This window comes from Aythya fuligula, chromosome 19 (assembly GCF_009819795.1).
Source record: "Aythya fuligula isolate bAytFul2 chromosome 19, bAytFul2.pri, whole genome shotgun sequence".
In the NCBI taxonomy this organism is placed as follows: Eukaryota; Metazoa; Chordata; class Aves; order Anseriformes; family Anatidae; genus Aythya; species Aythya fuligula.
Genome location: NC_045577.1, coordinates 7,368,793 through 7,512,971, shown reverse-complemented (window position 1 = coordinate 7,512,971; position 144,179 = coordinate 7,368,793). Strand labels below are relative to the sequence as shown.

General features: G+C 45.2%; 1 protein-coding gene and 1 long non-coding RNA gene across 2 annotated transcripts; one reads left to right on the top strand and one right to left on the bottom strand.

The window, feature by feature from the left end:
* The first annotated feature begins 14,869 nt into the window (after positions 1 to 14,869).
* Positions 14,870 to 26,718, top strand: LOC116496899. Its single transcript, XR_004254050.1, has 6 exons — positions 14,870 to 14,932; positions 16,640 to 16,770; positions 20,145 to 20,654; positions 23,762 to 24,128; positions 24,578 to 24,897; positions 25,741 to 26,718. It is a non-coding gene; the product is annotated as an uncharacterized LOC116496899 (long non-coding RNA).
* Positions 26,719 to 51,396: 24,678 nt separating this feature from the next.
* On the bottom strand, positions 51,397 to 137,806 carry BRINP1 (BMP/retinoic acid inducible neural specific 1). The gene is made up of 8 exons (XM_032200157.1): positions 137,544 to 137,806; positions 109,428 to 109,695; positions 79,134 to 79,324; positions 73,799 to 73,968; positions 72,389 to 72,494; positions 65,560 to 65,796; positions 59,923 to 60,145; positions 51,397 to 53,836 (listed from the first exon to the last, which is right to left on the bottom strand). The coding sequence occupies exons 2-8, from the start codon at positions 109,643 to 109,645 to the stop codon at positions 52,696 to 52,698; spliced, it is 2,286 nt and encodes a 761-aa protein (XP_032056048.1). The 5' UTR covers positions 109,646 to 109,695; positions 137,544 to 137,806; the 3' UTR covers positions 51,397 to 52,695.
* Between the last annotated feature and the right edge of the window lie 6,373 nt (positions 137,807 to 144,179).

Below are 144,179 nucleotides of genomic sequence, written 5' to 3'. Positions count from 1 at the left end.
GCAGAACCCAGGGGCACATCGCTGTCGGATCCCTGACTCGCTTCAAATGCTGCTTTCCAGAGCTTCCTGGGGAAGAAAGTCCCAGCCTGTCTGCTGCTGTGTCCTTCACCACTCCTGTGGGTAAAAGCACAGCTGAGTTCTCCTCCTCAGAGCCCCGGCCGGGCCATGTTGCTTTGTGTAGGCCGCGTCAGGGCCCTGGCTGTTGGCCAGAGGCTCAGTGGGGCATCTGCAGCTCATGGCCAGCTCCCCAGGGACACGGGTCCCCATGCTGCCACGGGCACATGGTGACAGCCCTACGGGACCTGCTGTGCAGCTCGTGGTGGTGACTTTCCACTCCTGATATATGGTGGGGTGCTGGCAGGCCTGAGCAGCTCCACCGCCTCTTCAGGTCACTGCTCCTGCTGCTTCTCCCTCTGCAGTTCTTAGTACTGAGATGGGTTATTCATGTTCACTCACACATGAAGTCCTTCATGTGGCGTGTTAGTGAAGGCCGTGCTCTCACTCATCTTGATCTACATTTGGGGTTGTTCTCTTGCACATGAGAATGGTACAGTGCACCCCAGTGTAGGATCTTGGTGGCACCCGTAGGAAAAGAAGCCACAAAACATTGCTATGGACCTCAGACTACCCTGTGTGTCCTCACACGGCCGCTGCAACAACTAACACACATTCCTGGTGCTGGGCCAAGGCTGCATCATTAAACGGCGTTCATCATGCAGACAGGGTGTGTGCACAGCGTGGCAGCCTTGTTCTCCTGAGACAGAGGTGGGCTGCAGCCCAGGAACGCGGCCGTGAGAAGGCTCCATGCAGAGACAACCTGGGAGTGAAATCTTGGACCGGTAACTGCGGTGAATATTTTATACCTCTCTCTCTCTCCTTCCTCTCTCTGATCTCGGTGGCAGTCTCTAGCCAACATAATTCTTTGTGAGTTACTTTCGTTAGCAAAACCTTTCACCCTATGAAGATGTTCTACTTAATTAGTAAAAGTTCAATTTTTTTTGTCACTGACAGAGCCCCATACATCACCATGTCTGGAGAGTCATTAGCTGTAAAATTAATCAGGGTGGATAACGGCTGAATAGAGTCAGAGCCCTTTGTGTTCCTTCCCACATCTCTGCCTTCGACGTGAGAACCTTTTCAAGAAGGGGAATCCTAAAAGTATCTCCAGATATCCAGGAGACCGGTTTCTAGTGTAGCACTGAAGTGGGGGAGTATCCCTGAGCCTGAAGCAGACGGGGACGAAGCAGGGGTTAGCAAGCCAGGAGACTGTCACCCATGTCTGACCCCTGAAGCACTGCAGCAGAGGAACTCTGCCAGGATGCTGGGTGGCTGGGATTTTCCTTTCACCCACCGCTGGGCACACATCAACGGCACCCTCTTGTTCACTTCTTCATGGGCAAGTTTGGTGCCAGTTTGGGATGCGAAGGAAGCGGGGCCGGGTTAAATGGGAGGCTTAGCACATTCCACAGCTTCAGGAGTGTGTGCTACAAGAGGGCGATGGAGGAAATCCAGGAGCACAGGAGAAATTTAGACAAGCAGAGGACAAAGAATATAAACCAGGCAGTTTCTGCACTGCACTGAAGGAGCCGTGGCACAGTGCTCTGCCCCCTGGCAGATGATCTGCCTGGGTGTTTTGGCAGCACACCAACCCCTTGGGCATGCCTGCAGAGCCAAAGTGCGTTGAGAGCAGCCTGAGATCTGCCTCCAGCAGAGGTGGTGGAGATGAAACCAAGGTGCCTTTGCTTCCCTACACTGCACTGGTATGCCCATTGCTCAGCAGTGATGCTGTTAGAGTGTTCTGCAGCCCATTGTAGCCCGGTGTTGGACTCCATCCCAGCTGTGTACTTATTGCTGCTCAGGAGGTCTCCGCTTCAAGGCAACTACTGCAATTTCCTACAGGCTCACCTATTTCCAAGTGGGTCAATAGACACAAGAAGACCACATGACATGCTTGGGTTCACAGCATGGCTCAGCATGGATTTGCAGGTCAGCTTCTTCCTGGCTGTTCTTTATCTTTTCACCAATTTGCTCCCTGGGTATGGAGTCTCAGATTTTCTGCTGGCAGATGGAGCCCATCTGTGTCTACAAGCAGGTGGGGAATGTTGCAGGAAGTTGTGCTGAGGGTGTCGGATGCTTTGCAGGAAATTTTGGACAGGTACATTAGCTTAAGAGGCTTTTTATAATGAGAAAAATGTCTTGTGTTGTTCTTACATCCTCAGCGCAGGACAGTGTATATAAGTCAGTGTTGCATTATCTCTTCCTGCTCTGGCACTTCTTAAAATTAGCAGGGAGGTGCTGCTGGCAAGTTGTGATGAAGAGCACTCATATCATTGTTTATTACTTTTATTGTTGTTGTTAAGGGAGGCCTTACTGTTTGATTTGTAGCAAAGGGAAATTGTTAGAGATAACGCAAACAAATGCAAGCAAGTTGATATCGCTTTTTAATTTTGCATAACTGATCACAGGGCCTCCTTAAAAGCAAACTCTTATTTATCATGGTACACTTCACTTTGATACGGAGCAAGACCAGACAGGGGGAGAAAGCAAATATTTCACCTGCATAGAAATCTGCCTTCCCACTTGGCAATCTTCCTCCTCGGAAAGCATTTGAAGAGCAGACCTCCTGGGGGGACTTGCCTGGGCTGCTGCGCTCCCTCCAGGCCTTGCCACTTCTCTGCTGCTGCGGCTGATGCTCATAACACTGAAACATTTTGGAGTCTTCTTTGACTAACAAGTGGCTCAAGGCCTCCAGCTCTGTCCTCACACTCCTGTCGACTGGAGTTAAGTAAGTGTCTTAACAAATGGAAAGTGATTTCTCTGCTACATCCCTTCTGGGTACGAGTCCCACCCAACCAGAATCACGAACACTGAGGCCTTGTCCCTAAGGATGAAGCATGTGTATCTCAGTAAACAATTTTGTCCTTGGCATCTGATTGATTTATAAAGCTTGTTTTCAGTGTGCTTGTGCAGGGATAAAGCAGAAAAAATTGGAGCTTCCTGCCTCAAAACTCAATATCATTCCTTGCAGTAGGAGATCCTTGTCTTTGCAGGGCTACAGATCGTTTTTGATTGCTTCGCTGGGCAGAGCAATGGGGTAAAGCAAATGTCAGAATTACCCCAACCCAGTATGGATTATGCATTTTTCCCCCTTTGCCTTTCTTTGTGAAAATAAAAGAAAAGGAGAATTTTTCTTAGGCTGAACTGAAAAATTCTGTTTTCCAGTAAACATATTTTTTTTTTAATCTTTGGGAATCTTTATGCTTAAGACAAATATAATTTGGTTAACAGAAAACCCTGTTTTCTTTTGAAAAGAGACTTCATTTCGAAAATGCCAAAGTGGGATATTATCTTTCTTATTTGCTCTTGTTTTCTGATTAGTTATTTGAGGGAGCCAAAACAAATTTGTGAAAAGCTTTATGTGCTCTGAAATTACTTTTTCAGTGAACAAAAAAAAAAATTGACCTGTAACTTTATACCCAGCTATAGTTATCAAGCTCTGTTCCAGGCTTTTCTTAAGTATCTTTCCCTCTTAAGCTTTTATTAGCAAGGACTGAAAACCTCAACCTCCAGACTAAGTGGACTTTCAGGCCACAGGATGGCTTCACAGTGTCTGTAACATACTGGATCCTACTGGGCGGGTTGCTGATGTGTGGATAATGTCGCACATACAGGCAGAAAGATGCCCCATACCCATGTCAGGGCCCTGTCTTTAATGTACGTAACAGGAGGACCATTAGCACTTTAAATGGTAGCACAGATCATCACTGCTGATTTAGACATAAGAACGAAACGATATTGATTCAGGATTATGGCCAGGTAAAGACACAATCATGCTATTTGCTTTGTGCTTGATGTTCTGTAAATGAACTAATTTATAGACAGGATTAGTGTGATCTATAGAATAGAGGATGAGGATAGAAAGCAGTGCCCTGCACTTCATTCATGAACCGAAGACTGGATTAGGATTTAGGGGAGAAAAAAAACAAAAAAACAAAAAAAAAACACACACACACAAAAAAAAAAAAACAGGAATATAGGTAACCTAAGTGAAAGGAAAGACATAAATTGGTCTGAATTCTACTGCAGTCAGAAAAAGAAGAGTTCTCTCAAGAGCTGCTCTAGCTGGGCTTACGCTGCTTTGCACTTCATTCTCATGAGCATAAATACACAACCTCATGCTGCCAAGTTGAGACTGGATAGATGAAGAGAAGGCTCAGGTACAGAGCTATAACCTGCTTCCCTGCTGCTTTCATAAATTAGCCCCAAATGGCCTTAGGGTGCCTGTTTTGCTGATCTGGAACACAACCCATAGCAGCTTTCTCCCAGAGGTGCCCTGCGAGGGTGGAGGGAGTGCATCTGGGCTAGTCACGAATTTTCTCCCCTAAGAAACAAAATTTAGCAATTTGTTTGATATTTACTTGGGGAGCTGATGAGAACATTTTGCAAATGTCTGTGTCTCCGTGGAAAAAGGGAGCTTCATATATATGTATACATAAACACTGGAAAATGATTTGCAGATGCTCTTCCTTTCTCCCACCCTTTTGCAGCCAGTACCCCTTTCTGGCAGGGGGAGTCCATGGTGCGTTGATAGGAGCAGACCTCGACAGCCCCAAAAACAGTGCAGAGACTACTGGGGGCTTAAAAAACAACATGTGCCTCAGGACATTTATTTTCAGCCCCCTTGTGATGGCAGCCTTGATGACTTCAGGTAAGCTGTTCCTCTGCTGCTCTTGCCCTGATCTTGAGAGGTGTAAGGGTGCTAATATAATACCAGTAAGGAAAACAAAGGTGCTGCCTCCCTCTCCTCATCTGAAGCTGGGCAAGGAGTGAGCTGGTGTCCCTATAAGAGGCTTGGAAGCCTTAGTGTTCAGTTAAGTGCTGAATTTTACACCATGAAATAGGCAGGCAAACACAGGGGCCTGCTTGCCTAGTTAACATCCAATGTAAGAAGCAAAATGGGTGCTAGCAAAACTTCACTAGGAAACGTAGAATAACCTAGTTATTAATTAAGAAACGTCAGCAAAGGATGATATCTAGAGGAAAAGGCTCCCTTCGCTCCATCTCACTGCCCAGCATCGTGCAGATCTCAGAAAGGGGAAGCAGTTTTTCCCAGTGTTTTCCAGCTTCATTGCAGCACTTGCCCCAGGCGCAGAGTACCCAGACAATTTGGTCCAATTTGTAATCAAGATGCATCAGACTTCCCCGTAGTCTCTTCAGTCTCCCATGTTCCAGGCTGAGAAAACCTCTAAGTGCAATACTAGAATGAAAATGGCTCCAAGGCACCTAGGTTAGGATGAATGTGCTTTAAAAGCATCTGTTAACTCTGTATCTCTTTCCAGCAGTAAAAATTATTTCATGCACTGTCTGCAATCACCAGTTTTAGGGCTTCAGTACCTTGGTGGGTGGACAGAAGGAAGCCTGGAACATGCAGAAGGGAAGACAGCACATAGCACTACACGTAGCCTAAGACATTTTGCAGTAATCAATTAATCTGAAAGTCTTCTCACACTTCTCCCTAGAGTGATCTCAATGCAATCTTGGCCTTCCAGCTCCAAGTATTTTCAATTGATTTCCTCAATTGATTGTTCCCGGTGTTCCCCCCCACCCCAGACCAACCAACCAACTAAGCAAACCCACCCAAAACAGCTCCAGCCACTTTATAATCTGTTTTTCCTATTGCCGCAATTCCCCCTGTTCTCCCTCGTAACGTAAAAACAAAAACAAATAAATAAATCCCATCTTAATTATACATCAGCACACGAGCAGCACAAAGGAGCCGTTAGTGTAAGCAGCAAAAAACCCTAATTCCAACAAGTTTTCCCAGGGCCCTCCATGGCGTGATGCTGCCTCAACGTTCTGCCTCTCCCCTGTCCTCCCTCCGTCCCCTGCATCCCCTGGCTTGTCCCCAGCACCCAAGGGTGGCGTTGGCTCTCCAGGCCACCCATGGTCCTGCGGATATGGGGTGCTCGGGGTGGAGCGGGCACCGCCGGCTGGAGGCGGTGGGGGCTGAACTGTTGCCATTGGAGATGGCGACAGATGCTTCCTGGTGGAGGCTGCGGCAGCTAATTCAGGGCTTTGTGGTTTGAGACAATCCCAATTATTTCCAATTAGGAGATCGCAGTGACAGCCGCTCGGAACAGGGCCCTCTCTCGTGGCGGAGAAACCTACCTCCGCTTTCAGCTGGGCCTGGGTACCTGTGTTTTGAGGACGGGGTTCCCCGCGTTTGTTTTTAATAACCTCTTTTTCCTCCACCCCTTGCTAAGCAATTCTTCCTCTCTCCTACACAACGCCACTTCTCATGAGAATTTTGGCGGTGGAATCAACCTTATCTCTCCCCTACCGAAACCCATTCGTTTCCTCTTTTCTATATGCAGAGTTTCATTTTCCTGCTGTGCTGTCCAGCTCCTCCATCACCTCTCCCTGCCCTGTGATGTATGGGCTTTTGCAGGCAGTTTTGGCCTGACCCAGCCAGCCAAAATCAGAGGAAAATCTGGTTTTATATTGCCTGGGGAGCATTCATCACACAAAGTGTCTCATTTAGGGAAATTAAGTATGAAGGAAAGGGAGAACTAGCAATTTATTCTGGTTTAGCATTAACAATATATCTATCTACTGCTGTGTAAAGAGCTGATATTTTCTCTCCACTTTTCTCTTCCCTCTCTCTTGTCCAACCATATCACATAGTCTGGCTTGAAACTGCTGGCTGTGGTAGAGGAGTACATAGGACAGGAAGGAGATGCTGACGAACGACACACGTCGCTCTCCATTTTATTCCATAGCTACTCAACGGAGACAGATCTAATCCTGAAAATACAAACCAGGCAAATCCTTTGGAAGGAGAAAGGGGAGTTTGCGGGTGCTGGGTTTGTTTATGATTTAGCTAAATCCTTGTTTGTTTGGTTACTGAGTCTGTTGAATTACAGCAGGGCTAAGCAAAGCAGAGGCAAAACCTGAAGTGCTCCATGCAGAGCCCTGGAGAACCTCTTCAAGAGGCAGCGGCTCAGCCTGCTGTTTGCACGCTCCCTGAGCAGAGGGATAGGGATCTGTCACCCTCTCCCTCATCTCCCTTTTCTGTCTCCCTGCCCAAGATGCAATAAAAAGTTCGTGGCTTCCTCAAGGAATATTTCTGTGTGACCTGGCAGCTGAGAAGTCACTTTCTCTTTTCAGGGAAGGTTTTGTTTGACTGGTTTGCACCGTGAGCACCACGCAGCTGCAGGGAGGTGTAAGGCATCTGTAGGGCAGATTGGCAGCTGGGATTTCTTCCCCAGCTGGAGGAAACCCCTAATGGAACAGCCCAGGGCCACTCTCAAGAAGCAGCTGTCCTGTAAGTGTGCGTGCACCCAGAGGGGACAACATAGGGACACTACCTGTGCTGAGAAGGTGACAGCAAGGGGAGGCCAGGCCATATTTATACAGGTGTTGTAAACCGTGGTACTGAGCACAGACCTCTGCTGTACCAGCCCAAGTCGTTACCCAGCTTAAAATCTGCTGGCTTCCTATCCACTGGCATCAATAAGACCATTGCCAGCAGATTTTGGCCCATAGTGTTTTTGCCAATCCCTGCCTGAGCATGGTCCTCATCATGCCTGCTATTCTCCCTGGGATCCAAGAGGCAAGATTTTAGCCCACGAGATTTTTCAGTGGGATGTAAAGTACTGAAACAATGCTGTATTTGGATGACAGTGTTGTCTATTTATCTATGTGGAGCACTTAGATACTACAGTAGATAAGTGCCTTGTAAATACAGATAAATAGATTAGATTAGACCTTGACAGTGGTTCATGCAAAAGGCATTTTTATGTGCAAAAATAGTAACATTGTAGAAAAATAGCTATTATTTGGAACCTTGGGCTACAGCTTCCATAATTGATATTGTTGAAGGAAAGAGGAAGCTAATGGAGAAGAGCTGCTGTGACTGCTCTTTTGTCATTGACTAATTCTTCCAGCAACCGAAGCAGCATTACCCAGCTCCCATTTAGGCCCTGATGTGAGTGGCCGCATTTTTCAAGAGAGCACAGCTCGATGAGCCCCGAGTCCTTTAGAAACTCTCCATGCATATACCGCAAGGCACGGACAAGGGATGGAGAGTGCTTTGGAAAAACACCCTATCTTCTACATTCGTGCTTCTTTGTAATATGGGCTACTGCATAGCTCAGGGAACAGCCCCCAGATCTGTCACCACCGAGGGTCTGGACTTGGACATGTCCCCAGTGGAGACATCCCAGTACCTGGCAGTTCCTCCAGTGGTGTAGATTCACATCTTTCTTTGCTACATAGCCCTGGTGTACCACAAGTGAAGGAAGCCCTGCACCCCAGATTCTCCACACGAAAATTAAAGATTAAAACGCAGAAAATAAACATCGAGTGATCTAGGAAAACCTGAAACAAGCAGCAGTTTTGTTTCTCAAACAAATCACAATTAAGTAACAGCACTACTCCCTCAGCACCACTTGCCCCCGTTGCATTAGGTACCAAACCCAAGTGCTTAAAAGCCAGGAGATTAATAATTAAAAACATCATACATCTTTTATTGCCTATAGAAAACATGTAAAGGGTGAAAACCTGGCCCATCTGAAGACAATGTCAAAATTCTCCTTGACTTATAGATTAATTTGGATTTTACCTAAATTGTTTTGACAAATACAGTGAAATGTGTGTCATAAGACACCTCAATAATCTTTACAGTGACCCAAGAGAGATGTGTATTTCTAGAATTTAACAGAAACCAAAGCTTGTCTTAAAATAAATAAATAAATAAATAAATGAATACACATGCAAAAGTAATGTCGATTAGCAAAGGAATAGTGTTATGGAAATTTATTCTTTTCTGTAAAAATGTGCACGTATTTGCCTATCACAAATGCAGTATTACCCCATACTAATGGTACTTGGAATTACTTAAACTAACTAATCATATTTTCTACTTATGAATATTCCTTAAATGAAAATGTTTGTACATCAATTTTAACACAATAAAAATTTCAAATAAAAGAGGAGGGGAAAAAAAAAAAAAAGGAAATAAATCACAGGTTAAGCATACAGTTGTTTTGCCAAAATAAAAAGTGCACTTCTTTGTACTCAACTTAAAAATAAATTTTTATTATGTGGGCAGTATAGGGTTTCAGGAGTCCTTAATCATTCATTTCCTTGCTTTTAAGTGTGAGGGTTTTGCAAATGATGTGATAAGTAAGTACATTGTTGTCACTTAGCAACCTTAACTCGTTTCTGAAGTGAGTTGTTTGTTTCTATAATAAATGAGACTCTCAGATACCATGGTGATGAGCATAGGAGACCTTGTATAGGAGACTCTTAGATAGAGTGCTGTCTCCGTAAATACTGCATGGCTCGGAGGTAGAAGGCCCTCACAGCAGAGGAGTAGCTCTTCCCTCTGGTCCACAGCATGGAAACACCATCGCTGGGTCTTTTTGCTACCTTCTGAGGAGCACCTGAAGGTTGTCCTGAAGACAACAGTCGTGATTCTTTCAGGCGGAAGATCTGGGATTTGGGCTTTGGATGTAGCTGGAGGTCACTTCTACAGCATGCAAGATCCTAGATGTCCAAGAATGCCTCGATGAGTGTGCAGCCAGCTCTGAGATGTGTTCATCGCTGTCAGCAGACCTCATCGTACAGCCTTGTGCTTTGAATTCAGCTCCACACTCTGCAAACAGTTTTCTCCTGTCCAGGCATCCTGTTAGACCTGCACTGGGCCTTTTCTTGGCCCCTAATTACTCCTTTACGCACCTCTTCCAATGTAACACCGCTATAAAGCCGGCTTAACCAGCTGGGGGAAGATTGCTGGCCTCTGGGAAGCCTGCTGTGATAAAGAACCTCCAGAACGGTTCCTGCAGCTGGGAACCGATGCCAGACCTTGAGGGCTGTGTCACGGGAAAACAGGAAAAAGACAAATAGTATGGCTGGGACGGAGTGAAATCCCCGACATCCTCAGCTTTTGGAATCTCTGTCTGGAGCACCAGGTTTCTGGGAGTGACTTGAAGCAGAAGGGTTAATAACAGAAGTCATAATATATTCTAGACAACTCTTTTGCATCCTAAAACTGCATTTACTATGCAAGGCTACAAAAAGTCCCTGGACATAGTCTATCCTACTTGATTTTGAGAAAAATCCTCCTGATTTTGCCAGTTTTTCTCTTTCCTCACTCTCGGTTCCTTCCTTTTTGTATTTCCCGATCTTACACGCGATATATTTGTGTTGTTGCTAATGCTTCTTGAGTTTAAATTAATCTTTTAAAGAAAGATGAACCGCATGAACTTTCTTTTGTTTTTAGAAATCACATCCATATTCATAATCCACTAATCATGTTTGATAAATCAGAATCTGTTGTGAAACATACTAACCCTTCATGTTGCTGCAGTTTTTAATCTTGTAGGAAAAGGGATCATCTGTGCAGTGCATTTGAAGGGGCTGGGCTGGGCTGTCTGGGGTGTCTCATTGAGTCAGCTTCCCTGTTTGAACAACACAGCTTGTGCTCCCGAATCTAAGCTATCATCTAAAAACATAACAAAGTCTTCAGTAAAAAGAGGAATCCTAACAGTGCGGACCAAACACCATCTCTGTGATGCTGGCCTGAGTCTGCAGCTGGTCTGGAAGAGCAGCTCTGGGCTCTGCCTTCATTTAGGTGGCAGAGCCATGCTGCAGCCTCAAACTCATATTCTTGCAGGTCAAAAATGACACGTATTTCACTTGCAATCAAAGAATCCACAGAGGGATGACTGCAGAGATCCGTGGGGTCCATCATAAGCAGTGACTTATTTAACCTGGGTACAAGTTGTGCATAAGAGTGGGAAGACGACTTTTGCCCCTCCATCATTTGCACAGGAGCATGCACATTTGGTTGTTTTCTATTTACAAACTGGGAATTTTTGGCAACACCTGGATAAGTGTGAGATTACCTCCATCGCCTTTTTTTTTTTTTTTTTTTTTTTTTTTTTTGCATCAATGCATTTATCCTGATCTTTGCTGTAGAGAAAGAAGAGTCCAGACCCTCTCGTCTATTCTGCCTGCTAAAAGAGCTCAGCATTTTCCCCACTGCTGTGGGGCAGCTGGGCTGAGACAAGAAGCTGTGGGGAAGGACAGTGACAAAGTGCAGAACTCAGGATCATGGACCACCTCCCACGGGTGGTGTAAAGGTGGCTGGCACCAGTCCGTGTTGGTGGAGTTGTTCTGCTTTCCACCCAGCCCCGAGGTTTGGGCTCCCGTGCTCTCCCAAAGAAATATAGCTGTTATTTGCTGAAGCAGATTCTAAGCCTGCCACGCTTAATAATTCAGTGGTGAACTTTAGAGCTGAGCGCAGGCTGAAAAATAACTTGCTTTAGTAAGTACAAAATCTCCATTTCTGCTGCCTTCGCTTCTCCCTCCGATTCTCACCCCTGGCCCAGGCAGCCCCTGCAATCTAAACCCTCATCATGAGCACACGACGGAGCCAAAAGGAAAAGCTCCAAAAATCCCCCTCCGAAAAGGAGGGAGATTCATTTCCTCTCTGTGGGATGTTCATTGTTTTTTCCTGCTCTCAGCGGCCCAGGGTCTCTGTCGTTTTACAGGATGTTTTATAAGGGAAACGGTTCTCGTAGGCACCGATGAGTTCATCTGCAGAGACGCGCGGAGCCTGGAGATTTAAATTTATACCTCCCCGACGCCGCGGTAATTGGGGCTCCCAGGAGAGGAAACCCTGACAAGTGACACAAATAAACTCTGCCAGACCCCTCTGCAGACCTGTAGCAGCAGTAACCTCAGGAGGGTTCCCATGATCGAATTACCCTTAAACAAATGCTTCTGCAGTAACTGAGGAGGCAACTGCTGAAGGTCAGCCAGGTGTTTATAGACCGTGCTTACCAGGTTTATTTCCCAGTCCATGAGTTGCAACACTGGCAAAATGGAGCTGGAAGAAGCTAAAAAACTAATTAAAACTTGTTACTCCAATCGTCTACGAATGCATTTATTTAGGCCTTCCCTACCCCTGTAGCTATTCAGGCATAATTACACAAGTGCTGTTTCCCAGAATATAAATGAATAGGATAAAGTACACACATTTTCTACCCTGTGAATTGAAATTTGGCAAACTCTGTGGCACTTGTTTGGGGAGCTGATGAAAACATCCCAAAGATGTCTACATCTCAGTGGAGAAAAGGGAGGTATGCCACTGATAGGCAGGTAGGTATGGATGTATGGATATATGGATATATCAACAGACAGAGAAATAGAAAAATGAGGTATAGATTTTCTTCCTTTCTCCTAACCCTTTGGAGTCAGAACCTTTTTTTTTTTTTTTTTTTTGGAGGGGAAGAAATGTGGTACGTGGCTGCAACCAGATCTCAACAGCCAAAGGAACAGTGATCCTGAAATTTGGGAAGACCAGAAATTCAGAAAGAAATTCAGCAATCCTCAGCAGACCCATTTGCAGCCCCCCTCATGATGCCAGCTTCTGTGATGCTGGGGCAGCCCCTCAGCCACTTGCTCCCAGCTCTTTTTTTCTTTTTTTCACCTTTTGCCTGATGAGATTTCAAGCTTCTTAGGGAAATGACCTATTGTATAAATATGTTATCTCCATGTAGGAGGGAAAATAATTAATACTGATGTGTCATTTAAACAGCTGGGAGGGAATGCGTTTCAGGTGCTGCACTGCTTCAACTGCTGATTAAAAGACAAAAAGTCCCCACAGCTGACTCACAGGCTGCTGGTGTACCAGTTCTGGGTTGACCATGCACAGAAGACAGACAGCTCCTTCTGGTGAAAATGGTGAGGAAGCCAGAAGTTACGGATGTAATACAAAAATCATGGAATGAAATTCTCAGATTGGATGATGTAGGAGGTTCAAACCTGAAGAGCAAGGGGCTTTTGGGTATCTTTCATTCTGGATTTCCTCCCAGAGGCTGCTGGTTTCGAGCTAAACGGCAACAAAACAGAAGTGTTGGCTTGCACAGAGCTCTGCTGTAAGCCCAGTGTCTGATAGGATCTATAAGCTTGATGGGACCCTGGAAATTCAGAGAGGTTTTTATTAGAAAGAATTAGTCATGGTGTCAAGGGACTCTTTCACTCCTTGCTTGTTTAACTGTACGTAAATTGTTTATCACTTAGTCATTACCAGCTCACATTCCTGGATCTAGCCCTGTTGACAACTCGTCCCTTGGGGTTTTGTTGCAGTGCAGACCTCATCCTGGCCCTGGATCTCCCTGCCATGTCCTTTTCACGTTCTTATTTGTGAGCTGAACTCTTCCATGCAGCTGGAGGAAGAGCTTGGTCAGGGGGAGGCTTTCCCAGGAGCAGGAGACGTCCCGCTGACCTCTCAGCCCCAGCGGCTGTTCGCATCCTCCCCTTGAGTGCTGGCTCTGCACACCAGCAGACAGGACAAAGATCTCCTCCAAGCCATCTGTGCCTGGACACAGTCTCCCAAAGACACCCATCGAGTTTTAGGGCAGTCTAAGCTCCCCCCGCAGAGGTACCCATGGTAGCAGCACGCGGGCAGCCCAGCAGCTCGCCAGCTCCAGCGCTTCCCAACGTCCCAAAGTTTTCCTAACGCGCCAATTACTTGGTGCCCCAGGTCATCACCGCGCTGGTGGTAAAATCTGCAGTCACAGAGCTGGACTTTTCTATGTTTCCCTCGGCTCACAATCACCAGAAGATGATTTAATTGCATGAGAAAATGTTCTCTTTAATCTCTTAGAATTAGTCATCTCTTCCTCACTCATCTCTCTGTATTTTTGGTTAGAGAGACTGAAAATCTTAATATATCAGTGACATTTATAACACATGTTAATATTATAAAACGTCAGCGCTCTATTTGCAGAAATGAATACTGATGTGATGGGAGTGTTTTATTATGTCAATGACTTTTATTATAAATATGATAAAACTGTGTCATCTTTTTTTTTTTTCCAAATAAAAAATAAAACCACCTAATCATTTATCTCAAGGTTACTGCTCCGCTACCTGTTTAATTTATTCAGTGGTGCTGTTAAAAAAAAACACACCCTGCAATGGATTTTCACGTTGTGTGGTCATTTGATGGATGTTAGCATTTACCTGAATGTTTATTTAGGATTAGTGTGATTATGAGCACAGAAATGGGGCTAACATAGAGGCTTCCTATGGACACAAAGCCAGGAGACGAAACCTAGTTTTGAGTGACTAATTAATTATTGCCAGAGGGTGAAAGGGGGCTTGATATCATGGTGTCCACCTTGCTTTCTCCAGGGTTGCTGGCTCCTGACACTGCCATGCCTTAATCCTGCCGACCCCGTAAGATGATGCTCGTGAGATACTGACCCCCTCCTGCTAATGCCCTGCCTGAAGATCTCCTGGCCCTCATGTTCACTGCCAGGCCCACGGAGATTGAGAGGCTCTGGGAGGTGTCTTGGACAAGCCCATTTTTTGGGCTGTGACACCATCCTGCCACTTAATCTTAATTAATTACTTAATCAAAGCTAGTATTTACTGTTGTGAGTAAGCTCAACTGTTCACAATAGGTAGTTGCACCGCCAGCCCCAATAATCAGGTGGCAGATTCACCAAAATCAAGAGCTCATTGTAAGGATGATGTTATTTTATGGAAAGTATTAGTAATGAATGGGTGTTTGTGTACATTTCTGCTTTGTCTCCTTGACTGTTTAAATTTCCTTACAATTTTTTTTTTCAAATTGCATACCCCTAAGAATCATATTTACAAGAAATGAAATACTAATATATTTAGAACAGAAAAATCAATTTGATCCGTACAAACTATCATGACTGCAAAGGCTGGGGTTTTTCAGAGTACCAGGAAATGCCATGGAAGTCCCTCCAAAGTTGGAAGCAGCCACAGCGAGCTGCCACATGAGTGGTCCTGAACTCAAATGGCACCGTGAGGGATCCGTTCCCCTGGGGAGGAAGCGAAGGGAGGAGGACAAAGATTGCAGCGTTAAGATCATGCTGTTGCTATGGTTAGTAGCATGAAAGTCTTGAGATTATTTTTTTTTTTATGTATATATGCTTTTTTCTTCCCCCCATTCTGTCTGTGTGCTGGTGTTCCTGCAAAGGGAAGCCCGGGACTGCAGTCCCCGTAAGAAGGCCATCTGTTTTGGTTAGCAACTTGAAGGAGGTCAGGAATGGGCTGTGGAAACCGACTGTCACAAAACATCACGCAGCAGATAATAAACCCACAGCGAAATTTAATGTGTGGGTGTTTTTCATGGAAAGCATCTCAAATCTCTAGAGAGACACCCGGTCTGATGCGCTGCTGCTGCTGCTGAGACCTGGCAGAGTCGTCACGCGTGGTGCAGGATCTGGCCAGGGGGCTGCGGGGAAGCAATGACAAGCCAAGGAGCTTCCCCTGGTGCCACCAAACCTAATGGCAGCATGGGGCAGGGAAGCTCCCTTGCCTGCTGCCTGAATGCAAAATATCTGCAAGGTGGCTCCGCTCGAGGGCTCGCTAATTTGTGCTGGGGGAAGGAAAAATACCTTTCTGCTGGTGTCCAGTTCAGAGATTTCCCAGAGGGGAGGACAAGAAGTGACCTCCCTGGGGCAGTGGCAGCGGGACACGGTGTGCTTCATCCCAGCAGTGCCTGTCCCATCCCCTTACCAGGCAGCACGAGGGCTGCTGAGAGGCTGCCTGGGTTATTAGGCTGTCTCAACAGCGTGTTTGTGATGGTTCCCCAAGGACTCCAGTCTGAAGTAGCGGAGTCGCACAGCCAGAGAAGGCTTCTGCCTCCCAGAAGTGAGCTACAACAGCACTTTAGCTGGAGACAGAACAGCTCTTTAAAAAGAAAATGCCGCGACTCCTCTTTTAAATGTTCCACTGGGCTCTCGAGGAGCTTTGCAGCCATCCACAAGGCTCTGAATGTTAAGGATGCAGAAACGAGCCCTGCTAAATCACAGTGGTGCCTGGCTGGTCTCCTACCAGCAGCAAGAGAGCACAAGGTGTGGTGGCAGGCAGTCCTGTGGTGGCAGGTGGGACACAGGAATCAGCTCATTTCACACATTTATTCACTACATCTTTATTTTCTTTACTGTTTTCTTTACTTTCTTTCCCTGTTCTCAATCCTTAAGGGTGAAAGCTCACACCTCTTTCTGTTCCCCTCCCCGTACCAGGGGCTATGGGGAAACATAAAGTAAGGAAATCATGGCAGGTTATTTACCCCTTGAGGAAATGCCCCGCTGGAGAAATATAAATCAGATTTTAATCAGGAGAATTCCTAATTAAATCTACAGGAAGCCCTGATCCTCTTCCATGTACTCTGGTCTCGAACAAGCTGCTACTGATTTTATATTGGTGTGAGATAATTGCTCTCACTATAGACTTTCATAGAGGTCTTATTAGTGACATTCAATATACTCCTAATGAGCAAGGTCTATCGAAACACCCTTCTGTATAGCAACCTATTGCACTCAGGGGGTTAGAGATCCATAGGAAAGGAGAGTGGAGATGAAGCTCCTGAAGCACAGGTGGGCTTGTGAGCCTTTGGAGAGCTCTGGCACGGGCTGCTGAGATGTTGCCGCAGCTCTGGCTGCAGATGCACAGCCCTTCCCAACCCCCAGACAAAAAAAAAAAAAAAAAATTTATTGACGCAAAATGTGGGAGAAAGGAAGAGAATCTGCAAATCATTTTTATTTATCTGAATCTATTGATGTGTCTGTATATCCATATCTAGCTGCCTACCCGCCCGTCAGCGCATTTCTTCGCCATCCTCCCACGGACGCTCGTCTGACTCCTGCCCCTGCAGCTGGTGTGTGCCAGGCATCTCCTGACCTGGGCTGGCTTTTGCCTGCAGTTCTCCTGCAGGTGAGTTTTTAGAGCTTCCACCTCCTCTACTCTCATCCTTCAGGAGCTGGCTGAAGGAAGAAATTCCCTTCTGCATGTGCCGGGGCCGCAGGCACAGCCTGGGTGGTGCCTGGGAGAGCAAAGCTGGCCACAGGTTGCCCAGGAGGTGCTTTCAGTGAGATCTGGAGGGAGAAGCTGGGTGTGATGGTGCACGTAATGCCAGCAAACCCTGGGGAACCTGAAGCAGGAGAGTGTCTCTGAGCTGGTGTTACTCTGGAGTATAGAAAAGTCCACGGCTGAATGGCTAAAAGGGGAAAGCTCCAGCAAAGGGCGGAGACGGGCTCAAGGGGAAGGGCTGCTGTGTGAGACATCAGTAGGGATGAAACAGTTATAGGGAGAGAAAAGGGAGTTTGGGGATTAAAGGAGCAATTAGAGTGAATGTCTGAGGGGCCTGGCTGCAAAGGCAAAACTGCCTAACTCATGGCTGGTAAACAGAAAAGGGGTGGGTAGGGAATAGGGCACCACAGGGGCTCAGAGAAGTGTTGGCAGTGAGGGCCCGGAAGGAGGAAAAGCTGCACAGAGATGCCAGAGAGAGGCAGAAGCAGTGGCCCGAGGCAGAGAAGAAGGGTGAGAGATGTAGGACCAAAGCTCTGGGGTGCGGGATTGATTTACAGAGCAAGGAACAGCCAGCCAAGGGGAAACACTGGCACGAAGAATTCCCATGAGGGGGGAGCAATGCCATGGGCAGGGACAGCGGCCAGGCCTTGGTGCTCTCTTCCTGTCACTTTGACACTTTGCTCTAATTTCACCTCCAGCCGTTCCTTCTGCAGCCACCTTTCTGAGTTCCTTAAGGATGACTCATTAAAACAACAACAAGGAAAAAAAAAAAAAAAGCCAAAGAAAAGCAACAGCCACCTATTTCTGATCTAAAATGAAAGGGCAAGCTGTGTTTTCTATTTGGTCTAGAAAATGCCTTTCAGAGCTCAGCTGGCATTTAATTTGTTTATTCTTCCTCAGGACTCTTGCTCGCCTCTCCCTGCTCCTGTTTTTCACAGTTGCTCCTAAATGGAAGGCAAAGCCAATAATGGCCAGGCTGGAGGTGAGCTTTCAAACCCACAACATTGGAGCAGGTTCAGAAGGAAACAAATGGAGGCTGCTCGGGCATCATTTAGGAAATGGCTGGAGACAGATGGGCATTTGGAGCTGAAACAAGAGCAGGAGAATTGCAGACCTTGGGGCAGCAGGAGGGTTTTGTGCTGCTGCAGGGCAGCTGGCAGTGCTGGCTGGGGCTGGAAGGGGCGCTAGCAGCAGCCCCAGCTGCCCAGGGGAAAGCTGCCTTCCTCCTCCTCATCATCATCATAACCTGGGCACCGTGATGGCAGGAGGTGGCAGTTCACGGTGACAGCTTTATGTGCAGATCTGTGCGCTGCGGTGATGAGGCTTAGCTCCTGAAGAGCTCCAAATAGGAATTTTAGAGGCTCTTAAACCAGCTGTGCGGTGTTTTCTGTTTCTCAAGACCAGGTCCAGTCCAATTTCCAGTGTGAGGACCTGCATGTGAGTACGCCTGTGTGTGTGCCAGTACTGGAAGGGCTGCAGTGCGCTAATGATGAGGTTGTTAAGTGGAGACTGCTAGGGCTGAGGTGGCAGCGGAAGGTCGGGGCTGTGTCCTAACACTTATCTCACCACGGGAGGTGCTCAGCTTACTGTATCCCAGGGCAAGTCAGCAGAAAGGCAGGCATATGTATTTAGCTACAATTTCCAGGTGCTGAAGAATACAGACAATAAATAAGATGCTGGAGACCTCCATCCTCTTGCATATATACCTGTAGTACGTGACCTTCAGCACTAGAGCAGATCGCTTAGAAGTGGCAAATAAATGCAAAATATCTTCCTGCTTCACCTGGCCAATTTTTATTCAAGAAAGGATTTATCTGGAGAAACCAAAGGAATGCAGTCGGTGTTTGGCTCCTGGGGGCACTTCGCAAGCCAGCCATCTCTGATATCCCATCCGTCTGCACCCCAGTGTTAATTCTGGGAGTCACCCATCACTTAGCCAAGCTAAGCCATGCTGCAGCTCCAGCCTGTCCCCGCTGGCAGGACGCTCAGCTCTCTGTCTTGTCCTTGTCTTGCCTCTGCCTGCCTCGTGGCACGGATCTCTGCAGAGCGGCCAGGCCGCCAGCAGCTCTTTCTCTTCGGGTTTGCACAGCCTTTTCCTTGGGATCCAGGGGACTTGTTTGTATTAACGTAATTGGCAAACACATTGTTCAAATATTAGCAGTGGCAGCAAAACCATTGTGCGGGAGTAGTCGAGGCAAGCAGCCCCTCCGCTCGCAACAGTTAAAACCTGGATGCTGTTGCCAGGCATGTTAGGCGCTGAACACGATCCAGAAAAGCCGTCCAGCTCTGGAGCTGGCTGAGCAGCTCCAGTCTTAGTCATTATTAATGTGACTGGGGATAAAACTACACAGAAAGCCACTTTCTGCAACCGAAAGCATGTGATGAAGCACTTGGCGTTACGTTCAGCCGCCCCTGGTGCGTGGAGCGAGTGAACAGGATGACGGGGGCTGTGCTGAGCCTCTTCAAAACCAGAGGAAAGTCATAAAGGAAAATGTCCTAATGGCTTTGCCACTACCCCACAGTTGTGTAAGATGTGCGGAAGGAGGTTTTCCAGGCACTTGTTGAACAGGACTTCGTGGGAAAGGTTTATAGTGGTGAGCTGAATTCCACGACCCCACTGAATCAATGGCATTTTATGCCAGGTACAAATTGGGTCAGTATTTTTATGATGATGGCCTCCACTGATATACTGCTTGACTAAAAAAAAAATAAAGGATATAAAGTGATCATAAAGCTCAGTTTATGCTTAAACATATGGACATGTGAATAATGCAGTTCCTATATGACAATAAAAAGGATGGGAGGAAGGTCTTTTGAATTCTTTATTGATGAATTTAATGTAGTGGGACAATACCAAATCAATGGCATGATGAAGGGGCTGGGGTTGCCAGGTCCACATCTCTGATTTGGGCCAGTGCTATGGCTGATGAAAGTGAGAATTTTGGTCATTAAATATCCATCTCCCTCCTGAGACTGTGAGAAAGAAAAAGTGCCAATAGGATCACAGAGATCTCCAACTCGCAGTCATTTACAATGGAGAGCCAGTGAGAGGCAGCTGAGGAAAGCTGATGGATGAGGGTGCTGAGGATTAATAGGAATGTTCTTGCATATCAGTGCCCCCTATAAAAAATCCTGACTACCTCCTCCTTCACCCCACTATCCAACAATACTAGCATTCTTTGGTCTTTCAGGTAAATCCCTATTTCTTAGAAATGTGAGTTAAGGGAGAATCATTTCTGTGTAAGAAAACATGCAGTGTTTTTTTTTTTTTTCTGCAGGTGAAGCTGAAAAACATACCCCAGCATAGCCTGAAGATGTAAAAGAGAGAAGACACATAAACAAGAATTCAGAATGTATTTATAAAAACCTCCTGCATTTTTTTCAGCTATTCTCATGCTGTTTGAACATGTAAAGCTGGGCACGCTCTGGCTGCAGTCAGAGTATCTCCTACGATAACTCTGTTGGAGTTGAGATGAGCTACATAAGCAGACAATTTGGCCCATAATTTTTCCTCATGATCGGCAATTTAAAAAATAATCTCTGAAGGCAGTGGGTGTTTGAACGCTGTTGTCTCTGCTCATGCTGTTGCTTTCCCTTACTGCTCCTGAACCCAGCCGGGTGCTGCTCGAAGCCCTGGCACTATTGCAGCCTAGAGCCTTGTCAAAGCACCCTGACCGCACTTCTGCTTGACTTGGCCGAAACTGGAGTACAACATGAATAAATGCCTGTCCTCTCACTTTTCCAAACCCACAAGGAATAAAATCTACCCAAAGTCACCTCTGCTTCAGGTGTGTAACAGCAGTGCCATGTCCTCCCTTCTACTATGGGGAAACTGATGCTCAAAGGGGACATTGTTTTGGCAAACAAACTAAAAACTGATCTATAAGAGGGTTAGAGATGTGAGCCCCAAACCATATATCCTGCCCATTCAATTAATTTTCTTCTAAACACCAATCTCAGGCTTTAACCAAAAGCCTGTCCTTAAATGAGAAGCAAGCAAACTCTGTGGTTTCAGCAAAGTGTTTCTGTTCAAACCAAAAAGCCTGGAGCTTTTGGTACATTATTGCATTCATTTAAAAACTGTTAAAATTAATGGGAAAGTGTAAGAAAACAAAAATCATTTAGGGAAGCTTTTTCTTTTAATATGTATTAACTCAAAGAGATTGATGTACTGATATTTTTTCTACACAACCGTTTTGTTAATGAAGTATTTTGTTGCTTATTTACCTTTACAAATATCCAAGGACAGCTTCACCGCAGGGTTTATGTTATTCCCCAGCAAGCAGGAAGTTTGTGGTTTTAGGGAAATGCTTTTATTTAACGTTTAAAACAGAATGCAGATCTGATTCACTTGCAGCATTTCGCTCCAGTATGATATTTCAATAGATCAATAGGATTGATAGCATGAAAAGTTAAATATAAACTCAATTTTGTTGCAAAATAGTTGAAGGATAGTGTGAAAATGCTCCAAATTTTGTTTTAAGTCAAGATCCCCCAGATTTGCCAATTCATTTCATGATAATGATATTTTGGGGCACATTATTCTCTCCCACGGGCTTCAGAGTAGGGCTTATACCTGTCTACACTGAAGGAAAATTTGAAACAATTTCTGCAACATCGATATTTTTCAGCTGTTTTTTTTTTTTTGTTTTTTTTTTTTTTTTTTGATTTTGATAGAAACTGAATGCTGCTTTGCAAATATTTTGGTGGAGAATCCCTAACAATCTCCCACAATTCAATGAACTCAGTTGGATTCCTTAAGTGATAAATTCAGAGAATCGCAGCACCACAGAATGGCAGGGGTTGGAAGGGACCCTAAAGGCCACCCAGTCCCAGCCCCGTGCCGTGGCAGGGATGCCACCCACTAGGTGAGCTCGCCCAGGGCCTTATCCAGCCTGGCCTTGGACACCTCCAGAAATGGGGCATTCACAGCTTCTCTGGGCATCCTGCTTGCACCTCTGCCCAAAGGAAATCTTTGCATTTCGTAGCGTTCTTATTCAGTTTGGGTCTTCCTTGGTTGTGGCCCTGCGTCGCCTCCCAGTTGTGCAGTTCCCACAGGTGACTGGTCGAACACAAGTGTCATTTTGGCTGCTCCCCGTTTGTATCTTGGCTGCTTAATTATGTCCTGCAGGTGGTGTCCTGGAGCAGTGCAGGGAGAGGAGAGGAGGGAACCTTCCAAGGAGCATCAGTTCAGGTTGGGTGTCCATCCAGCCTAAGAATGGCGATAGTCACCTCCTTCCCCACCCTCAGACAAAAAGTGAGAGCTGTCACATTTGCTGCCAGCAGCTGCCACTTACCCTTTCAGCCTGTAAGTACTAATATAACTGTGACAAACGCATACTCACAGGAACAGGAGATGTAAGGATGCAGCTGCAGATCCTGGACCATTACAGATGTTTCCACCAGGCTCCTTCTGTTATCCCTACAACCTTTTTTCTTCGCTCCCAACCAACCATGACACAGCGGATTCAGCCACGTGGAATTAAACACATCTCACTCCCTCCACCCCCCCTTTTTTTTTCCCCATTAATTGTATTTCATACTGAGTTCTGATGAGCTTTAGGTATCTGTCCTTATATGAGCCAAAGATAATAAAATAACAACAAGATCCCCAAAGTACTAATAGGGTAATATGTGGTGAGAGGAAGGTACCAAGTGGAAAAAGAAGCAAGGGAGAATATAAAGAAAAGGTAGAAAGAAAAAAGAATGATGAGAAGAACAGAGTGATAAGAGCAGGAAAAAAAAAAAAAAAAAAAGCAATGTAAAGTCAGAAATAGGGAAAAGGCTAAAAGGCAAAAGGGCAGATGGAAGAGAGAAAGAGGAGAAGATGAATGGGTGGGCTGGAGGAAGGCAAAGGAAGGGAAAAGCTGAGTAAGGAGGGATGAAAGAACTCCAGAGTGATCGGTTCTGCAGGTGCATCTCAGCAGGTTGCCTCTGATCGGCTCTCTCAGGGACACAGCATGTTACCTGGACTAATTTATAAAGGAAATGAAAAGGAAATGGACTTGTTATAATGAACACCATTAATTCACCTCTTCAGACTTCACTGTTTGAACAGAGAGTATCAAACTACTCAATTGTCATTTGTCTATTCCATTCTTCTCTCTTGCCTGTTGGAAATGACTGGTGAGCACATACGCCCCCGAATGGCTGCACAGCCACTAATTAGCATATATATTGTTTGTCCTGGTACAAATTTATAGCAAACAGCAATATTTTACACTCCAGTAAAGTTAATAAATGAGGCTTTAGGCTATAAAAATTTCATGTTCTTTTGTGCAAAGGTCAATTATAAATAGTTAAGCACATATTCATCCAAAAGCTTTGGGCTCCAGCACTGGAAGAATAAAATATATTTTGATCAGTCCACTTGCCAGCTGGACCCATGCCTCTCGTGCAGCCTCTGAGACACCTTTCTCCAAATGGCCATTCAGTTGTAGAGTGCTTTTGGCCATGAGATGACTGAGGTCATGCTTTAGCTTACAGGAGGAAGATGCTGTGAAATGTTAGAGGTACGCTAGGATCACGCTGAGCCAGGCTAGTGGAGATTTTAATGGTTCGAGTTGTCCTCTCTGAGAAGCTCTCGGGCTCCAAAATCAGATGCGTACACTCAATGGTGCCGCTGGTGCTGTTAAGGACAAAAAGTCCTTAGGGAGAAGCTAAAACTAAGGAATATGAAAGCCCTTCCTCATTTTCCATATGCAATAAATGTGGGTTTAAAGATATCTTTTATTTGTATTACGGGAACACGTAGGAGCTGCATTGTGCTCGACGCTATAAATATATAGAAGAGAGGTGGCCTGTGTTTTAAAGGGCATCATCTGCATATGAGTGATGGAAGGAGAGGTTCTGCAGTCACATGCGTTATTACTAATATAATTCCTTTATATTACAGCTTCAACAACAAGACTATGCTGTTATATGGGGTCATATGTGAACACAGATAAAGACAGACGTGTCTCCTCAGGACTGAGAGCTTATAAGACAGGGATCAAGGAACTGGATATATCTTCTTTCCATTGCAGGTGGAGAGGAAATGCGCTGGCATTTCCTGCAACAGCCTTCTTGAGGCTGGAGCTATTAAATCACAGAAAAATTTTGAGGGATTGTGGTGAAACTGGTCTGTGACAATGTGACAAGGAAATTCAATCAGAGGACATGGAGATTATAGGATAGACTAGACTGAGCAGGGGATGCAAGCAGCTGCTTACTGGAAAGAGACACCGTGAACAAGAGCATCTGAAGACTTGACACCGCAGGAGGTAAGGAATGGAGAAGTCTGGAGCCCAGATCATGAAGGAAGCAGTGTTAAACAAACTGTCACCCAGCATTTGTCATCAGTGTTAACCTGGTAACCAGGCAACTGAGAGATATGTAAGAAGCTCACTGCTTCATCCAGAGTGAAGGGATGTGTTTGGAGGGGATGAGAAAGGGCTTAAGAGCTCTGTGATTCACGGGATCAGCAACCCATCATCAGGGGCTGTTGGGCTGGCAGGCAGGACACACTCACACACATGCTGACTTTATAGGATAGATTAAGGGTGAGGCAGGAAAGCATGGAAATGAAGGGAAGAAATCAGCACAAATGGGAACTGTACCAAAGAGCTGAAGCTTCAATTATTGCTGTCATTAGTTACTTCTCAACAATTCCTGTAGTTGTCCCAACTGCAGTATTTCATGTTGGTTTACTGCCTTCCCTCTACCTCTCCAGGGCTGTGCATCCAGTGTGTCTCTGTGAAGCTTTGTTCTCAGCTACGGGACATATTCAGCCCCACGTATCATCCCTCTACTGCCCAGAGACCACATCAGACACCATCAGCTTCAACAGAGAGAAGGAAAGCCACCAGACACCAAACAGCAGCAGGTGGGGATGGGGGAATAAAGATGTTAAAAAGGACTGTTGACATCCTGAGACCGGCTTGTCTTTGCAGACAGGAGACCTTTTAGTTGGACTGGTTTCATACAGGGAATGGTTTGAAGGTCCTGTACAAGAGAAGAGAAGTTTGGCAGGCAACAGAAAGCTACGTAGAGGTGAGATGAAATCAGGAATGCTTGGCACATGGAGAGACGTGGAAGGATCTGGGGACAGAGGAAGAAGGGGTAGGGTGAAGGGGGAGATGAAAGGGTTGTTAACACTCTGCGTGTATCCTAAAAGGAGAACACAGCACTCAAAATTTGGCTTTCCCACTCACCTGGCCGTGTAAACAGAGGGTGTGCAGAGTTCCTCGCTCTCGGCTCTCTGTGCGGAGCAGGAAGGAGGCACTCTGCACACCATGGCCTCCTGTTATGGACTTAATGCTAAAGTTGGCTGAAGCTAAACTATTTTCATTATAACAGCCTGCGAATTCATTTCCCTGCTTTTCAGCCCAATCCATTTTTTCTGCTTGACATTAAGGAAGCTCTGCTGCAGCAGGCAATCCAGTAGAGAGTGATAACAGGATTGGAAAGGAGAGGCAGTCACCCAAGGTCAGCAGAAGCCTTTGGCTGCCAGTGCCAGGGTGGCTCAGCAAAGGTCACCACAAACGGGCAGAGACGTCTGGTTTGCAAAAGGCTGCTCAGCATACACAGCAGGCCTGGCCCGAGTCATGGGGGGGATTCAGGGATGCATCTGGCACCCAGAGAGGTAAGGGATGCTGATGTCTGCACTTGGTCAGGAGGAGACAAAGCTCAGCAAAGAAGACAGTGCAGCTGTGGCTGTCATGTTGGCTTTGCTTCATTTACGGTGCCTGTTAATTACACGAGGCTTGTGTTGGGAACAGCTGGCAAGTTCCCTCCTTTTGTCCCGCTTCTGCATGTGCTGGGTCGGTTGTGTTCTTCTTGGGATTTCAGTGCCAGGACTGGGAGGGATTTGTTAACTGACTCTTTGCCTCAAAGGTGACCCAAGTCAGACCCAGGAGGTCCACGGAGCTGGATGCCAGTCAACTCGTCCTGACCTCTCTTCTTCGTTCTTCTCGTTGTGTGTCCGGGCACCAGTTCTCATTCTGCTTCTGGTTGTGCCACTCCCCAGTTTTAAACTGAGCTGTGAAACAATTTCATCTCAAACCATACAAGCTGACCAAAGGAAAAGAAGAAAAAAAATAATTTCAGATACAGCTGCTACAAACCTAGATCCTCCACATTGTATATGGTTTAGTGGTTTTGCCTTTTAAAGGTTTGGAATTGCTAGAGCCGGGGGGGGAAACAATTCAGAAGTTTAAGACACAGAACTTTTGTTACTCCCTCTAACTCAGGAGAGGTTATATTTGTTAGGCAGTGGTGCATTAGTTACAGGAGGGCTCACTCTCAGAAAATGTCTACACAGCTGTTTTCAGACATAACTCTTGGGATTTAAAAAAATTTAAATAAAGTTTGCTGAAGACTTTGAATACAGCCTGGATCTTATTGTATAAGAGCAAAGGCTTGCATTCCCCCACCTGAGAACAAAATCTAGTCTGGAAGTGCTGTTCTCGAACAAAAATGACAAGCCTTGTGACAGCACATCTCCTTCACAAGGGAAGTTAGCAGAAGTCCTGCCAGTTTGCTATTCTAGCAAAATGAGCGGAAATCTGCCTGAAGAAATCCAGGAAAAATGAGTATAAAAAGAAGTTTGCATTTAAAAGAGGTTTGGATGAACGTGGCTACTGATTGAAAAGAAAACAGCTATAGGGCCTCCCTTTAGTGAGACAAAGCTATGTTCAATGGTTCTTGGTGTCAGCCAAGGTGTCTTGAAACTTGCCAGTGATGCTATGGGTCAAAGCCCTCTCCTGACATTGCAGAAAGCAGCTGGACACCAAAATGCTGAGGGATGGACACTGCTGTAGCAAGGGTGCAATGAGAGAGGCACCAGCCCTGGCACCCTGGGGCAGGAGGAGGTATCAGGGAAGGACAGTGCTGCCAGAGCACCCCCAGCTCTGCTGCTGCCATTTCACCCTGAAGTGGGGCTGCAGGCCCACAGAGGGGGCTGGAAGGAGCCTAAGGAGTGTGAGAGGGGTGCCCTGTGACCCACAACATCTCCTGTAGCTCCGACTATGGCGGTCGGACTGGCTGATACAGGTTAGCTGTCCACTCTCTCACCTGGCTATATTAACCCCTCAGGAGTTCAAAATCTCATATAGATTCAGAAATTTGGAAGCTCAGACTGTTCTCATCGAAGCTTTCAATGTTATTATCTCTGCTACTCAGCAGTAGATTCCAAACACCCTCAGGAATTCACTTTTAATAAATGGTTGTGGGGCAAAGAGGTGGAGAGCATCCAGCACGGCCCCTGTTATTATACTTTCCCCTTGCTCAGTGCAGCTCTTACTCAAATATTGGAGCCATAGGGGGCTGCTGGTGGTGATGGGGAGCTTATTACAGTTCATTTCTCATCCAAATTAAAATCAGCACATTTGGTTCAACTTGCTGTGCTGACTGAGCGCTTTTGCTGGAGCAGAGCAAGACCAGTGGTCCTTGGCAGGGACAAATATGGGAGGTGGACACTGGAGACTCACTACCTGAGAAGACAGAGGATCACTGATTGCAGAATTAAAGCTAGCACAAATTACCCCCTCCTGTTCCCACCAAAGTCAGTAGTCAGCTTGGAAAGCAACAGGACTGCCTTCAGACTGCAAGCTTTTGAGGAGGTGATGTAGCGAGTGCCATCTACGTCTGGAGAAGGCTAAAGCAGAAAAAAAAGAAGAAAAACAAACAAAAAAAACTACTAGTCCTAAGTCAGTTGGCAATAGGCACGGCCACCTGAGTGCCACAGCTCAGCTGGATGGCTGAAATGCTGGTCGAACCACCTCTCTCCTGGCAGCACACCTCCCCTGAGGCCTGGGCTGCTCCCAGGCTCTGCTGGGCCCCCTCAGGTGTGCTGTATGAGAAGCAGTGACCCAGCTGTCTGCCCCAGGCACAGGTCCCTTTCGGTGGACAACAGCAGCAGCTGAAGACAGTTTCCTCACTGCAGCAGGATCCGGCCTCTCCAGGCAATGCAAGGAGAAGGTGGGAGGCAGCCGGGTGGTAAAGCCCTGATCTGAGTCATTGGAGTGACTTGCAGAATTCATTTGACTAAGCAGCTGAAGGCTCTCGGAGAGTTGTTTTCTTCTTGTTGGTTTTTCTCCCAGCTCTGCTATCTGTAACAAAGATTTCCCATGTTTCACCTGCCCAGCCTCTCAAATCATACACGCAATGTGCACGCACACACACAGGCTGATGTTTTCAACATCTTCACCCTTTCTCCCATGAGCATCCTCAGCTGTCAGTCTCCAGGTAAATTTAACTTACCTGTGTCCTTGACCACACCAAGGAGTGAGATGCAAATGGCCCATGTGGCTTATTCCCAAGTCAGAATACGGCCTCAGCCTCTTCCGTGGGAACGAGTCAGTAGTGGCGCTCCTCTTCACTGCTGTTCAGAAATCTGAATTACAGATGTTTCCCTTTGAAATCTCCTTTCACCTGGGAGTAGAGCCGTGGGCTCCAAGGTTTATTTTATATTTTACTATTTTATTCCAATTCTTTTTTTCTTGTCTTCAAAAGGTACTTCTCACAATGCAGGGGGAGGATCTATTTCTTAGTTTAAGAGGGAAAAAAGTAAATGTGGAACAATACTTGACAAAATAAGCCTATAAGGGAAAATCTTCCTGCAGTTTTACTTTTTATTGCAAGTTATTATGTACACCTCCAGCTCTGACATTATTTTGTAATCCAAAATACTGCCACTCAGTTAAAAAATAAATAAATAAATAAATACAAATATGTTATTACCTCTTTGCCTTGCTTAATAATGGACACCTTAGGTACGGTTCTCCATAAGGTCTAAGCAGCTGGTGTCCCTGCTGAATTCTACAGCTGCTCTTGTCCCCTGCTCCACTCACATCTATATGCTGCAGCACCTATTTACTCGGCCAAGAGCCAGAGATCCCAGCTGAGGGGGAATTTTAAGCCTATGAAACTATTTATTGTCATCTATATACAGCCTCTGCCATCAATTTAATTTCCTGTTTTTATTGACCCATTTCACGCTTCTGAAGTCGATTTGCAAAGCCCGTTAGGGACAGGTGTGCTCCCATGTCCTACCTAAATGTCCATGCTAAATGTCCACAATGCTCCCAAAGAGCACAACCAAGAGGCATCGCCTTGGGCCAGGGCTCCAGCTTATGGCATCGGCTGTGGCACACCTTGTCCCCAGAGCCCAGCAGTGGGCAGCCTTGGGGACAGGCAGTGGCAGGGATGAGGGGGAAGGACCAGGACAGACCCAAGAAAAATGAAGGAAAATAAGGTGTGATCTGCCCTGACGGATCAGGATGGAAAAACAGGATGGAAGAACAGAAGACTAAGATGGGGCTAACATAGAGAGTGATGGAGCCAGAAAGTGCAAAGATCTGGGAGAGGAAAAGAAAATAAAAAAATAAAAATAAAAATAAAAATTAAAAAAAAAAAAAACAAACAAAGAAAAAATGAGTCTGAGGAAGACAAAGGAAGAACGAAATGTGTAACAGAAATAGCTTGTACTGGAGCTGCAGGGTTTGGTTTGCAGATAAGGGTATCTGGAACTGCCTCTGGAGGCTTTGCTCACTCCGTACACTGTCCATACACAGTCCATAGACTTTGGGGCTCTCCCTGCTGTTGATGGTCTGATTGGAAGACACTACGTCAGCCGCAGTGTTCCTCACTGGAGAAGATCAATTACTCTGAGAGAGGGCTCCTCATTTTCAGGGCAAGTCAGGCGGTGGCTCTGAGTTCAGGAAAGCCATCTTGGGCTTTTATACACTGCCAGCAACACTCCTGCCTCAGGGCGAACACCCAGCTTGGCTTGGGGCCTTGCTGGCTGGCTCATCCCGCCCAGGCCCAGCCATCCCTGCTGCGGCCCCACATGGTGCCGCTCAAGGCAAGGCCCCTGGCAGGGTGCTTATGGCTGAGCAGGCCCTGAACACTGCGCTGAGCAGGCTACCACACGCCATCCAGCCCTACCAAGCAATGGCTTATGTTTTCAGGTTCTAGCTTACAGCAGGGGTTTGTCTGTTGTGGATGTCACACATGCAACAAAAATGCAGTCAATGAGGCAGCAGGGGTGGAGGGAGAGTCTGTACAAATTTTTAGTGAAATTCTGCCATTATTACTCTATGACTGAAACACAGCTCTCCAAGGAGGCTTCCAAGGAAAGTAAATCAATCTATTTAACTGTCTTTTAACAGACTTGGTCTGCGAATACACCCATTCTTGGGCCTGGAGAGCTCGAAGCCACATGAATCTGGGCAGAGATAACAACCTTTTGCTGCTTTGCTCGGAGTTGCAGCCACCCATGGTACCTGCTGAAATATGCTCTCCCCCACTCCTCCAAGCTCCCCACTGTCACAAACCTCCTTGGATTTCCAATTTAACTCCTCCAGGGAGAGTGCACTGGGAAGGAAGGACCATAAGCTTACTAAATGAATCTCTTAATCACTGTCATTTTAGTCCTGAAAAAAAAAAAAAAAAAAAGAGAAAGAAAAAAAAGAGCCAAAACAGCGGTATGATTTTTTTTTTCAGACAAATGGAAGTCCAGAAGTGAACTCCTTCTTCCTTCATTGCATCACATTTCTCTTGAGAAATCTTGTTTGCTGAGATGATTATGTACATATATAAGTGTGTGTGTGTGTTTTTTTTTATAAAGCATTTTTCCTTTCTGTGATATTTTTTCATATTCAGCAAGGTGAAAATGTTAGTCAAGAATATTTTAGAGGAGAGGGAGAAAAATATTGTGTGTGCTGGGTGTTTAAACCTTCTTGGCTCAATATACCTGCAGTGTGCTCACAGAGACCCAAGCCCAGGACATGGTTTGATAGCCCAGGATGTCACCCTCTATCAGCTTGGGCAAAGATGAAGAGGGCTTTTGTCTGTCACCAGTGCTGCGTGCAGAATAAGACCAGACTCGGATTTCCATATCTCTATTGACTCAGCCATACTTACATTGGCATCAGCCAGATGCCCCAATTCCCAGCTGGTCAAAATGAAAGGAAAACTGGGTGTCATCAGCAAACCTCGCCCATTATGAAGTATCATAGTTGGATGAATGGATAAATGGATGTGGTCTAAGTTATTCTCCATGTTAAACTGTCATAACACATTCAGGGTCCAGAGGGCAGAATTAACCCATCTTGCTGCTTGCTGTGAAGTTCTCAGCATTTAATGATGTTCAAACTTGGCCTGGTGATCCTGTGCACTCCTTCTGAGTGAACTGCCTGCAGATTTCTCGTGGCTCATCTGAGATTTTAGACACACCATTTATAAAGATGTTTTCTTCTGGCTGTTAACTGTCCTAGGGTATTTCACCAAGGGGAAAAAGCTCTGCCTGGGAGAAAATAATCTTTGAAGAAAATACTAAAGTAAAATGGCAGAAAGCTCAGCAGCTGCAGTGACATTACCTGCACACCGTGCCCAAAGAGAAGGAAAGGTATGGGTGAAAAGCTGATCCCTACCTTTCATCCTTGCAGTGGGCTTCCTACATCTGAGGAAGGTTTTCCCAGATTTCTGAAATGAAAGAAATGCAGAGAAGTCCCTCCATCCTGTACTTCCTCCCCCATCTGGATTGAAATTGTGCATTCAGAAAGCAAGCTGAAATGGATTCTGTTTAATAAATTCTCTTTGAAAGCTGGAAAGAGTTTTGCAGCCAGCAGAGGAGGGAAGCTCTGGAACAGCCTTCCAGCAGGAGGAGTGGGTGGCAAGCAGCAGCCTGACTGGTTTTATGATGAAGCTTGATCAGTTTATGAGTGGGATTGTGTGGTGCAGTTGCCTGAGATAGCAGGGGACTGGATGTAATGACCTTCGAGATCTCTTTCTGTCATGTGTTCTTCGACTGCAATGAAGTCACAGAATATAATAGACACAGCTCTTTTTTGTTGTTGTTGTTCAAGCTGCTTGAGCTTGCACCAGCTGAGAATCTGCCCTAGCGTGGCCAAAGTCAAGGCTGGCAACCTTTAATCCTTGTAATGTGTGATAACACCTCGGCCCTCTTTGCCCGCACCTGGTTTCCTGATAATACCAATGATGTCTTTATTCCACAATGTCTTTTTCTATTATAGAGACGTTAGCAGTGGCCTATCTGGTGGTCACATTCAAATATGTATTTTTTCCCTTGGTCTGGGCAATAAAAGATACCTTGAAAGAGCAAGGATGGTAGTGAGAGTGTCAGGTGGGGTCACGAGGCGCAGGCGTTCCACAAAAGGGAGCAAAATAACAATGAGAAAATACCTCAAAACACTTTCCAGAAATAACAGCCTAATTAATACAGCTGTTGTTTGCTCCGTGGCTGAACCTCCTTTTCCCATGCTTGGAAATAACTACAGGGGAATATGAGAGGGAACTCAGCTTTGTTTCTGAGCTTCAGCCCTAACAACCTGCTTTGATAGAGAAATGTATATGAAATCAGGGGGACAGATACACAGCATGTGAACTCTGGGTTGTGTCAGAACTAACCAGTGCAACATGAACATTGGATTCAGAGTACTAACAATGCACTGCCTGTTATATATATATATATATATCTCACAGAGGGATGGTGTGCCCCCAGTCAAAGTGCTAGATGGACTACAAACAGAACAAAAAAAAAAAAAAAAAAAAGGCAACCTGTAGAAGCTAACAATTCAAGTAAGTTAAGACACAGAAAAATAATTCCAGGAAAAAAAATATATTTGGCAAAGAAATCCAACGAATTAATGATCTCAGTTGTGGGAAGATAATTCACAGGAAAGCAAAATGAGTCTAATAAATTAGAAAGCAGCAAAATTAGCCTAATAAACCTTTGGCTAGAAGTTAATCACTGCAGCGCACAGGTGCAATGTAACTTCCCTGTGGGTGACCCTGAGCATGGAGAGTGACGCAGCGTGGATGTACCAGTCTGAATGCGGCAGAGCTGGGAGGAAAGTGGGAATTAAGGCTTTATTTCACTCCGTTGTGAAACTCTTGCAACCCATTGCTCATCAGCTAACAGATGTCTCAGTGTGTGCCCAGCCCGTTCCTGGTAGGAGACGGACACCGCATTTGTAGATCTAGCTGTTAAGCTTTGTACAACTTCCAGCTTAGTAGGGCTTTTTTCCCAGTTTCTGTGGTCAGCCAAAATGGCATCTGTTCTGCTCTTGTTTCTCTAGAGGTCTTTAGGGATCTGCTGTGCATGCGCTGCTGGTCTACAATGGCAGTGCTGGACCCGTCCCTATGCACTTGAGGATACCAAAAGCAGGATCTCATTTTATCACCCCATAAAATAAACTTGTCCAAGCCGCACAGAAAAGCAAACCCAGTTGCACTTTTTTTTTGGCTCAATTGTTGCTATGTGCAGCAATCCAAGGGTACTAAAGGTCGTGGTTTCTCCTATTGCCCTGCATTGCTGAGGAGCACCTCTATGTTTGGCATGGGAATGGCAGCAAGGTGACCCTCCATCTGCCCCTGTGAAGGGACAGGTTAGGACAGGGAGCTATAACAGGTCAGCTGCAGGACTCTGCAGCTGCAAAGTGTGGCATTGGAGGAGAGAGTGGAGTCCCCAGGCAGGCGTCTTGCTCTTGCCAGCACTCACAGTAGTGTGTTCTCTTTGCATCCCCACTGCTAGTGAAGAAAGACTTGAAGTGCGGTCTAAAACTCCACTTTTCCTAAACCTCAGCAGCTGCCCAAGGACACTGGTTCACTTAATTGCTGTATCAGTGCATTCAGAGATACTGACTATCTCGCTATCGGCCCCAGCGAAACATGTATTATCCATTTGTCCTTGAAACCAGCCATCCCTTCGCAAAGTGATTAAAGTAGTCGTGTGCCGGATGAACCATGCACATCTTTTTTTTCCTTTTTTCTTTTTATTTTCTGCCCTCCCCAGTAGAAATTGTCCTCTTCCCCCCCCCACCCTTCACACCAGTCACGACAGAGCTTCTTCCTTGCAATTTATTATGTTTGCGCTCGTTTGTTTTCCTTCAGACAGTCTTTGAGACATTGCATCCACTGACCTCTGGCAAAGGAACGGGAACAGCACACACTTTTATCCTGGCAGTAGGCAGCAGCAGTGACAAATTGGCTTACTTTTCTGCCTGACACTGGGGGGTGTGAGTAGGGAGAGGGGGTTTTATCAGCCCAGAGTTACTTATGCATCTAAAATGGGCTTTGTAATCTCCCTTCTCTGCTGTTATTTAAAGTACGTATTTGGGTTTCTCTATTACTGTCTGGGAATGAAGAAAGTTTTGCCCAAACGGATGGAACCTTCTGGTGGGAAATAAACTTGCTATCATGATATGCTGAGACTTTTAATTTTTTTAACATCTATATATACATGTTCAGTTGTGTATGGATGTACTCAGCTATGCTAGAAACAGGAACAGCAGACACATCCACAACCACACTTTCCAAGCACAAAAATATCAAGCCATCTACCAGTGAAAAGAGATTAGGCGGTGTGGTGTGCTCAGCCACAAACACTTCCCAAACCTACGGGAACATTTTGGAAAGAAAGTACTTTCCCCGCTTCACTTCTAAACTGAGCACAAACAGCCCAGTCGATGGAGGACTCTTGATGCTTGAAAGTGCAAAGATGTAATAGTGATGATTTTGGTTTTGCTACAGCCTATTTTGTTAGCAGCCCTCCTGTCCCTGCCATGGCACATCCATCTCTGTAGGGGATTCCTGGCAGAATGGCACAGGAACTACACGAAGAGAGTCAACTCGTGTGCAATTCAGTACTGACCTCTGCAAAGCCTTTGAGATCTACTGAGGAAGAGCACTCTGACAGCTACGTGGAGTTGCCTTTCCTGTATTCCTCATTGATTTAAAAACTCTAGGGAACGGTTATAACACTTGAGGTCTTCTCTGTAAGAGTCTGCATAGCCATTTCTGAAGGGACACCTTTGCACTTGACCATCCATCTTCCGTTCTGGCTGGGCTAGCTGCTGTTGTTCTGAGGATGATCCATGCCAAAAACTGTTCATCTCAGTTTAGTGCACCCTCAGAATAACATTTTCACTGTTCCTATCTTGCAGCTATGTCCCGACCTCAAAGGGGTGATCTCAATGCGTCCCCCTCATAAATCTGCTGTTGTGTTCCCTCCTCCGCTTTCTTTTTTGTGGCTGATGTTATCTTCTGTTATCTTAATTACATGCTTTAAGGATGCCTGCTGCACAGATCATTGATGGAGTTTGATGTTTGTTAATATCACGTTGCGTTATGGAAATCTGGTACATTAAGACCTTGGTGTCTTTCCAAATTATTCTGAAGATATAAAAAACTTAATAAGCAACCCACTTAAACTAATACAGACTAATAGGCTGAGAAGGGAGGAGGTGAGCTTGGGAACCTGATTGTTTGGGGGGTTGTAAGTAAAATGATTTGAAGAGCCCTTGATTGAGACTTGCTGTTTAAGGTCATGATTTGGCATCAGAATTAAGGTTAGTACTGGTGGGGATAGTAGATACCAGTTTGTGGTCAAATCAAGTCAACCTTCATACTTGTATTTAATTTTTCCCCAACCAGCAATTTGTCTTTAAATGCAAACACTTAGCTAAATCAGGTGCAGATGGTTGTTTTTATCAAATGAATGCTGTTTTATCACTTTAAAAGCTTTTGTTTTTAGTCAAGTGAAGGAAGTGGGCAGCACTCCCTTGTTTTTGAAAGAAGAAGAGCATATGCTTTTTAATTTGAAATGTAGCACTAATAGCATTATCCACAGGGGGATAGGCTGTGCTATTGTGGATTGTGGATAATGCATTTATGCTCAAATATCCTTTATTCCCTCCTGAGTGAAAGAATTTAACAGCATATTGTATTACCATGCCACAGAGAATATAGTTTACTCTTAGAATGAATTTTTTGACAATCTCAACTCTGTTTTTGTTTTGGTTTTGTTAATTTTTTAAGGAAAATTCTTGATGAATGTTCTTATAACACCGTGCTGAAAAACACCCTCAGCCTACCATGAACAATGAAAAAAATACTGTTGGGGGGAGATGTGGAGATAATGCAGTCAAGAGCCAGAGACAGTTTCAAAAATAGCTTTTCCGACACATCCCTTTTTGCATTTGTCGGTCTCTGCTCTCTTCTCACCAGAAGTTGGTGCTCATGCAACAATGGTGCCAAACTGGGGAGGCTGTGAAGCGGAGAGAAGGAAGCTTGAGACGAGGAAACTCAGTCCATTTGTGACTTTCTGTAGCAAACTCCTTCTCCCCAGGGCGGTAAGACAAATGGTTTAATAACCCAGAATGCTGTGCTCTTTGCTTCGGCAAAGTTGACTCTCTGCATTCAGCCTTACCCACAGGTATCTCCAGCAACCTCCTGGGAAAATGCTGAACAAACGGAGATCGCGGCTTGGAGGCCCGGGGCTGGCCTTGCATTGTTTGCTTTTTATTGTAAGGCTTATCTCGCTGTGTCATATGGTTAAAAACTGGAGCCTTGCCTCCAAGATAGCAGTGGGAAGGCAAGAAAGCTTGTGCGCATTTGTCTTCAGGTCAGTTTTATAAATGAATGTACTGACGCAGCCCTCAACAAAATGTGAGGGAGAAACTATGAGCAAGAGAGAGCGAGAACAAGTCCTAACTTCTTTCCTGTCATGTGGCTTTCTGAAAATGAAAAATGTGAACGCTGCTCTCAGGCTTTCTCACCAGAGAATTGGCCGTGCTCCAGAAATGCTGTGGAGCTCCAGGCTGGGAGCTCCAGCCCAACACAGTGAGGGCAACCCCAGCTAGCCGAGCGGCAGCTGCAGCTGGGGAATGAAACGAGGTCCTGTGCTCAGCTCTCATCAGCCCACAGGGTCTTGGGATGTCCTGGTGGTGTCAGAGACACAGAGCCAAGCCTGCCGGAGACAGTGGACTAAGGATGAGGAGCTCGGTGGGAAGAACACATCGTGATGGCCAAGTGGAGTGACAGAGGAGCAGGAGGCAGCTCTGAGTGCTTGCCCACTACCCAATAGCAGGAAGCACAGACAGAATTGCTGCTGTCTCCCAGGGGAGTTCAGCTGAGACTACAGCCTGAGGCTGGGACAACTGATGGATGTGCAGCAAGTACTGAATTCAGACCTAGTTAGGGCCAGTAGTCCATCCTGCAGCTCCACTTGCAGGATCACACAACAGTGGCTTGATGTCCATCATCAAACTTTGCAGTACTGCAAGGCATGGTAATATTTGTGTCCTCTTCAGCAAAGCAAGGATTACTTTTAACTAGTTTTAGCCGAGTAAAATTTACATGTCTAAGCCAGTGATGCAGGCTTCATCTACAGGCTGCGAAGAGAAAGGGAGGCATCTCCAGAGAATGAGTCACCTCTTCTAATGTGCGGTGTCTGAAGTGGGTGGGATGACTCATCCTCCGAAGGTAACAGCCTCCCTTTCTATGGCTTAAATGACTAGTTCCAACCAGAAGCTTGACTTTTTGGCAGAAATTAGCCAACTTCACTCTTACTTACATTTGTCTCAAGTTACTTTGAAAATTCAGAGCTAGGTGAGAAAGTTTACTCCTCAGTAGAAAACCCCTTCAAAGGACCATTTTGTGCTTCCTCCCGGGATCTGCAGATCTTTGTCCTTCAGAATGGTGCTCAAATGGTTTGCTTAGTTTCATAGAGTCAGAGAAACTGACAGAGAAACTTTGTGCTCCCTCTATTGGGAGCACAAAGAGAAGTCATTTAACCTATCCCCAAACCCCAGGCAGAAAGCTTCAGATAAGTTTTGTTATCCTTAACGTTTCCTCCTTTCAATAATGTCTTCCAGCAGTCAGTAAGAAAATTCCAGTTGTCTTCAATGGGCTTTCATCCAAGCCTGCGGAGAGAGCAATACAGAAAATTCTGTTGCAGAGGCAAATCAACGGAGGAGAAAGGTAATGGCACAAGAGAGCTAAAAGATGTAATCATGAGAGGGGGGAGAGGGAAACATCATGGCTCATCTTTAAAGATTGAGCAGCAGAAGAACACAGAGGCAGTGCAAAGCTCAGTGGAGAGGAGATCTGGGCAGGGGGAGAGGGACAAGCTCATACCCTTGAAATACGCCTCTCTCCACTGCTGCAGCGTCACTTTCATTTGAAAACGCCTAACTGCTCTTCAGTTTAATCATAGCTGCACTTTTGGGTATAAGATGAATAATTAAGCCTGGGAGTAGAATACAGCAAGTGTTAATAGGGCTAAAGGTACTGCAAAGTCCTTATAAAAAGCTGTGCTTGCAGCACAGAGTGGCTGCTGTTCTCTGCGTCCCCAATCATGAAGTGAGGAGCATGAAAGTACTAAATTAAATGAAGTGCATCTGTATCTATTTTGCTGGACTTTTATTTTTTTTCCCTGCATTTGATACCATTGCTTGCTAAATAATACCCTGTTTCCAGCAAAGGTTGAATGGTATAATTCTAAATCTTCCCTCTAAATCAAAAGAGGACAGGCATCCTGTACATCCATCCCTCCATGCCTACCCCTGCGGGCTCCCACAAACGCAGCCTTCTCCCTTACATAAGCTAATGTTTAAAAAATAAGAAATAAAAATCTGTTGGCTTAAAGAAACAATTCAGAATGAAGTGGCAGTGTTATGGAGTTTGTTCTCCTTGCTGAGGTTCATGGTTTCTTCCTGTTGTTGTCAGAAGACCAGCAAGGAAGAAATACATTCCCACTTGAGTCTGCGAGAGGCAACAATTAATGGCCTCGAAGACACTGGCCAAGCCACACTGGCCAGGCACCTGGAGAGCTGGTCCTTGCCTGTAACTGTACGAGAGAAGGCACAGAAAGGAAAAGCTGCAACTGAAAAAAGATGCAGCTGTTAATCTATGCACAGTGCAAGTCATTGCAGTTTACTCTCTGCCTCTATTTTCCCCCTCCTGCCATGACCACGCTTCTTCCTGAGACTGTGGACCTCCAGGGCAACAAGGCAGGAGCTCAGAACAGCTTGCAGTTTGTGTTTGCACCACCCAAAATGTATTTGGGGACAGTGTGAGAGGAGTTTGGTTCGCTCCTGTGAGGAGAAATCAGTCTGAGTGTCATGGCAAATAGCAAATGGAAAGCTCCTCCTTTAGGTCCTCATTTTCCGCTTGCACCCAATTAAACAGAGCTGCATGAACTAATCAAATTAGGTTGGCAAGGAAGAAAAGACAGATTGTTATTTTTAAATCCTTGAGAGATGTTTGGGAATGGGAGGTCATACAGGTAAAGAAGGAGGTCAATAAATAGAAAGAAGGAAATTATTTTTAACCATTGCAGATAAGGTATTTTTAGAGCAATCACCTGAAAGCTCCCTGAACTACACAGGATGATAAGCACCACTCAACACAGCAGCAGTAATGGGAGCTGCAGCCTGGCGCAGACCCATGTTCCCCTGCTTATTTCAAGTGAGTTTTCAGTGTAATGATTTCTGTCCCCTTGTCTCCTACCTCCTGTCCTTATGGCTGTCACTGAGGGAACCTCACAGAGCCTGCCTAACACATGGTCATTGAGGGGGATTTCAGTTGTTGCTAAGTGGGCATTTTTCCCCTTCTCTGGTTTGTTTTTCATCCTTTTCTTTTGACTGCTCTCCTCTCACCTCTGTGCTAAGTAGGAGATGAAAAGCCAAGCCTCCACAGGTAGGTAGGTGGGAAAAGGAGCCAGAAGTTGCCTTCCAAAGGGACCAGGGGACCTAGGGACTGGTGTGTGCTTTTCTGCCAGAGGAGCAGCCCTCCGGCTGAGCCAGAGGTGGGGAAGGGTGCTGTGCATGAGGCAAGGGTGCTGTGCATGAGGCAGAAGTGCTGCCAGAGCAGCACTGGCCCATCAGTGTCCTATCTGACAGGTCCCTGTGCTGGAGGCAGCAGGCACAGGTAGAGCTTGCTAGGGAGCCATGTGATGTGATGGATTTTTATTTTCACTTTTGGCCTTTTTGCATGCTATCCCACATGATTTCACCAATTATCTACTTCATCAGCAAGGAGACAGGACCATCACCTTCGTTTTTCATAGTCAAATTTAGGCGAAGGCAAAAGCCTTTAGATGAATCTAACCTTAGAACTTTCCTCTTGTAGCCATTCCCCACTGATGTAGCAGACAAGACCATGGGATGCACTGACCTTGCTGTGTAGAGAACACTTTTTGATCTCTAGCCTTCTTAAAAAGGGCCAAATCCTCAAGGTGATTCAGCCTGAATCATGCTGTGCCATAATGATAATCTGGGAATTTAGCATAGATGCTTTCATAGGTAAGGGAAGATGCCTGAGTGTGTCCTTCAACCTGAATTTGAGGTTGCCTGGCTTCTGAGCAATTCAGGATGTTGACGTATTGCCAGTTTGGGTAAAACAGCTGTTTTAGAGTCATTTTCCTATCTTGCATTATATCTGCAATCTTCAGCTGAACATTTTGCTGCATCTTCCTCAGCCACTCCACTGAAGGTGGTGCTGCCTCTGCCTCTGTGGTTTTCCAAAGTGAGGGCAATGAGAAGGGATTTTTCTTTCAAGGATCACAGAAAAACATAGAAGATGCCAATTGATAAATATTTGACTTTCAAAGATGAAAAAGAAGAGCAAGAGCAGCATCAAGGGAATAAATCGCTTGGGATGTCCTGCGGTCTGAATGTACTTTTCATGCTAAGACAGGAATTGTGGATGCAGTGTGTAAAGATGCAGCTTTTACAAGAAAATAGAATCAACCAGAAGACCTCTGGGAAATCACAGAATGTGTGTACACTTTACGGTTTGTATAAAATTAAATGTTCAGGTTTTTTTTTAGAGATATTGATCCTTGTTCTTTTATTATTATTATTATTACAATTATTTTTTGCTCCTTTCATTCTCCATACCCCTGACTTTCAGATCCCTTGTTTGAATTGGTCCTATTTATCTGAAACAGGTTGATAACTCTCATCTCTTTTCTCTTTTGCTCTCAATAATTATAGGTCTCTTAGGAAAGCTGGGCTTCAGTAGAAACTTTGTAAAGGTTTTGAAAGATTTTATTAGAAGAGATTTGGATCCTGCACAATTATCAGTTCTGAAAGGTGCTTTGCCCACCTCCTCCAGTGGAAGTGCTATTGATCATCTCACAAAAGGAAGGCATGTACTTACAGAGAGAAAAGTTGAGGTCTGGTTGCCTTTTCAACATCAACGATAAAATTGCATCTAATGTTCACCTCATTCACCTTAACTCCACTGGTCTGCACTAATTAAGGTGGAGCAAGCCGTGCCAGTTAATAAAGAACACTGTAATTCAGCTTGTGCTGGTCCATGATTGCAACAAGAGGAAAAACCCAATAACTGATTTAAAAGACAGGCTTTGATTAATAGAAATATCTGGGGCTTTTGTTCGCTGATTGTACAGCACACACTGCAAAACCCTGCCACTATCAATGGCTTAGATGTGAGACTTAAAATACCATCTCTCCCTTTAAAGTTGGGCTCTAACTTGCAAAGTCCTGCTGTAAAATATTGCAGATGATTTTCATAAATCTGCCTTCTTTTTCGCAACAACATTGGTCTCCTTGGCCGTATGTGCCACGGTTCTGCTCCGAGGTCTTGTACCCAGGGCAATCCCATCCCACGCGATAGCTGACTCCTTTTGGAGCCATCACCTTGCTCCCTGCAAGTTGAATACCAGAGGAACTTACAGGCTATTCTGCTCATGGGTCTATATTAGATGTCCACACATGTATCAGCCTCAGTTCTCTGTCCAGGGCAGCTTTTCACCACCATCAGACCAGGCTTTGCTTCCTCTCATCACCAGCACGCGCCCCCCTACATGTCCCCTGTGCAGAGCATCACTCCTGTAGGCTGTAGCACAGCTCCCTGCCACCTCAGCACTTTTTGCTGAAAATATATCCACAAAAAAAAGAATTTCCTGGGGCAGTGGGAGGCCACGCAAGGCCAAGAGCCAAGCTGGGTGCCGTATGATGCCTCGCAGGCTCAGCCTTGGGAGGTGTGAGGGACACCAGCGTTTGCAGAGGGGGCTGAAGGACAGGATGTGGGTTGCAAGCACAAGGAGCAAACCCCCAAGCTTCACACTCCCCAGCCCTCTTCGGATCAGCACATTATAGCTGTGCAGGCAGGAGACAGAGCAATCAGGGATCGCTGCTTCCTCCTGGCAGCCCCTCAGGCCTCTCAGGGGCAGTAAGAGAGGTCTACGTGCGCTCAGCAAGGCCAACTTTTCACACCCCATTAGGCCAGATGTGATGAACCTCACTTCCCACAGCCAGCTCTGCTGATAGAGCTGACCAATTTTTTTTCCCCAGCTGAACAGTTTTCGCTTAAGGAAATGCAAATTCAGCAAAATATATTTTTTTTGTTGACATTTTTTTATGGGAAATTATTGAAACACTTCACTTCCATTCTAGCATTTGGCCAGTTCTGTCTCATCTGGCATGAAGTAATCAAGATCCAGCAGAGAAGCCCTCTCTGGAATAGCCTCTTTCAATCATTTACCACAGTTTCCCATCAAGAAGGCTGTCCTGAGATTCCTGGGCTGAAATATGATGGGATGCTGCCTTTCACCCTAAACTTTGAGAACAATGCTTTGCATTTAGCTTTCGAACTTTCCCCCAGAAAATAAAAACATTGCTCTAGACAGCTGCATTGCTAGGGAGGAAAGGTGCCTTGTTTCAGCTGAATCATAGGAAGGAGGGTTGGACTTGAGGCTTTTAAAAAATTAACAGTTGCCACAGCAGGGCTCCCTCTCATGCAGCCAAGGCAATGAGGAGAGGAGCCGGCGCAGGGAGCCCCGTGTGATTTTTATAGTGACAGATTTCTTTGCATAATGCATTTTGGGTGAAGTTTCAGGTTTATTTTGTACTTATCTGATGTCAGAAAAGAACATATTAAGTCTTCAAAAAAAAAAAAAAAAAAGGAAGGTTTTTTAATCAGCTTATTGCAGCCTTCCATGTATAATAAAGCAGTTATATGGCGGTAAACCTGGAATCCTACAGGAGTTTGTTGTAAAGTGACAGATTCAGGTCAAAGCTGTTAATGAACAGCCAGATTGATGTGTGATGCATAATGATGGGGGAAATGGTATTCTTGTTTTACAGGAGAGCGTAGAAAGGTAGGATATGCCAGGTCCATCAGAACAGCTGGCTACCCTGGGGTTTAATACTTTGCCTCTGGCCAGTACCTGATATTTCAGAGCAATTTGAGCTATTTTACAGCTGATGACTGAAGTAGCCACATGGTAGACACATGTTTTTGGCTCCTTAGCTTCTTCGACCCTGGCAACAAACCCTGAATATCCCAGCTGAGTCTTCTGTAGGTAAGATTTCAAAGAAGGCTGACATGGGGTGGTGGATATGAGTGGAGCAGTAACACGGGAGACCAGTTTTTTTCTTCTTTGTCTCTGCCACTGACTGTGTGACCACAGACGACTCTTTTCAATGTCTGCTCCTGCCTTCCTTCTTGTCTGAAATGAACACTTTTTGGAGCATGAGTATCTCATGCCCATGTCATCCAGTTGGCTTTTTTTTTTTTTTTTAATTGACTTTTCTCTAAATTTTCTGGTCTTTATTTTCATTAATTGGAGCCTATAATAAATGTATAAGTTATACTGGCCTGAAAGAAACACTGCTCACCCCATTAGGAGTATCAGGGAAGTAAAAAGGCAAGTGGGAAGAATGCAAAAGCAATCACTTCTGTCTGACATTTCCTGGGAAGAGAGGGCAGCAAACAGATACCCTTAAAAACCAATGACAGACTGATCCACCTTTATGGGACTGACCCTTGAAAGATGGTTGGGAACTTCAGATGGTGTCACATGCGTTTTCTTCTTAATTAGTGGCCCTCCTGAGAAGTTTCTCGAAACCAGGTCTCCTCTTTGTTATGTCTCAGTAAAATGCCAGCCACTCTGGTGTCTTGGTGCACAACTGAGGTCCCCCAGTGCCACATCAGAGATATTAATTCTCATTAAGAAGTGATGCAATTTGTGTTCATTTGGACACACGCTGTACACTTCACTGGCTGCTCCAGGGTGCAATGTAAGCGTTCATCTCAGTCTAAAAGGCACTGTGCATGCTCCATGACTGCTGCCTAGGCACACTGAACCCAACCCAAGCACTGAAATTAAAGAAGTAATTCAGGCTAGCAGCTTGCTTTTTGATCTCATAGCTCCTGGGCCTTTACATCTGTGAGATCTGGGATTACCCCAGAGCTCAGCTCATTCTACCAGTTATTGAGAGCTCTGAATTTGAGCCAGAAAAATATATGATCATGATCTTAACCCATACGGTTTTGAACGATCCCTTTGACTTTCATGCATCTGCCAGCACACATGTACGCAGTATTGCAATCCAGAGCGCTCAGCACCTTGCAGGACTGAGCCCCTCGCTAATCCTTCTAAACCCAAGTCTATTGACTTTCAAAGCAAACCACGAGGGTTTCTTATCTGCATTTTCTGAGCAAGCTGCTTGCTTAGGCTGAGCCTTTTGCATTAGTCTTCACCAGAGTTGATTTTGGGCAATGAACATGATTAGATTTTTATATCAGGAGAGAATGAAAGCATGGAGATAGTTCCCAAGTATCCAGGAGTAAGTCAGGAGTGAACTCCCTTCATTGAGTAGCATATAAAACCACAGAAACATCAGAATAAGTGCCTAATTCCAGCCCAGCCTAATTCCAACCCAGGTTTTGCTTTCTCATCCTGGAATGAATCTTCACAGAACCCTGAGTTTAAATGTCTTAGGGAAGTTTGAAAAACATATCTCAGTAGTTAGATGCATGACATTTGTATAACATAATCCTGTCATCACGTTGTAGAACAAGATTCAGTCCTAAATTACACCACAACCCAACTCAGAGAGAGATGCAGCATGCTGTCGAGAAGCTGCCCCAGAAAACAGGCTGAAAGAAGGATTGTTTCACCTCTAGAATATTTCTATTATTGGCTTCTCTTTCCACCAAACTCAGGCAAAGGCAATTCTTTCAGGCTTGACCTGAGCATTTGGGATGTCACAAGACTGAAACAAGATCTGCATCATGGTAGCACATCACCGTGCATCTTTCTCAAGGTCACTGGCAATATATGTGAGAGTGGGATACTCAGACACCAGAACTGTCAGGGAAAATAAACGCATACCTGGAATAACAGTTCCTGCCCTGTTGTCTCTCCTCTTGTTGATACAGTGGTCAAGCTTATGACTGAGACTGCAGACAGACATGGGTCACAGTTCTGTGCAGATTTTGTCATAGCAGGCCAGTCTCTGTCTGTCTCAGGCTTCCCTTTCACACCTATAAAATAAGGGTAGCCCCAGACTGGTCATTTCTATGTAGATGACAGTCTAGTGCTAACTGTGTGCATGCCCGGCACCAAACACACTCAGACATGGACTGTGTCCAAGACCTCAAGATATAAATTAATAGATAAATTAACATATAGCTCATATATATATACACTAAAAACTAACTAAATATATACACGTGTCTAGAAATGACATACATGTGTTGTGTTTCTGTCTTCAAGGTATAGAAGTCTGTTGTTTTCCTCCCTTGAATTGAGCAGCACCAGAATCCAGGGGCTCTTTCTTCTTCTCCTAGCAGCATGTTTGAGAACTCTTGACCTTTGACTCCCCATGGCACACCCTGTTGCAAATCTGCAAGCACTTTGCCAAATCGTCACGAATGAGCTCCATTTTCCTATTCAGGCAAACCTATGTTCTAGACAAGCTGAATGACAGATGGAGGTATTAAAAAACAGGGTAGCTCAGATACTTGAAAACTAGCACGTACCCCACCTGTTTCAATCAGAACATCTTGAATTTAAATTGCTTATGTTTTTAGACCTCCTTTAAAATCCCAGTCAAAATAACTCAGATGGCCATTGTCAGCTGGATGTTGTTGTGCTGTTAAAGCCCAAAGTATCTCAAATAAATGCATCACTGGCAAAGAAATGCCTAATAAGCAGAACAAGTCTTTGTGCTTTTCCCCATTTCATTTTGCTTCTTTGTTCAATTAATATTTTTTTTATGTCATTAAAGTGTTATTTTAAGCTGTACTTACATGATGTATGTTACATATAATAGCTAATGGACTGTTTTTGTTCATTATTGAGCCAAAGCTGATAAGAAGGAAGGGTGAGAGACAGGATGGGTTTGGAGAGTAGAAGGAGTCCTCCCTGAGCAGGGAGGTCAGTAATCCAATTTCTTTTGTGCCTACCTCTATCTCTTCAGGGTCACCTAACCAGATCTTTTTCCTCCGCAGGCTCTACTGCGGTGATTATTTTTTCTAGCAATACCTTTCGTAGTTCTCCTGGGGAGGGACCCATGGCCTGTTTTTTCTAGGTCTCTCCACAAGGTCAGATTTCCTTCACGTCTGCATTAGGAGAAAAGCAAGCACTGGAGGCCAACGGGAACCACCCAGAGATTGCACGGCTCTGCAGCTAAACACGAATAATGAGGTCACAAAACAGCGTGGTTGGGGCCATTCCTACACAGCAGCACTCGAGTCTCAGCTCCACTGTGGTGGTGTCACTAGGACAGCCCTCTGCTGCCCGCCTCAGTCACGTTGCACATTCCCAGGCACTTTCTGCTGTACCAATTAAGAGGTGTAAGGAGGAGGCTGTTGAGTACTGAAGTGAGTGTCAGAAAATGCTGAAGAGCTAAGAGGCCAACTGCTTGTCTATTTCCATTTCCCAGGTACCACAGGAAGGATTTGGCTAAAAGAGGGCATCCCATAGTGTGTGAAATGCCTGAGCCTATCCCAGCTACGTACACTCCAGCTGCTGCACCAGCAGGGCAGCTTTGTTACGGGTCCCACCTCACCCCTGCCAGCCCCAGGGAGACGTCTTTAATGGCACTAGGCACCACTAGGATGTTCAGCTAACTACATCCCACCTTGTGTGTCCTGCTAAGCTTCATCCAGCCCAGACTGGAAAGCTACCCGTATTGTGAGACCCTTTCACACAGTGCCTGGTGCTACAGCTGTTAGTACAGCCACAGAAGCATGAGAGGCTGCAGACTGCGGAAGACCACCGCTCCCCTCTTTCTGGTGGTCAGGATTAATACTGGCAGTCCTGCATGTGAGAAGGTTTGTTTTGCATAGCCAAGGTGCACAGATTACGCTGTTGTTTTTTTTTTCTTTCTTGTTACAGAAAAAGAAAGTCATTTTTGCTCGACCAATGGCCTGGTACCAAGCATCTTCCATCAGAAAAAGTCACAAGTTGAAAATTCAAGAGGAGGGGCTCAAATTTCCAACAAGATGTTTTGTTTGTTTGTTTGTTTTTAGAGAGCTTATAGTCCTCGTTATTTTTCATATTTATTTGATTTACAGAAAAATAATAATCCTGATGACATTAAGATAAGGCAGTTTTAGACTATGGAAAGAAAGATTTCTGGGAGAAGTTGCAGAGAAAGTATGAGGGGCTGTTATTGGATACATGGAATTGAAAAGGTATCTGGGACAAGGACCATACTCTGACTGGGCCCAGCAGGTCTCATGTGCTGTTGCAAACTCTCCAGGTTAGAAGGAAGGTGGAAATGTTTCCCTCATGACCTCTTTACACCCTCATCTGTCTCCCTTGTGCATCTCCCATAACACACAGCACCATCTCCACCTTCCTCTGCCTCTGCTCTCAGACAAGAAACTGCAACACCTAATCCTTGTGCCATTTTTTCTTTCCTTTCAGCACATACTGGATTTTGCTCATCAAGCAAAGGACTTTAGCCGGCAACAGGAGCCCACTGTTTGGGTTGCCGCTCAGCACTTCTCCTCCAGCACTGGGAGCTGAGCAGCCAGGCTGGGGATCCTGCTACCCCCTTGGTGCAGGAGATGCCATCTGCCAAATGTCCCCGAGTGGTGTTTTAGCAAGTGGGCTAAAAAGAACATCCTGTGCACGGCAGCTGAAGTCCATCACAGCTGTCACAGGAACATACGCACGCAGCCTGGGCTGGAGGTGGATGCTGGCTCGGGAGGGAAGCTGGGCAGGTGGCCAACAAACCTCCCTTACTTGCCGATGCTTCCTTTTTGGGAAAGGAGATCCTGGCTTAGTACGGCCTGAGATGGCCCAGGGGAACAGGACAGCCCCAGGGAGCACCAACATTGACAGGACAGCTCACCCAGGCAGACACCAACACCACTGACTGAGCTCCCCAGGGCCTTGTGGCCAACCTTGACTTCATCAAGGTCACAGGCCTGAGCCCTGTAGGCCCCAAAAGCAGCAGATCATGCATTCTTTTACGCAACAGGCTTTGTGCAAAGGGGAAAATCAGAGGGGGAACAACACCCATCCTTTGTTTACTTCCCTGCCTTGTGCCCCCTCACTCGTTCGTGCCCACCCACCTCCTGCATGAAGTCATGGCTCCGGGACATGACGGTGGCTGGAGCTGCAGAGGGGAGGCCGCAGGGTCACTGGGCTGCGCCCTTGGCCTCCTCCTCTGAGGGTGAGGCTGCCGGGGTCCAGATTCCTCCCGATCATTTCATGTGATAGCTAATTAATGGCCTCCCCGCGTTTCCATGGCGACACCATGCTGTGCTCTTAGCCCTGATCCAAATGGGCATTCTGCACACTTGTGAAGCCGGAGCATCAGCATATTAATAAGACTTGCTGACGTCCGTTGCTTTCTGCCACATCGGCTGGTAATTCTAAATAAATGTAGAAAAGCACATTTCTTAACAAGCTCCTAGTGCGTTCTCTCATGTGGCTTGAAGCAACCAATCCCAAAAGTTCTTCATTTGGAGACAGGGAGCAGGGAGTCTGCTCTACCTGCTGGTCTTTGCCTTGCTTAGCCTTTGGGACACCTTGCATCTGGCTTTTCTTTCTTCCTCTGATTTGTTCAGAAGCTTCAGCTTTCATAGAGTCTCCCTAACTTAACTGCAACAAGGGATGAGCATCTGTTACGACTCAGTAGGACCGTTGTGTTAGCTGGGCTGGATGCTCTTAGAGATCGCTCCCCAGCTCCCTTTCGCCCAGGTGAAGGGAGCTGAGTTTCATTCTCGTACAGACAATGACTGCTCAAACTCAAAGTCTGAAGATCCTTTTTAACATTGAACTACATAGCACTACCTACTGACCATACAGCTTAGTGATTCTAGTTTTATGTGTCAAAGTGCTCTCTGGGCCCCAGCTAATTCTCCCCTATTAATTACCCTCCATTCTTGCATTGTCTTGTAAAACCTTTTTCTGGCCAAGTGAAGGACTTGGACATAATTCCCTCAGAAATCCATTAACACCACTGCAGCACTGGTGTGGTCTCTCTAGGGTGATGTGAGCTAATTTGTCTTTGCCAAAAATATTTGGTCTTCTACCTCCTGCAGAACAAATACCCTAAAACAAACCTGTATCATCTTGTTCTAGATCTGGATGTCACTGGTCAGGAACCAGGAGAAGTGCTTATGGGACTGAGCAGAGACTGGCTGCCCTGTTTGTGGTATTGTGAACATTTCACATTTGAAAGGTAGGGCACAAAAATGTTCTCACTGTGTAATTTTCTTGCAGAGTGATTTTCCCACACTGTGTCTGGACCCAGACATCTCTTGTTCCAGCATCAAAAGTAGAGTGTAGCGCGGTCCAAGACACAGTTGATTGGGTTGTTTGGTTTTATTTTTCTTTTTTTCTCTTTGACATAAATTTTGAGCCCAAAAACTGTCTGGACTGCCAGATAGCTACACTTTCCTCTACCCTGAAGGACAAGAGAATTGATCCATGACATTTTGTCTTCATTCCATCCCCAAAATGTCATTCAGCCATACTGCAACAACATTGCTGCATGGATGCAACACATCACTGTTGTAATGTGCCATCGTATCCTAGTGGCATGTCATGACATCAGGACAATGCATGTCTGCACCTCTCTGCTCTCTACCACTGCTTTGGCCTGGACTGGACAGTGGTGGTTTAAAGTTCTGCTGGCTCCCAATGTCTTGTGTAAAGTCCCTGGTGTTGCACTCCTTGCTGAAGCCCAAATTAGCTTGAGGCTGATCATCCCAGGGCACCATTAAGAATACATGAGAGTAATCGTTTTGATCACTAATAGTCCCACAAACACAGGACAAGATTTAGCTAATGTGTTGTTAGTTACCCACAAGATCTGAGATTTACTTGCAACTTCTCTGGTTGCTACTCACTAGAGTTGGATGCTTATCTTGTAGGAAAGTGATTTATCGAATTCATTTCACTTCGTGTTAGCACATTCACTATTTCCAGCCACGAATAGATCCCATCATCGAATGCGGACTGCATCTCAGGCTATAGGTTGCTCATAAGCAGTATTCAGTATTTTTAGAGCAATAACTGTAGTTCTTTTCAGTGTCAGCTCTTCAGGTCATACATGTAAATTAAACAGTATATTTCTATTCCATTCTTGGATGGATGAAACTGTCAGGAACATTATTTTCACTCATAATTACAAATCTGACATTCATTTCCCATGAATACTCTCAACTATTTGCTTAAAACTAGCTTCCATGCATACCATTGCCAGTAAATTTTCTCTTATTGGAAAGCTGACACAGAAATGTCACAACTATAAAGTAACTTGTTTGAATGGTGGGGTCTATAAGCACGAACCTCTACTATGCAGACAAAGACCCAATCAAACAATGACAAAAAGAAAAAACAAATGAACAAACTAAGAAGCAGGCAACCTTGCAACCTTTTCCAGGGACTGACGAGTAAAGATAGAAAGAGATCTCAGCATAAGCCAGGGAAAAGACAAAGTCAAAGTTACTACCAACTGGAATGGATGAATGTCCCTAGAAACATCTTTGTTTAATTTACCCAGATCTTCTTCAGGCTCATGCACATGCCCTCCTCTGGGGGGGACAGACAAGGATTGATGTGTGCTTTGTGACGAGGACTCCTTTTTGTTTTCTCACTAACTAGGCAGATAGTTTCTCTTATGCTCTTAATTATTAGTTCAGCAGGAGAGTTCAGTGAATGTTTATTTTCCTCAAGCTATCTAAGTCATTCTCAGCTTTGATTTGCATCAACCAAAACCTCTCAAATTAAACAAAACCTGAAGCCAGACTTAATTGTCTGAGTCCCTGGAGTCACATGAATAACACCACAATGCATTTAGCTCTTTCCAGAAGAACTAATGTTATTCTAAGAATCTACAAAGAAGGTCAAAACACATACAAGACTATTTTGAACTTGATTGAACCAACAGTTTAAGTCTTGAGCCAGGTCTGAATCTTGGGTTTTGGATCAAAACTGTCCCTCCTGCTGTGCCCTGCTTTTCCACAGGACACTCCTCCAGCTCTACAAGTGGCAAGTGGGTAGGATGAGAGACCTGTTGCTCCCTTCTAAAAGGGCAGAACGTCTGGTCTCGCTCTGGCAGTTTTCACAAAGAAATTTCAACTAACAGTGAAATTAAGAGAAACACCCCACTACTCTCCTCCCCCATGCTTGAGCTTCATCACTAGCTCAGCTCATCTTATATTCACACACTACATCCTGCATTAAACAAAAAATAAAATCTGAACACACAAGCACACACACAGTTAAATTTTACCCAGCTTTTAGGTATTTTTCTTCCTTCCTTCCTTCCTTCCTTCCTTCCTTCCTTCCTTCCTTCCTTCCTTCCTTCCTTCCTTCCTTCCTTCCTTCCTTCCTTCCTTCCTTCCTTCCTTCCTTCCTTCCTTCCTTCCTTCCTTCCTTTTTCTCTCTCTTTCTTTCTCTCTCTCTCTCTTTCTCTCTCTTTCTCTCTTTCTTTCCTTTCTTTTTCTTTCTTATAACTCTTTTAAATTTGGCTTTGTCCTTGCAAATTCAGAATAAATTTGGTTATTGTGTCCCACCCTCTTTTTGTGAGTTTTGGAGATATTGAAATAAAATTTTCTCATCTGCTTTCTGTTTGTTTGGTTGGTCTTGTGAATAAATAATCTGTATCAAAACAATGATATTCTTCATAGCCACAGAAACAGAGGAGAATTAAAAGGATTTTTCTATCCCCAAAGAGCTAAAATAACTGGTGTGTTCTTCTACATCTCCAGGTTTCCTTGGCAATGTGTTTTTTTACATTGTGCTTTGTTTTTTTTGGTGATGAAGGTTACCCAGTGTTATTAGGAATCCCAGGACATGGATTAAAAGCCAAACTCAGGTTTGCCTTTAACTCTAGATTTTCTGAAATAGAATATAAATTTAACTTCTCAGTTTGAGGGACTCTGTAGAGACACCATGAAGAGGAATGACTTGGGAAGGTTTACAGGGGATGTGCACTGGCCGGACTGAAGGCAACAGCAGCCTAGCGCCAGGCGTGGGCTGGAGCCAAAGGCACTGCAGAGCCCTGCCTCTCTTTGGCAAGAGCTGACACTACCTCCAGTGAAAAGTCTTCTGAGGTGGAAATGCCAAAGCGAAGACACCTCAGATCTGCATCCACCCTCCACCTCATGTGTCTTCTCACCAACGAGGCACTTGTTTTACTCTCAAAGGACTGCCATCACCTTCTGTCTTCCAGCAAAGCTCAGCACAGGCTGGGTGAATAACTCAACATAAAGCTGGCATAAATCTCAACAGAAGAAATATTTTTTATCTTTAACCATTTACTCCCACTAGGAATAATGGCAGTTCTTTTACATTTACATATAACTCTATTTTGTTTGTTTACTTTGATTTTTTTTGTCTCTTTGTTGTGGCACCTGCATAGCAGAAATCTTTACAGTTCATTACAGAAATTTGCCCCTCTCTCTGCTCCTCCTTATATTTACCCCGCTGCCTCTGAGGACTAGCAAACAACACCCCCAAGGTCAAGAGAGAGTAAGGTGTTACCCTTTTATGACGGATTATAGAAATAACAAACATGCCTGACAGTTTTATACAGCTGCTAGAACGGGTTTAGTTTTCAACAAATGAAGAATTTCCTCTTTTTTTTCTCTTTTGTATATTAATTACATTTTACAAATTTTGTTCTTCCCCCTTTGCTTCCCCCCCCCTTTTCTTTCTTTCTTTTTTACTTTTTTCTCTCTCTTTTTTTTTTTTTCCTCTTTTATTTTTTTACAGCAAAAGGATCAGTCACCAACATGTCCACTGAAAAGTCCGGGTTAGCAGAGTTTGGCTGTCATCTGGTCCGACTGTTTGAGGATCTCGGTGTTGTACAGGTCTAGAGCGTGGTTCACGCGGATGATCTCGCTGTTGGTGAGCTTCAGGCGGTGCTTGAGCATACAAGAGAACAGATCCAGCTGGGGCTTCCCTGGGGCCACGGGAGGCGCCAGTCTATTGATTCGGTCCCGAATATCCAGCAGCAAGAGCATGACGGAGGAGGACGAGTAGAACTGCCCACCTTGCGTGTACGACTGGTTGACCTGCTGCACGGCACTGCGCAGGAGGTCGGCGTTAAAGCGCAGGCTGTAGCCGTACACCTGCACATCCGAGATCTTGATGTAGAACTGGCGCTTGGTGGGGTCAGAAAGGTCCACGGGCCCTTGGCCAGTCTCGTTACGCAGCAGGGAGGGCAGCCGAGTCCGGCTGCGTAGGTAGATGTGGACGGTCTCGAAAAAGGTTTTCCACCGGTTGCCCAGTAGCAGGGTCCAGTTGTAGCACTGGCTGTTTTGGAGGCGGATTTTCTCCCAGCGTGGGTAGCCGTACTCCCCAAAGGGCATGTTCCAGCCCTCGGAGTGACTCCCGCTGAACGGGTTGACGTAGACAAAGAACATAGGGTCCAGGCTGCTGTTGCGCATCTGGCAGATTCGCATGGAGATCCCAATCACCATGTGGATGAAGTCCATCCGGTTCTTGTTGCTCTTCAAGGTGAGGGACATGCGCTTGCGCCACCTGGGGTCAAAGAAGGTGTCCAGGCGGATCTCGTTGCTGATGAAGGTGGTGTGCACGTACAGGCGAGAGTCCATTTTCTGCAGCAGGTACTTCAGCTCCAGGTCCTGGAAGTCCAAGTCCGTCTCAAAGCTGATGAACTGCTCGCTCCGCTCCGAGTCTACGTTCTGAGGCTCGCAGCGACCCCGGTAAAGCTTATAGCCCTTGTTGCATGAGCCACACAGAGAGATGTTGGCAAGGCTGCACATAGCACAGCTGTTGTTGCCCCCGATGATGCAGGGGATGGGGCGCTGGCACAGGCTGGTGCCACCGTGGCAAACGCAGCTCCGTTGGCTTTCCAGAAAGGTCCCCCAGAACCCATTCTCATTGCAGTACAGCAGGGACTGGACCCGGGTAAGCCATTCCTGTATTGTCCTGCAGGTGGGAAGAAGAAAGGATTAGCACCATAGAGACTCCCAGAGCCTATGGGGTTGACATCTTTCTAAGTCCACAGTGCCTTTTAGGGATATTTCTGAGGTGGAGCTTTCATAACACTGATACCCTGCTGTGGCATTTGGGAGGCTCACTCTTACATCTGCCCCTTACTCCTTTCATGGAGAAGAGAAGCCATTTACAAAATAGCCATAAGTCAGGACTGATCATTTCTCTCTGCACGCTGCTCTAAGAGCTGAGACTGGCTCAGCCTTCTCCCGAGGCTCTCATCAGCATGGTGGTGAGAAAGTTCAGCCATGGGAGGGGAGCTGATCAAGCTGTGCTAGAGGCTGAGTTGTGTTCAGGTATTGCAGGTCAGCATAACTCCTAGACTGGTGGTAGGCAAAAACTCCTTTCCATACCCCAGATAGTTTCCCCCACTTCCCAAAACAGACTGTAATGGGACAAGGCAACCTCTGCTCATGCTGCAGAGTGCAAAAACATCAGCAAAGAGCATGGAAGTCAGGATGCATGGTGACAAAGCTGCTCGAACAGCTTCTCCTTTAAAAAAACTGCTGCTAATTAACCTCCTCTTACAGCTTCTCCCCTTAACAAGCAGCCACACTTGCTCATTCCCAGGCCCCACCACTCCCATAATTGCTCTACCAGCACCCTCACCTCTATGTCCCATGGCCCTGGAACGGCGCCGAAGGAACGACACTGTAACCCATGCTCTTTTTTCATACCACCGCCTTGCAAGGTTGCCTTGCTGCCCCCTCGTCCCCCCCTCCCCGGGGGATCTCAGCACAGCGACTCCTTTCTCCACAGCCTCCAGCAGAACCCAGCCACCCGCTCCCTCCCCTCTGCCTCCCCCCAGCTAATGAATACTTCATTGTCTCCTCTGGGCAAAAAGTTCTTGGTAACGCTGCAGTGAGAGGACTGGCTAATGACAAATTAGGATTCAGTCCCTGTAGAACGGGAGGAGTGATTATGGACAGAGGCTCTCAGAGCTGGATTAGTGAAATTCATGGCACCTGCATCGCCTGACCTCCGAATAATCATTAAGCTGTAGGCTGTATCAAAGAAGGCATTAAATGATACAGCAGCAACGAACAGCAAGATGATTAGGGGGAGGGAGGGAGTGGAGGGATGAAAGTATAAAACAGAGGAAAGCACTGGAAGGAAAAAAATAATCAAGGAGCAGAAGCAAAAAGGGTAGGGGAAGAAAGAGGGGAAAATGTGCAGGTAAAAGGAAAAATGAGTGAAAAATGCCGTAGGCAGGAGGCTTAGGGATGAAAAAGGTGAAAACTGGAACAATAGCAATAAGGGAAAGACAGAGAAATGGCAAGAAAGAAAAAAAAATAGCAGAAAGAAAACTGGTAAAAGCATAATAAGGAAAAGAAAAAAGAAGTGAATTTATCACAAAAACACTGATGTCTTGGATGTAGGAAGGGGCAATTTTCATGTTCCTCCTGCAGTACAGGGCTGTCAGGGTCACTCTCCTATATTCACAACTAGCAGGAGCTCTCCCAGCAGTGCAAAAGAAAAGGGAGGCAGGGGGCTCTGAGCAAGGCATCTCTAGAAGTGTCTGCTGTAGTGGGAGGTGGTGACAGCCCTGCCTGGTCCCCAGCAATGGGCAGGGGACACTCTTGGCTTCTAGGACAGCTCTGCTTTGGAGGGAGGGGCAGGGAACAGCACAGAGTGACTGCAAAATGTGCTGCTGACAGCAACAAGCACTCTCAAAACCATCTCCTGGGGATTGAGTTTGCTTTCTGTTCATAGGTGAATTTTTGGCCACTTTTTCTGCAATAAAAAATAATAAAAAAATCTATCCTATTTAAGCCTTGCAGCTCTTGTTTGGAAAGCCAGCTAAATGTTCTTGAGTTTAGCAAGACGTGCAGATCCCAGGCTTCGTTCTTTCTGAGCTCTCTCCTGCAAGCCCACCTTGGTTCCCCTGTGCACACAAAAGCTTCGCTCTTTGCTTCTAACCACTACTCTAAGCACGAAGCTGAGGGATGATGTGCAAGTGGAGGATGAACTAAAACCAAAGCAGGTCCCCAGTGTATGCACACTGGCTGCCTGGGCTTGCTGTGGTTGTGAGAACTGCTGAAGGCAAGCACAAGGTGCCTGCAGGTTGCTCTTCCCATGGTTGGGCTTGGTGACAACAACTGAACACGTCACAATTCCAGCTCTGTGCAAGTGAATGCAACTCTCCTGATTTCCTTACACCATTGCTCATGCTCAGGATTCCCAACATACTTTCACAGTGCTGATTTGAAGCTTTCTGACACAAGTTTTATATCTTGATAATGCCATGGAGTTCATGGGATAAAGACTGCCAGGCTGTACAGCAGGGGACACTATAAAAATTGGAGTAAGATGACCACATCCTAGTCCAGCTGGTGTGTTCTGCCTCAGGAAAGGAAAGAATCCTTGTCTTATATTAGCTGCTGATAGAGCAAAACAAGAAAGGATTCTCAGCAGCTATCTTGCAATTGAAGCTAGTCATTTTTTCTGTTCCTTAGATTAACTTGGTGGAGAAAGGATGGAAGGAGCTCTGGAGAAGGAAGTGTTTTGTGTGTGTGTGCATGTCATAGCATTCAGCAAAGACACAAGTAGGACAAAAATGAAAAAAGAACTACCCACCATCTGCTGATGGCGGCAATAAAGGATGTAATTAAATGAAAATGCAGAATCCAGGGCAGAGCTGGGCATTGGCTACAAACATGACAATGGAAAGTGTGATAGACTGAGAGGAAAAGTGGTATAAATTACCCCGTTTTATCTTGCAACTGGGACAGGATAAGAATATACGCAGGACCAGTCACAGCCCTTTGGCTGACAGGAGGAAACTTCTTAAAACACATGCCCTTGGTGGCTCAGGTTCATGTGAATATAACCAAGAGAAGTCAGGGCAGAGGGAAGCTGAAAAGAGCCCCTGTTTAAAAGCTGAATGCCAGTAGCAGAATAGCCATTGATCTTTATTTTTATTATTTTCTCTTTCATTAAGGAGTCATTAATTTCTCTTTCTCCTCCTTAACATCATTGCAAGAGATATTTTGCTTAATGTTTGCTTCCTCTGCTAGTTCAAAGTATAAAGTAATAGAGCATGTGCAATTAAAAAAGGAAAACTATGTCTTCAGAGGTCACTGGTAAGCAATTTCACGTTCAACTTTAATATCTGATATTCCAAACTAAAATGATATAAAATGACATCCAGGCAGAGCTGTGAGTGAGTGTTATATTGCAATGGTTTCCTGCTGTTGCTCACTGGAGTTACACAATGCTGGGAACTGGGAGCCACATAATCCTGCAGAGCTCTTTCACCATTTAAAACCATTTAAATCTCTTGTGACCCCCACCAAAAAAAGAAAAAAAAAAGTGTTTTACAGGCCATTTTTGGGCTTTCTGATCAGAAATGGAGGTCAGGTTATACAGAAGGTGATGAATAATTTTATTTCTTTCTGACTTGTCATTCTTCAGGATTAGTCAGGTCTGGGGAGGGAAAGAGGTTGATGGGTGTTCCTGAGACAAAGATGCAGCTTTGCTGTACATGGGTCTGAGCTGATCAGAAAACCAAACCAAACAAATCAACCAACCAACCAAAAAAAAAAAAAAAAACAAAAATAAACAAAGCAAACAAACAACAAAAACAAACAAGCAAACAAACAAAACAACAACAATAATAATAATTAAAAAAAAAAAAAACAGCAAAACCAAACAACAAAAAAAAACACACCATCCAGCAGAAGAGGTTCTTTTTTTTTCCCTTTTCTTTTTTTTTTTTTCTTTTTCCTTTTTCTTTTTCTTTTTTAATTGCAAGAACAAAGGTAGGAATTTAATGGGTTTTCCTTTGCAAACTCACCTTTCCTTTTCCAGCCAGCACTAGCTCCTGTGGAGATACCTTTGGGCTTTCTGTGTGGAGCAGTGAAGTAAACATTGCTATTTTCATTCTCAGCAGCTGGGAGATGTATTGTTAACTAATGACAATATGGCTGGAGCCCAGAACATGTATCAGTCCCCCTCCTTTGGGTGTTATTTATATTTTATATCCCGAATTTTAAAATACAACTATAGGTGCTCATTCAATGTTGAAGCTTTAACAACTGAGGAGTGGTTTCTTTTTTTTTTAAACCAACAAACTTGCTTGCAAAGAGGTGCTTTTAAGCAAAAGCAGTGCAGAGTAAATATATATATATATATTTGTATTTCCTTTTTAGCTGTTACAAAAGGTCATGGAAAATCATCCTAATTGCAAAAATCCCTACTCTCTCTTTCTTTTGGAAACACCACCTCTTCCTTTCCCTGAGGGCAATCAACAGCAGCCCTATTTTTTTAATTTTTTTTTTACGGTGCTTTTGAATATATAATATAGGCTTACTATTATGTGTATTAGAGAGAGAGGCTTGCTCTTAATAGAAGCTTTCCATCCTTTCAAAGCCACTGGCATGCTTGATAAGTGTCTGTCGTTCTGTACGGTAACAATTAGAAAATTAGAGTATTTCCAAGCCCAGTGAAAGGAAGGATGAAATGCGTACCTCTTCCACTACCTATCTGTCTGCTGAGCCCCTCCCCTGACTAGCTACAAATGCAGAATGACAAATAAGAAAAGAAATTATACTATGCCTGGTGGTATTGACTTAAACAAATCAAGCACATCAGTCAGTTAAAAACCCAGCTGCCATCATCCATTTTGTCCTCCCTTCTCCAGATTTTATAGTATTAGTTGGAGGCTCCCTTTCTGCCTGGCTGACTTTTTAAAATAGAAGAGAAATGCTAAAGACACATTTATCCGAATGCTTCACTGGATCTCTGCTTGCTGCTGCTTCACGTTGCTGCTGTTATGGCACAGCTCAGAATTACGCCTGGTTGTGCTTGTGGCTCCTCCACCCGTGTGCTTGTTTGAAGAAACTTCGCCATTTGGCAGGAATGGGCCAATTTTAGGAAGTTCTTCAAAGACTTTTTTTTTATAATCTCTTAAACTTAATAGATATTTCTCCTCATCCCTAGTAACACCATTGAGTCATGTCCAGAGACATGAGAATTCTTGGTAATTAGAGAGACCTTAAGCTTTGGAAGAGTTTCCTGAGCTGCACAGTGATGAAATGAAGACTCAGCATGCTTAGCAGCCAGTGGGCAGGATGATAATAGGACACAACAATCAGCTAATTTTCTCTTAAGAGTGAACATTTATGTAATAAAGGAGCTAAAAAAGATTTCTTCTAAAATACTAAGCTGGCATGACCTTTTCCAGAGAAGCATGGAAGAAAAGGTACTTGGACGCTTTTTTTTTTTTTTTTTTTTTTTTTTCCCCAAGATTTTCAGTGTTACCTCAATCCAGAAAATGTAGAGAAAAAAAAAAAAAAAAAAAAAAAAAAAGTAATGTTTATTAAAATCCACTGATGCAGGTCTGGAAAAATGTTCAGAAGCAAACATAAACTCAGCCATAGTGCAGGGATGAGGGGAGCCAGCAGGAGGTGACTATTGGATATCAATAGCTGCTGTAGCTGTAATGGAAAATCTGCTCCCTCCATGTGCAATAACATCACTAGGCTTCTGGTCAATGCAGGTTTGAAGGTTCACTCTGCATTTTGTAGAAGCTATGTGATATGTTCCAAGTGAAACTAAGGTTTCTCCTTCACTCCAGTTATATTCGCAGAGGAGCGCAACCCAAAAATGATCTGAAGCACCTTGTACTCCATATGTCCACTTAAACAAGAAATAGAGGCTTAAAATTTGTCTGTGGTATGTGGTGCCAGACTGCCTAAAAAGGAGATTGGCCTTTTAAAAAATGTCTGGTTGGCTGTTTGATGTCATTTTATCATAGAATCATAGACTCATATAATCATATTCTAACAGAACACTACAGAACAATTGGGTGCCTGTCAACTGGGTACACAGAAGGGATGTGGATATGCTTAGACATATGATAAAGGTTACTTACCCAATTTCAACCCACTCCCAGAGTTTAGCATTTTCCACCCCTCCACATTAGCACACCCTGTATCAAATCCCTTCAGCTGTAGGGTTTATGTCCATGCAAAGGCTCAGCCCACCACACCGCAGCCATCCCAAAGGAGAAGGGTTACCTTTCTCGAGGCAGCTGGTGGTTAGGGTTGTGCCGACACCGGACACTGAGGCCAAAGAGTTTACGGGCAGTGCGCTGGATCTTCTGGCGCTGGGCTTCCAGGGAGCTCTGCAGCAGCTTGTAGCGGTTCTGCAGGTCCCAGTCGTTTCCCCAGTGCTGGTGGATGCTCCCAATGGTCAGGAAGTGGTTGCTAGGTAGCCTTTTCATGAAGGATTTAAACTCATCTGGAAGACACGAGAACGTGGAGAACTACAGAGGGATCTGAACCCTGATGAAGTTACAAGGATTTACATCAGCAGGATGGAGAAGCAGTGGTGAGGTGTGAGGTTTGAGGTGCTCTGCTGGAGGAATCTGATGTCCATCAGCTCCCTGCTCTGTCGCTCTGCCCCAGGAAACCCACTGCCTCCATGACTGTTACTGCGGGAAGATGAAACCCCGGGAGCATCAGGGTGAAACAAAATGGTTAATGTGTACAGGGTGGAGAATAAAAGAGAGCAAGCTCCCTGGAGCATGGGATTATAGTCTAGGGGTTACGAACAAAAAGCAGGGAGCTGTAATCATTGTCAGCTAAAGAGTTCTCGTTTAAATTGTTTTTCAGCTGCTTCTAAAATGCCATTTGTTGTTGAAGTCAAATCACTTTGGCTGTGTCATTAATAAAAAAAGAGGGGAAGAAAGCTTAAGAAAATCCCCACAGGAAGGGTTTGGATTGTGTGAAAATGTCCCGCTTTGTCATTTTTTAAAAAGAGCCTTCTGATTTTACATTTGAAGTTAAATGAGTTGCTTTATGTAACAATGAAAACAAAATAAAATAGTTTGCGGGGCTAGTCAGAAAAAAAAATGTGACAATTTTAGCCAAGGGAAAAAATCTAATGGATCCAAAAAATGTTGTTAAATGTTGTTTTGTGATCACTTTATTTCTGTTTGATTTTGCTTTACAATAATAATAATAACAATAAAGCCTTTATGTAGGGTTTGGGTTTTTCTTCCCATAACAGAACAGAAAATCTGATACTATTTCTGTTTATGATCATCCCTTTCTTTCTAACTGAGAAGAATAGTTTGCTTAGGATCTGATTACCGGGCTGGGACATCCTCATGTAGAACAGACAGATGGTTCCAACTTTCTCAATAGAAACTAACCCAATTTTTGATACCAGAAAACTGTGTTTGACACACTGGGACCTTGAGAAACTCGAGGAGTGGGCCAACACAAACCTCATAAAGTGCAATAAAGAAAAGCAGAGAGCTCTGCACCAGGGCAGAACAACCCCACGCAGCAGCACAAGCTTGGAAGCAGCCAGCAGAGCTGGAAGTGCCTCAGGGTTGTGGGGGACACCATGCTGAAGGTGGGTCAACGTTGTGTTCTCCCTGCCAATACAGAAAACTGCATCCTGGGCTACCTCCAGATCAAAGGACGTTAATATTCTTTGTTTCTTGGCTCTACTGAGGCTGCACCTGCGTTTCTCTGCACAGCTTTGGACACCCAATTAAAGAGGTCTGTTGAGAAACTGGGAAGGGTAGAGCTGAGGGCTACAGAGATGGTCAGGGGTCTGGAGAACGAGTCCCCTGAGGTCAGGTGGAGGGATCTGCACTTGTTTAATCTGGTGAAGGAGAAGCCAAGGGGCAATCTAATTACAGCCTACAACTGCTCAGAAGGTAGTTACAAACGTGAAAGAGAGAGTCTTATTAGAGACAGATGATATAACAAGGAGTAATAGACACGGGCTACAGCTTGAGAAGTTCAGGTTATTTGCTGGAAAACTTCTTCACTTGGAGGTAATGCAGTACTGGGACAGGCTGCCGAGAGATGTTGAAGAATCCATAATTTTAGACTGCTAGACAAAACCACAGCTGACCTGACCTAGTGCTGGTGATGATCCTGCTTCTAGCGGGAAGCTGGACCAGAGCCCCCCCCAAGCCCACAATGTACTCAAAGAGAAATGTAGCCTTCTTTTCCTGTAAGTTATAAATATCATTTTTCTTCCTTTCCTCATTTAAATTTGTTTTTCCTTCATCTCAGTTTTCAGAAGAAAAAGAGGAAAAGTAAAAAAGGCAAAAAAGAAAGCTTGAAAAGGCAGTCATCCTCTAAAAAGGAGAAATATTCCACAGAAATATTGGAGAAAATCAAAGCAGATAATTTAGAACCTATCGTACAAACCTCATATACCTGAATTTATGACTGTATAGATTTGCATAACAGATTTCTTATTATTCAACAATCTGCAGTTCATGCTTAACTGCTTAACAAAGAATATCTATGCATTAGTTGGTACGATTGTTATATAGATGGTAAATGGATGTTCATGTTTTACTCATCACACAGTGAAACTGAGCACCTAATAAAAATAATTATCATCATTGCACTATCAAGATCCACAGGACATCTGCTTGTCTCCTTTCTTCCCCAAAGATAACTGGGAGATGTTTTTTTAATCATCTCAGGTTTTCACTCTATCAGTAATGCTGCTTTCAGTGCCCTTCTCCTCCCCAAAAATGATTCTCTCCTGTGCAGTGGTCCTCTGAAACTATCATCATGTATAATTGCTTCTGTTGACCATGCTGATTACTCCTGGTACCTTTCAGCAGTAAAAGCCTTGCATTTGCTTCCCGCCCCTTATAAATCAATTTCCTCAAAAGCCTGTTTGTGCAAAAGACCAAGCTTTTTTTTCCCTCTGATGATGAATGTGCTACATTTTTCATAGAGACGGGCGAGGGAGAAATTTCAGTGCAGTGTGCACATTTTGATACTGCAGTGCAACGTTGGGGGAAAAACAAATGAGCAAAGAAATCTGGCAAAATAACAGCTGAATGGAGTTGTTTTTAAAAAAGGGAAGGGGAAAAAAAAAAAAAAAGGGAAAGAAAAGAAAATAAAAGACTTTCCAAAAAAGTATTTCTTCATATTTTATTTATATTATAACTATCCCTGAAGGCCCTAACCAAGACTGCATTATGCTAAGCCTTGTACTTTTCTGGGAATAGTCCATTCTTAACCCATAGCATTTCCAGTTAACTAATAAGGCTGTTTGCATTCGTTGTTATTTTATTTTCTCTGCACAGAAAATGTGGCTGATGGCTAGGACTACGTCTCCCAGAATGCACCATGGCCCTTCTTTTTGCTGAGTCACTCCAGGTGGTCCCAGGGCAATGACTCATCATCGCAGGTGGTGCGGGGCAGAGGTCCTGCCTCTGGAGAAGACTGGTGGCATCACAGCAAAACATCTGTTTTGGAGATTAAATTTGCTTTTTTTCGGTGCTTTTCAGTTAAAAAATGACATTTTCATCAGACAAAAATAGTACTTCAAATACAAACAAACAACAAAAAGCCCCTAACAAATGACTTTTATTCAAAAAGCTGTTTAAAAATCCAGAATAATGGTTCTGATGTAGATTTTTTTTTTCTTTGGCCAGCCATACTAAAGTGCCAAGACAGAAAAAGGTGGTGTTATTGTTCTCAATTTATACATGAGCAATGAAGCACAGGGCTGGGAGAAGCTCCAGAGCTGATTTAAAGCAGCATCAGTTCACTGCAGCCTCCTTGACTTTGAAGATGCTATCCCAAATAACGCCAACCTTTTATTGGTCCCTGCAAGATTTTTTCAAATTGACGTAGGAACCCCACACAGATCAGAAACAGAATATAGATCTTTTAGGCTATCAGCCGCTTCCTGCACAAATGATATTTGCTTTCAGAGCACTCATGTGCCTTTCATCCCTCTTTACTGGAAAAGCCTTCAGATGTCACTAGAGATTTTTCTTCTGTTGTTCATTATGAAGAAAATCCTCCAGTTATTGGGAAATTTTATTAAAACAAAGAAGCAAAACACTAATACTACAGTCTTTTGTGATAGCAACTTTCATCTCAAAGGATAAGTTTGCACATGATGCAACAAAATGATGAATGAGATGCAGCAGCTTTAAACATAAAGATAATCACTCCATCTAGCCCTGAAAAGCCTCCAGCCCTGGGTGGAATATGGCCATGGCACAGCAAAGAACTGCACTGCAATGTGTCACTTCAACACAGCAAATGAAAAACACCCTCCCCTGTTAAAATCTCAAGGCAAGGGGGACTAAATATAATTATCTACTGTGGACTTTGCTTAGATCAAGTGCAACAAGTGCCCAGTGTAACAATAAAACAATCACTTTGGGACCGTAATTTTTCTCCCTCCATAGGGCTCTCACCTTCAAAGTGTCTGGGTTACATCCCCTGGAAATGTAAAGGGGTTTGATGAGTGGTGGCCAACATGTGGCTCTTGAGCAGCTCGTGTGAAATTCCCACACCAGAGCCAGCAACAAGTAACCATGCTGGCAGGCGCTGCCAATAATTCTGATTTGTTCAGCGCTGCACTAGCAGATGCTCAGTTTCTGGTTTGGCCTGGTGTTCCCACCCTGCCCATAAATTTATAGAACCCCTCAGAAAACCACTGACTTCTTCAGCTAGTGGGCTGCTTCTGGAACTGCCTCAGCCCCGTGACTCCCCACTGTTTGTGTCTTGCAGCTCTCATCATAATGCTCATCAGCCCTGGGCCATGGGGTACTGCTCTGACAGTGCTCGTCCAAGCACCAGGCTGACAGTGTGGGTTGGACGTGAGAGCCCGTGCAATGACAGACATGCCAACAGGGCCCACACCTTGAAATACAGAGCAGCCCTCAGCAGCCCACTGAGGATATAGCATAGGCCACCTGAGTTTTACCAACTACAGAGCTTCAGGTGACCTTCAACATGAAGAAAGAAATTGCTGCTGGGAAGACTTCTGAAGAAGCATTGCTCAGTACCTTGGAGTGAGATGGTCCCTTCTTTGCAGATAACTTTCCTAACATGAAGACCTGGAGAGTTATGACAATAAACATTAAAGAAAAGGTGTTGGGGATTAACTGGCTTACACCAGAGGAGGGAGTCAGTGTGGGGATCAGTCCTTGACCAAGTTTTGCTCAGTGCCACTGTGTCTTCTAGGTTGGCAGACCAATGACTACTATAAAGGAAATCATATGGCATCACTGATGCTGATGCTTTCTTGTCTCGGACCCTTCCGAGTTTTCTGCGTGGGCAAAGTAGCACATCGACAATGAGTGTTACCAGCATCAAAGTGGAACAACCTCCACTGACACCCCCAGCGTTACACTGGGAGAAAGCGGAGGAAGAAGAGAAATGTTCACACCAACAGCCAGCGGCACTGTAGGAGAGAGAAGTCATTTTCCCTTCTCACTATCTCAGATGAGGTGTCATCTGGCCTGTGCTCTCTCTGTGAATTGCCTTTCACCAAAGCAGAATAAATCATTCATGCAAATCTGAAAAGCAATTTCTGCATCATTCATATTGTGGAAGTTTCTCTGTAGGACTATTAAAGAGAGATTCTGAGCTGGTTTGGTCTGAAAAATCAGATTTTTAATCAAAAAAAAAAAAAAATCCATGGAAAATATCCCCTTATGCATATACATAGTGTGTGTAATTTTATTTGTACGTGTGTGTGTATAACAATCCCTCAAGATCAAGATCATACTTTTGGGCTCAATATCATCCATTTTTTATCCAAACTGTAACATTATACTAGGGAAGGAAAGGATTCTCAACTGGTATAGACTGACAAGTTGTGTTTGAAAGAAATCAATTGGAGAGTGAGTTTTGCTTGGTTACCTGAATTCTCCAGATCTTTATAGGCTTCTGTCCAGGACTTGGCCATGTTTGCCAGTGTGTACTCCATGATCTGGATGTCGGTGATGGGGCAGTTGCACTGCGGGAATTCCTCCGCACACTGGCAGCCGCACTGGCTGTTCCGGCAGATGTACTCCCCCTCGCCATTGCACATGATGTAACTCAAGGCAGACTGGACAAACTTCTCCTGTAGGTACTGGGGGAAGATGATCTGGAGACCTGGCAGAGAAGCGAGAGGCAGGGATATAGAAAGAAAAAGGTCATTTCGCGTATCTGTTCTTCTGTTCTGAACCTGTTTCATTAACAGCTTGGGAAAGTGATGCTAAGGAATTAAAAGCTGTTGGGAGACTTCTCTCACAGCTGTCATGGGTAAGGAAAACGGGGTAGAAAATACATGCCTCAGGTGCAAGCAATGATTAGCTGAAATCAGATACCCAGTTTTACCCCCCTCTTTCCAGTCCTGATCCCAGTACAGTACAAAGCATCTGAGTGGAAAGCCTCCCTTACTGCCAGGTGTTGTGTTTTTTTTTTTTTCATACAACCAAGTGCTAGCTCAGAAATGATGAGCAGTACACTGTTCTGAGCTGTTTTAGGAAAGACTAAATAGGTTTGGTACCACAGAAACAAGAAAACTATGCACTGAAAAAGAAAAGAACGGAAAACAGAAGAAAGGAGAATAATATAGGGAGGGATTTCTAAAAGACCCTTGCAGAGTTAAGTGCTCAGCTCCCACAGCATAAATACAGGAGCTGGGTACCTGAGTCTTTCCAGCTCACTCCCTGCTAGGAGGGCTACTTGCCAAATCCTATAAAAGTGCAAATGGATTTAGTGCCAACGATTTCAGTGGTGCTCTGAAGGTTTACATTAGCTGAGAGATCAATCCCCAGGTCTCTTTCTCCATAGCGAGTGTTTGTGTATCCATCCATCTGCGCAGGCACAAGTGTAGGTGGATGCCTGCTCAGGTACCCGAGGACGTAACTGTTTCCCGGTTCGCCCTGTGCATAATGTACATATTTTCCCATCCTCTCCTCCTCCAGCCTCCGTCTCCGGTCCCCCTACAGACGGCCGTGGGCCCTTGGGGACGCACAGCTGTTTCCTTGCAGCAGGGACGCTCCGCTTGTCAGCCTCAGTCAGCGTCTGCAGTGCACGAGGCAGAGACAACGACCACAACGAGCCAACCCGCCACGGCAAGCCTGGCCCGTTCACCTCCCTCGTAAACGGCCCGGGGATTTTGGAGAGGCAGAGAGAGGAGTTTACAGCTTGAACAGCAGCACTGAACTCCAGTGCAATGAAGGCGCGCGGGTCAATTACCCATCTGTTTGCGTTTCTGCAGCACTGAATTACAGGATCCGTTGCTGACAGCTCATTGGAGTGGAATGAAAATAAGGCAATAATTCAGAGGATGAGAGCATGCAGAAAGGGCAGGAGGGGCCGTGGTGCTTTCAGGAGTTCAGGCCCATTTCTCTGATGGGGCACGTTCACCTCAGGCAGGAGTGGTGCCCCAGGGGAGCCCGCTTCCCCTTTGCCTTTGTTTTCGGAGAAATACCTTTGCCTTGATGAGGTCCCTCCAGAAGGCCAGGCCTGAGGGGATCAGAGTGTGGTGAAGGCTCAGGGGCTTCCCTCTCCTCTCCCCTCCTGCTCCGGGAGCACCGTGCCTGGTGGCAGCGAGCAGCCCCCTTCTCTGACCTAATTTGCAGCCAAGCACAGAGCAGTGGCTGCCACCAAGCAGGATGAGTGCAGGGTTCACTTGGAGAAGGCACCTGGGACACTTGCGCAAGGAGGGATTTCAGGCCTGGTGGCTGGAGGCACTGAGGCTGTGTAGTTCCTGATTTCTGTTGTGGGGAAGGGAGGGCTGAGCATCCCTGCACGTACCGCAGAAATAGTCTGAGAAGGGTCAGGGCAACAGCAGCATTCTGAGGTCCCTTTGGCCTTCTCCTGAGATGTTTATCTGTAAGCACCATACCTTTCTTCCTCTTGCTTTCAGGATGGAGTAAAACTCAGGGTCTTCTAGGGCTTTATCTGAAGCTAAAACCACAGAGGGATGTGGTTTCTTTTCAAACCTTCACTCTGACATTGGGGATAGGCCTACCTCCAGAGTACAGGCCTGGAGGATGGAAAGAATGTGCTGAGCTGCTGGAGAACCAACACCTACAGAGCCTGGACTGCCTGAAGGCTGTGGTGCTCCCTGAGCTCAACACGCTCACTGGAGACGGGGCTGGCCTCCTTGCTGTGCACTGACCCTGTTTATTCATGGTCCGAGTCCCATGAATAAATCTTTCTGCTCTCTGCTTCATGGAGGAGCAACCTGCTCTGGCCCCAGCCTTTGAATATGAAACCCAAATGCCCAGAGGCTCTTCAGCTCACCGTGTTTTCTTCTTTGAATTTTAACTTGGATGACAGCACCTACATGCTGCCTGGTCCCAGCCAGAAATGGCACTGGCTTTGGATTTATTTTGTGTCATTTTATTTGAGTGGAAAGGGGTAAAAAAGCAACTAAAGACACAGGAAAAGCACTTCCATTGGAAAGGATGCATGCTGTGTGCTCCAACACATGCAGAAATATGAATACCCTGTAATCTCCAAAACAAAACACAGTCCCATTGTACACTGCAGAGTGTCTCAAGTGGATGCTTGTTTTGTGTTTTTGCTTTTGTCCATGAAACTCATGGTTTCTAAAATACTTTTCCAAGATAACCTTCTGTAGTAAGAAATAATTTCACGTTCACAACAGCATAAATGACCCTTCATTTAAGAGACAATCAGACCCCCTGTACACTTAGTACCAATTCAACAAAACACTTATATAAATACTTAACTTTAATCAGGTAAGCAGTTCTACTGAAATCTGTGCAGTTAATTTTAGCATTTAACAAGCAGCACATATTCAAATATGTGCTGAGACCAGGAACACAAGTGACACACAAATCCAGCTACTCGTCAAAATGTGCATGTGCCTACACCCAACACAGAACCCTAATTTTAAATCTGAAAATGTGCTGTCGGTATTACATGTTATTCAGAGATCCTCCAGCCAAAAATTTCCTTGCAGAAGAAATCAGTGTTAGGTTACTGAAATACTGCCGTGCGTTTTCACATTTGTACATCGACACATACATAAATACCCACACATCTATCACCGTCTCCAGACACAGGCAGACTTATATCAATGCTTCTGTATTGAGCACCCTTGTGACCAAATCCTAGCAAGATACTTTACAAGTACCTGGACAGTAGCATTTCACCCAGTCCTTGTGCTCTCCTCCATCATTTTCATATCAGTCTGCACCATGCACAGAAATATTGCTGACATTGAGTTGATTTCAGCTGTCAGCAAAGTACCTGTGTGTCAGGTACAGTCATTTTTAACATAAGCTTTAGAATCATGAAGTTGTAAGAAGGCTCTACTGTTGGAAACCTCAGTTCTGGCTGCTTCAGTTGCCACCTGTGAAGCAGGAAAGCTGCTGTCTAAAGGACTATCACAGCCTGCAGAGCAGCTTGTAGCCAGCCATGCTAGTCAGGAAGCCTTGCTGCCCTAAGAAAACACCCCGTGGAGCTGTTTCATTCTCTAAGAATTTTCTTTCACTATTGCAACCATAAAAAAAGAAGTTCCTATTTAATCCTTCAGCATTATCTGCTGATAAACCTCATCCTGGCAACAAAGCAGGGAGGTGACTTGGTCTTAAAGTTTGTGATAGTGGATCAATATCATAGGGTGAACACCACAAGCCAAGACAGGGTGCAAAAGAAATTAGCTCCTTTCTCCACAGTAGCCACCAGAGCTGACAGTACACAAGAAAGATGTGTGCTGGTGACCAGTGTTAGGGAGAATATCTTAGTTTTGAAGGTAACTTACTGATGAGAAGGGAGAATTTGTCCGCTCTGAAGTGTAAAGGTCCTCTTTAGAAATTAAGAAGTGCCAGGTTTGGTAGAGGTTTGGCTTAGAAACCTGCAAGCAGAATAGCTAACAAGGGTACATGTCCTTAACTCAACTAGAAAAACTATTAGAGAGAGATGTTTGGCTTTGGACTGTACATAAAAGGCTTCCTGCATTAAAAGTGGTAAATTTCCCCAGCTCTAAATTAGAGCTATTTAAAACATTTTCCATAGAAGAGTTCTCTGTTGAAAATGCAGTTTCATTGAAGCATTTTGTGAGAACATGTTGACTTCTAAAGCACTTTTGACAGGGAAAGGTCTAAATGTATTTTTCATACTTCCTCATTCTGTTTCGCTGAAAAGCTGAAATGTTTTGTGTTGTCATTACTGCTCTGCCCATCTTGGTGAAGACTTTAATATTAATTGTGATGTGAATTTTAATATTCTATTACCATACTTGATGTAACAAACTACCGATACGCAACATTTCTTGATTAATGTTGCGATGTTTAGAATAGCACAGAAGGACGTTACCTTATTGAAATAGTGCCATGTTGCAATATAGATGTAAATGGTCAGACTGCCCAAGAGGATACGTCTCTGGAATTTTAATTCCCCAGAAGTCCAGAACTTTTCAGAAGCTTGTGGGTTGTTCTTTTTTTTTTTTTTTTTTTTTTTTCTCACATTTTCTAATTTCAGCCCAGGAATGTTTACCAGGAACCAGAAATCCCCATTTCCCACTGGTTGCTGTAGAGTTGTTAGCACCCCCCCCCCCCCAGGCTCCGATTTACTCCTTGCCCAGGCAGCCCCAGCTGAGGAGGATGCAGATGAAGGGACAACTTTCTGCTGGTGTTGGGGATAGGAGGATATGGAGTCTCACCACTGAGACCCTGTCCCACAGTAGGATGCATCACCGCACAGCCCCCCCCATGCTTGAGGCAGGAAAACTTCCTCCAGGCAGTGCTAGGAAGAAGGGGAACCTGAGCTCTGTGACAAATAGACATGTATCTATACCATAATGCAGGGGTCTGATAGAGGCCCATAAGGATGCTGGTTTATGAATTAGTAATGCTGCTTTGTCCATGTAACCACAGGCATTGAACCTTGCACTTCCAGGTCAACCCCTTCATCTCCAGGCTGGCTGACCTTTCTGAACCCTGCTTGCAAGCCTGGCTTGGCTTTGGGTCCAGCCACCACATCTCCTAAAGGGCAGGTCTTTGAAAACATGACTCTCAGGACTGGGCTGCAACAAGCAAGTTCAGAAATAGAAATTCTCCCTGTCATGAAGATGCTGCTCTTTTATTGAGCCGGCCTTGGAGCCAGTGTGACACGGAGGTAGTAACATGGATTTCTGTCAGCAGCTCATGCTTGGCTGCTAATCAGATCAGAGGAGACTCGGTCACGATCCATTACCCACAGCCCTGTGACTAATTCCTAATGAGGCCTCTCAGAGCAGAAGAAGGATCCCGGGTAATTATCCCAAGAACCACACTCCAGATTAGAAAGAAAACACCCAGGTGTAGCTTTAAAGGTCACTTTGTTCTATTAGGAAGAGTTCTTACCTTCCTTCCTTACATCACCGTCTGCCTTGGATTGGATCTAGCCCCTTTCTGCTCTGGGTTATCCCATGGAAGGCCATGAAATCCCAGTTTGGTTGACCTATGAGGTCCTGCAGCAGCAGCCCTCTGTCTGCTGCCATCAGAAATCACAGCCTCATCCGTCTTACCTGTCTTCTCTTTTCTAAAAAAAAATCTCTTTTTTTCCCCCACTCCCTCCCTCTCCTTTCCCCTCCCAGCTATCTTGCTTTTTCTCTTCCCTTTTAGGACCAGATACTGAATAGAGATCTATTGATTTACTTACTTACCAGTTTGTCTGCTTATAAGTCAAGCAGTCTGTCTATTTAGCTCTTTACCTACTTATCTGATGTGTCATCCTTAGGATTTCATTACCAGCAGCCATCATCACAGTATATAAAAAGTCTCAAAATGCTTATTGTTAATTAGGTAAGTACCAGAATTCAGTGATTTAGACAATCACCGGAATAGTGAAAGTAACCTGCCTATTATTTTTAAAGGCAAATAACAAAAACAATAATAATATATCTGCAACATGACTCAGTAAATGAAACCCAGTTTCTGTGAAACCAAGATTAAAACGGCACTTGCCAAATTATACTCAAAGCGGAAGATGTAATGTAGCCTATTCATCTGAAAAATTAAAATTTGTGCAACTACAAGGATTCCAGAAATAAAACCATCTGGGCAAATGAGCAATTAAATCCCACATTTCCTTATTTTGTCAAAAACTTGGGAATAACCTTAGTAAATTACACGCCCAGTGAATTTTCTCCTTCTACTCAAGTTGACTTCTTGCTAACCAGCATGTATTTACTTATTAATTCAGTCATGACCTCTATCTGTTGACTTCTGGACTAGCTCCCCAGCTGGGACCGAAGCCATGGCTTCTAGCCTCCAAATAAAACCTCTGTGACTTTTCCTGAAGATTATGTTCATTAGAGAGTCCCAAAAGCTGATCTGCAAACTTCTTACGCAAATCAGCAATTTGGGAGGGACAAAGAGAGATGTGGGCAGTATGTCCCTTCAATATTAATGGAAAAGGTCACATTTATTTATATCGGTGAATGTATAATACACAGAAATCCACCATAATTCGGTGCAGGGGTGGGAGGGAGCCCAGATTCTTCACTTGAGTCCAGTCTTCAGCTCCTCATGCCTCCAACTCAGCCCTGCCGAGCCCTAACGCTGCTGTGCTGAGCATCATGTGAAGCCACCAGAAGCCACTGGTCCTCCTTCAGGGAACTTACAATGCAGATGACAATCCGAGCAAATGAGAGGGGAAAGGGTTAGAAAAAGGGCCACCCATCTCATTTCCCCACTCCACGCCCTCTGTTACCATCTGCCTCCACCCCATGCCCTACCTTGCAGGTGGAGTTTGCTCTCAGTGCTTTGCAGAAGGACAGAACTCACAGAGTCCAGATTGTCGTAGCTGTTACAGCCCAGGGGGCCAGTCCGAGTTTCTGTTACCTATGGAGGATGTAGAAAAGAGAGAGAGGAATGTTCTCTTTGCATAAAGCATCATATCTTCCCTAGCCAAGTTCAGACCCATTGTCACCAGCTGATGCAATCCAAAATACATCTTCTGCAATTGGGCAGAAATGCCCCACACTGGGCAGACATGGCTAATGCTTGGTGCACTCACAAGCAGGGAAAAATAGAGTGAATTGTGACTGCTTTCTTTATGGTGCAACACATTATTCTGGGCTTGGAAATGGGGTCCTATAGATTGATGTTTTTCATAGAGGATCTCCAATGGAGAGCACCAGAAGCCAGTGGAAGAATTATTCCCTGGCTTCTCTTACCAGGCAGCAAGCTGCAGAGATGGATTGCCAGCCTGCAATGGCACCTAGTGCTCCCACAGCATATGTGCACACCATCCTCGTGCTAAGGATAGATGGAGGCACAGATGACCTGCAGCACTGCTGCTGTGGTTGTTGCTGTTGGTTTCCAACCATGGAGGAGAGCTGCCCTTCCTGAATTCACAAAGGGCGATTATCTGCTGTCACTGTTTCAATATCTCAATCCGATTTCCCATCCAGGAGGGAACAGACTCAGCCATGAGACACCACAGAACAATAACAAGAGCTGAAACCTTTCAGAAATGGCTAACAATGACGACTCCATCCACATCGCCTTCCCTGGAGTGAACTCTGCAACAATAAAATCCCTTCCCAGTATAGGATGATTGCTTTCAGAGAAGGCAGCCTTTGTCTGCAGAGCCATTTTCCCTATTTTGTATGCTCTGAGCAGCTCCCCCTCCTTCCTGCTCCAACCCCCAAGCTGTCTCTCAGTCCATTTCATTCCAGATGCCTCAGTAATGCCACACTCATTTTTTCACCTTTTCTTGTAGTGAATTCACCTGAGAGATGTTTAGCTGACTTAGAGCTGCAAGAAGAAAATACTTCTGGGGTACATGAGGTTGCCCAGTTCACAGACCTGCCTTTCCCCTCCAGTTTCCATTGCTGATCTGGGTCATTTGTTCCTTCTCTCCTTTCCAGAGGTCACTACCACACACAATGGTATTCTGTCACCTACCCTACAAAATCATCACAATGAATTCCCACATCTTTCCAGACATTACTAGGCCTGGGGAGATCAGTTCTTCTGTAAGGTCCCTACCAGAACAACTCACCCTAGGGAAATCAGTGTGGGAACAGAACAACTTGTCATCAAGAAAGATATTACACTGGACTGGCGAAGACCTGTCCCAAGTCCCGACATTATTGGCATGGGAATATGAACCTCTCCCTTCCTGGGGCAAGACACGGTACCTTGATTGCTCCGGTAGAGATCTGGATCTCGTGGAGTCTCCTCATGGTGCCATCACGGTCTACGAAGTAGGAGGAAGCAAGCTGGTGCAAGGCTTCAACGCTCTGGGTGGCGTTTCCTGACTTCCTGTCGAGGCGACTTTTGTCCATGTACATGGTCAAGGCCTCCTCTCCTGTGGTGGGAAGAAAAGGAGTTGTCAGTGGGGCTCAGGAGGTTGCCGTGTAGGGTCACCTCAGTGGGAATGTATGATATTTTATTTTGCACTGAAAGAAAGAAAAATCCGACACTCAGATGAATCTACCCTTCCTCATCAGGACCAAGGAGCTAGAATATATGAGCCTCCTCTATTCAACCAGTAAGGGTAGATCCAACACACCTGTAGAGCAGCTCCACTCAAGTCATCAGATGATGTTTTGGACATTTATTAGTCAGCACAGCTTCACCCCAGCTGCTGGAAAGGATTCAGACCATTCAGCCCACTTGAAGAACGCTCTTCTCTGTGAGCAGTACATCTAGAACAGTGCACACCTGGCAGGAGTAGATGCCAGTCTTATGCAAGTCTCCACCCTGATTTCTAGAAGGAATAAATGATGGTTTAAGTTGCAATCAGGACATAGGTACAGAGGTGGGTACAGAAGATAAATGCTAGTTGTACCTCTTCAGCTTCCTGCAGCTATGCAAAAAGGCGAAGGGTGAGTGAAGGGGAATAAATAAGAAAGTGAAGTTAAACCAAGTCCTCTCTCTGCCCTTTTTTTTTTTTTTTTTTTTTTTTTTAGCATCTCATTTAGTGAATCTAAGTGGGGACTGAAAAACACTGTGCAAAATAAGGAACAATAGGTGAATTTGAGCCAGTAAACAGAGTCTGAGAGTGAAGCAGTTGGGATCTGTTAGCAGCAGACATCCTGAATATTAGCAGAAACCTGAGTCTAACAAGAGATATATGAAAAGGACACAAAGCTTAGAAGTAATATTTACTTAAAAGTTCAATTTGTGCTATGTGATCTAGATTAAAATCTGGTTCATTCTTAATGTGAGGCTGGCATTAAAAGAGTAAAAATGGAGAACACCCTCCTGCATCCTTAATCCTTAACATGTGAAGCTCTGATTTTAATAAATGAAGAGAATAGACACCAAAGGTAGAAATATGCCTTTTCTACATAGCCTTCTTAATGAGAAAATGATTTGTTCTGATTTGATAGATGAACCACTGATGAGTACGTTGTCTCTGACAGTAATAGCATGGTCAAAAAAATGCATCACCAGTTTTTAGGCCAAGAATATTTTGCTCCTCAGCATTTTTGTATATTTTTTTTTTTTACTGAACAAGCACTTACTTTTCTTAGAAATTCCAATTAGCTGAAGTAATTTGATTTGTCCAATTTTTTTTATTGCCTACATGAAAACAAAACAAGAAAAACAAAACAAAACAATAAAGCAAAACAACACAACAAAATCCCCACACAAGCCTGTAATCCCCCCCCCTCCCCCTTCCTTTCCCTGGAAATATTCCAGCTTTTATCTAGAAGCCAAATGTCTGAAAACAAACTAAAAATATTCTGATTAAAAATCAAAATATTTGTGTTTTAGTTCAGCTTATTCAAGCAATTGGTACATTGAGGATTGTGCCTTTGGCTTTGAGATGAAAAATGGAAATTTTGGGTGCAAAGAAGATACCTTTCATCAAAAGAATTGATCAGTTGAAATCTTTTAATTGGCTTCATAGGAGCTAAGTGCAGAAGCTTGGCATGTAAAACTTTCTGTCTTCAATCTTTTGTAAGAAAAAACATATTATCCTCTGACCACAACCAAAGTTGTAGCAGGAACAGCATCATCATTATTACTTTACACACACACACACACAAAAAAAAAAAAAAGTCCCTGGAAAATGTCCAGCTCTGATTTCGTTTCTTACTTTTAACATTATTATGCACTGAGCGGCGGCGTACAGAGTCTTTGGCAAGGATCAAGGCTCTGTCACATCCACACACACAGCAGGAAGATGGTTCCTGTCCTGGAGGATTTAAAATCCAAGTATCTGACGAGACACAACAGGTGTATACAACAAACACCAGGAAAGCACGAGGTAATAAGACGGCAGTGATTAGTGTGAGAAGCAGCAGCTACAGCACACCAGATGCCTGGCCGCTGTCAATGTATTTCCAAGTTTCATTGCTGCGGTGAGCTTTCCGGGGGGATTTGAAGGAAGGTCAGGTTTTGTGAATTTTCATGAGGTGACTCGTTTGCCAGTGAAAGTACAGCCTTGTGGGAGAGGTTTGGGGGAGCAGAGGTTGGATCGGTGTGAAAATGGTGTACTTTGAGCCCAAAGTGTTGTGTTGCTCAGGGAACAGAAGAATTTTGCTGCGTGGAGATGCAGCTGATGTAAATGGGGCCAAAATGCCTCCATTTCACAAGGCTGTGAACGAAGAGGGAAGGCCTGGAGTAATTTACCTGAGCTGCAGCTTAGAGGAACCTGTGGGATCCAGGTATCAGCAGTTCTGCAATTCTACCAGAAGTGGAAAAAACCAGCTTTTTCTGGGCAAAAATATCATGCCTCCTTCTAACAGCCAAGGCACAAAACTTAAGACCCTTTCAGTGCAGACTGTAGTGAGAGGAATGCTGGGGTCAGAGGTGTCTTGGACAGACAGCAACTGGGAAGCCTGGCTTGAATCACATCTGGTAGTGATACCAGTTTCAGATGAGCAGGAGATCCACCATTAGCTTTGGGTCCCCAGACAACACGAAGCAGGCAATGAGCCACTGAGACAGCTCCCAGACATCAGACCGGAGAACCCTGGGCTCTGGGACAGTGGAGATCAAAGATTTCCCCACGAAAGCCATCACTTTTCCTCCCTGAGGTGTCTGGACCCCTCCAGTGGGAGGAAGAAAGGAGAGGAAAGTAAAGCCCAAGAGATTTGATGCTTTTCCTGAAGGACAAATGCTGTCCCTAGGAGGGAAGGGTGCTGAGCAGAGATAACATTGCTGGAAGCCTATGCTGTGCACATGTGCGCAGCCCAGGAAAAGCACTCCATCCCCATGGAGAGAGTATGTGAGCAAGCAACCCTTAGATCAAGAGAGGTTAATAGACTTTTGCTGCATTATTAAGTCTTAATTTCTCGTTTATTAAGCGGATGCTATGTTCAAAGTTGTCTTTCCTTCAGGGCTTTCCCTGCAAATTGGCTCTCAGCTCTGTGTGCTCCATCCCAGAGCATGGATGCCCTCAAAATGACCCCTCACCAGTCCCTTTGTCAGAATTAAACTGGAGCAGAGCTGGGTTTTTATTAGGCTCCAGGGGGACCCAGCTGCTCTGCAGGTTGAAAGGCATCAGAAGTGTTCCTCATGTGGCCAGGTGTGAAAATAGCTGCTGTATTCAGCCTGGGCTGGTCTCAGCCATCACCCAGCCTCCTGGGGTCCCTGCAACAGATGGCATTTAAGAGCAAAAAAAATGGCCTCTGCATTTGTCACTCATTTGCAACCTAATAAGACGTCAGGCTAAATTACAAAGCACTGTAATCCAAAACAGGAGGGCTGTAACTTTTTTTGAGGAGACCAGGGTTCTTGGGATTGCCAGGACATGTCTGGTTTTGTGTCCCAGAGGTCTTGTTTAGCCCGCAGATTGTGCTTTAGAGTGTGTCCTCCTTGCATAATGCATGCTCAGCCTCATCTGCATCTTCTGTAGGACTGCCATTGCCAAGATAAATCCTTCTTTTTTCCCCCCACCGTTGCTCACCGTGCTCTGGGCTGATCGAGCATTTAGCACTCCTCTCCAACACCAGTTCTCGTTACAAGCCTCTGCATATTTAAAATTGTTGTGTTGTAAAATCAGGAGAAGAAACAAGCCACTGTGAATAATTCAAAACCTCACCCAGGCAAAATTAAAAATATATTTCAACATCAAAGGTCTTTCTTATTTCAAATTTCCAGGGATGTGAACAGGGAGGAGGAAAAAAAAGCATGTCAATGGAAAGAGAAGTGAAATCTAGTTTTTCCTTACTGGTTTCTTACTTGTCTGGTTGGGGCTCCATAATATGGTCCTGAAAACTATTTCCTCAATAAGGAAGAGTTTATATTTACAGCAAGTTCTCTAAGGCCTGATGCAGGCAGTCACTTGCACACTTCAGTGCACGGAGTCCTTCTCTCTCTCACACTTCTTCCTGATGGGGTGGCCAGTTCAAGTGACTGAGCTGGAAGAGCAGCTCGAGGTTCTTTGAAGGACAGTTGCTGCCCGAGAGGTCATTCGGTTTCGGTGGAACTACGCCAATTTACCTACCGCCTCATTTGTGCATGAATCATATGCACACATCTGATCTCATCTGCATCTCATCTGAGTGTCTGCAGAATGCTTTGGGAGCAGACAGATGGCCAGAAATTCCTCAAAGTTCACTACAAACTTCACAACGTGGCGAGGCTGGAGGTCGGATACACTGTAAGGAGCGACAGCAGCAAACTCTGTACTAAAACTAAGACCCTTTACCAGTGCAGCATCCTTCTTATGGATACACATTCTCAAAGGAAAGGCATTTAAACTTACATCCCAAAGGAGTAAAGAATGGTAAAAATAATACAAGTAAAAAAAAAAAAAAAACAGCAGGAAAGTTGCTGATTTTCACCCCTCCTCTTTTCAATACTCACTATTTGAAATGTTTATGCAGAACTGAAGGCAGTGCTTGCACACGGGTTAATAGCCCTACAGTTCTTTGTCTTCTGCACCACTGACATATTCTGCCTGCACAGGCAAACCTCTCTGCACTCCTTCTCTATACACTTGCAATTTTACTCAGCTGTGTTGTTTTCAGTGGTTGGGCCCCTGTTACTGCTTGCGCTCCTGCATTCAGCACAGACCTCGCTGCACACATGCCTTGCTCAGCTCCTTGAGCTCCCCTTTCCCTGGAGCTCTTTAAAATTCCTCCACTTCCATCCAGAAAAGATGCTTTCCCCCTGCATTTGGTTTCATACTGAAGAAAAGAGAGATCAACACACTCTATTGCTGAATTAAGGCCGGGACAGGGGAACAGCAGGCAGGCTCCCCAGGTAAAAGAAGCACGTTTATCTTGACGCACACTGGTACACCCACACCGGTGTCAGAGGAGTACAGGTGCACACATATCACAGATGCTGAACATGTACCCATTACACTGTGAATTCATTTGCTAAGGCTATTCATACTCTGGAGACTTTCAGTCCTAACGAAGAGACAGGATGAGGCTGGGGAGCTGGAACCTGGCTCTGTGCTACCAGCCAACCCCCACATGGCAAGGCCAAAGGTCTGCAGGTGCTGCCTGGTGGCTTTTCCACCCCACCATCAACACCGGTGTGAAAGGGTCCAGGTTGTGCACCTACCTCCCAGGGTGGCAGAGATGAGGATGTGGGTGCCGTACTTTTTGATGATGGTATCGATGAACTGCTGCGTGGTGGGTCTCCTGCCCAGGAGGCGGATGCTTCTCTGGAACTCAGGCATCAGGGGCAGTGGATTGTGGAGCAGGTCCCTCCGCTCGATGGCTGTGTTCCTCACCTTCCAACGGGCAAACTCCCTACACGACAAGACGGGAACACAAGAGGGGTGAGGCTCTCAGTCTGGAGGGGCAGGAAGAGCCTTCAAGGGCAGGGAAGAAGGATGGTGAAGGGGACGATCCTGCTGGACACCCCTGCATGGATACACACGTGAGGCTGCAAGGCTGGACAGAAAGGGAGGGGAAGGAGAAGAGAAGCAAGATGTTACCGCACAGCCACAAGGCACTTTGAGCATTAGGGTCTGGGCTGCCAAGGAGGTGGCCTCAGAGTCTCCAGAGATGTCTGGCAGAGGGCTGCATTTCCCTACAAGGAAAGCAGTCTGGTTCTTTCACTCTCACATGTTTTTGGGTTTTACACCTCTCCTGAAAGCAGCAAATTCTGGTTTCCATCTACAAACAACCAGTCAATTAGTTATACTTGAGATGCAGACTGGTCCGATCATTGCTACATCCTTCTGTCGCACTGCTCGTAAGCCCTCCTGGTATTCAAAGCTACTGCTTTTGTAAAACAGGCTGAAGGAATAACACTTTGTGCCAACATCTTAATCTTTCACCTCCAGGAAGTCCAGCAAAAAATCAGCTAGAAAAACAATTTACTTGATAAACTATCCAAAAGGATTGATTCAAATATAAACAGAGAACAGGATGAAAATGGAGGTTTTGTCTCTATTCCTTTCATTATTTCTCTCTCTCTCTTTCTGTCAGTCTTTCTTTCTTTCTTTCACCAATAAAGTGATTTTCAAATCCCTTCTTTAAAACTGATAATTACTGGAAAAAAATAAAGTTAATGTTTGCAAAAGCAGCTCTTTATTAAAAGTATCCATTCTGAAACAACACAAAGGGAAATGTCTGGAGAAAAACTTGCCCACCTGCAAACTAAAAACCAGGCCTCTGAAATACATCACCAGCTGAGCATCTAAAAGATGAGAAATCTCTTAATGTCCTTTGAAAACTATTGAGCACAGCCTTCTTGAAAGGAAAAGATATTATTTATAACCACTCTCCTATGACACTTCTGCACTATCTTAACCCATCTCCCAGAAAATCAAGTCACAGACTTCTCTGTCCCTTTTCATTCACTTATTCCTTTTAAATAAGATTTAAGACAGAAATTTCATTTAAATAATAGCAATGACAATACCTGGCACTGACATGGCACTTTCTCTCAATATGTGTCAACCAGCAAGAGCAATCCCACATTGCTGGTGGAGAACCTGACATGCAGGCACATTTGGAGATGCCATAAGTCAGCTGCAAAGCCAGGATCAGAAGGCAGAGTTTTTTTGTTCCCGGGCTGACTCTACACCCAGTCCATTTTATGTGTGTTAGGTTATTTTATTTAATGCAATTATGCATGTATTTATTTTGATTGCATACCATCACAACACCCCAGGCTGCCTAACAGCAGTGCATTCATTAAAACAACAAAGTGGCAGCTTTTTCTTTCAAAATGTCTCCTTGCATCTGAGATAATGCCCCTTCTGTAGCTCCTAGGCTTTCCCAAGCCAAGGAAAAATCCCAAAGCAGAACACCCTACTGATTGCATCCTAAAAGTCACCAATGTCAAAGCATAAAATCTGCAGAGCATAGGTCTTTCCCAGAAAAATCTTGAAAGAAGGAAGGAGGGAAGGAAGGAAGGAAGGAAGCAAGGAAGGAAGGAAGGAAGGAAGGAGCACGCAAACCAAGATCTTAACTTCATGAGTGGAAAAAATAGACTGTTGGCTCCAAAGCTGTCTGTGGATAACAAGTACGTTAGCAACATCCATGAATTTACTGTATGAAGCTGTTGCCTTTGCAGTCCAAAAATAGTGTAAAAATCCATTACTTAGTATCTCTGGGAGAGATATGTTTGGGGGACCCACAATAGCTTTTGATGATAGGTAGAACCTTAAGAGTGAAGAAAAATAGCTTATCTCTGACACTCCAGAGACAGGTTGCTGTCATCATTCATGATCCCAAACCTGGCTCTAGAAGAAAATTCCCTTTGCATGAAGAAGGAATGGTCCCTTCATGACAGAGCAGTTACACTGCACGGGAAGATGTAAATTTGGATGCTAAAAGACAGGCAAGGTCTTATAATAAATTGAAATTCGTACCATAAAGATCATAAGTGTAGGAAAAATGCTGTCTGTGCTTCTTCTCCAAAGGGACAATTTTTAGTTCCCATAAAATCAAGCACACTTCTACTTTCAGATTGCTGCTTCCTGGAAGTGTTATCAATAAAGTTAGGGGAGATAAACCCTCTATAGCCAGCATGTTTTCAGAAAAAGCCATGGGAATGCTTCATGTTACCAGACAGAGCATAGAAGACTTTGCTTTTGTCACTGCCAAAATATCTATTCCAAAGCAAAAACAGTGCAGCTAAAACATGCAGCTGTTCTAGGAGGGCTTTATTGATATATCAACACCCAAACCCAAGGAATGTCTCCAGAGGGTGGAGGCAGGTAGGGCAAAGAGTTACAGTCAGGGCCCTGTAGTGGAAAGCAATGGCAGTATGGCTGGGAGAAGACTGAAGGAGAAAATGACAATTAGGTAAATAAATTTTTCAAGGGAAAAATAAGTTGTGGTATTTTTTATTTTACTTTAATTAGTTAATTAAATTATTTATTTATTTTTATATCAGGTCCAAAATAATCTCTTGACACCTCTACCAAGAGGCAAAAGAAGGAGTTTAAAAGAATTCGTTGTCCTATCTTCAACCTTGCCTGCTACCAAGGAACAATTTCAGTCCCTGTTCATGTAGCAGAAAACTCCTTAGCAGCATCCACATCTAACACATCATACTGAAGGAGAGTATTTTTTTCCACTGGGTTCTTTTGCATACAGTCCCTCCCCAGAGCTTTCTGCTCCTAGGGCATTTCATCGAGGTGAAAGCCCAGTTCTATTATCCTCCCCAAATGTCTAGATGTGTGGCTTTCAGAGCTGATGAGAAAAGCTGAGCAAATATGTTAAGATGAATAATTTATGCAACTAACTTAGATATTTATCTTCTACTCATAGAATATCTATGAGCCAGTTGCAATTCCCTCTAATTTATGCATTATTTGAATTTACTTAGTGACATTCTTTAAGCTGATTTTTATTTTTATTTTTTTTTTTTAGGTTATAGCATAGTATTTGGAGTATTTGGCTGTTTTCTCTGCTTGTGTATTGCTGCTTGGTTGGGACTGGTCAAGCAGATGACATAGCATTATTTAGCTTCCTCATTAATGACCACAAGTACCTGACTACACTTTAAAGTTGGCTTGTTCAGTACCAGCATATTTTATATTCAAAGCAACCCTCTGAATACCAGCAATCTTCAGTGCAAGCTATAGAGCTCTGTGCTGTAGGATGCACCCGAGGACAAGATTATGGTACAACTTTGGAAAACAGACTTGACATTAATGAATATGACCAGTGAAATAGCTTAGAATTATTGAAGTGGCTAAAAAATAAGAAATAAAAAGAGTTTTGCAGGAAACTGTACACCTCCAGCCTTAGGGGATGAACCAACCTGTAACTCCTAAAATCTGTGAAAAAAACACCTTCAAGAACAGGTTTTCTTATTAACTTTCAATGTCAGACTTAATTGCATTTTCTGCAGAAGCAGCTGTTATTGGCCAAAACAGAATCCATGGCACCAGGCTAGGTAAGCACACTCTTGCCTTCTTGTCACCACTGGATCCTTAAATCCAGGAATCCCTGGAGGATCCATCCAGGCCTTGGATTTATGGATGATGTGTACAAAGGGGCACTGAAATTTTACCTCCCAGAAACCCTTCTCAGATGCCATTTCACTGATCATTGCTTCTTAGAAGCCTCAGCGTCACCACTGTCTTAATGCCACTGCCTGGCAAGAACAGGTGAGGCCTCCCCAGGTCTCAAGGCAATTTATAAAAGAGAAAATAAATAAATAAATAAATAAATAAATAAATAAACCTTCTTGTTTGCTGGTTTTCTAGGTGAAGGAGTCACAAAGAGCTGACCAGGATTATGATGGCACCTCCCGATACGGTTGGGTTTAATACAGAGCCTTGTGACCTTCGGGGAAAATCCCTGGCATGCACCTGAACTTCTGCCGGGGTGGGGTTGGGGGGAGTGGAAAGCTTTTACGGGCTTCACAGAGGAGATAAACCTCTTAACAAGAAGGAGGAAGAATCTCTATCCCTGATGCAGAGACGGGATAAGGAGAAACTATGACCTAACGTCTGAGTAGTGGAGGAGAGGCACTTGTTTATGCTCTAATGTCTCGCCAGCGTAGACAGACCATGCTAATGGGGAGCGTACACAGGAAAATGCCTGCCAGGTCAGCAAGGGGAGTCTGCTCTCTAATATCTGGTGAAAGCACTGAAGAGTCTGCTCTTTTAATGGCTGCAAGGGGTAGGAAGTGTCTTGCTGCTAATGCCTAAAGGAGAAGAGAGGAAATAGAGGGATGAAGTACATGCATTAGCTTCAGGGAGACAAATATGCATATTTCAGTCCTTCCTCCTTGTCACACGTTTTCCTTGTATATGGCTATGTCTGAGAAAATATTTGCCCCTTCAGAGTTTGCGTTAATGAGCTAGCCATCAAGGCCATGCATGTCAGACAGAGGGAGTCACTAAGGATGCCTCCACACTCATTAGCACTATGACCCCTCCAGGGACACAACAAAAAAAAGGGGAAAAATGTTGAAGACAGAAGAAAAGTCAAAAGCCTGGAATGGGTACATCATACAGACCCATGCAGCAAGGCTAGGAGAATCCAAGGGCATGAGCATCTTTACCCTGGGAGAGAAGTCTGAAAGAGAGAGGCAGTCGGAGCAAATTAAATTCCCCATCTTCAAACAGCGAAGGTGACCAAAGGATGTAAGTGAAGAAACAAGTTCAGTACAGACCTCGGGGATCGCTGCTTCAAACCAAAATGAAATTAAATGTATTAAACAATGAATGAGACAGAGTCTGTTTGGGAAAAGAAAAAAAAAATAAAAAGAAAGAAAAATACAGAGCAGAAAGACACTGAACAAAGTCTATAACTATCGCACTAAGTAGAACATCCCAACCCCTCCTGCTCCTGGGATGCTGCCTGTGTTAAGTGCAGGGCTGACAGGGCAGTTAGTGCATCCCACTCAGTGCACACTCAGCAGACTGGCCCAGCCCCACCACTCTGTGGGAAGTGGGCAAGGAGATGGCCCCAGCCCCTTTCTTCTCCAAGGTTCTCCATCTTTTTTATAGATCACAGCTCAAAAGCCATCAGCTGCTCCCATAGGTGATGAGCAGACAAAGCCTTTCCAAACAGGGCAGCACTCTTGTCAGTAATAGCAAGGTATAAACATTACTTCATGTCCTCTGCCTGCCCTATTGCACATGTTATTGACTTGGTGATGTCTGTAGGATGCCAGGCCAGAGACAGGGAGCTCCTGGAGACTTCTTGTTCTCTTGGGTTTTGGTATATGTCTGCCTACACATGTGTCTGTCCCTTATTTTAATCCAAGCACCTCCAGTCATTAAGACTAACATTTTGGGGTGCCCCTATGTTGAAGAGAAGTATTATTAGTTGTTAGCATAAGTGTGAACTAGAATACAGACAGGTTTGAGACCTTGCCAAGATAACACATAAGCTTTTTGTTAGCATCAGGAACAGAGCCCAAAGTCCTCTAGAATCCTCCTGGATGCTCCAACAACAAAGCTGGGAATTTTGTTTGTTTGCTTTGATTTGTTTTTCCTTTTCTCAGTCTAATTGTCCCAGTCAGGGGCTGCACAAAGTAGTAGTTATCTTCAGTGCTCAGGGTGACAGCTCTTCCAGGTTGCTGTGAGCCCTTGACTCTGCAAACAATGCCATGGGGACAGGATGTGAGCACGACCACAGCACTATAATGCTTATCTTTTACTGCCAGATCTGGCTTAATGTGAGTCTGTACTGGCTATCTGTGGTCATGGTGGGCTTGGTGATGTTTTATTTCCAGTCTGTGCCCTCAAAATGCCAGACAGCCCCAGGCTGAGCACTGCAATATTCTTTGAGCAGTTTTCTCTGCAGCCTGGCCCCTCCTCTATCTAGGCCAGCATGAAGAAGTCAGCCTTCAAAGCTGAGCTTTTCAAAGGACCACAAGAATTAGTTTCCTGTGAGGGTTTGGCACTCATCCCCCCTAATCTATTTAAGAAAAGTCCACTCCATAGATTCAAACTAGTTCCAAATTAGACAGAGGATGAAGCTCTGCCATAAAAAGAGAGAGAGAGAAATAAAAATCTAATTCTAGAGAAGCATGAAAAAGAAATCACTTAAGCTGAAAATCTGACAGCATTTTGCATAACAACCAAGCAAACAGGCAGGCTAAGACATGACAGCTGGCAGGTAAATAAGATAAATAAATTGACTATTGATTTATCGATTAATGCTGTGCTTTCCATACCAGTTTTATTCCTTTAGGATCAATCACCTGGATACAACCAAACCCAAGGGAAAGACTGTCACTGTCTGGGTCACTCAAAATAATCATATAGCAGAAATACAATAATGCTTTTCAGCTACTAACACCTTCACTGATCTCCTCAGGACAGTGGAAGAATCTTCTGCTGCTTTTTCCTTGGTGTATATTTTGGCCATATGTTCAGTCTTGGATAAGGTGTCTGAAACCTCAACAACTCCCCCTATTTTAGGTGATCATTTCAGCCTGTTATATTTTCTTGTTACAAAGATTTGCCTTTTGTCTCTCTGATATTAAAAAAAAATAAATAAAAAAATAAGAACGTTCCAGGGCTGAATGATACGAAGTTTGCAAGAAACAATAAGAAAGAAAATGACTTCAAAGTTAAGTGGATTTCATGTGACCTTGAAAGTATCTGGGTAAACAGATTGTTCCAGCACTGAATTAAAAACCAATCAGACAAGCATGACTCTGAGTCCTGTGTTCTCTGTTAGGATATGACTACACTTGGGTCTCTTAGGAGGCAGCAAGTAATTGTTGGGTGCTGGCAAGATTGATTTGTTTAAAAGAAGATGAAACTGGAATAAATGTATTACTAGAGAGTCAAAGCAGTGTTTCAGCATAGGTAAATACAAGTTAAAAGATGGGACATTAAATTTGGTCATAATTAATTTTGCTCACTATTAAATTTTGTTGTATCCAAGATGTGGCTGTGATTCCTAGCTCTGACTTAATATCCAAATGTAGCTCACATTGTAATCAGAAAATCACAAGCAAACAGTAGAATAGGTCACTACCCCTTCTGCTGAATGAAGTTGCTTCCAAATTAGATGTTTCTGCACCCTCAGCTAACACATAGTAACCCCTAAATGTCTTCAGCACAGAGTAAACTCACCAGTTACCTTCATCTGTCATCTATTGATCATTTCCATATTTCACCTGACTCAGCTGGTTTAATTCCCTCTCATCGCACCCACCAGGTTCCAGCACAAACTGCCTGTGGGGTGTTTATCCCAGTCAACTTTCCCCACAATATCCTTTGTGCAGGTTTCATTGCAAGCAGCACACACCTCGGGCGTTAGAGATGCCCTTTCCAACACCAGCCTGCTTAAGCCTTCTCCACCCTGGAGACTCACTTGTAAGTAGTTCCCATTACTGTTAACACCATTTCAGCTGTTTTCAGCATTGGGCTGACGGCGCTTTTTTTGAGCCACTACAATTTACGTAGCTGTTGATACTGACTGCTAGAAGCCGGAGTGACATCTTCACAAGAGCTTCCAGCGTTGTTAGCACGGCTGCAGCTTAACAAACATTAGCAACAATAGGAAGTGTTCTGTTCTGTTGCTGTTTTCCTCCTAAAAACTTGCCTAAACCAGACATGGTTTATTAAGCTACTGAGGAAGCTACTCTAATAGGCTGCCAGGTCCTGTGCTCCAAGCACTGAAACGGACAGTGTAGAGACACCCATTCCTTCACTGTGAATTATGATAAAAATCGCAAGAAATGCAGCCAGAGCAATTCTCCAGTAAAATATCGGAGGTAGCCTAGAGAAACTTGTCTACAAAACAGGCATTTTGAGTTCTACAGTTATGACTACAACAACACTGATAATATTTTTTTCATAGCATATTCTCCTGGATTTATGTTTCTCTGGTATGACCCAGAATTCAGGAGAAAGCAGATCCTGGGAAGTCAAGAAGCTGTCACAAACATGCTGTCAAAGACCAGCAGTTTGAAGCAGCAGATGGAAACATCTGAGTCATTGATGGCGTTTTGTATGGTCTTGAGGAAAGCTAGGATAATAAGTACAATTTTAGCTTTTCCACACTTCCCTTCTTATTTTTGTGTGTTCCTTTGCTCAACACATCATTCAGTCAGACACAACAGGTTGGAAGAAAGCTAAGACATAGGATGGTGAGAGACTTAACTAAGTCTGTACAGCAGCATGTAACAGAAACAGGAATAGACCCCAAATTGTACTTTCATGTAAGAAAATAATAATAACAATTAATAGATAATTCTTCATGTTGAAGGACTCTAGTAGGTCAGAGGACTGAACTCTTCATGAAGTCCTGGTTAATACTTTAAAATATTTAGACCTATTACTTATAGAAAACAAGTTTCAGATGGATGTGAGGCAGACAGATTCTAGTTTATAGAACAGATAGTTTATCCCCCAGGGGAATACAGGTCTACACCATGCCATGGAGAGCACTATCTACCCCTTTTAGCCTCTCATCAAGCCAGGGATGCCCTGCCCCAAAATTCACCATTTAGACTGGGTCACCATTGCCTGCCAATGTTCTTAGGAACGTAGCAGTATGAATCAAAGGCTGTAGCAAGAACATAGTCTGGAGGAATTCAATTCATTAAATTGCTCTTGCTTCGTTTCCTGAAGACATTGGTGTTTGGACTACTGGAGCTTTTTTCCCTAATTTTAGCTATAGCAAGCCGGTAATCTTGACACCACAGCCCCAAGCTTTGTTCTTTACTTGTCCTGGTTCATAGTAAACTCGGATAAAAAAAGAGTGATGTATGTGTACTTGAACTTTAATTTCTCACATAACAGTCTTGGGTACCTGACTACTGCACTACTGGCTACTTAAGTACAACATTTGTCAGCACTGGGAAAGCAAGTATCAGAAATTTAGCCTTGATTGCCCTTTTCCTCAAAAAGCACAAAATTTTCCCCAACACAGCGTGCAACCATGTTTCAAAATTTGAGCTGTTGTTAGAAAATGGAGCCATCACCCCCCTCCGGTCAGTTGTGCTGACTTTCTTGGCAAAGGTTCAAATTCAGGAGGAAAAAAATTGCTGTTTCAATACCAAGCCCCTCCTGCCTCCTACACCCAGCTGTGCCCCTGCGGTCATCCTGGCAGAGCCATCTGGGCACCATGACCGTGCCCGTGGGCTAAGCAAGAGCAGTACCCATGCAGGCGGCAATGGCAAAACCATCCCCTCTTGCCCACCCCCTCAGCCCTGAGTCATCCTCAGCTGATGATGGCACTGCCAACCATGTGCCGTGGGTGCTGGTGGGCGACTTGGATGGTTAAAGACAGCCAGCTGGTGAAGCCACCTGCTTACATCAGGGACCCTGTGATGCAGGATGATTGAGGGGTTTTGTCCAGGTCAAGTGAAGTGAAGAAGCTCCATATACCTTTCTCTTTTGGGGAATATCCTTGGGTATCCTTGGGTCTCCTTGGGCTGTGTGTAGAGAGCTTGTAGGGAAATCATGACTTGCAGAGATGCAATAGGGTGGAGGGACTGCTCACTGCCTGCACTCAAAGTCATACCCAGATCCAGCACATGGTCACCAGTCAGAATAACTCAGGAGACGTGAGCAGCCAATGGCTGGCATAGAATCACAAACTCATGGAATCATTAAAGTTGGAAAGGACCTCCAAGATTATCTTGTCCAACTGTCCCCAAACACCACCATCACCCACTAAACCCTGTCCCTTAGCACCACGTCCAACCTTTTCTTAAGCACCCCAGGAACAGTGACTCCACCACCTCCCTGGGCAACCCATCCCAATGCCTGACCACTCTTTCTGAGCATTCCTCATCACCCCTACCATTGCAAGGCATCTTGCAGAAAACACTTCTGAGTATGTGGGGTATGAGTACAAGTGAATAAATTATGTTCTGTCCTTGTAAAATAGAACCACCTTCCTCTCCTTCATTGATCCTTAATGCTTTATTCCGATAGTAACATAATAGTATTTCCTCTTACTTGGCTTAGGAGAAAATAGTGGTTCCTCCTCACAGTTCTTCAGGACACCCATTTCTGGTCCTTCACCCCAAGCTCTGCAGCTCAATATCCCTTTGGTTTCCAAGCTGTGCTGTTACACCCAGGCTGATTGCCAAAGCTTCCAGTTTTAACAGTGATATCCAGCAAGGCAGGATATATACAGTGGCTATATGCAGAGACTATCCCTTCTCAGCATAGAATCCAGGTGGTAACTGGGCCTGAAATTACTAGCAAAGGGCATAAGGTGAGAGGTAAAGGGCTGAAAAATTAGTCTGCAGAGACCAGCTGGAGCAAAATTCAAACCATCCATAGTCAAAGATGTTTGTGTTTGTTTGTGTTTTGTTCAAGATTACAAAAAGAAAAGAAAAAAAAGCCAACAAAAAAACCCAGCTTGTCCCAAAAAGCCTGTGACATTTCAGAATTACAGTAAAATTGAAGAAATTTTCTCTAGGAAAAAGGTGACCCATTTCCTCAGACTACATCCCTCTTTAGCAAAAATACTGAGCACAAGCAGTGAGAAAGCCTTGAACATTCCCTGGTTGCTCCAAAACCTCATTTCAACAAAAATCAGTTTTGATGTATTTAATTTTCATTCCTAGTCATGCCATTTCAAACCCAGACATGTTTTGATGGAGGAAATAAAAAGACCACAATAAAATAAAAATTCACAAACTCTTGAAGAAAGGCAATCGCAATCTTTTTGCATGCTGCAAAGTGGCCTGCAATAAAAAGACAACTGTGCCTTTTGTGCAACATTTCATAAAAGAAAAGCTTTATTTTTTTGTCATGTTCTATCCAGGGAACAGGAAGGAGTGAATGCAAATACCTTTGTTTTCTGGGATCTCTTTGTGATGCTCTGAAGAACTTGGTTATTCAGGCATGTGCTTAGCAATTTCCCAATCTCCAGTCGTGTTTTCTTTAACTGTTACCTATGACTTTGACACATGGATCTTAAAGCATTTTAAACAAATGTGTCACCGTAGACAGAGAAACCAAGAGAGAGAAAGCTTTTCCAAGGAAGAGATCTAGCATGCAACACGATCATGAACAAAATTATCCCAGATCTGGAGCCAGACTAAGCATTTCCCCAGCAAGAACTAAAGTAGATAGGGGGGTCGTGGTCAAACTTGTGTCCCAGGCACCTGTCCATTTTGCTGATGCCATGAACCAGTCCCCTACAGGGCCCTTTCTACCTGCTCAGCTCACTTCAGCAGTTTGCTTCTTGCATCGAACTCCACAGGGCTGAGGGCAGTGGTAGCAACACAGAAATGCAGAACAGAAGCAGGTCAGGGAGTAAATGTCTTTAGAAAACACCACTGCACATAGATTCCTAAATCCCAGCCCTTTGGGGAGGACTCAAGAGCTATGTACAAGCAGCGGAAATGTATGATGTCCTGCCAAGAGGAAGGTGTTGGACTTATTTATAGTAACGGTGAGGGATCAAATGCGCACCCGTGACATTCATCTTCTGCATGGTAACAGGACTCCGACAGTTACGAAATCAATCTAATGAAATGCAAACCACTTCCTTTGGGAAGGTTGTGTTGATTGCCGGGTCTGTTGTGTTCAAATCAGCAAAGAAGAACGTGCAGGATGGTCTGGGAAAGGAGGCTGTAGATCTCTAAGGCCTCTAGCTAATCCATACCACTTCAAGTTGTGGCTGTCTCAATTCCTCTCTTTTTACGACTCTATCATAGCCATAAGATACAGGAGGCTGGTTTAGTGTAAAAAGGAGCACCGGAGTGTTTCCTTAGCCAACTGAGCCTCAGGCATCCCCAAAATAGCTAAAAGAGGATGTTCCACCCATTCTGTAGGTATAAAAACTGTGAGGATGGAGGGAGTTCATTGGAAGGGCAAGAATGCAAACTGCTGGCTGCCCTGCAACATGCACCAAGCTGTGTAAGTGCCTACCTGCACAAATCACTTAATTCAGCTGCTAAGTTGCGTGCGTGCTAAGGTCCAGATGTGAAATTCAGGTCCTGGGGAACAAAGGAACAAAATTTCCTTGGCTTCAGTGCAGCCAGCAGCCAGCCCTGCGTGCAAAAGCAGTCTGAAGGTCCAGCAGGGCTCTGCACTGAAAGCAGAGCTGCTCTGCGGCATCTGAATTTGGGATCTGGGGTTTGGGGTTTGGGGTAGAAGGTAGGAGCCAAGCCAAGCTGCTAAGGAAAGTTCCTGAATATGAGGCTGTCCTCTGTAAGGCAGCCATTCAAGTTATATAAGGAGGAAACAGAAGTCAGTTGTGTGCGGGAGTTTTCTGGTTTTGTTCTGTTTTGTTTTGTTCAGGTTAGTAGGGAGTGAAATAGAGGGTAAAGGGGTTGTTCTTCAGTGAAGCCTCTTATGCTTCAGGTTTTCATTTTGGCTTGGCAGGTCTTTGCTTTGTGTCTTCAGCATGGCTCAGGGATCCTTTGCTGAGTCTGGGTGGGAGTTTCCATGAGGTCAGTTTTTTCTTTCTTTCCCACACCTTTCACTTTCATGGCAGGCTTTTTTGGCAAAGCTAACATCAGGATCTCTCTAAGACAAGGCACTGGAAGCCAAGTCTGGGAAGATCAGATGCTGCAGGAAAGCTAAGGAGAAAACCTCTCCTCATGACTACTTCAGGGGGTGAGGACTGAGTGAAGAAAAAGCAGCAGCTCCTAGCCTGCCTGTCAGCTAAAGCCATACCTGCGGCTGAATAAGGGATTCTGTGTTATCACACCCCTGAGCTCAAAACCTAGACTCAAACCTAGAATGCTTAAAGAAGAGGGGGGGGAAGCTGATAGGAATCCCCTCCTCCCCCCTCCAGTATTACAAATAACGGAATAAAGAAAATAAAATCTGTGGGATCTGGCAGGGAACGGGTCCCAAGTGTTTCCTGCTGTCAGCTGGAAACATCCCAATGCCTGAGCAAGTGCCAGGAAGATGGGGGATAGGTCAAACACCATCTCCTTGCCGTGGGCTTGGGTTAAACTTCAACTCGCTCAGGGCAGCGGCTGTCACAAGCCTTTTTGGAGGGAGAGAGGCATCCTAAATCTGCCTCCAGTGGAAGGAAGCAGATAAAGGGCCCTGAGCAAGAGCATCACCCAGAGGCCTCCACACTAAATGCGTGTTTATCTCGCCCAAACGTTGGCTCTGCAGCAGACCTGTTTGTGCTGTTACTCAGCAAGCCCAGCTGCTGGCGCATTTACTGATCTCCAGATAGAAGGAGCAGAAGTATTTTTTTTCCAACCATGATACCAGGTTGGAAACATCCACTGAGTCCCAGCAGGAGATGTACTGGGTACACCACCTCTCGGACCTCATCCCTGCCTGCCCAGCTCCTTGCCCCACTTATCCCCATGCCTGGAGGGGCAGGTGGAGGCTGTATTTAGAGCTCCAATCTTCCTGGGCAATGAACCATTATAAACCGTGCGCTCATCAGCGGCACTGAGTTTCTCTGACTGATTGTTTTCTGATGCTGTTTGGCATTTTATCCCAGCTGCATAGAAAACTTATTACAAAACCATGTTTGTGTTACTTAGCTGATATCTGTGGCTCACTGCAGCAGCAGGGTGCAGCGAGATGGAGGGGCACGGCTGATGAAGACCCACCAAGGTGACAGGGGCCAAGCTGCAGGCCAGGCACGGTGTTTGTGGAGATGAAAGCAGGAGCCCCTTGAGCAGCCCCAGGTTATCCTAAGGGTAGTTTAGCTGTTGTGAATTTGACTAGATCCACAGGCCACAAATAAATGTTCTAAATGCAGATCAGTTTTACATTAGATGACTGCAAGAGTCCCTGCAGTTAGTTTTTCCCCTGCACAGCCCCAGGCTAGAGCCTGCCACCCACTCACACCTGTATCAAGTCCAATAGCCTGTGGTAGAACTAAAGAGAATTATTATTTAGGTTTTTCTACACTACTCGGGCTCTGGGAGCAGCCAAAGGCTGGGAGATGCAGTCTACAAAGAGACTGTCCATATAGTCCTACAGATTTAGGATGGGAATTCTTCAAACTGCAAATTGTTGTGCCCTGCAGAGCAGGAGGTGGGATGCTGGGACCTCAGAGGGTCCTTTTTGTCCTGTGTTTCTCAGGTTCTGATAGCAGGATGCTAAAGTGCCCCTGTCCTTCCACATGAGGCAGAAAAATGATGTTCTGTGAGATGACAGCAGAGGAGACACCGAGTTAGTATGCCACAGAAATGGAGACAACCATTTTCCAGCCAGCCTTCTGTCATCCTCCTGCCTGCATCTCCTGAAGGCCTCCAGCAATGCACAGAGCGGTGTGCCCGGGGTCTGGCTGGTGACATTCAGTCTTCCTTGGGCACTGATGTTTTGCCAGCTGTTTGGCACAAACACTCCCGAAAAAGCAAAGGTTCCCAAGTGAAAAACTCAAGTAGGAAAAAAGAGAAAGTACCAGCTCTGCAGAAACCACTAGATGTGCTCCATTGGAAAGGGGGACATGTTGCAGCCTCCTCCTCTCCAGAATTGTTTCTGGTCCCTAAATCGTGCATTTCAGGATGGTGCTCCTCCACTTCCCCCATCCCTGGGCACAGGCAGAGCTGCTGGCTTCTCCCACCTCCTCTCAGTCCCCGTCTCAGCGCAGGCGATCCCCCCTCGCTCACACGTCGGCGATGTGCTGGTGTGAGAGGCCTGACGTCAGTGGGGCTGGCCATCTGGAGCAGCCTCCGTGCATCTCCCTGCCTCATTTACTCTTAGTTCCCTTTCAGTCCCATCTGAGATCATTTCTCTTTTCTCTCCTCCCTTGCCTGTGACTCTCTTATTTTCTTATTCATTTTCTCTCTGCTGCTATTTATGATTTATTCTCTGTAACTGTCCTATTTAATGCTGCAGAAGGGTTGGGGACATGGTTTCTGTGGAAGACGTTGTAGAAAACAGTAGGGTCCTTTCATTAACTGATCACAGTGGGGCTGACAAAACACTTTCTGGCGTTGTGAGAGATGGAAATCGCACAACAGCATCCTGGATTTTTACTTTGCTGCCCCAAAGTTGGGAGCACAGTATGAGAAGGCCGTGATTCCTTGGAGAAACTGCAGGGAGATGCTTAGGAGCACTTCTGGACAAAACAAGCAGCCTTCGGGTTCAGACTGGGGGCTTCTCTCCTTGTGGTGACCTTTGGACATTACCTTACTCCAAAAAGACAAAATGTCCTCTCCAGAAGGAGAAGCCTGGGACATTGCACGTGCCATCTCTGTCTGCCCATATGGTCTTCATCCAGGGTAGAGCATGTTTTGAGGAGCTCATGGGCCCCACCGCCTCACCACTTCTACAAACCCCAGGATCTGCAGGAGTCAGACGGCTCCCAGCAAAACACGATGAGTCTGTGAGGCTTCTTCCTACACCGGGACTTTTTATCATGCGAACGCCACGCTGCAGCTGGTTCTAGGAAGGCCTCTGCCCACACACTAAATAAATTCTGGTGCGGTGCACTGCTTCTCTATGGAAACCGTACCCTGCATTTCTCTCTATAGGATTTTTCTCATTTCAGGCTCCATAATAAATTAACGAGAAGATGTTTTCTTCACACCAACTATAGGAGAGACTCTTTTCTGTACTCGATTAATCTTTAGTGATCTATATTAAATATTTATCTGAAGAAACGAGGCCTGTATTGCTGCAACATTTTCTATTATGAGACTTTTTCATATCAAAAGATATTTTCCTGGTGCTGACTCGTATATACACAGTCAGAATTTCCGATGGAAGGGCACCCTTTTTTTTTTTTTTTTCTTTCTCTCCCAGTGACCTTTTCCCTTCATAACAAGCTGCTGATATGTTAGAATTTACTGGGTTATAAACATTTTTTATCGAGTAGGAGGAAGCTGGGTGATTTGGCATCAGCTTCCCTAATAAAACCCAAGGGAGAGGCTGTGATGTTTGACACCAATAAAGGCATGGAAGAAGCTGCAGCCCTCTGGGATGCTGGTCACGAATGCCAAGAGGAGCCACTGAGTGTCGGTCACGTAGCTCCACTCTGCTGAGGCACTGCTGGAAGGGGGCCAGCTCGCTGGCATGGGTGAGGGAGCTGGGAGGGACATGGTAAAGGGCTCCTCTGTTCCTTCCCAGCAGCACAAAAACTGTGTGATCTGGCACAGGGAGCAAGGCATGGGGATTCCTAAACCCTCTTTTCCTGCAGCTGGGAGGTGGGAAAACACTAAAGAGTGGAGATATCTAAGAAGAAATGAGGATCTTGGTGTTGGGTTCAAGCAGTGGTCCTACAAGAATGTGGAGAACCCAGATCAAGTTTTGATCTTGAATTAGGGGCTGAATTTTTCATCCCGAAGACAGACCTGCCCTTGGCTACAGATAAACAGAATTATAATTATTCATATTGATATAGTGTCAAAAGGAAACCCAGCCACGAGACTCTGCTTGTGGTGCCAGGTGCTCAACAGTAATGCAACAAAAAGATTCTCCGGGTTCTCCAAGAGCTCACAACCTAATTTGTCTCTGCCTCCCAAGGGAGCCATGATTTAAACTGGTCAATAACTAACTCATTCCACAAAAGCCTGAATAAATCATCTGATGACTAGATATACACACATTATAAATGTTTAGCTCTGATAATATATGACTGAGCTGCTATTTTGACAAATAGCTAGTGAATAATATATTTGATGAACTGCATAATATTTTACTAATGATTAATTTATTCATTTGAAACAAACAAACAAAACCCAGTCTTTTCCTCTGTTATCAAAGAGAACCCTAAGTAATGGCTGCAAAGAGCTTTGAGATCCCTGGATGATCTGTGTCTGCTATTACACCCTTTATCATAATGTATTTCTAGTTTGTTTGTTTTGTTTTTTTTTTATTACCAGGGATAATAAATCCATAGCTTATATTATGGACGGCCTTGTTTAAGGTAGTGACATCCTGGTCAGAAGCTCCTGATTTTATAATTCCCAATAAAATCTACAGGAATTGGCACTTAGACAGTTAAGTGCCATTTAAAAAAAGTGTTTAAATGCCTTTCAAAGTCTGGGCCAAGCTTCTCTGAGACTTCATCTGATTCTTCTGTCTGGGGATAGATGTGCTGTGGTGGGGCACAGCTTCAGGAGGGCTAGTTACTGCATGACAGCGGTCTGTAAGGTTTATTGAACATTGCCCTGGCTGTAGTTCTTCCTCTCCCTCACTCTTAATCCCATTCAGAAATATAATTTCTGTGAGTTCACAGAGAAGATAAAGGACCAAAGAGCAAGAGCACTTCCTCAGAGCTGCTCTGCAAAGGCGGACTGATTGATTACAGATTGGACGCTGCTCCAACTTCCCTTCCTAAATGAAAAATTGAGAGCTCTTTAAAATTGAATAAAATATGCTGTTCTAAGAAGGATTTCACTGGCACGAGCACAATAGGAGGTAGTAGTGAGTTGTTCGATATTTCTGTGTGCACTGGCTAATCCTTTACTACTCGGTCCCTGTGTGCTGTCCCCGTGGCACCTGATGGTAACTCATCTGTAACCGGTACGGACTCCAGCTCTGCGTCTCCAGACAAAGCTGAAATAGCTCTCGTTTGGGAGAGCTCCGACTGCAGTTGTGGCTGGAGCCATCCAGGAGATTATGCCTTTTTGCAGCTACTGCCGGGGCTGTGAGATCTGGCGTTGTTCCATGCTGGAAGGATCTGGAACAGCTTGCAATGTTTTCACTAGACAAAATTTTGTCAAAATAGCTCATTTCTTAGATCTCTCTCTTTTGCCGTAGTCACTAGTGACCTGAGTTTGGGACATCAAAAATGTGTTGAAGCCAATTCATCAGCCTTAAGCACTTCATTGCCAACAAAAGAAAACACGTTGGCAAAACCTTTCTTTGAGGAAAACATTTTCTACTCCCCAGAGACAATGTTGTTACACCTAAATCACAAAGACTGTGCCATCCTGCCTTTTGCCTTCCCCCATCCTTCTGGAAGCACCCAGCTCTCCTCCCTTTCAGTGTGCAATCCCTATCACTATGAGAAGTAATCCCACCCCAGTGGCACAAACACTTGCAAGACTCTGGCAGAGAGCTGAGCAGCTTCCACACCCAACAGCAGGCAGCAGCTGTGCTTACAGCAACTCTGCCTTTGATGCTGACCCACAGCCATGCAGGAGACAATCACCAGTGGAGCTGATATGCTCAAGTGGGGAGATAAAGCACGGTGTTTTTTTTTAAAATGTGGTGAAAATATCTCAGTCCCCAGGAGTGAAAACAATAAACTTGCTTTTATGCCTTTTCTGCAGAAGAAAAATCAGCCCAAATACAGTTGGCAATTATCCTGGAAGCTTATTATATAGAGTAGCATTCAGCCCCTTCCACACTCTTGATTACTCCTTTGTTATGTGCTAGAAGAGCGGGTAGGACTTTTTCTGTCCCCTAGTATTTCACAGGATGGTATCTTCAGATTTCCTTTAGTCCGCTACAGGGCCATGCAAGATGCTCCCAGTACCTCAGTAGCTTAGTGCACCTCAACCATCAATGCTCATGTCTGCACAGAGATGTGTGAGGCTCTGGGAACATCCACAAGCATGGGATGTGCTCTGCTACCTCCCTACCTCTTCAGTGGGCATGGGTAAATTTGTCTGGGGATAGCAAGCCCACCACTTAATGGTGATGGTGGCAATCCTTTCATCTTGTCATGGAAGCATCCCTGTCTTGGTATGTCTGTGTGAAAATACTCCAGGAATTAAGTGCCCCCGAGTGATGCATGCGCTTCACAGAAAAAATAGAGCAAATTGTTGCAACACCTGATTAATTAGGTTCATCTGAGATTATCACACGATTAACAAAACATCAATTCTGGTATTGCCAGCATTCACAAGTGTCTGTTCAAAGTACAATCTTGTGGTAGGGTGGAAGACTCTGGAATATATTTGCAACGCTATTGCTCTGTGACTTGTTTTCCCTACTTATGCAGCCTGACGAGATTTACCATTATGAATCACCCCACAAAACTACCTTCAAACTCAAATTTAATAACCTAAGTATTATGAAGATCAATATTATGGCTACTCTCATTCATATGATTAGTGCTAATATCATTCTGGGAAATATTCATGCTGCAGTAGTGACTAGAGACTGGGATTAAGAGGAGATCCTCAGCATCCATACAGAAGACAAGGCGCTGTTCTCTCCAGCTGTGTCCTGAAGTGCAGTACTCAATCTCCGAGTCTCCATGGGTTTGGATATTTTATGTAAGTTATCTAATAAGATAACAAACCAGCCTTACAATCCCTACAGCCATATTGCTAACTGTTTGAAAATCATGAGTCAGGCTCCAAAAAAGAATTAAGAGATTGGCTTTAAAATTCATGAGACTTTAAAATCTGATAAACTTCAGGGTTCCTTTTTTTTTTTTTATTTTTCTTCTTTTTTTTTTTTTTTTTTTTTTCTTTTTTCTTTTTGGCTTCTGCTTTCTGAGTATGTAGGAGTCATATTATCAAGTTTTCCTCAGCAATTATGAGGGCTGTAAACTTACTTTAAAAATTGAGTTGAGAGTCTTACATAATCACAGGACTCTAAAAGTGTGGGCTTTGAAGAGACGCTAAATAATCTTGAGATACAGCTTCACCATGTGACTCAGCACCACTCAGCTGCTGAATCAGAATGGCACAGATTTCAAATATCAAATACTTCCCTGAAACAGTCGGGAGTCTTTTTGGGCAGGAAGGGGAAAGTCTGAGACTTTCACAGTCTGCTTGTGTATTGCAGACAGGGGGAAGGCAGGGAAGAAAGGAGGTAAAGTGCAAGGAGAAAAACTTAGTCTGGTAGGGATTAATCATTGAGCTTTAACCAGAGATGAAGGTAGCAACCTTCTTTTCTTCTTATTTTCTTATTTTCTTATTCTTTTAATCATGCAACACACAGTTTGCCCTGTGTACCAAGCTCTCTCATTAGTGTTAGCCAGGCTGTACAGCTGCACTCCCCAGGGAAAGTCCCAGATATTTGGAGGGGAGTAAAAAGTACTGTTCTTTCTGTTTTTCAGCTCAAGAGCTGGAAGCTAACACTAAAATATTTAATGCTGAATATGCCATAGACAGCTTTTCCTTTGCTGAGAGGGAAAGAATCAGTGTGGAAGAAAGGAGAGCTAAAGCAAAATGAGGTCGGGAGGGACGTGCACAACAAAAACACCTTTGCCCTCCTGACACATAATGCTGGGTTTCACCTCGTCCTTCTTCCACCTCTGAGTAGCTGTGGGGAGGCAGTATCCACCCCTGGTCTGTGTTTGTGTTCTCATCCAGGCTGAATGGCAGGGAGCTGCCAGAAGCTACCAGCCCATGAATCCCGTTTTCAGCTTACAAAGGGATGCTTTTATTACAGAAATGACAAGATCTCTAGCCATGTCAGCACAGTCAGTATCAGGATGCTTGTCAGAGCTGTGACTAAGTCAAACAGGCCCCAGCTCCAAGTTATAGGGGAGCAGCTTTTCTCTGCCTTTTCATGGTGCTCATTCCTGGGAATGAAAAGTTGTTGCAGTATTGAGCACACTGGAGTCTCCAGTCCCTGGTGTGCTGGCTGAGAGCATAGCCATCAAATAAAGTTTTTCTTCAACGAACCTTCAACAAACCTTGCCAAAGGTGCATCCCTGTGAGATGGAGAGCATCTTGAGGCTCCTGCTCCTTAGCTTGTCTCTAAAATGTCTGCTTGCTCCCTGCTGAAACTGATGGCAGGAGAGAACACAGCAAAGGCAGCATTTGCTGGTTTTTGGGCCAGCAAGTGTAGAAGGGTGGCAGGCCGTAGGCGTAACAAACCATTCATCCCTAATAGCTGGGCTAAAGAGCTTTGAGAGGCAAAACATCACCTGCTGTAACCCTGGAACAGAGAATTTCCATCTTGCTGCTTAAAAAGTGCTGCTCCCCATCGGCACAGCAGAGCCTGCAGGAGCCCAGCGCAGTCAGCTGCCTCGTGCCACCGCTGGACAAGGGCTGTGCAGAAGCAGAGGTCGTGTTAGTGGGGGATTTGGCCCAGCCAGGCTGCATGAGAGCCATGTACAGCAACTGAGAGCACCCCACTGAAACTGTGACATAGCCCAGCTCTTGTGGAGACTCTCCTCTCTCGTTGCAAGCAGAAGCACAAGCCTGGATGGGAGTTTGATGCAGTGGCTTCCCCTCCTGGCTGCTTTCCCCTCTGCTGAGAGCTGGCTGTGCATTAAAGCAGATGTTGCTTGCACTCAGGTCATGTTTCCAAGCTTCCCTTCACAGTCATAAGGGCTGGAGATGCTTCCCTCCCTCCCCACACTCGTTCCTTAATTAAAGCTTAAATTCTGATGTCGTCACAGGACTGCAGGAGCAGGGCCCCAGGCAGGCACTTAGTGCTCGGCGCTGTCAGCAGGACTTTGATTTAGAAGCCCAGAAAATACTTGGGAGAATCCCATCTCCTCGCTGCACCCCAGCTAGGGTCAGAGCTGAGGGCTGGCCTCTGGGACAGGCTGGAGGCTTCACCTCAGGCAAAATGTGGGGATCATTGGGGTGGAAGCCTGCAAGGTGACACGGGTGGGAAATTGGGTCTGATCGCCCCAGGCATGGAGCTTCAGCCCTGCATGGCTTTGATTTCATGCTGATGATAGGAGAAAAACCTCACCCAAGGGGCTGGCCCAAGCCCTTCTTCCCTCCTGGTCCAGGTAAAGCTGATTCCTGGATTTCTTTTTGGGGGTGTCTTTGGGTTCTGTACCTGCATTTAATAGTTCAGCATGGGATGCCAGCCTGGATAGCTCTGACTGCCCCAGTGGGACGTGTCTTGTTCCATTTACAGAGGCTGGTGGGTGGCAATCAGCAAAAAAGAAAGGAAAAAGGAAAAAAAAAAAATACATACTTTCTGGAACCCAAGGGAAACATTAGAGGGATCCAGAAATAGAAAAACCCCTATAATAGGTACAGTCATGCCATCTCCCAGTGCTACTGGTGCCAGAACAAAATTATTCCGGGATGACTTTTTTTTTTTTTAATGTAACAGCTTCTCTGCTGATATAAGCATCTGCTTGACTTAAAAGCAGAATTGATAATCTGCTCACCAAAAAAAAAAAAAAAAAAAAAAAAAAAAAAAAAAAAAAAAAGTGAAGGCTTCTCCTTGGCTTGTTAGCCTTTAAAATATGCTCCCAACCCACTGGACTGTGGTCTGCTGGTCTGAAGAAATCAGAGAGGAGCACAGTGCTCTGGCAGCAAGCTTGGAGCAGCCTTGGGAGGTGAGCTGGGGAAAGCTCCCCTCTTCCTGCATAGGGGAACAAAGACCCCACCAAGGTATCCAAGGGGCTTCCTTCCAGCCCAGCAGAGTGCAGAGATCATGGGAAAGAGGCAGTGATTCAAAATATTTGTCTGAGCTTCTTCTGGGCTTTGTTGGGAGGATGGTTGGGATATTTCACTCTGGGCTTAGAAAGTGGATTCCTGTGCTTGGGTCTGCAGCTCTGCAGAGCTGTGCTAAAGCTCAGCTGATCCAATGAACGGTTTATCCAGGTCAGCAAGCAGGGCACCAGTTAGTGCTGTGCCTTGCTGGGCATGCAGCTCCTGTGCATGTTCTTTTGCAGAGGAACTGGCCTGTCCTAACCACAAGCACCCTGCCAGGACACAAACTTACCAACTAACACCGCTTCTGCAGCATTTCCTATGGCCTGGACGTGTGCTGCCAAGTGGAGATGAGGGGCTGCCTTTCCCCAAAGCTTGCCCAGCTGTTAGCAGCTCTGAGCCTATCAAAGCCTGGTGCCACTTATCCTTCCGCTTGCCCTCTATTCTCAAGAATATCAAAGAGAAGGAGAGGTGTGTCCTTCTGTCAACTCCTGCAGCTGCCAGGGCTGCTCGCGAGCCCTCGCCATCTGAATCCAAACGCAGCCAGCACAGCTGCTTCTCCAGCCCCGACGAGGGCCAAGCTCCTCGCCTGCTCAGCCCAGCAGCTCCCAGGGCTTAGCGCTGCACAGCTCAGCCCCAGCCATTCCCTGCCACCCCTCCTGCCTCTCCTCCTCTCATACGAAAAGCTTTCCATAGGCAGGGCGGCTTTACATGCAAGGAACGTAACGAGGCCGGGCCCTGAACTGCATGAAGAATGAAGGCAGCGGTTGAAGGAGAGGCTGTGTGGTGGGATGGGCTGCTTTCCACACAGATCTGAAGGGCTCGAGCTTGCCAAGAGGCTGCGTTAGAGCTGGTGAGACAGGAATGCAAATCGTGGCTCCCTTGTAAAGTTGCATAAACTTGTAGTAATGTCATTTTTAGATTAACATTTACATTGAGGACAACACTGGAAGGCTTCATTGTTTGCAAGCACTATGGAAATAGATTTAAATTTTTTTGGTTTACACACATTTATTTACAAGGCATTTACTGATTACAAACCAATGTACATCACTCGTTTACATGCATAATGTAAACTATGGAGATTTTGTATTTTTTTTGCCATGCAGTGCCGTACAGATTCCCATTGCTCATTCCACTCAGAGGCAAGAGCCTCCTTTCATCTCAGCTCCCTCTGTCCTTCAATTGTTGCCTTGCCTCCCCGAAAAGAGCCTTGCCTCTGACTGGAACACATAAAAGTTGATGTCCCCTTTAAACAGATAGCATAAAAACCTAATAGGAAAACCTTGTCAGCAGAACTTCAGCATGACTAGAAAAGCCAAAGCAAAAATTAAAAAGCCTAACAGTGCCTATCAGGTTGTACCAGCGCAGAGCATTGCCTTACTGCTGTTTGAGAAGAACCTTCACGGAGCTTTTTGGGATGCTTCAGGCATCCAAAAACAACTGGAACAGGACTGAAAGCTTGCCAGGATATGTGTGCCAGAGAGGAACAAGTACTACAGGCATGCTGGATGGTTTAGCTCAGTCAGTAGCACCTGGGTCTCAGCATCCATCTGGGTTTTGGACAAGCTTGAGTCTTCCCACAGCAAAGCTGCCACCCCACTGCCTGTCCTGGCTGTGTCTCCCATGCCCAGCGGTGCTGGTGGGACACACACACAAACATATATATATCTTAGCATCCTATATATAACATATTTTATCCTAGGATGCTAAAATCTGAACCCAAGAGATAGCAAATCTCAACCCTGGAAAACTATTAGATTTCAAAATCTAAGGAAAGCCAGATTTTTTATTTATTTGTTTGTTTTGGCTCCTTGATAGTTTCAAGGACATAAAAACTATTTGCAAATTCAACACAAATGGAATGAGTAGGTTTAGAAGCAACCGGCTGAACCAAATACACTCAAAATCAAAGTGTTTCCCTTTTGACACCTTTAAATAGCATTAGTTGGCTTTGTGTTTTGAGGTGAATTTTTATGCTATAAAAAGTGGGGAAAAAAAATATTGGTTTTCACTGGATTAAAAAAATGAAAACAAACAGCCAAGCTTAAACATACCACTGAGCCTAAAATGAAATGTTTTGATTTTTTCATTTTACTGAAAAGTTGAACAAACATCAGTTTCAGATCAACCCATTTTTAATGTTATTTTTCTTCTGTACAACCAGTGAACCACAAAATCAATTATTTGTGCAGCTCTGGTGACCAGTAGATTAAATTCAATGCAATAGCGAAACAGCAAAAAGAGTCAATGAGGAGTGGAGAGATGGGAGAAAAAAAAATGAACTGAAAAAAAATGGTGAAAGCAGCTGTAATAGAGCTTGTCTCTGCCCAAACTTAGCATGCAGCTTCACAAATACTTTAATACAACTCTAACCCATGTTGCTGCTGAAAGCAGTAGTCTCCTCTGTCTCCTTGCTGCCTCCAGCCATGCAGCCCTGTCCCTTTATTAGCAGCTGAGTAAACAATCAGTGAGGCTGGAAAAGTGATCTGGTGTAAATTAACTTTTTTTTTTTTTTTTTTTTCTCCTGCCAGCTTAGTTTTCTGCTGGATCAGTTCCTCAGTTGTGAAAATCACAGGTTTGAAAGAAACCTGCCTGCTCTGGTCAAGAAAGGCAAAACTTCTGTACCAGAAACAGGCATCAAAAGCTCATGTTCATTAGCCAGATTGTGCAAGTCCAGTGCCTGAAATAAGGAATGAATTCTCCCCTCACTTAGAAATAACAAAATCTCATAATGCATGCATCTGGACACCCAGGGCACGCAGCCTCACCAACCCTGCTGCTGTGCAGGGCCGGGACAGTGCTGCAATCACCACAACAGACTCCCCAGCAGGTAAATTGGTGACTTCTCCTTGCGTATTTATGTCACAGATAATCTGGCTCATTGTTTTAACTTGTGATGCTGTAAAACTTTGAACGTTTTGTGAGACAGTTTTGTTAGACCAAATTGTTTTTTTCCTTCCCCTCTTTTCTTTTTCTTTCTTCCAAAATCTAAGCAACAGAGAAGCACCTCACGTCATGGTAATTCTCTTCCTCTTTGCTGAGGGAATGACACATTTAGAGAGCACGTAGCTGCTCAGATTTGTGGGTTTTCTAGGACTAAATAAAAATCTCTAGTGTGGCCAGGCTGCCTTTAGTAGTGCAAATCTCTTTATGAGCTCCCAGTTTAGTGTCCACTCTGAATCAGAGAACCAGGGAAACCACAGATCTGTTGGTGAGACAGGACCCTGGGGGATCCCTCACCCAACCTCCCACTTGAAGCAGAACTATCACCAGCTCATAATCACCTCCAAGGGTGGAGAGCCCCCCACCTCTCCTGTCCCAGCGCAGCACCACCAGTAAAACAACATCCTGGGGATAAAAAATAAGTTTTCTTCTCCCTGGGCACCATCCCAAGCAATTTATGGCTCACTTGGTGCAGCCAGTTACTCACAATCTGTCCTGTCTCGGGAGCTGTATTTTCTTTTTATATATCCAGAGACCTTACTGTAAATGGGGTATATAAGTACTCGCTTTTGTCCTGTTTCTCTGTGGTTGGGGGAACAGGACAGGACTGGCTGGTCCATGGGCATGTACATCTTGCAGCATTTAATTATCTCCCCAGCAATGTGGAGGAAATTTAATTGTCTTCCCAGCAGTGTGATGTCATCTCCACTTCTAAGCTGAGGAAACTGAGGCACAAAAAAATGAGTTTGTTTCATGGCACCATGGCAAGAAAAAAGGGGTGACACAACAGCATAGCTCCAAGAAGTTGGCTGAAGCTATTAAATGCCGTGTGGTGGTAACAGGAAAGGTTTCTGGTCTGAGCATTGCCCTAGTCCCAAAGTCAAATCAAGCTGAGCTTCATCCATTTTCCAGCCCTTGTGCAGCATCTCGCACCCCAGGCTCTCATGACTAGGAACAACAACAGGGACAGTGATAATGAATATTCAGACATCCCACAAACCACTCACAGCATCTGCCATCCTATCTGCATTAGCATCTGAGTGCACAGATAATGATCAAAGCAACATTTTCCTGCCAGAGGCCCCCCTAAACCAGCCTTATTAGTGTGAATCGATGCTGATTAATGTGCCTCCTTAATGCAGTTGTACCTACCCCTACTGCCCATGATTCAGTATAAAACAGCCCCTACTTTGCTTGCCTTCCTCCCAATATCTCATGCACAATGCAAACTTTGACTGAGAGCACCCGTGAAATCAGTTTGGACCAAATCTTGCAAGAAAAAGTCCTAAAGTCTGCTAAAATGCAAAACACAGAAGGAGGGAATGAGTCTTTGGAGACTGTGACACGAGCTGCCTTTTTGTGCCAGGATGTTTCAGGCATCCTATGAAAAGATATCGGCAGCTACGCTGCTGTACAGCAGCTCTGCCCGCGCGGTGTATTAATAGCCTCACTACCCAAAACAGGCTCTTCCTTGCTGCTGACAGATATTTGAACTTCACCTGTAATGGAAGAAGGTTTGAATTTTTTATTCTGATGCTGCTTCTTTTTTAAAGTCGCCTGTGAAAATTAGAAAGTGCTGCGTGTTGCCTTACACTGCTGCGTAACATCGAGAGCAGCTTCCTCTTGGTGGGTTTTCAGTGTAAATGACACGCTCCTAATGTGCTGTGTCCACACTCCTGCACAGCAAGACACTGGGGAAATCACCACTAAACTGGCAACAGCGTTTTGATTAGGGACGGGTGAGGTCCTCTCGCCTGTTTTCACATCCACTCCAAAACCTCGGGTGCTGTGGCTGGGTCGAGATCTGCTGCTGTTGGTCTTGGGAGAAGAGCAGCGGTCAGGGCAAACCTCATCCAACAAAATTTCAGGTGCCAAAAGGAACTGACTGAGGGACAAACCAACCAATTAAAAAAAAAAAAAAAAATCTGGAAGAAAAGGAGCACGGAAAGAGGAAAGAGTGCAGAAATTCCCATGCTCTAAGTGGGCTGCTTTCCGGAGGAAAGGAGAGTCACTCCTACTGCAGGATACGTGCTGCCCTTGGGCCAGTGTAGTGCAAAGAGCAATTGAGAGACATCATTTGGGAGGAAAGAGGCTTCTATCCTGGAATTAAGCAGTTGACAAAATCCCAACAGCTTTACAGATTTCGAAGTCAATTTAAGGAGCCCGCAAAATGAGATTTTCTCCTCATGGCTTTCGGTAAAATGACAGGTTCTGGAGGGGGGGCTCCAAGTCCAGCCTTAGCTGCTGGGAACTCCGCTAATTCACCACAGCGAGGCTGATTTGGGCACTGCTTAAATAATGTGTGGGCCCAATTTTCAAGTGACTGGTCCTGCAAACAGGGACAAATATTAGAAGAAAATAACCCTCCAAGTCTGGCCAGTCCCATACCTAACGGCCCCATATGCTCTCCTGAAGGACCCGAGGGCTCCCCCTCTGCTCTGCTGGCTGCAGTGGGACCTAAAGCCAGTCCCAGAGCACTTCCACCATGATGTACGGCCAAGAGATGCCTCCCTATGTGGCCTTCGCTGTCTTTCCACCTCCCTCTGGACCCTGTGCCTAACCACTTCCACCAGGCTGTCTCACCTCCAAATATTTCTGTGAATAATGACTTTTCCAGCACTGCCTCTGCTTCTGACTGTTTGCGAGACTCTTTTCAGACCCCTCCCCATGCCCCCAGGCCTCCCACGCATGCAGATGCTGCTGTCTTTGCCTCCCGTGTGCACAGAGGTTGCACACTGTTCTCCCTGTGCTAGAAGTCTCTCAGATAAATACTTTGGCAATATCCAGCAGAAATAGAGTAATACAGATCCTTTTTCACTTCCCATGTATAAAATTCACCCTGAACTAAGATTAACCTTCAAATTCTTAGCAGTCTCCTACAGACCAAAGGGGAATTTGCTCCTCACCCCATAGTAGATAAAATTACAAATCACAGGCTTCATATTAAAGCAAGATTTTAGCTCCTTTACTAGAATGGGAACAGCAAAGCTGCGGTGCAGCCTGTCTGCTCTGGGTGTGAATTCTCTGTTGCAGGAAACCTTTCATGAGAGGTTGCTCACAAACCTGTCAGATGAACCACAGGTACGGGCTGAGCCCGCCTAGGGGAAGCAGCATGGATTAGATGACCTCTCAAGGTCCTTGCAGCCCCTTTTCTCCATGATTCTCTGAGAGAGGATCCCTGGCTTGATGGATCTCTGCCCTGACCTACCCTGACAGCCCTTGGAGGTGTCTGAATGCATCCATTGCATGCATTTCCCTCCCGCTGCAGCTTCTGGAGCCTGCTGGGGTAGCGTTTAGTGCTAAAGAGCTCTTTAGCAAAGGGCAGAGCCACTGCCAGGACACTGTGTGGGGCAGAGGAGCACAGCCCTGATCCAGCAGGGCAGGGGGAAGCCAGGGTTATCCACAATCAGCAGTTGTGTATAACGTAACTATCCACATATCCACAAAACCTTTTTTTTTTTTTGTTTGTTTTTTTTTTTTTTTTGAAAAAGACATCTTTTCTCTGCTCCTCTGTATAAGCAAAGTCTGTGAGATATCCTCAGAGGAAGCATGGCAGCCTTATTTCTACTTTTTGTGGCTGTTGTCCCCCAGGCTGTTTGGAACAAGGAGGACAAGCCAGGACAACGTCTTCAACCCATGCTAACCTGCCCCTGCTCCGCGGGCTGGTGTGAGGGGAGGGGATGCTGCACTCCCCGCAGGCCACGATGGGACAGGCAAAACTCATTTTTCTTCCCTGCACATCGGTGATGTCTCGCATGTTGCTGCTACCCCGCAAGTGCTTTTGGCTTTCTGCCCATGGGAGAAGGCTGCCTGCACACACATGGTTTTCAGCCCCCACTGACCCCCAGAAAACACGTGTGTGTGTGTCTCTGTGTGCATGTTGCCAGTAGGCTCTTTGCTAGCACTTTCCTACCCACTAGTTTGTGTAGCTACATTTGCAAGTGTCTTTCCGAAGCACGACGGGGATATATAATTATGGAAATGTGCACATGGCTATGAGATTTTGGTCTTTGGGTTTTAGCCCAAATCTCATGATTCTTGCTGGCTTATTCCCCTTCCTTCCAAAGTGCCTGCTGCTGTAATAGGAGGCTCACATGAGCACCCCAGCTTTTCATATTCAAATAACAAAAAGATAAGTATGTTTCTGGATATCACAGCTGCCAAGAAGCACTTGAAACAGGCAACAACAAAGGCTTGAAAAACCTAGAAGGCAAAGGAAAATCCAAATTCTGCCTATTTTCTGTAGTTTTTTAATTGAATGACTTTCAAACCCAGCTCACAGTTCTGGAGGCAAGTCTGACTCATGCACGGAGATCATCTGCAGAGGCCTGCAGTAAGCGGCACACAGCTAGGACGCAGGCACAGCAGCCTGAGAACTGCCATACCAACGTGTGCCTTGTATTTATGGCTGTTCGTGCTTTGTGAACCTAAAACTGTTGGCAGAGCACATGTGTGAATTTGATACAGATGCTTGGTCTGCCCATTGGGACAGATCTGAGAAACTTGCTTGTGAACCTGACTTTGAATTTTTTGCCTGTCTCAAAAAGTGCACACCCACACCTGTGGTCCTTTTTCATCTCATTCTACATTGTGCACACTGCCAGGGCACTGCGGTGCCTTCATCTCATGATCAGAGCACTACATCCGAGCCTCTGAAGCAATCTGCATTGCCAGCTGAGGGCTGTGGGCAACCAGAGAAGCATCTCCAGGTGGAACGGGTGCAGTGGCGCATCCCCCCCCATTGACTAGGCCTCAAGCTCAAGGGACCTGTCTGGGTTCCCACCACCGCACAGTTACGGGAGCCGCAGCAAACCAACGTACCTGTATATTTTATATCTGGTTGTAAATCCTTGACGATGTCTTTCCACAAAGGATAAGTAGCTCCGCGAGTGGTGGAAGGGCCCCCTGTCTGAAATAAGCCAATCAAACTCCTTGGAGACATGTTGGTTGGTGGCAGCGGGGTCCTGGTGGGAGGGCTGTACTAGTATATGGTCCCATATAAACAGGAGGTAGAGGAACTCAACAAGCCTCCAGTTCATGCTTTTCTGTCTGCCTTTTTCCTCTCATTCTTGCTCCATTCTGTGGAGTCCTGTTGAAAAAGAGAGGGAAGAGGGGGAAGGAAGGAGAGAGAAAGAAACGGAGGGAGGGGAGGGAGAAGGGAGAGAAAGAGAGAGTTTAGAAATAGGAATTGCTTTGATCCTTTGACAAGTGTCTCTCAGGGTAAAAGAGACATGAAAAAATCACATTTTAAAAGCCTTCAGTCTGTCTGCGTTGCTGCTTGGAGTATCTGGCAGTGTTTTATTCACACCTAAGTGGTGCCTTTAACCTCCTGAGTACATACCACCTTTGAAATAACCAGGTCCCGACCTGAGCCATCCTCGCCCCAGCTTTTCCATCATTTCCCTCATGAAGTTCTCTGCAATGCCGCAAAGAGGGGTGAGGGCTGGGTGCAGAAGGTGGCCGCACCCCAGGCTACAATTACCCATTTATCGTCCCTTTAATGCTGTGCCAGAGAAACGTGTCTTCTGCTTTCATGTCTCTCTGATGATCTGTAATCCATACTCCATGCAACCTGAGCAATCTATAAAGACCCAGCTCTTGCTTTAAAGTGTTGCCAAAAAAAAAAATAAAACAAAATAATTACCCAGGTTTCAGCGACGAGCGCATGTGGACGCAGAGACACACACGCACACACACAGCCACACGTGACTCTGAAATCCTGCCAAACGCTGAAAGATAAAAATCACCCCAACCTGCTTCCCTGCCGGGGTGCTTGGGAGGCATGTGTTTGGAGGAGGGGACGGGGTCTGTTGCTATTGGGATCACAGTAGGACCTCGGGGCTCTTCCCAAGATCGAGGCTCATGCTGAGCATGCATATTGAGCAGTGGGAGATTTGCTAGGGAGCTTACGGGGATGCTCCCCAGCACCTGGTGTAGGGCACGCTGTCCGTCATGTGCAAAGCGTGGCTGCGGGCAGCCTTGCTACGAGCCAGCTCCTCTCCCCGATGTGCTCGGTGTCTGAACAGACAAGACATATGATGAGTGGGAAGGGAAACAGAGGGGTGAAATGCCTTGCCAAAGGTTACGCAGCAAGCCATGGATACAGCTGGAAGAGAGCCCTTGTCTCCTGACTCCCATTTCCAGCGTTTCAGCCGTTAGATCATCCGCCTCCGCAGTCATGCTGCTGGCACAGTGCCTCTCTCCGAACGGAGCCGTGTGCTCCACCGGTGGAAGGGGAGCAGCTCGTTTTGTCAGCACCTGTGCCCAGCACCAACCCCATTCCCTTTGGCTTCCTAACCAGGACACTGAGGGGAACACAGCAGCAGCAGCAGCCCAGAGTGGTGGGTAGTGCTCCCCACTCACCAGAGCCGAACATCCTCATTGCTGGGAGCTGCTGACGAGGCTTTGAAAAAGCCCTCTCCCCACGCAGGACCTGTTCCTCCTCCTGCCCACCTCCTATCCATCTGGTTGCCTTGCTGAGTTTTGTGGGGATGTGCCAGCATGGTGGGGATGCCCAGGCAGAGCAGCTTTGAGGCCGTGGCCCTCACTCTGGGAGTACAATCCTAGGCAAAAGGTGTCCTCAGGGCAGCCGATACCCACACATTTCTGCATTAATATAGCTCACAGAGCCTGGAGCTACTCTTTAAAAGGAGGAGAAATCAGGCTACGCAGAGCTTACAACCAAGAGTTTTGGTGTCAGGCGTATTTGTACATCTCCAGCAACCTTTCTTGTTGGGAGTCTGAGTCCACCACAAGCACTCTGAAAGTCTGCAGTTCACAGAGGGAAAAGGTCTTGCTAAGAAGAGGTTGCACTGTTGTGCTAGAGGCTCCACGCATATTTGCACATGGAGGTGAGAGCCTGCCTGTTGCAAGCACCATGGTACGGAGCAGAGGGCATCAACATCATGGCTGGCGTGGCCATCTCCTTGACTCCAGAAGCTTTCTCTGGGAAAAAAAAAGCAAAGATGCAGCCCATGGCAGCGAGTGCACATCTCCTGCGCGGGTGTATTGGAGCTGGGAGTGCGACGGGGAGCACAAGAGCCGAGTGTGCGCACACGGCGGGGTGCGTGGGAGGCCGCACGTGTGCACAGCATGTGCCTGTGGAGCTGCAGCGAGCTCAGCAGCTCTTGACAAAACAGAATTGTGTAAAGTCTAGTTAAAAACGACAGTCAGCTGTTGCATTGCATGAAGAAATGGAAAAAAAAATAAGTATGGGAAAGCCAACGAATGTTCACTTTTTTCTGTTGGGCACATATAAACTTCTTTCCAATTGCAGATAGAATATTACTGTTATTAAACCTAATGGCACCTGTAGCTCCTGACTGAGGAGGTTGTTCCTATACTGGAGACATTTTTAATATTAGCCTTCAACACTGACTCCCATTTCTGCCATAATCAGGACAGATTTCAGTGCTTTAGTCCCTCACCTCTCAGAAAAGAGCAGTACTATTCTACCTCAAAAAAAAAAAAAAAAAAAAAAAAAAAAGGGTTTGGGGATTCTCGCCCCACATCGAGGGGCACACAGCCTATTCCTAGTGGGGTATGGTGTGGGTCTGATTCCAGTCACAGTGGTCATGAACCTGAGGTGTTACTGGGAAATGCTCTCAGCTACATCCCACCGTGGGCATTTCCAAATTCCAGTTCAGGAGATTTTTTCTTCTGCTTCTCTGTTCAGGCTGCTTCTCTGCCCCACTGCTCGTTGCATGCCCACAGCTCTCTGCCATCACAAGCACACGGCTGCAAGCTCAGCATATTCACTGCTAGACAGGTACGTAGGTTTGCTGCTGATAATGATCTGTGCACATCCTCCTCACCGTCTTGCTTGTCTGTTCATTAAACTCTTCCATAACTACTTCCTTCATCAGCCAGCCTGGATCAGTTTTCCTTTAAACATTTCACTTCCTATTGAATTTCTATTGCAGAGAGGAAGGGAGCTCTTACATACCAAAGTGGAGTGATAGCTCACCTCCAGCTCCCAGCACAGTGCAAGCATAAACAGAAATATGAGAACAACCAAATGAAGTGGGCTTCAGAGAAATCCCACTGTGTCCTTCCATATCTGAGCAGTGTACACTGGGGAGATTTCAGTTTATAACAGAGAGGAGATATTCACTAATTCCCCCCACACACATCCTCCCTTCCTTTCCTGTTAGGTCGAAGTTAGAATCAGGATGAATAGAAATACTTAATAGAAAGACTTAGTAAAAACTCTTAACCAGGGGTAAAGACATGTCTAGAACATACCTTGAGACCACAAGAAGTGGCCACATCTCCCACCTGGAAGCTGGATACTGGAGGTATCAGTGCTGAGAGCAAGGATTGGTGCCTGAGGCAGTGAGGGTAGTAGAGCACAACTGGGTCTAGATGACTAGCACACAACCACCTTTAATTTTTTAGTAGTATCTTTTTCCCCCCGTAGCTTCTGTAGAGATGTTGTTTTGCGTTAAATATTAATACACACCACGGGGCTGGTCCCCATGGAAGCTATAAAGCTTACTAAAGTGGGACTATTTTGTATCTAAGGCAATAATGTGAGGTCTATTCAATCTAACTCCTAACAAGTTTGAATCTGAAATTAATTTGTTATGTGGCATTATGGGGTTTCACTGATGTAAGATATGTTCTGGGGATTGTGCAAGGCAGATGGGGGAAGAAGAGGAAGGGGAGATGTCTGCATGTATAGAGCCTTTGGGTAGGAGACCCAAGATAAACTAAAAGCTAAATCTGTCACAGAAGCAATCTCTGCATTAAAGGACAGCCTTGCTAGAGGAAGACACTGGTTTTTGATCCAGGAGCCAACATTCTTCTCAGTTCTGCACAAGACGCACTCAGTGATCATGGGCAATGCCCTTAAATGTATTATTTCTCCCCCTCACTTTCCTATTATCAGCTTGGGCATACAATAGTATTTGTCAGACTTATTTGCAATCTTGTTGGAGAAGCCATTGTTTGAGGATAGCACTTAGCAAAACACAGCCCTGCCGGCCACATGGCTCATTAGGTGTTCATGTACTAAAGGCAATGAAAGACAACTACCTCAAGGTGTCAAAAAGCAGAGCCTATGCCCACTCTGGAGCATTACACAGTGCTGTAGTGTTCTGGGTCCTTCTGGTTCATCTCAACAAGCAGGATGATGCAATTATCATATCTGTTAATAAACATGATCAGCTGGTGAGACAGGACATGGGCTCAAGTAAATAACTGTTGGGATCAGAAGATGTGAGAAGTACTGATTCTGAGGCACATAACAATCAGTTTCCAGCACTGTCCATCACGAAGGCATATCTGTCAGGGTAAATGTAGATTTCTGTCGCAACCCCTTTTAGAGAGGCAGTTTAAAAAGGCCTTATTCTAATCAGAATTCAGCCTGGAACATTAAATGTTCCTTGTCTTATAAGCCTTCAGGATTCTTGGAGGAAAAATAGGCAGGTGCTTTCTGTAAAGAGCAAGTTGTATTTGAATGTACACTTAATTTCATTGTGATTGATATCTGTGTGTTAATTATATTCTATTTTGGGCAATACCTTTGCTGTCACAAGGCAGTGCCTTTTATCCAAGGAGTTCAAATTGAATTAGAGACATTAATTAAAGCTCTCAGCACTCTAGTAAGGCAGGCAAGTGCTGTTACTCCCATTGTTTCTTGAAATAAGAAGAAAGGAATAAAGCTGGGTGTCTACTTAGCCACTTAAAAGGTAATTTTTATACAGCGGGGTAGCTCAGAATGGTAGATTTTACAGAAAACGATACTGTGAGATCAGATTCTTGTTGGGGAGGCTGTGTAGCTCCAGATCACCGCTGTAAATGGGAAGGCAGAGTGCAGGAGTTGGCTGTCTGTTGCTTGCTCTGAACACTACACTTTGCCTCTGCCTCCTGGGATTTTCTACCCTTCTTCTAACCTCTGTACCTTTCTTTTATCCCTTCTATTAGAGTCAAATTGATCTTGCACACATCCCTTCTGTTTTCTCACGCTCATTGTTGTAAACTATTTCTATCAGAAATGTAAACTTGGGAAAGAAAGATTACCAAACACATTATTTTTAGTAAAGAAATAAGTCCCCTATCTCTTTAAGCTTCATGCACCAATAATTCTTTCTTGTGTCCCACATTTGGTTCTTGGCAGGTTGAAAGAGGTTTCTGCCTGCTGCCGTTTAACAGAGGGAAGAGGCTAACAATTGCTATTTGTATCTGAAACGCTTCTGTTCTGCAGCAACTTCACATGCTGCTTTAGGATGCTGATAAATTAGTAAAAGACTGAAGTGTCAAGGGAGAGATGAAACAGCTTATGTTAGTTTAGAGCTCGACCCTGGAAAGTGATGAACGTCTGACCTCATTTCAGCAAACAGCTTAAGTGCATGCTTAATTTTAAGTGTTTTTACCTTCTCCCAGATTTTATTCAACATTCCCTGCTTTAAGTACACTCACATTTCTGCTAGACAGGTAACTACTGCCCTACACCTTCAGGGTTTCACTCCTGGTAGGTCACTGGTTGCAGCTAGAGCAACAATATTTATGTCTTGCGCTTGATTCAGAGGTGGAATAGCTGGAAGTTAGCTCCTGCCCATGGAGCAGCTTTAGTTCTTTAGCTGTTCTCTGCAAATGCTGGCCAGCAATCCAACCAAGCTGAGAACATCTCTTGTGTGTCAGGGAAACATGGAATGTGGATGGAAAGGGACAGGGAAGCCAATCTGTCAGTTTGATAAGTCTGTAAGTTTGTTAAGTACAAATTTTGTTTGTTAATACAAAGTTCTGTGGATAAACCTGAGCCCTGGGAAAACAGAAATTGGCCACTTCTGCCCTGGGGGTCTTTGTGGCTCAAGCTGCAAAGGAGTCAGCGATGGAAATACAGTTCTGCAATTGCTGTAACTTTCTGATCAGTGTCTAAATTTGCACTTATTCTTTGCCCACTTTACTTTGAAAAGTGTGTGAACACTTAGACCTGAGGGATATTCATCAGCTGAGATGCTTTTGGGTGAGAAAAGGCAAGGAAAGGGGATGAGAAATTCCTCTCCTAAAGTACTAATACAGTTTAAAAATGTACTTCAACTTTTCCAAGTTGTTCATGCTGAAAGAAATAAAAGAAATAATGATTGGGTGATATGAATGTTTTAGTTTTAAGAGCACCAAGGGGACACATTTCCAAATTTCCATTTGAAACTGCTTAGAGGTATTTTTCCCCCCTTTTGATTCATCCTTCTAGCCCCTTAAGACAGCACAGTGATAAAAATATTTCTTTTGACCCTAAATGACTCGGAGGAAATAAGGCCTTTTTCTTCGCAGTTTGTCAACACTTTGCTTACAACTTGTCAGAATATTCAGTGAACCAAAAACACCCTACGTATCCTCTGTTATTAATGCAGTTCAACCAGCAGCCTAAAGGAAGCCACTTTTGTGCAAAAACTCTAATTGCTCCCTGCCTATAGCGAGGTGAGAATCACACTGGTAACAACTAGGTGCCGTATTTCAGCTCATTTGTCCCCACACTCCAGCTAATTATAAACTACTGATGTTCTTATGATGAGGATCAGAGGCAGCTTGAAAATGAAGAAGTGTGGAAGGGATGCAATCTCCACCAAGTCATAACATCAGGTGGTGCTGGACAGTGTTAACAGAGGGAATTAAACTTCATCAGACCTCACCATGAATCAACTAGCCAAGATGCCAAAGACACTGCTCTGAAATCCAGGACCTACAGAGGCTAGGTTCAGGACTCTACTTAGAAAGAGGATCCATTTAACAATGGTTGGTAGATCAGGAACTGAATTAAAAGTATCTTCTGCACGTGCGTGCTGATATGGGATGAAGAATGATATTTTGAAGACAGTCCTGCTGAATCTGGGACTGCAACGGTATCGTGCTAGGTGCTGTACAACCAGGAAGGCAGTCCATGCCCCAAAAAGCTTACAATCTAATTAGAAGACCAAGGACACCAGATGGTCAGGGACAGATGGGGGAACACGAGGGAACAGTGAGATAATACCGCTCAGCGGGCTGCGGAGCAGTGGTGTCAGCACACCAGCAGCCCTACCGTTGGCAAGATTTTGATAGCTATTGTCATAAATGAGAGTTATAAATAGGGAGGCAGGATAATGAGCTAGCTTTGTAGATGTTTGTGAGGAACTCCTCTCATTTGTGAAGTGGCAGAGATAGAATGAATATAGATGGTAATAATAATGATAAATTGCACTTTTCTGAGCTGCTTATTAAGAAAAAATATGGTGGGTGGTGAGCAGTGATTTCTATTAAACACTGCCCCTGAACTTGAAATTATTCCTACTATTATTAAATTATTGTCCAAGCTGGTCCACTTCCCCATAATTTCATTCTAAGTTACACAAAAATGCAGCTCTGCTTTCTGTCTTCCTCAGTATTTATACACCTTATATCAAAGTCCGGTAATCTCATAAGTGTTAATAGGTTTTTATCCTTGCAGTAGCTTTAGGAGATGGGGAAATGCTGTTTTTCCCATTCTGCAGAATGGGAATTGAGACACGGGGTAGATTAATGGCTTGCCCCAGATCATTTCTTAAGTGCTTCAGGAATTCAACCCAAATCTCTTAAGTCTCAGCTCAATGTTACATCTCCTTGCAGTACCCTTCCTACGCACCTTCGTGCTACTGTTCCAGAATTAGCTAAGACTTGCCACAGAGCTGCTTAGAATTATTTTTTTTGGATTGCTCATTTTCATGTCAGAAAAATGCCAATTCATCAAAGGCAAAACACCTTGTAGAAATTTGTTGATTTAAGGGAAAAAAAGCATTTTGATAAAGTCAGCTTTTCTTTGGAACAGAATGTGTTGAGTTTTCTATTTGGAAAGGATCGGTTCAAGATTGTGTTTTGTTTTTCATTACATGTTGAGTAATATACGTTAAAAATCAAAATGAAGTGTTTTCTTAAACAGTATGTTTTGACTGAACCAAAATAAATTTTGTAATTTATGCACAAAGAAAATGTCCAAATTCATTTAATACTTCTGTTGCAAGTTGGAATAACGATTTGTAGAAACACCTGCAAACTCTGCACAATAAACTGAACAACTGAATAAGAATCTTACTGTTCCCTGCCATTTCTGCTGGAAAACTGAGACAAACAGTAATCTGAAAACTGAGTTCAAAGAGGTCTGGGTCAGAGTCCAGAAACCCTGGTTCTTGCTTTCATGCCTACTCCAATCTGTGTTCCAGCCTTGCCTTTCTAATATATTCCATTGCAACAATTTGGACCTGTAAGCAGAGACCTAGAAGGAGAAATAACAACACCAAATCTGCCCCGAAGAGCAATAATTTAATGTTAAATTCAAAAGATCAACTGTTATCCCACACCTGACATCCTCTGAATTATTTTTATTGTTCTGAAGTTCTTTCCTGGGCAGGCACTATGCCACCATAGCCACATGGAGTGATCCCTGGGAAATGCAAGCAGACACTGCTTATTTGGTATGCCAGCAATCTGAGGGTACCTAATGATCCTTGCAACTTATGTGTCTTCCTGTTTTTCTTGCCCCTCAGAAAGGAGCACAGTTCTTGACCGAGATTTTGCACTTCTCAGCTCTGGCTGGAGGAGCACAAGGGGTTAAAATCTGCACACCACTGCTTCTCCTGGTACAGCTCCTGCTGCTTGGATAATGACAGCCCTGCCTGCCAAGATGAAAAGCCCCATTTAACTCGGCACTTCCTATGGGCACCAGGTTCTGCCACCATTCACGCTGGATGATGCCAGCAGAACCAGGGGCAGCTGAAAATGGGAGGGAAAAAGGACCCGGAGTTGTTGGCTGCAAATTCTGGCCTTGAGCAGATCCGCCTCTCTTATCACACGGTGAATGAAGAATTTGCTGTGGCTGTAAAATCTCCATGAATTTAGCCACACCAGCTCCTGCAGCCACTGCCTGAGCCCGTTGTGCAGCAGTCCTGCCAGGCTGAGACCTCACGAGGCTGGCTCAGCTTGGGCTTTGTGGGGGAACAGAACTGGAACTGGAACCAGCATTAAGCTAACTGGCTACTGAAATGATGTGATGGATGCTGTCCAGTGACTGGGAGGTGTGCTACATGAATCTCGCTTTGATTTAAGGATTTAGGAAGAATTCTTTAGTCCATAGAGCCCTGGTCTGAGGCTAGTTCAGCTCTGTATACTGTCTTGCCTCCCCATATAAGGGAAGATGTATGCACATTTGTGCACAGGAGCTTAAATTCAGACTCTAAATGTGGGCTAAAATGTGTAATAGCCCCAAATAACTCCATTTTTTGGCAGTTTCTGAAATAGAAGCCAGAAATCTTGAATGCTGGTCTCCTGCACCAGGCGTGCATCCATGCAGAGCCCAGCAGTAGCAGGTTCTGCTGGAAGGTCTATTGAAGTCAATGAGCCTTGGGTTGGATCTCATTGCAAAAAGATAATCAAATATAATATTAACTCTTAATTTGGAACAGCGTATTAAATTAGAAGCTCAAATTAACCTGAAACTGCATTTATATAATGAGAAGATTTAAAATCTGTGCATCACAAAGGTGGGAGAATTCCTAGCCAAAGCTGTTTTCAGCAGCTTTGAAACCCAGTGCCAACCTACCTGCAGTGCTGCGTTTAACCTATTCCATAAGCCCCGGTTCTGGGATTTTCAATGAGAAGGAAGGATGCATGGAAAATCAAGCCATCTCATACTAACTACTATTAATCTTTCAAGCACAGAAGGGTTGTTACTAGCTGGACCCCAACCAATGCCAAGAACTGAAAAATCCCAGAGGATACTGAGAATCTGCACTGGCATCTGACGATTACAAATAATAACCTCTTCCATCAGTGCATCGACACAGATTCTCCAAAAACTGAACTGAAAACTGAAGGAACTCAGTCCTCTCTAGGTTTAGATTCCAAAACCACTCAGGGCTGAGCATCTCGAATATTAAAGCAGTTTGATACCCGAGTTTCAGGCCACCTGTATCTGTGAGTTTTATTTATCTCCTTCTTTGAGATTGTTCTGCTCTGTGCTAAATCCATCTTGTGACCACCTGGAGCGTTTGAGAGTCTTGGCTGTGATGCTTGTCTGTTTAGATAGACTGTAAGTAGAGCTGGTCAAAAAATTTTGACAGAACAGCTTTTCACAGGAAAACATAGTTCTCTTGAAATCGAAACGTTGCATGGGAACATGTCAATTTTGACAAACTTTTTTGTGTTTAAAGTGTCAAAACAAATCATTCTGATTTTCTCTTCTCACTTCAGTTATACTGAAATGTTTCATTTTGAGGAGATAAACATGTTATTTTTATGTTGTTTCAATTAATTTGCTTTGACATTTTTATTTATTCCGCATTGTGTTGATATATGTTTAATATGTTTAAAGTATATACGGCAGAAAGTATTTTGTGGTGTTTTAGTTATTATATGTATTATCCTTACACTGTGCTGAATATTTCCCATAGCATTTTAGCACTATAGAAGCAGAGGATCTTGATGACCTCCAATAATTACTTTTGAAATTTTTTGGCCATAAGAGATTTGTGGGATCAGGATCCTGATTCAAAATGGTGTTTTAAAAACAAAACACAAACACAAATAGCACAAATCAAAAGGCTAGAATTTCCTGAGGAAATAGCATGTCCGTTTTCCAAGCAGCTCTGTCAGCTCAGTGACTGCATAGCACAGCTCAGGTCCCCTCTGCACTTGACAAAACCAACTTCTTTGCTTGCTTTAAAAAGGCAAGAAAATTTAAATAAAGGAAAAAGTAAAAGGGGGAAAGGAAAGGAAAGGAAAGGAAAGGAAAGGAAAGGAAAGGAAAGGAAAGGAAAGGAAAGGAAAGGAAAGGAAAGGAAAGGAAAGGAAAGGAAAGGAAAGGAAAGGAAAGGAAAGGAAAGGAAAGGAAAGGAAAGGAAAGGAAAGGAAAGGAAAGGAAAGGAAAGGAAAGGAAAGGAAAGGAAAGGAGAAAAGAAAAGAAAAGAAAAGAAAAGAAAAGAAAAGAAAAGAAAAGAAAAGAAAAGAAAAGAAAAGAAAAGAAAAGAAAAGAAAAGAAAAGAAAAGAAAAGAAAAGAAAAGAAAAGAAAAGAAAAGAACTTTCCCAGGGTAGAATCTGCATGTAATGTTTTCAAGAGCATCAGGAACTTAAACATCTGAATACCATTGACCTCCTGGGGCCTTTGGCTTCCAAGCCACTTACATACTTTTAAAAGATATATTCCACCTCCTTCTTGGAAGTCTACCTTTTCTGTTTTTTGTTTTTTGTTTTTTTTTCCCCCTCTCTCTTTTAGAGCACATTTTTGCTCCTTCATGCATAGCAGAGGGGGATTGCTACCCATGAATTTCCACCACCAGGTGTGTGCAGTGGCAAAAGCACGTTGAAAAGAGAGGCAAGGCGAGCAGCAAAAGAAAAGCGAGAGTGGCCGCGCAGAGCAGAGCCTGTAATGAGGCAGCGCTATTGATTCTTCATTTCATGGATGAAAATGTCCCCAGCGGCTCCTGTGCACTCTCTGCAGCTCGATAAGAGACAGAGGGCATCAGGTCTCGGTGCTGAGGTCTCTGCGCATGGGGCTGAAGGCGAGGGGACAGGGAGCCTGTCCCAACCAGCGGTGCACAGCACTCAGAGCACAAAGGCTTGGTGTGGAGGTGGATGGAGCAGGAGGCAGAGCTGGGCTATGCATCAGCAGCCTCTCTTTCCTTCTCCTCCCTTTCATCCCACCAAAAGGAAGTCTGAAGGGCAGCAAGGGCTGCTCCCTCCAGCCCCTTCCATGGCCAGCACCCCTCGCTGGGGTGAGATGTTTTGTGCAATGTGAACAAGCATCCCCAGCCTTCAGGAGTTTATTTGAAGTAGCAGAGGCCTTTCTGTCTGCATGCCCTCTTGGAGGGCCATGCCTCTCCTGCCAGGCACCACAGTCTGAAACCCAAGTCCCCGTACACAGCTGCTCTGAGTGTGCACCTTTGCATGCAGATTCATCCGGGTGTCTACGGCTGCTCCAGCTGGTCTGTCACTACAGATTAAAGCTTCCATGCTAATAGTGAGTACGGCTGTAGTCTGAGACATACATTAAGGGACGTTTTCCCCCTCCCCACCCCACAAATGGCTCCATCCCAGCCCACGTTTCTGTGTGTTCAGCCTTGCCACTGGCAAGGGAGGGGAGAAAAGTGCCTCTGTTTGTTTCCCTGTTATGCAGCAATGGAACAAGTTGGAGGCAGAAAAATATGGCTGAGGATGAAGAATTTTGAAAACTGGAGTTTAGTAACTTGAAAATTGATCTCGTCCCTTGTCACCTACACATCCAAAATATTGCAGCCCCGTCCCTTTGACAACAACAGCACACAACTGAGCACTGAACTGCCCCCCGAAGGAGTCCTCAGGGGAAATGGTTCATGATTCCAAAGCACACGGTGGAGTCTCCTTGGAGAGGAAGAATGCTCCTGCAGGGAGAGATTGCCCATCCATGCCAGACACTGGAAATCATCAGCCTTTCATTGCCAGAGGATTGAAGGCTGTTGACAGATCGAAAAGAATTGGCATGGACATTTGACCTTCCTCCATTGCCAGGAGGAAATCATTGACCAGGAAGAATAGCACATGCTCTGCTCAGCTCTGCAAGGGGAGGGAAGAGGGTCTGGAAGAGTTTGGAGCTATTTGTAAAACAAACGCTACTGCTTCAGCACAACCTGTGCAGTTGGCCAGTGCTGTCACCACTCGTGGGCATGCTGGAGGAGCAACTTCCAGTTTGGCACATGTCAGGTGCCATCACAACTCCTCCTGCTCCAAGGGGACACTCAGAATGAGGGTCTGCCCAGAAGGCTTTCTGGTGAATGCTGACAGATTCACACCTTTGCGGGCTGGGAATGGGACAGAACATGGTAAAGTGCAGTTTACAGTATCGTTGGCACAGTGTCCTGCCAAAACGAGAGCCTGATCCCCTCCACCAGCACACACACACAGCTGAGTTCCCCCACTGCTTGATAGATCCCACATGCCTCTGCAGCCTCCCCAAGTGACTGTCTGACAGCAATCCAGAGCAGGCATCACATTTGTTTCTCCAACAACCTGACTTGCAGGAAGATCTTTGTGCAGTCAGCTGGCCAAATCCAAATCTGCAAAACACCTCCATCACCGGTCATGATTAATTAATTCTGCTTTGACATTCCCCAGGGCACCTACCAGCTACTCAGAGCTGCTTGAGAAAGAGACACTGCTGTGGAAAAGGAATGAACAGATTTTCCTCGACTGCAGCCATGGAATTAGATAATAAATAACTAGATAGATAATTTTCTATGAGCAGTAAATCAAATGCAGAACAGGAATGTGGCTAGCTGGCTTATTCCTATGAAATCAAAGGCGTTTGGAAGGAGTTTCCAAAGAAGGGTATTTAAACTCTACTGTACTCATGAAGACATAGCCTGAAGTTATCTATCACATCTAATGCCACTGTTTATAAAGACAGCCAACTATTCTTGGACATTTTATTCTTGCTATAATATTCTTGGCCCAAAGCAGCCCAAGGAAGCTTCCTCCTAATTTACATCTCCGTTTTCTCCCTCCTTCTGCCTGGATTGAAGGCTAGACAACATCTTTGTTCCCACAACATCAACACCGTTTCCCCCACCAGCTGCTGTGTGCTTGGCCTCTATTCCTCAGGGATCTATAGGTACCTACAAGCCTAGAATGTGGATTCTTCAGTCTCTTCTCCCATCTAACCCTTAAATGTTTCTCCTCCCCAAATCACACCCTCTGTCCACATCGCTCCATTAACCACACAACAGAGGCTCCAGAGACAAAAATGTTGTTCTGCAGGACTTGAGGACATCGGCAGGGGTTCCTGCAGCATCCCTGCTTCAGGTACCGACCCTGTGATGTGCGTTGTACCGAGCAGATGGCGGCCTAATCCCTGCCAGCATGCAATGCTCAGTGCGCAGAGAGCACCCGTAACCCCTGTCTGATCAAATATGCGTTTGCCTCTGATTTTACTCGAGAGCTAGAAGTCCCTGTGCACAAGCTCATCCAGACAAATCAAGTGTGAGACGGCCAGGCTTGAGTCCTGTCACAGCAGGAGGAGGAAGCTGCTGGTACCTCCTTGCCTGCACATCTCCCAGTCCTGTCTTTGCTGTCCTTTTGGCCCTTGCGGACACAGCTCCCAGCTTTCAGACCTGTTACATCCTCATCCCTAGATGTTTGCCTGGAACTCTGTGCTCCCGTTGCAGCCAGGGCTTCCATGTCCCTGCCCACCTTCCTACACAACCTCAGCCAGCTCTGAAATGTGCTCAGATCGGCCTCTTCTCCCGCCTCTTCACTACTCTCCTCCTTCACCCACCTCACTCCTTCTCTAGCCCCCACAGCAGGCACAGGCAGGACACTTCATTAACACGTGCCACTTCGCTAGCCATCTTCTGCAGGAGAGGCAGAGGAGGAGAAGAGAGGAAAGTGTGCAAAAAGGGAGAACAAGGAAAGTTGAATTAGAGGAAAAGTAACAAGGAATTGAAGGTGTGAATGAGACAGTGCAGAAGAAGAAGAAGTATGAGAAAAATCTAATGGGTGAGAAAGGGACTTATAATTAATCTGCAGCCTAGTGAGAGAGCAGGGAAATAGAATTCAAGACTATAGGCTTCTCCAAAGGCTTCTATACTGATTTACTCTGTGGCTCCAGACTAATATTTTTATTTTCTCTTTTATCTCCCCCTGCTCTATACCCTCTGAGTGTATGTTATTTGAGGTATGAATTGTTTTTAACTGTGGAGCACAAAGGAAACTGCTAACATAGGCATTGAAGATGCGAGACATTATTTTTAACACGTACTAAAATCAGGCACAAAAAAGTGCTTGGGGATCGACTGACAATGCTTATTAATTCAGGTTGAATTCATTAGGTAGTTACTGTCAAAAAAAAAAAACAGGATGGGAAAAATCTAAAAGACTGAATTATTCCTAAACTCATGTTTCATATTGAAATATTTATAAAGTGGACCTACAAGGAAATGTTAAAAAAAAAAAATAGTGAAATAGCCTAGCTCTGAAAAAAATATATATTTTTTTGTCAAATTTAAAGCCTGAAAGTTATTCTTTTTATTCTCCTTTCCGTTACACATAAAATTTTCATTCTTCCACCCCAGCTATGTTGGCATGACTAAAATTATTTTTTCCTTTATTTTTTTTTTTTTCAGAACCAAACTTTAAGAAAAAAAAAATCATTAATCTCTCATCACTACCAGGAATTACGATAACTGTCAGTCAAATCTTTGTAACAACATGAGACAGCTCAGCAAGACTGAATTTCTGTGAGTTTCTTGAGCTGCTCAATTTCATAGTACCTTGTTCATTTCTAATCTAAAGTTACATTTAACAGAATTTAAAGTAAAATAGTTAGATTTACAGAAAAATAAATCAGCAAATCCTTGTTTCCACAATGTGTGAAAAGTTCCCAGGATAAAATCTTGGAGAAACTGAATTTACTTTTTCCATTAGAAATTGTCATATTCTGCTGTTTTATATTAAAACAGTTACAGTATCCCTTTTTACCTATTCTTTTGGCTCTCCTTTTTTTTTTTTTTAAAAAAAAAATTATTTTATTTACTTATTTTTTTTAGGCACAGTTCTCTCTAACACATAACCAAAATAGGTCCCTACAGAAAATATATAGGTCCCTATAGAAAATTGAAACATGTACCCAAACAAAAGCATAGCTCCCTGCAACCAGCCATCCCCGAGCCAAACCACAGGAGAGTGCCCTGAACAAGACACAGACACAGAGGGACAGGAGCACCTTGTGCCGGGGATCCTGCTTCTCAGGCATCCTCTGCCATCCCCACTCCTGTGTCTGAGCTCAGGCATGGGACCCTCCTCCCAGCCACTTGCTGGCAATCTCAGTCCCCGAGGTAATTAGGGTAATTAGGGTGTTTCTACAGTGTCCATAAATTTGGCTCCCAGGTTCCTTTACTAAACAATCTTTGTACTAGTTTGCTTTTGGGTTTTCTTTGGGGGAAGAAGGCTTCCACCACCCCAAAAAGAAAACAACAGCTGTGGGTATGGTTTGCTTTATTAACAGCAGTTGTGGGCAATATAAGCAAGCACAAACACAAACCTTTCAAAGAATTATTGTCATCTTCCACAGCCCTTCTGTACTGTCCCAGCAGCAGTTGCACTCTCAAACACTGCACATACACAGGATGGATGCAGTATGCATCCTCTACATTGTACTCCCAAAATACTGCATTATTGAGCTAGAAATCAGCCCTCACATCCTTTCAGGAGCCTGGAATTTTAAAATCACTGACAAAAATGAAATCTAGAGTACATCTAATCTCTCCTGATATTATTATTATTATTATTATTATTATTATTATTATGCTCTCCAATTCCAAATCTTCCTTACAGAGATCGGCTGTAATGTACTGCAAGCAGAGCACTGCAAACTCAGCAGAGCATGTGTTTGTCTCCAGCCCTTCGGTTCATATTCATTATGGCACCTGAGGTGGGATCATGCCCCCAGCATCAGAGAAGTGTCCCTGGTCTCTGAGACAGGGTGGGTTTGGGGACTGTCCTGTGCTGGTCTCAGGGCTCTATGGAAGAGCTGCCTCCCTTCCCCTGGAGCTTGTTGCATTAATGGGAGAGAAGATGTTGCTTTGTATTACCCTGCCATGAGCTGCAAAGGCAGAGACACAAACCCTGAGCTGTGTCCTTTGTAACACGGTGATTCCCCCCTGTGAGCAGCTTGGAGGAGCAGCAGTGAGAAAACAAAATGCTACGGGAAAACACACTGGCTGCCTTCAAACTTCAAAACAAACAAAGTAATGAGAAGCACTGCAGGAGAATCCACTGGCAGGAAGGAGTTATCAGCCTCCTTTGCTCTTCTTTTTAATGTAAGCTGCTTTATCGTTAATTGCTATTTACTGCAAATGATGAAATTGGTTAAAGGCTAGTATGCTGCACTGAAACAATCTTCATTCAGCTGTCTCAAAGCACAGAGTGCATGGGTGTGTATGCATGCTTGTGTGCACACACTTCCTTGGGCATGTTGTGTAAGCAAAAGCCCCGTATCTGCGTGTAGGAGAGGGAAAGAGATACAATTAATGTATTCTTCCCTTACATATTCCAGCAAAAAGCTAATTTTAGTGGTGGATTTAGGCAAGAAGAAGAGAAGTTAATCCAGGTCAGACTTATAAACACAGAACCATTTTGCTGGGGTGTTAGGGAATTAAAAGCAAGCTGGGGCTGCTTTTGCCCAGCACTGGAAATGTAAAGACTCAGCACTGCTGAACACCAGTCTTTAGGGGCTATATTTTCTGAGGACATGGGTTGCTGAACTCTTCCAAAAATCCAGATTTTTTTCCTTGTGCCAAACTTGGAGCCAAGTTCCCCGAGTGGTTTACATCCCCTGTGCAAGCCGGAGGGCTCAGAACTGCAGCTTTGACAGAAGAAATTCAGCTCCTCTGCCCATGCATTTAAAAAGCTCTTCTGGAAGATATCAGCCTAAGTGACCTGCCCAAGGTCATATATAACACGGTGGTGACAGCACCGGGATTGAACTATCTTGCGATGGCGCTGCTTTATTCACACTGTGCTGTTGCATCCCAAAACAGCCGCTGCTCCCTGTCCGCTGCTGCCTTCCACTCCTTATCGCAGTCTCCTTAGAGACACATCTGTCCTGTGCTCCGTAAACCATAATATACCCATAGTCTTTTATTCACTATCCATCACCGTGCAGTTTTATTACAGATCCCTGAGTTACCCAGCCTAGCCTACAATCTGCTTATTCCTGCCTGCCATTCTCCCTTTTCAACCCTCACCTCACCTCTCAGCCTTGGCAGTGTTTTAAGTCTTCCAGGTACTTGAAATGCAGGGACAATTCTCGTTCCCTGGGGCAAACCCAGCAGAATTTCACCAAGGCCAGTCTGCTAGTCTCTCTCTCTCTCCCTCTCTTTTCTCTATTTTTAATGCAGATGGTTGGAAATCAGAACCTAGCACTGGTCTCTGCAGTCACATTTGAACCAGCCCTTCAAGAATACTAACTCACAACTGCCATTTTAAAGCTCTGATTCCCATTCTTGCTGTCTATAAATTTTTCTTCCCCTCCCTTCTCAGCTCCCTTCATTAGAAATCAATCCTCCAATAGTGCAGGTAAACTGCAATCCTACCCAACAGCTACTTTTCTGCATACGTCTTTCTCATGCATTTTGCAGAATGAGAACTCCCTTGTCCATCCTTCCCCTTTCCAGACAAGCCCGTAAGCACAGTAATCATCACACCTACAGAACACCTCATTGGCAGGTTTGCACCTGCCTGTCACATCTCTCTGCTGTTTGCAAGCCAGGAAGCAGAGGAATCATTTTTCTCGATGTGGCAATTTGTCTCAGCATTCGCACTTGCCTTGCCAGTGAACTTTGTGTTCCTACCTGCCAGCTCTGCCTCCCTCCTGGCCCCAGCCACACATCTCCTGGAGCTTTATTCCTTCTACATTACATGCTCTCCTCACAGCCATCAGCATTTCTTCCTTCCCACCTTACTGAAGAAAACATATTTTCACTACCAGTCTCAGCCCTAGGGCAGGTGCATGGGTCAGAGTGGTCTCTGCACACCTTGCGATGCTTGTGGCCACCAGGCACTTCGGAAAGTGTCCCCTGCCAAGGCTAAGCACCCATCTATATATGATAGCCCATGTACCCTTTGCACAGATGTCTGACTTTGGCAACAGGGAAATATGGCTGATGTAAGAGAAAGGGTTTGGAGAAAGGCAGGTTCCTCCTTCCTCCCACCAGCGTGGGCCTGCTGAGGGTAGAAGATGGTGGGCAGGAGGCAGGATTGTGCCTGGCACATGGCACAAGGATGGGTCTCCATTTGGGGGACACCTTGGGACCCTCTGGTGCACAGGGGAGAGGAGATGGGACACGAAAGGGCTACTTCACTGCTACCTCTCCCCTGTGTTGCTGCTACCAGCGCAGTTTGGTTGAGCTTTCAGTCATTCATCCCTGCCCCAGCCTTCCTCTGTCAGCTTGGGCAAATTCTTTAAGGTGACTTTTCACAAACATCCTGGAGGTTGACTTTCCAAGTGTTCAGCATACCCCACTGCAATATTTAAGGCCCTGTTTTCTCAGATGTTCTGTTCCCTTACCACCGACTACTTTCAAAACCAGCTAAGGCCAAGCCCGAGCTCCTATTCCTGCAAACTGAAATGCTTCCACTGACTCTAATAGGATTTGAATTGATCCCTGAGCCTTGTGCTGCACTTCCCCTGGTAGAGAACAGAGGTGATGGCATTCCCTGCCTCTTTTCCATCTCCACTGTCTGCACTGGAGGCCCCTGAGGGCAGGGAGCTTGCAGCTGTACAGCACCCAGCACAGGGAGACTCCAGGCCCATCAGGGCTGCGCACCATCCTGCAGATAACGGCGGGGATGGAGGAAGCTGAAATGTGCAGCTCAGGGTCACTGCAGCTGCTTATAACCACCCATTTTATGTCCTGCTTCAATATCTACTGTAATCAGTGAAATTACTTTTGTGGGAGTTGACACAGAAGAAGAGATTGTTGGATTGATATGCTGTTTGGCATTGGCAAAAACCCTTTTATAATACCTTAATCCAGCACCCAGAGAAGCAATTTGCTAATCTCTTGCTGACTTAGCTTCTAGCAGGATCGGCCATATCCAGTCATATTACCTGGCCAACCATATTATGTTCTTACTATGCAGAGAGAAAATGTCCTTCCTGACCCCAGAAGATGGTCAGCTTTTGCTTTGAAGCATGAGATCTGATTACCATTGTCCTAGATTGCAGAGCTGCAAATGCTATTAATTGCTACAAAGTTATATAGCCCTTTACACTTCAAATCCGTCCAGACTTTCATCTCAGCAACTTTCTGCAGCAGGGAATTGTGTAGCTTCACTATAGGCTGAAGAAAGGAGTATTTCCTTTTAATTTGCTTGAAAAGTTGTGCCCTTTAATTTTGATGTGTCCCCTTGTTCTTGTATCATCAAAGCATTAAAACGTTTCTGATCACTTTTCATTCTAACCTTCATATACTTTTGTGCTGGAACCCAAATGTCCCTTCTTACTCCAGCTTTCCCATACTAAATAAACTATTATTTCCCCATTTAACCTGGTAATATTTGTAAAGCAATTTAAAGTATATTAATATGGTTCAATTATAATACCGCTTCTATTTTCAGTCCTTCCTTTTAATGTCTCAAGTATCCATCTAATTTGCCATCAATCTCCATTGATTCTCCTTCTGATTATATGTTAGTCTTTATAATATCCCAGGGAATGTTTCTTCTGCCTTCCTGACCAGCATTTTGGAACAAAGAAACTGAATTCCAGTGGATCACAAACATGATTCACTCTGCATTCAGCGTGTGTATGGATTTGCAGTTGCTTAGACTTTGATCTTGCAGTCAGGTTTCATTACATCCATTGGACTGTAATAAGGAATTTATCTATGAAATTCAGACCACAGGATTGGGCCCATTGCAGATATGATTGCACTGGCCTGTGACACTTGATGTCTAAAAGCAAGCTTACAATCAGTATTCTTTGAGCAATATTTAAGCACTCAGTTATGTACTCTGCAATAATGGGGCCTGGAAGCCATGGAGACAAGGGCATGATGTGATGTCTATGCAGTCACAGATAAGGCAGGAATGGAGAATGAGAGACAGTTATCTACTCTTTCTTGTCTAACCAAAAGTTGGAGGCACCCAAGAAAATTATGTGGTAGCTCTAAAAAAACAAATGAAATAATTCTGCACATGACCCATAATTTCTTTTCTGCAGGATGTTGTGGAAACCAAAAGCATAAGAGGGCTCCAGGAGGAATTAGCCATGCTCATACAAGCTAGACCTCCTGGTGACACTGCACACAGTTGCCATGAGACATCGGTCAGCTCTGCATGGCCCCAGCCAGCCAGCAGGTTGTCCCAGGGGTGGCAGCACTCGTCCAGGCCTCTCTGATCCCTTCGGTGTCCACCACTGACCATGATGGGACACAGAGTCAGGGCTAAATGAACCTTTCACTTCATTCAGGGTGGCAGTTCTGGTATAGCCCTTACCCTGTCATCCTGTCTCGGTGTCTTAATCAAGGGATTTTCGTTGATTTTTGATGCTTTTTCATTTGTTTGAGCATCCTGTATTTATTTTTGCCATTCTGCAGAGATATCCTGTTCCGCCACTTTCAACAAATGTTGCTTTCTCCTGCTGTTTTGGTCAGAGCACTTCTCGATTGTTCCCAGTTTTAACAAGTCCTGACCCAGCTCCATCACCAAATTGTACCACTCCTTCCTCCATTTCACTATCAAACACCCAGAGTAACACACCCAGTTCTGATTGCTGCCTTTTGCCATTAACTTTTCTCTCCTAAGAAGCAAATACGAGGATTGATATATATATATCTATATCTATAAATGCACACACACACAAAAAATAATTTTATACAAATATTTACAAGAACTCAAATTACTGCTAATAGTCTACTTTAAGCCAACGACATAAATATTCTTGTAGAATGTTAATGGGTGTCAATCTAATCTGCCTGGTTAGATTTATCTACTAGCTAGCTTAAAATACAGTACAGCAGCCCACCCTCATTTTCAAATACTTTCTAGTTCTCTCTAGGAGAATGGTCATGGCAGATAAAAACATTACCAGCATTCTCAGGCATAAAAGAGTGAAGCCTGGAGTTGTTTTACAGAAACAACTCAAAATTTGGACAGCATGACATAAGCAATTCTAGAAATAGCTGTTGGTCTTAAGGCTACGTTACGTGTCCCCATTGCTGCTTTATGTCCGTTCACAATTTTAGCACAAACGTTGTGCTGTCTTTGTTAGCTATCTCCTTTCTACTTCCTCAATATTTCTCAAGCATTCTTCAGGCTCACCTTGTATCTCCTACGCTCTCCCTGCTCCCTCAAAACACACCTTTGATTTTTTACTGAAAATCTCTCACAGCACGAGAAATGCCTGGAATAACACTAACATCCTCATATTCTAGGCAAGGAGGTGGCCTGAGCCAGGAGGGACCTATAGCCACATATGTACCCCAGCATATGTCTGAGGGTTTCGCTACCCGCTCACCATCTGTACCTGCTTGAAGAGCAGTCACACGCCGAAAGCAGCCAGGCTGCTCCAGCACTCGTAGCCTCACTGCTGCTTATTCCGCCGACACCAGAAGTCCAGCTGGAGAGATTTTCCCCTTCTCATCGTGGTTCTCCTGCCTGTCCTGAATTTGGCCTGCTCCCCAGGGTCACAGTTCAGTTTCTTTTGTCCTTCCTTAGTTAGTTTTAGCTTCTTTGCACTTTTCTAATGATTGCTCTGAACTGCTGAACAAACGTCTTTTATTTATTCTTATGGTTCTGGCAGCCCTGCCTGGAATGTATTGCCTGCACAAGGCAATGGTTTTAAAGCTCATCCTCCCTGTCTTCCACCCTGCTTAGCAAGTCAGCATCCACAACTGCAAGGATAAATTATCACAAAGGTCCCCAGTGTTTGCAACGTATCTGACAACCTCATGCACTACTCCAGTGGGGTAAAGAGATGGCTAAATGGGAGCAGTTTTGCTGACTCAGGACTTCTAGCCAAAATTGCATCCAAAATCGTGATGGACACAGTGGAATCTAGAGCACAGGCCAGGTTCTAAATCATGCTCTAAATCAAACCCTAAGATAGAAATCCTTGCTCACCATGAAGCCGTTTAACTCCCCTGGCTTCCGCGGGCTGTGATGATTTACAGCAAGCAGTTCTTGGCTTTTCACAGGTACTCGCTGTACAGCACACATTCAGCTCTAATATGCATAAACGTAGACGTCCACACTGTAAGAAGTCTTGCTGTAAGGCTCCAGGCTTTAACTTCTACAAACACTGGGTGAAAAAGCACACTTTCTCCCAGGAGAGCCATAAGCCAGGTTCCAAGCATGAACGGACTGCAAGAACCCAAGCTACTCTGTGGCATCAGACCCCCTTACTCTGCTGGAAATCTGTCCGTACAGGGGAATAGGAGTGTGAGAGGTCCCTCTGCTATTTATTTTTTTCCTTTACAACAAAAAGCCCTGGAGCAAAATTCTGGATCTGTTCTTGAGAACCTCTTGTAGCTTCATTTGTATCATTGCCTGGTGTGTATCAGTGCAGAGCTGGTTTTGTTTTATTTTTTTTTTAATGTTGGGAAGGAAAGATGTCGCTGCAATGGCATTACTCTGTTAAACAGAGCCCACTGCTAATGCATACAGAAAATTTGTTCTAGGCCTTGAAAGCCGTACTGGTGCTCCTGGCACCTGAAGTTCTGCCTCTGCCCAGCCTTTCTGTCACCAACACAAACAGTAATAATAACAATGCATACAACATTAACAATACAAACACCACGCCAGCATGCACCTGGCAAAGGCTAGTCACTGTCCTCCCCTGGAGGCCATCTGGAGCTGGGTTAGATGCTCTGCTCTGATCAGCTTCTGTGGCTCTGCCTTACTCGTAGCCCTACTGCCAGGGGAAAAGCGCTCCAGCAGGGATGAAACTGGTTGTTTTTATGAAGTAGGAGAGGGGAATTATTTGTGTGAGAGTCGAAGCATTGCAGCTCCTGTGTCAACACCTTGAGACGTGCCATCAGCTGAGCTGCAGGGGCCTCAGTGCCACCACGGTCCCTGCTCGTAGCCAGCGCCGAGTGGACCTGTCAGGGGACGTGGCAGCAGCACTGCGGTAGGTATGTATGCTCTGCCAGCTGCACCTTGTGGGCTTCTATGAAATGGGTTGCAGTACATGACTTCGGGAGAACAAATAACAAAAATAAATAAGAATCTTTCTCTTGTTCCTGTGATGCTGCTCACAGGCCTTCCTGCCTCACGGCTGCATTAAAGCAGTGCGCTGAGCAGAGGGCTGCAAAGGTGCGGGCATGTTGTAAGGATCCCTGGCCCAAGCACTGAGCGAATCCAGGGCCTGACCCTCAGCCACTTTTCCAAATGACATGATGATGCCAGTTTATGCCGCCTTCATTTAGGGTCTGATTCAGCATTGCCAAAGTAAACTTGAGTCTTTCACTTGTTTTCAGCTCAGTCTAAATCAGCTGCTCCGCTGATTTCTGCTTTTTCTCCCATCCCTCCCACTAGTCCCAGCATTTTTTTCTCTCCTGAAATGGTGCTATTCAGCCCCTCATGCCAGAAACAGCTGTCCTGTGCCTACTCCCAAACCACGCTGAACATCATCCGATCTATCTAGTCCAACTCTGCCCATGCTTGGCTCTCTCTGGACAGAGGAATCCGGGAGATACATACAGTTTCCTTCCCCAGGCCTACCTGTTTGATAATGTTTCCCTTTCCCACACCAATTACAAGCTGCAGCCCTCCTGGACGTGGCAGCATGGCACTGCACTGCAAAACCTCCCAGGGCACCCAAAAGACTGCCTGGCTGCCCCCCATAGCCAGGAGGAGATGCTCTGCCCTGACTCAGCACCAATGCTAAGCCAGTCTCCTATCCTGCCCCAGGCAGGAGCCATCTTCCAGGCACAAGGAAAAAGCAGAGGATCGGACCGTGGGTTTATTTAGAAGCTGGGTCTCTCCGTGCATGGACATTCTCCCTTTTGGGGAAGCTGCTCTTGTGTGGCCTGGAAGGAAATGGGCCAAGGTCCTTACGGTTGTAAAAATCTCGTGATACTTTTTGAGAGAGGGATGGTGTAAATCAAAGCGCAGGGCACCAGCCACCTAACTCTGGGTAATTTATATTCTGCCTCGCTAAGTTCATCTCTGCACTTTCAATGCATGAAGCGATTTTTCACTTCCCCTGTAGTATTTGCTGGCACGGAAAAGCTGCTGGGCTCTGTCCCAGAAGTAGCTGCATTTCATCACCGGGCCAAAGCCTCCTGCGCGCATCGGGCCAGATCCTGGGCAGGATTCCCGCACCCACCAGCGGGGCTCTGCCGCCTTGCAGCGGGAAGGATCCGGCCCCAACCCATTCAGCTGCACCTGGCCTCCTCGGAGAAGAGAGCCCTGTTGTTATTTATCCCTCTCTCCCCACCCCCCCGGTCCCCGGAGCGTTATCAGCGCTTGGCTCCCTCTCCGCGGGGCCGGGGCAAGCAGGGGGGAGGTGGGAGCTCTCCCCCCCCCCAGCTCGGCTCGGCTCGGCTCGGCTCGGGTGGGCTGCGTGGAGCCACAGCGCCCCCTCCCGGGACAAGGCGCCGCTGCCCGCCCGGCGGCTCCGCGGAGCTGCGCGGCTGCGGAGCGGGTCCCGACCGCGGGGGGACGGGGACCGGGGGGGGTGTCCCCGCTTGGTTCTCCGCACGAAGCGGCATGATGCTCTGTGCCTGGCTGATTTTCATCCTCGTTTCCAAGCTTACGGGATTTTCATCCTTGTTTTCGAGCTTTGGAGATACACACACACACACACATATGTGTATATATATATATATATATATATATATATTTTTTTTTTTTCTGAACCTTCCTGCGTCAGCTGCTCACACCGTGCTGACACCGAGCCCTGGGCAGACTCTAGAAATCCACATCCATCCATTTCTGGGAGGTGGGCAGGGAGCCAGCGCGAACGCACCGGTTCCTGACCGGAGCCAGTTTCTGCAGCGCTTTCCTGAGCAATGCACTCAGCGCAGGCACCGGGACTTCTGCCTGAGCAAAGACAGAGGGATTTGGCTTTGAAGTATTTCTGTTACACAGACAACAGCGATTATGGTCTGCTGGCAGACCCGCTCCCTTGTAGTGGTTAGCATCAGCCTTACGCATACTTCCAACGTAGTAAACAGTGAAGGTGAGGAGGGAACAGAGCTATGCTCTCCATCACCTCTTTTGGGATACCTTTTTACCCACAGCGAGCCAATTCACCATATGTTCCTCCCCTCCAAAGTTTTAACGTGGACTCTAGTCAGCCCCATTCCATTCCTGCTCTCGGAGAACAGCACAGCCTCCTTCCTAGGCCCAATGGAAAGAGGGGAAGGGGAGGAAGGTCAGAGGGGGGTGCTGGTTAAATACCTCTAATGCCAGTGACATCATCTCCCCCGTGTGTACTACGCCAGTTCTGACCAGAGGAGCTTGCAAAGGCAGATTCGTGTTTGTACTCTAAGGGTGGGAAGGTTTTTGCTCTGAACCTGGGTACGGCTGAAGTGGAGCCTGAGCTGTGTATATTTAGCTATAGATGCATATGCAGTTTTGTTCACACACACACTCAGATGTGGAAAAAGCAAACGTGACTCCAGCACAGCACTTCATGTTCTCACAGACTGGTCCTTGATCAGAGAGGGTATGACAGGTATGGGATTGCCACTGCTCCCCCCAGCCATTCCCTGGTCCCCTGGCTGCTGCCTTTCCAGTAGCAAAATCATTACTGAGTTTGAGGGAACATGCAAAGAGCAGTAAAAAAAAAGCAGACTCACAAAACGCCTTTTCTGCTGCGTGGCAAAGGGCTTTGGAGTCAGACAAACCCCAAATCAATGCCTGGAACCAACTATGAAGGAGAAGCCTAAGATTAAGGCACAAACCACCTAACAAGAGACTTGCAAAGAAGACAGCGTGTGCATGCTCGTGTGAATGTCTGAATCCTTGATTCACATAAAGAGAATATCAATGCAGTCCTGCACATTACGGTGCCTGTTTGCGTGGAGATCAGGACTGTGTGTCTGCACGCAGGGGAGCTGCGGGGCTGTGTAGCTTCCATGGGAGAGCAAGATTGAGCTGCTGGGCTTCAGCACGGGGTTTAAGCATGTGTTTAAGCGTGCCGGCTGTACGAGTTCAGCAACGTGTGCTTTATGTGCTTAGCGTGTACATGCGTGCAAGGAAAACGCGACTGCTTCTCTATGTGCTGTGTGGGAGGGAGAGAGCCTGGGTTTGTCTGTCTGTCACTCACAAGCAGATCTGATCAATCTTTTTCCCTTTTAAGGAACAGAAAAATTATATTTTCTTGTATTTCTTGCGCCAAAGCATCGTCTCCTTGTTACTTGCTGTCTCTTCCTCTCACTAACCCTCGAATACTTCTCCACAACTCTCAGGAAAGCAGCTTAACTGCCATTAACAAATGATTATTATGCACCCAGATGAACAGCCAGAGTAAAGCACGAAGGATCCTTCTGTCCTATCTAGTGCAGATGTCACTCACAAGGCTAAAGCCACACGTTGAGATTGCCAGCGTTTCATCTGCTGCTTGTTTCTCTCCATGAAAAGGAGACTGCATCTAAGAAGTGACCCCCTCCTCCTTTCCCCACTCCCAAGCAGAAGCACGGAGGGACTCTCCGAAGCCAAAACACACACTCACACCTAAACCCACCTCTCTTTGGGTCATTGCTGTGTCTTTAGACCTGGGCTGTGCCAGACCTCAGGGTTGATGCAATGGCGTGGAGATGCCCTGCGTCCCCCTATTCCCCATGGGCTGCAAAAGGCAAAGTTACGCTCGGCAGAAGCCTTACAAGCAGCGCTGAGAGCCGAGCTGGGGGAAACCAGGCTCCTGCGCTGTGGGATGCGTCCCCCCCCCGCCATCGCTGCCCTCCCCCGGCTCTGTCGCTGTCTCCCTGTGCCCACCAGAAGTCGAGGCAATCAGCCCAGTGTGGGATTCAAGGCGACAGACTTTCCTTTTCCTCCGCGATTTGCTTGTCACTTGCTAAAGCGGAGCGGCGGATTAAGTGGAGATGACACCATCTCCTTGGGGACGGTCCCCCCCCCCCCGCTCCGGGCTGTCTCGATACTCCGGAATACAGATGGAGCCTGGCTGCATCCCACCCCCAGCTCAACCAGCCGGGGCTGAGCCCCCACCGCCAGCGTCCTCCAGGGGCCTCATCCTTTTCCAGCCCTCCCAGTCCTCCCAGTGCCGGCCAAGCTCATCCTCACGCACACCCCATCACCAACCGGGCTGCAGGACTTCTCCCAGCCGGTCCCCCCCCCCCCCCGGGAACTCCGTGTTCCCCGAGCCGGCAGGGGGGGGACACAAAAGGGTGTGGGGCTGGGGGAGAGGTGCCACGGGCGTTACACAACGGGGGGAGCCCGCTGGGGGCCGGGGCATCCCTGCAGCCGCAGCGCAGCGCTCGCCTTACCTGCTGCTAATGTCCCTCTCTGGAGGAGATCCGGGCGCCCGTGGGTTTTATTCGGCTCGGTAGGAACTTGTGGGAGAGCTTCTCTGGCCAGCTTGCATACTGGGTGCTGGGTCGGCAATGCAGGCGTGAAAATCCTGGGTGTCTAGCAGTCCTTTTCATGCTCAGACAGAAAATCCCCCTCCTTGATCCAGATCGCGGGCATTAAGGGCAGAGGCAAAAAAAAAATAAAAATAAAAAAATCCTTTTTTTTTTTCTTCCCTTTTTCTTTTCGCTTTTTTTTTTTTTTTTTTTTTCCTTGCCTTTTCAGCCCCCTTCCCCTATTCCTGTGCCCCCCCTCTCCTCTGCTGCTCAGTTCGTAGCCATCGGGGGAAGGAGCAGAGGCAGCAGGGAGAATGGAGAGGGGGTTAGAAATAAAAATGAAAAGGGCTCCAGGAGGGAAGCGAGAGGCTGGGCTTGTCACCGGAGGAGGGGCTTGGAGAGGTCTGGAGAGGATGAATGGGGAAGAGGAGAGCAGGGAGGAGCCCCAGCCTGGCCATTTTATTCTAAGAAGTGTTTTGTACATAATTAGGGACGGGGGAGGGGCAGGCGGGGGCAGAAAGGAGGGACTCCAGCTCCGGCCAGACGGAGGCTGGGCCGTGAGAAGGGAGGCTGAGACGGGGAAGGGCCGCTGGAAGGGGCTGTGGGGGGACCGAAACTTGTCTGCCCCCCGGATTTGGCGAGGAGGCTGCAGAGCAGCGGGTTGAGATTCCGAGAGGTCCCCACCCGTTAAATCTTTTAATTTTTTCTCCCCTTTTTCTCCTCCTCCCATCCCTCCTTTATTTTCTCCTTACCGGAGCCAGGCAGCGCCGGGCCCCATCCTTTGACCAAGCGGCTGCGGGAGGCAGGGAGGGCCGGGGGGAGGTTTGGGGGGCCTGCCCCCAGCCCGGCCCCCGCCCTGGGGTGCCCACCTCCTCTCGGGGAGGGGGCGCAGGGGCCGCCCCCCACCCCTACCCCCCCGCAAACCCCGCTGCGGTTCAGCACCGCGGAGAGCGGCGGGGCTGGGGGGGCACTCAGGGGCCGGCTCGCCCCCCGGGCTGGCCTGGGGTGGTGAGCCGAGCAGTACTGAGCCGTGCTGGGCCATGCTGAGCTGTGCTGAGCCGTGCCGAGCCGTGCTGAGCCACCCCGGGAGCCTCCTGTTTCGGCTCCGCAGCTGGGTCCGCCGGCACAGCCGGCTGAAATCCCATCGTGGGATCAGGGAAGAGCTGGGAAAGGGGTCTCCTCGTCCTCCTCCGCAGCTCTTCTCTGGTTCAGATGAACAGGACGGAGCTCTGGGATTACCCGAGTGCTTTAAAAATATATAAGAAAGGCGAGGGAGGAATGAGTTGGAGACGGGTGTGCCTCAAGGGCATCGCCCACCCAGACGAATTTCAGCAGCTCAGCAAAAGCAGCCCAGTGCAGGAAGAGCATCCAACACTCCTTGCCATTGTGCGAGGCTCCTAGACCCCTCAGACAAATTGTTGTTTGTGCTGTGCTGTCAGAAGGGAAAATATTCAGCCACCTTGAGCAAGGTATATGGGACAAGAAGGACAATGGGGCATGCCCTCTTTCTGCCCCCCCCTTCTCTGGCCTGCAAGGACAGTCTGTTCTGTCCTTTTCTCACACATCCACTGTGACTACAAGAACATTGTCTTAAGCTAAATCTTCAGCAAATCTTTTCTGAGCAGAATTAGAAGCTGTTTGGTTAAACTCCAGGCTGCTCTGATAGGGCTGAAGCTTAGCTTATCTGTTATAGTTCATCCAAAGCTTTTGAGTTTTACTTTTTTTTCCAGGCAACTGTTCAGCTGTAAAACACACTTCATGGTAAACCACCCCTGATTCTGTCACATTGGCTCATATAAAAGGCTGAAACAATTCTCACAGATCTCCCTGGTACAAGGCCACAGAGGAATGGCGTACACCACGGCAGAGAGGTTTGAGGGATCGGTTCTTATATAGACCATATATCTGCAAAGCACTTGTTTAAACAAATAAATAGTGTCTGGGGTTATCACTAGTGTGTTCTTTCATTGTTGCTCTTGGCATTTACCAGAAATGAAAGGGGGATCCTTCTGTCTTACATGAGGATGTTTGAAATCAAAGCAAAAGCTCCAGGGACAACAGCTGCAGTCACGTGGGATTTACTGATTCAACGAACAGAGCAATACTGGGTGTCATTCCTCACTGCACCTGGGAAGGCTAGCGTGTGATTAGGTCTAGCAAGATGTGGAATGATATTTCATATTCCTGTGAAGGGACACCAAAAAGAAATCAGGTGAGCCTATACTCTTCAGTCATCCAAAGGTCTCCTGAACCTAAAGAACAACCCAAATATTCTCTACAAAGTAACACCTTCTTCCAGAAAGTCAGAGCCAGGGGTGGGTGTCCTGCCCAGAAACAAGAATTCCTGTCAATATCATAAAAATATAATGAGAAAAATATAAAATGAAATGAAAATAGAAGTTTTGCTCATCATTTTCTTGTCCCAGACTGTTGTCTCTCTTTCCCCCCAGTTCATACACATGCTATTGCTGCCTCTTTCCCAAAAGCTTTTACTGTCTCTGTATCAAAAGAGGATTATTTGGTGCATTGAGTATTCAACATGTTCTCTTACAGTATTGTTGTGTTCAATGAGCTTTGCTCATCTGAATGGACACTCACTGCATAGTCCACTGGTTTAATTTGCTGCTTTGGAAACCTAAGCAGGTTACAGCATATTTAGCTATGTGTCTGTTCTTATGTGTCAAAGATAAGGTTTCTGGATGGCATTTTTAAAAACAAAATTATTTCACTCCAGTAGCTTTCTCTTTTGAGTCATCTCCTCTTTTTAGTCTTGGATATTTCATCTCACCTTCTCCCTGCAATGAACAAAGCCTGGATCTTCACCCCAGATCAGCAAAGCTCCATTGAACATGATTTTTTATTTTTTTCTGCCACTGAAGAGTTTTTCTGAGTTGTTAACAATTTTAGCGTGCCCAGTTCTCACTTTTTTCTCTTCTAACAAAACAATGTTTAGATTTTTTAACTATAATATTCTTCCCATGAAGGAAATATAAACTAGTCAATCAAGAAAGAACATGAAGGAGAACAAAAATTCATAGCACACTGTGTAAAAAGAGAGCCTCCCATTTTCAAGTACTAGGCCAAAAACAACAACAACAAAAAAGATGGTGGTGAGGATGAAGAAACGATAATTTGGATTGTCAGAAGTTTAGCAAAATGTCACATGAAACAGAGATCTGGAAATCAGAAATAAATGTCCATGTCCAAGTGGGTTCCCTCTGTGTATTCTGAGTGTCATTTCCTAGTGCAAAGAACCTGTATGTGCCACCTGCACATGGTGAATACTTCATTTCTATTTGTGATGCTACAGCAAAAACCCACTTCAGAGTCCCACGGGTTGGTGAAAATAATCAGACCCTAGTCTGAGTTCTTCTTGTGCTACCAGCAAACTTTTTCTTTCCTCATATCCTCTTGTGTTTCCCTCCTTGAGAAAGCAGAATGTATTCTTGTCAAGGTTTTGCAGACTTCATTGTTTATTACAGGCTGAAAATGGATTAAACTTGCTTTGTGAGCATTGTATTGATATTCTGGTGCTCTCCCAGTCTCTTATGAAATGTATTTCCTCTTTCTCCCCTGCAAACAATACCACAATAAGTACTGATCTTATTTAGACTGTGTTTTGTGTTGGTTGTGCAGCTATCCAGCCATATGAGCACCAGCCATATTAATTTGCTGTTGGTATCCCCTAACAGGTGGGTGGGTGTCTCACTGTTCACAGACTAGGATGGGTGATGTGCACGGTTGTGTGGCCAGATAAATACCAGGCTGTTTTGACAGATGGTGGAAAAAGTCTGGCAGGGGGCTCAAGGGTCAGAGTTAAGAGGCAAGGAGCTGGCAGAGACTTGCTTCCACCATGTCCAATGCAGAATTGAAGGTTTATATTCAAAACTTGAACAGGCAACAGGAGAAGGGCTGGAAGTCCTTGCAAAGCAAGACAAAAATGTAGACAGGTCTCATTAGAGGGAGAAGAAGCAGTTAGGACCTGTGTTTTTCTGAAATAAGCTACTGATAGCTGGCTCCTCTGCATTAAACTGAATCATCCCCAGCACAGCTCTAGAAGCCTGAAAGACTCTGAACTCACTGAATTTCCCAAGTAAGTGTTGTTCCATCAGTACACTGCACCTAAATTAACATATCCCAAATTTATCTATTGAGATAAGTCCCTTTCCAACTTTAAATTGGCAAAAGAAGAAATACCACAGCTTCAAAATCAATCATCAGTTGTCCTAGGCACTCACCTTTGAGGATACTTGTTCTGAGCACTGTGTACCTCTGGGGGCTGCAGAATGAGTTTTCAGTCTCCTGAGATTCAGCTTTCTGATGAGCTTTTTTGGTATTTTTACTACTGGTCTTGGGTAGGAAGCAGATGGCTTGTGAAGAAAGATATGAGAGTGGTTTGTCTGTCATTGAAACTTAAAATAAGACAGATGCCACTATAAGGTCAGCTCTAGGAAAACATAGTGGGCAGAAAGAAGAGTAGGAACTGATTGTTTCCCAGCTCAGAAGCCACATTAATATGAAAGTTGTTGGTCAGGGCTAACTGATGCAAAATTAATGATTTCTTCCACTGGATTCTTGTGTAATTTGAACGGGACAGGTGTTTGGTTTCAGATGTTTGTCTAAATACCCTCTTCAGACAACAGAAAGATAGTTTTCACTCCAGAGGTGCAACCTTCTTGTTATCATAGACACTATCTTAGATATAATATGGATTTTCTTATGGAATTAACTATCTAAAAGGAACCAAATCAGCAGCTTAGACTGAATTCCTAAATTGTAGTGGGATGAATTTAGAAGAGTTGAGTCCTTTCCTCTGGAGCTTGCAAACGTGCATGAGAGAGCAAGCAAATGAACCCATATCTGCTGATTTTCCCATCCTAGCCACAAATCCATCCTCTTTATTAGCAGTCTTTCATATTCACTATTGTTACTATTGTGTGGTACCAAGTGCAAGTCATCAGTATTCATCACCTGCAGCTTAGTTTCTTCTGAACTTGGAGTAAGGCTTTTAAAAGGGAACTACTTGTAACTCCCAACCCATCATGAGCTGTACACTGCACAGAAGGCTTCAAGCCTCGCTCTGCCTCTATCTGCAATCACTCAGCACTTCATACCACTCAAAAAAATGTTGGTAGATGAAACCCACATGCAGTCAAATGCAGGGACTAGAATGTTCAATTGAGCTTTTTTTCTTATTCCTCACTCCAATGTATCTATGTTCTTGCATCTGTTTCATATCTCCCTTAGCCCCAAAAACGTTCATTCCAAAGAGATGGCAAAGCAAGAGGCACTGATATCTCCTGAAGATTTTGAAAGAGGCATGAGAAGGAAATCTCTTAGCCTGATTTGCAGGGGTTGCTGGAGGCATTGGACAGCTGCTGGCATCTGTAGTCTTTCTAAGCTAATTCTGAAGCAGGTCAGTGAGAGTTAGAGGGTCAGTACTTCTTTTCTGACTTACACAAGAGAAGAAGCCAGTGCACAGCTAGCAGGGCTGAGATAAGGTCATGCAATCAGATGTTAGTATAGAATAACAGTACCACCCACAGGATAAAGCCAAGTCATAACATACATATGCATCTGACTGCATGACTTACATTGATGCTGATGTATTGTAACTCTGTGGACATTTCTTTTTTTTTTTTTTTTTTTTGGTCATCTGGAATGGATGTTACAAGACTGTTTCATCTTTGTACCTTCATGTGGATTATAAATAATGACCAAGGAACACAGCAAAGGAGGGAAATTTAGTTTTCTGGAGCCTGAGGATCTAACTCAGGCAGGCAGGCTATCCAGCACGTTACAACACGTCTAACGCTAGCACCCCCTCTCTCCCCTTGGTGACATTTATTATTTATTTGGGAAAAAATCTGAATTTGAATCACTAAGGAGTGACACATTTCAGAGCATGCTGCTGCTCTGAGATAACTGCACTTTGCCTCAGGTATGCGGTGAGTCAGGAGGTTGATAGCTGGTGCGTGCCGGCACCCTGAGAAATGGGGTTATTGTTACCATACAGTAACCACATGCCCTGAGCAGTGTTATTCCTTGCTTACAACAGTGTCTTTTCATCTCGTTAAGAAAATGTTGATGTGATTGATTTTCAGGAACTATGTGGAAAGATGTATACCAAAGTGTTTTACAAAAATTTTCTGCGTAAACACGGCCTCTTAGGCTACTCTGGTTGGTGGTCAGAGAAGCAGAAGACAAATCAAAATGTTTGGGAGTCTGTTTCAAGAAACACGGCCAAGTTCTCCAAGAACAAGCCCTGGTGTACCATATCCAGGTGTCTAGGACCAAGATCCTGGTGTGTAGTGAGAAACACAGCTGCCAGATTGTTTAGATGTAGCTTTTATGCCACAGTTTCCCAAGCAGCATGTTAAAGAGTGTGTATAAAAACTGCACCTTGTTTATTTTATTTGGAAGCTTCCCAAAGCAAAGATTGCTATACTTACTCTGTGTGCACACCTCTCCCTGAGCAGTCCTGAATTCAGCTGCTATCTTTCTCTGCTGGTGGTAATATTGCTAACAATTAACATTGCCTACACGATTCTCTACCTC

Excerpts from the sequence above, each read along its gene's own strand:
- BRINP1 (XM_032200157.1), bottom strand. The coding sequence starts at position 109,645 with ATGAACTGGAGGCTTGTTGAGTTCCTCTACCTCCTGTTTATATGGGAC. Across the intron at positions 72,495-73,798 it reads TCTCTACCGGAGCAATCAAG|GTAACAGAAACTCGGACTGG; the intron begins GTACCGTGTCTT and ends CATCCTCCATAG. Across the intron at positions 65,797-72,388 it reads GAGCAAACTCCACCTGCAAG|GTCTCCAGATCATCTTCCCC; the intron begins GTAGGGCATGGG and ends CTTCTCTGCCAG.